The sequence below is a fragment of the Osmerus mordax genome, chromosome 13 (assembly GCF_038355195.1).
Source record: "Osmerus mordax isolate fOsmMor3 chromosome 13, fOsmMor3.pri, whole genome shotgun sequence".
NCBI lineage: Eukaryota > Metazoa > Chordata > Actinopteri > Osmeriformes > Osmeridae > Osmerus > Osmerus mordax.
This window is the reverse complement of record NC_090062.1, coordinates 9,877,172-9,994,880: the sequence shown is the minus strand read 5'-3', so window position 1 is coordinate 9,994,880 and position 117,709 is coordinate 9,877,172. Positions and strand designations below refer to the sequence as shown.

The 117,709-nt window shown below is 48.6% G+C and overlaps 8 protein-coding genes across 13 annotated transcripts in view; 6 read left to right on the top strand and 2 right to left on the bottom strand.

Annotated features, from left to right (window-relative positions):
• Positions 1-690: 690 nt before the first annotated feature.
• On the top strand, positions 691-15,780 carry tjp1a (tight junction protein 1a; the record flags this gene model as incomplete). Its single annotated transcript, XM_067248488.1, is given in 21 exon segments — positions 691-821; positions 950-1,055; positions 1,171-1,303; positions 1,305-1,325; positions 2,733-2,841; positions 2,983-3,202; positions 3,709-3,893; positions 4,122-4,217; positions 4,630-4,656; positions 5,505-5,587; positions 5,815-6,025; positions 6,575-6,675; positions 6,911-7,261; positions 8,119-8,457; positions 9,745-10,557; positions 10,757-10,833; positions 11,147-11,439; positions 11,543-11,942; positions 12,352-12,569; positions 12,923-13,066; positions 14,032-15,780. Coding segments are annotated over 21 exon segments (4,153 nt in total), but the record flags the coding sequence as incomplete, so codon positions are not given.
• A 1,911-nt stretch (positions 15,781-17,691) lies between these two features.
• On the top strand, positions 17,692-46,379 carry fam189a1 (family with sequence similarity 189 member A1). Its single transcript, XM_067249437.1, has 12 exons — positions 17,692-17,916; positions 29,596-29,652; positions 36,142-36,250; positions 36,895-37,046; positions 41,065-41,172; positions 41,774-41,934; positions 42,999-43,134; positions 44,502-44,577; positions 44,708-45,358; positions 45,496-45,564; positions 45,718-46,049; positions 46,182-46,379. The coding sequence occupies exons 1-12, from the start codon at positions 17,692-17,694 to the stop codon at positions 46,377-46,379; spliced, it is 2,274 nt and encodes a 757-aa protein (XP_067105538.1).
• Positions 46,380-47,551: 1,172 nt separating this feature from the next.
• Positions 47,552-56,132, top strand: golm2 (golgi membrane protein 2). Of its 4 annotated transcripts, none has more exons than XM_067249607.1 (11): positions 47,552-48,059; positions 48,379-48,996; positions 50,770-50,824; positions 50,931-51,033; positions 51,146-51,236; positions 51,674-51,788; positions 51,965-52,048; positions 52,190-52,483; positions 53,030-53,167; positions 53,781-53,867; positions 54,626-56,132. In XM_067249607.1, the coding sequence occupies exons 2-11, from the start codon at positions 48,670-48,672 to the stop codon at positions 54,700-54,702; spliced, it is 1,371 nt and encodes a 456-aa protein (XP_067105708.1). In that variant the 5' UTR covers positions 47,552-48,059; positions 48,379-48,669; the 3' UTR covers positions 54,703-56,132. The 4 variants fall into 4 exon arrangements, with proteins under 4 accessions (XP_067105708.1, XP_067105706.1, XP_067105707.1 ...); XM_067249605.1 differs by having other exon boundaries at positions 53,781-53,948; XM_067249606.1 differs by having other exon boundaries at positions 47,552-48,996; positions 53,781-53,948.
• A 366-nt stretch (positions 56,133-56,498) lies between these two features.
• On the top strand, positions 56,499-64,677 carry ctdspl2b (CTD (carboxy-terminal domain, RNA polymerase II, polypeptide A) small phosphatase like 2b). Of its 3 annotated transcripts, none has more exons than XM_067249255.1 (13): positions 56,499-56,667; positions 58,794-58,984; positions 59,463-59,601; positions 59,788-59,931; positions 60,179-60,394; positions 60,609-60,702; positions 60,855-60,966; positions 61,052-61,138; positions 61,344-61,406; positions 61,497-61,576; positions 61,743-61,869; positions 62,049-62,144; positions 62,248-64,677. In XM_067249255.1, exons 2-13 carry the CDS (start codon positions 58,817-58,819, stop codon positions 62,311-62,313), a joined length of 1,392 nt encoding a protein of 463 aa, XP_067105356.1. In that variant the 5' UTR covers positions 56,499-56,667; positions 58,794-58,816; the 3' UTR covers positions 62,314-64,677. The 3 variants fall into 3 exon arrangements, with proteins under 3 accessions (XP_067105356.1, XP_067105357.1, XP_067105355.1); XM_067249256.1 differs by having other exon boundaries at positions 56,499-56,693; XM_067249254.1 differs by lacking the exon at positions 56,499-56,667 and adding an exon at positions 57,304-57,324.
• A 1,533-nt stretch (positions 64,678-66,210) lies between these two features.
• Positions 66,211-77,699, top strand: strc1 (stereocilin 1). The gene is made up of 30 exons (XM_067249436.1): positions 66,211-66,736; positions 66,834-66,858; positions 67,055-67,544; positions 67,665-67,837; positions 68,007-69,201; positions 69,312-69,554; positions 69,912-69,977; positions 70,076-70,186; positions 70,539-70,693; positions 70,815-71,001; positions 71,213-71,328; positions 71,423-71,552; positions 71,672-71,854; positions 72,270-72,305; positions 72,476-72,646; positions 72,742-72,882; positions 73,359-73,420; positions 73,581-73,716; positions 73,805-73,893; positions 74,059-74,194; positions 74,393-74,589; positions 74,696-74,786; positions 75,120-75,300; positions 75,443-75,618; positions 75,859-76,014; positions 76,128-76,270; positions 76,495-76,643; positions 76,922-77,019; positions 77,287-77,462; positions 77,600-77,699. The coding sequence occupies exons 1-30, from the start codon at positions 66,211-66,213 to the stop codon at positions 77,676-77,678; spliced, it is 5,817 nt and encodes a 1,938-aa protein (XP_067105537.1). The 3' UTR covers positions 77,679-77,699.
• Positions 77,700-78,286: 587 nt separating this feature from the next.
• eif3jb (eukaryotic translation initiation factor 3, subunit Jb) lies at positions 78,287-82,330 on the top strand. The gene is made up of 8 exons (XM_067248747.1): positions 78,287-78,434; positions 78,572-78,660; positions 79,752-79,803; positions 79,918-80,009; positions 80,199-80,298; positions 80,549-80,716; positions 80,805-80,878; positions 81,042-82,330. Exons 1-8 carry the CDS (start codon positions 78,416-78,418, stop codon positions 81,174-81,176), a joined length of 729 nt encoding a protein of 242 aa, XP_067104848.1. The 5' UTR covers positions 78,287-78,415; the 3' UTR covers positions 81,177-82,330.
• Positions 82,331-82,425: 95 nt separating this feature from the next.
• On the bottom strand, positions 82,426-89,621 carry cilp (cartilage intermediate layer protein, nucleotide pyrophosphohydrolase). Its single transcript, XM_067248746.1, has 9 exons — positions 89,511-89,621; positions 88,260-88,449; positions 87,102-87,167; positions 86,726-86,995; positions 86,369-86,548; positions 85,845-86,165; positions 85,644-85,752; positions 85,398-85,546; positions 82,426-85,309 (listed from the first exon to the last, which is right to left on the bottom strand). The coding sequence occupies exons 2-9, from the start codon at positions 88,375-88,377 to the stop codon at positions 82,947-82,949; spliced, it is 3,576 nt and encodes a 1,191-aa protein (XP_067104847.1). The 5' UTR covers positions 88,378-88,449; positions 89,511-89,621; the 3' UTR covers positions 82,426-82,946.
• A 17,619-nt stretch (positions 89,622-107,240) lies between these two features.
• The window catches only part of igdcc3 (immunoglobulin superfamily, DCC subclass, member 3), a 16,069-nt gene continuing 5,600 nt past the window's right edge, over positions 107,241-117,709 (bottom strand). The window contains 11 exon segments of the mRNA XM_067249435.1: positions 107,241-107,369; positions 107,542-107,761; positions 107,891-108,026; positions 108,220-108,324; positions 108,433-108,621; positions 108,976-109,140; positions 110,003-110,250; positions 114,804-114,969; positions 116,492-116,650; positions 117,134-117,271; positions 117,394-117,580. Of these exon segments, the coding sequence (XP_067105536.1) occupies positions 107,241-107,369; positions 107,542-107,761; positions 107,891-108,026; positions 108,220-108,324; positions 108,433-108,621; positions 108,976-109,140; positions 110,003-110,250; positions 114,804-114,969; positions 116,492-116,650; positions 117,134-117,271; positions 117,394-117,580 (1,842 nt within the window).

Below are 117,709 nucleotides of genomic sequence, written 5' to 3'. Positions count from 1 at the left end.
GCTACTTCTTACCCTAGCCTATGCAAGCCAGCCCAGCCTTGACTAATGCTAGTTAGCCTGATCTGTGTGTGTTGTGTGACAGTGTTGTATGTTGCCTTGACAGAGACAAGGAGTAGACGATGGGGGGAGGGGGGGTCACCTGATCTATCATGGCTGCCCCGTCTGGAGATCTGTCACAGGACTGTATGTGTCTGGGAGAGGAAGAGGGATGGAGGGCATTCCAGGGTTAAGCAGAATGCTGCCCCAGCAGCCTGCCAGCCTGCAGTCACATGGTGCTGCAGGAATGCCGGCATTGTTCTCTAAGAAGCAGAGTTCTAGAACTGACTTCACTATGCAGCTCTTGAGTTCTAGAACTGTCTTCACTATGCAGCTCTTGAGTTCTAGAACTGACTTCACTATGCAGCTCTTGAGTTCTAGAACTGACTTCACTATGCAGCTCTTGAGTTCTAGAACTGACTTCACTAGGCAGCTCTGAGTTCTAGAACTGACTTTACTCTTCACTGTACAGCATGGAATTCTAGATCTGACTTTGCTCTACAGAGAGTTCGAAACTCGCTATACAGAGAGCTCAAAACATACACACTAACTTCTCTGCTGCCTGCCTTTCACAGTCCTATGTCACTTATGATCACATCCTGTTGTATCAGTGTGCACTACTAAATGTGTGTGCGTGTGCCTGCGTGTGTGTAGCCACAGGAGTCGAGATGACGATCGTATGTCAAAGCCGGGCGCCATGTCCACGCCAGCGAAGAGCTCTGATGACGGCATCCTCTCCATGACCAGCGACCAGGCGTCCGATAAGCAGATGCCTCCTCTGCCAGGTCCGACACTAGATCGCAGTTGTGCCCCCTCTCATCCACAAACCAGTCAGTACCCGTCTGTCTGACCGGGGGACCAGAACCCAAGCGTGTGTATTAATGCCTGTCTGTCTATCTGCCTGTGGTACCAGAACCCAAGCCTGTGTATGCCCAGCCTGGCCAGCCAGATGTGGACCTGCCCGTCAGCCCCTCTGATGCCCCTGTGCCCAGCGCCGCCCATGACGACAGCATCCTCAGGTGACAACACCGGCACCCTACTTCTGTCTGTCTGATGACCTGTGTGTCTCTCTGACCACCTGTCTCTGTCTGTCTCTCTATCTGACCAACATGTCTGTCTCTCTCGCCCTCCAAGGCCCAGTATGAAGCTGGTGAAGTTTAAGAAGGGGGAGAGTGTGGGCCCTGAGGCTGGCTGGGGGCAACGATGTGTGGGCATCTTTGTGGCAGGAGTCCTGGAGGACAGCCCGGCTGCCAAGGAAGGGCTGGAAGGAGGGCGACCAGATACTCAGGGTAAGCACCAGCAGTGGTTAAGCACTTGTTTGACATGTGAACTTAAGGGCACAAAATGATGCGTCTTTTCCTTTCCAAAGTCTGAAGAATGACCCATAGTCATCCGTTGTTGGAACATCCAGTCTCTGCAGTGGGATCGGGAACATAGTTTCCTAGCCAGATGTCTGGGAGTGTCTGTGTGTGGGATAAGCACCTGCTGTTGTTGTAGCAGTAGTCTCATCTTTGAACTGCTTCCCATGCTTGCTAAATACTTTAACACTGGCTAGTGACTAAATACTAGTAGGCTTGCTAGTAGGCTAACTTTAGCAACCCTAGCTATGTACACAAATGTTTATATACTGTACTATGCTAACTCTACTAGCTAATGTTCGCTAAGTCTGCAACTGCAAGCTAAGTCCACTAATCTAAAGATAATGTGACCCAGTGTATCCACAGTGGTTCTTGATAGAGCCTGGTAATGACACACTCTGTGTGTATTTATTCGTGTGTGTGTTTATGACTCACTGCCTGGCCCCTGTTCTGTGTAGAACATTCCATTGTTTACATGAAGAAAACACAATGGATGTGATTGTTCCTGGGGAGCTCCACAATGGCCTCTCTGTGGCCCGGGGCCCAGAAGACTGTTGATGGAGCAGACCCTTGATGTCAGTCTTGGATGGCTTCCGTCATGTTGGTCATTGTCCTCATGTAGGGGAACACATCAGTAGCCAGGCTCCTCCCCCTCCTCCCTCTGCTCCCCCTCCTCCACCTTCCCTCCCTCAGTCTTACTGCCTCCCACACCTCTGCACGGGTCGAGTCTCAGTACTCAAGATGCCGCCTTATCTCGTTCTTGAGCCCCATTGGAGTAGAAGGTGTAAAGTCCCGTCTCCTGGGTCCTTCTCAGCCTATAAGCTCTGAGAAGAAGGTGAGTAGAGAGAGAGAAAGAGAGAGCGGTGGAGAAAGAGGAGGTTGTCTGAAAGTAAGGAATGTGGCAGCGAGTTCTGAGACTGGGCTGTGTTGGTCTGTGAAGACTCCCTACTCCCTGCTGTCCAAACACACACCCCGCTCCCAGCACATTGTTCTCCTGCGTAGGCTGTGTGTACTGTATGTGTGTGTCATTATACTGTATATGTGTGTGTGTGTGTATATGAGTGTGTACTGCACTGTGTGTGTTTCCTGGCAGTCACACTGTGATGGAGGAGATTAGGAGATAGGGGGGGTTTCTGGGAAGGATCAAGGTGTTTCTGCTCTGCTGGTACTGGGGGGTCAATAAACAGTGCGTGGTTGGGGAGAGTGGATATAATGAAGGGGTGAATGGGTGGAGTCAGCCCCAGAGCTAATGTCTCCTGCCTCTCTCTCTCTCTCCAGGTTAATCTGTGTATATTGTTGATTCTCTCTATCTCTCTCTCTCTCCACCCTTCTCTCCAGGTAAACAATGTGGACTTTGCTAACATCATTCGGGAGGAGGCAGTTCTCTTCCTGCTGGACCTGCCTAAGGGGGAGGAGGTCTCCATCCTGGCCCAGAAGAAGAAGGACGGTGAGAGAAAAGGAGGAGAGGACAAGAGAAGGAGGAGAGGACAAGAGAAGGAGGAGAGGACACGGGGGGGACATATTGTTGATGTTGTTTCACGCAGTTACTTGTAGAATAAGTGTGTGTGTGTGTGTGCTCTCCCTGCAGTGTACCGGAGGATAGTGGAGTCAGATGTAGGAGACTCCTTCTACATCAGGACCCACTTTGAGTACGAGAAGGAGTCACCTTACGGGCTGAGCTTCAACAAGGGGGAGGTGTTCCGCGTGGTGGACACGCTCTACAACGGCAAGCTGGGCTCCTGGCTCGCCATCCGCATCGGCAAGAACCACCAGGAGGTGGAGCGGGGCATCATCCCCAACAAGAACAGGTACCCAGACCGACACCCTGACTGACTGACAGGCAGAGTGTTGTGTTTGCGTGTAGTGAGCGTGTGCATGAGTGTAGTGTGTGTGTTTGTGTCAATGCATGTGTCTTTTCGGAGACATTTTTCTGCAGATTTAGAGAAGCCTCTACACACGCACACACACAAAGGCTACACTTTTTCACCGGACAGGTGTTTTCCACAGAGATCCTAACATAGCTGTGGCAAATGTAACACCTTAGACTGCAATGCCAAGCTCGCTCTCTCTATCTCTCTCACACACACACTCTCACACACAGTTCAGTGCATAGCAGATAGTGTTGGAGGATAGTGGGGGAGTGTGGGGTTAGAGGTGATAGATTCCATCACTGCTCTGTCATAGATAAGCCCAAGTTTCCATTCAGTCCATGTTACACACACTCTCCTCCTGTCTTTCCCGCTCCCCCTCTCTGTCCCTCCTGTCTTCTCGTCCTCTCTCCCCACTCCCCCCCCCCCCTCTCTCTGCCCTGCAGGGCGGAGCAGCTGTCCAGCGTGCAGTACACCCTCCCCAAGGCACCAGGGGGCGACAGAGCAGACTTCTGGCGTTTCCGTGGCCTGCGCAGCTCTAAGAGGAACCTGAGGAAGAGCAGGGAGGACCTGTCAGCCCAGCCCGTCCAGACCAAGTTCCCCGCCTACGAGAGGGTGGTTCTGAGAGAGGGTAGGTGGGGAGGGAGACGGAGGGGGGGGGGGGGGAAGAGAACAGAGAATAACCGAGTGAGTGTGGAAGGGGAGGAGAGTAGGGCTGATAGAAGGGAAGGCAAAGAGAGGGAAGTGAAGGGCTGATCAAGGGGCTTCTTTTTTCCTTCTCCTGACCGTGAGGTTGTGTTTGAGCAGAATATGAACCCCTGACATTGTAACCCTAACTGTAACCTAACTTGACGCCCAGCTGGCTTCCTGCGCCCGGTGGTGATCTTCGGGCCGATCGCAGACACAGCTCGGGAGAAGCTCGCCAGAGAGGAGCCTGACCTGTTTGAGCTCGCAAGTGAGTAGTTCCCTCTTGTTCCCCTCCCTCTCCATCCTCTCTCTCCTGTTACCTGGCCACTCCTCCTTCTTTGTTTCTGTCCTACACCCCCGGTAGCACAGAGGCACACCAGAACACACAGTAGGACACTACTGGGGCTGGAACTTTAAACCCCTTTCAGCCTTCTCCATCTTCTCAGTGTGAGAGTAGCTCAAGCTGTCTTATCTTTAATGACGTAGCTCTGTTTGCAGCTAGCCTAACATGTAGTGCTAACTGTGTTAGCCAGTAGAACTCGTTCCTCTCTACACCCTTACTAACACTGTGTCAAATTTCAATGACCCTAAGGGGTGCACTCATCACACCCATGTAATGTGATTCCACCTGTGTCAATGTTGTCTATGTTGCTGTCTATATAACTGTGTTTCCCTTTCAGAGACTCAGAAACAAGAAGGAGGGGAAAGTATGTCACCTAGCACATCATTCTCCCTACCTATCAATAATAACCACACCAGAACCTGTGCTAGTTAGCACCTGTTAGCATCTATGGCTGCTTTAGTAGGCTTGGTCTGGTCTGGCCTGTAGACAGGGTGCATCATGGGATACCAAGAGACAGTCAGCATGCCATCACAGTCAGTCACCCAGTTAGTAGCAGCATACTATGTGTACACTCTAGCCAGTCATGTCTGTCCACCAGATGCTTTTGACGTTCTAGGTATGTTCCTCATAATATCATAAATTCCTGTCTGTAGTGCGAGTGTTTAGTATTCTGTGGAGGTGTGTTGTTATTAGAGACAGGTGGTGCTCTGTGGACTAGAGGACTAGGTAGAGCCAGCGCTGACTTCATAGCTAAAGGATCTCTTTATCTTGTGGTCACACAGACAGAGGGCCAGACACAGATACACAGACAGACAGACAATATCATGATTATACGGCTATTGATCTATCTGACCTATCTGATCTACATCTATGTGACATCTTTCTATCTGATCCGTCGATACATGTGAGGTTCATTCCTCAGATGTTTGATATTGTCCTGTTCAAACCTAATAACCTTACCGATGATTTGCAGTAACGATCAGCTCTTGAATGTGCACCATCCCATCTCTAGGCTTTACACTAACACCTGTACCATGCACACACATGGACTCATGTATGTCATGTATCTTTCCTGTTGCACGTGCATATCCATGACATCACTTCCTCTTTGGCATCTGAGAAGCTGCAGGCTACTGCATGTAGGGGGTCAGACTTGGAGGGGACTGCAGGGGGCATACACTGACTGTGTGTGCGTGTGTGTCCTTTCTGCAGAGAGCGAGCCCAGAGATGCAGGCAAGGACCAGCGTAGCTCCGGAATCATCCGCCTGCACACCATTAAACAGATTATCGACCGTGTGAGTAAAAGTCACACGTACACACCCACAGACATACAGCACACACACGTACACAGTCCAAAACATATTTTATATCCACGCACTTTGCACAGCTCACCACTGCCCTCTAGTGGCAAGAGTGAGATGACACTGTGAACCCTCTTCCCAAATCCCTCACACTTCTGAGGCTACCTGGAACACTAGTCCACCGATGTGTACTAACGTGTGTATGTGTTTATATGCTACAGGACAAGCATGCAGTGCTGGACATCACACCGAACGCGGTGGACCGCCTAAACTACGCCCAGTGGTACCCCATCGTGGTGTTCCTGAACCCCGACAGCAAGCAGGGCGTGAAGAACATGAGGACCCGCCTGTGCCCCGAGTCTAGGAAGAGCGCCAGGAAGCTGTACGAGCGGGCCCTGAAACTGAGGAAGAACAACCACCACCTCTTCACCAGTGAGTCTAACGGGAGGGAGGGAGAGGGAGGGAGATGGAGGGAGGGAGAGAGGGAGAGGGAGGGAGGGAGAGAGAGAGAGGGTGTTGCCAGCAGGCCCAGCTGAGTGCATTAGTGGCTAGCACAGCTACTGTGGTCGAGTGTTTGAAGGAGATTAAGTGTGGCAAAGCTGGGCTGGCCACACACACACCCCCACACCCACACACACACACACACCCACACACACTGGGGCTGCCCATGGCCTAACTCCCACAGGGGCGCAGTCATCATTACTCATTTCCAACATGCACTGCTCCAGAGAGGAATGTCAATTGACCCGGCTCTTAGAGGGCCTGCTATAGGAACACACACACACACCATACACACACACCCTCCCACCATACACACACACACACACAATACAATACACACCACAATCATCACACACACACCACATACATATACACAATATCAAATACACTCTCTGATTCCTCTATGAATGCTGTCCATCCATCCCTCCCTCCCTCCATCCCTCCCTCCCTCCCCCTGTGTGCATGCCGGTCATCCTCCAGCCACCATCCAGATGAACAACATGAACGATGGCTGGTATGGAGCTCTGAAGGAGAACGTCCAGCAGCAGCAGAACCAGCTGGTCTGGGTGTCAGAGGGCAAGGTAGGACACACACACACACACACACACACACAGAGTATTTGAATATGGATGTTTTGTTCATATTTCGGAAGATTGACTTTAACATTGCTGTGTCTGTTCTGTTGCTTCTCCCTGGTGTATTGTTGCTGCCTGCTGTCTCTGTGTTCCTGTTCTTCTCTCTCACCTCACCATCTCTCTCCCTCTCCCTCCCTTTTTCTCCTTTCTCTCGCTCGCCCTCCCTTTCCTATTTCTCCAGGCGGACGGCGCCCCAGACGATGACCTGGATCTCCATGACGACCGTCTGTCCTACCTGTCCGCTCCAGGTAGTGAGTACTCCATGTACAGCACGGACAGCCGCCACACCTCCGACTACGAGGACACGGACACGGAGGGCGGAGCCTACACCGACCAGGAGCTGGACGAGACGCTGAACGACGACGTGGGCCTGCCCTCCGAGCCCGCCATCACACGCTCCTCCGAGCCGGTCCGCGAGGATCCCCCCGTCATCCAGGAGCCCCTGGGGTACGCAGGCTACCAGCACCCGGGCCCCCCCGACCCGCTGAACCGCATCGACCCGGCAGGCTTCAAGGTGGCGGCTCCGCAGCAGGTAGCGTTTCTCCGGGCGGTGCGTCTGCCCTGTTGTCTGGAGGCCGTGGTGTGTGTGAGGAGGGTGTTCTGGAGGCGCTACTAAGCCCTCCAACACTGGCTCTATTGTCACTATCACTATCTTTTATTACACTAGCACTATAAAGGGAACTAAATATTATAACTGAATATTGTGGCCAACTATTTATTTATTGATATATATATATATATATATATATATTCTTTATTTATTTATTGACTGAGTTATTGATGTGCGTGTTTTTTATTTTTGACTAAAAAAACTAAAACAGAGAAAAGATAAAAGCCCAAAATAAGCTTGACTGTTGTGTACTGCGTAACCACGACAACCTGTGTTAGTGTTACTGTCGGTGTTGTTGATGTTGTTGCCACAGTGATGCAGATGCCTTCTCCACTGCTATGTGTTTGTGTGGCCGTGTGTGTGGGTCCCCACCCTTGTGCACCTCCGGCTGCCCCATCTGGGATTGGGACTGTTGCCTCGCCGGGAAGGGCCCTGTGCATGCTGGGATATGTAGTGTTAACCACGGATTGCTGTAACATGTATTTACCTGGATCGATTGGCCCATATGATATCCACTACAAAGTGTGTCACCTGATGTGTTAAACGAAAAAAAAGAAATTACGAGAGAGAGATGTGTTGTACTGTAACCCTAGTATTAAACTACCGTCAGACTGCACTAACCACGTGAAACTTTGTCCTGCTACTAATTCTTACATGGCGTTTCTTGATTGGGTGTTGGTTGGGTATGGAGGCTGGTGATTGGCCTGTTGATTATGTTGCCCGGGGCGACAAAGTCATTAGTATCAGCATGTATTAAACATTTTTGACCCACTTTGCAGAAGCCAGAGGCTGAGGCCACCATGCCTAGCCTCCCCCCTGAGACCCTGGTTGAGACTGAGACAACGCCCCCTGCTGTTGACTCCAATCTAAACACTGTAGGGGCTCTGATCCCTGAGGAGGCTCCAGTAGCCTCCCCCAGCCCTGGCCCTGGCCTCAGCCCCAGCCCTGGCCCTGGCCTCAGCCCCAGCCCTGGGCCTGGCCTCAGCCCCAGCCCGGGCCCTGGCCCTGGCCTCAGCCCCAGCCCGGAGGCTGGCTCCCTTAGGAGGTCCACCCCTGAGCTAGCTCCCACCCCAACACCAGAACTCCTACAGTCTGGACCGACCAGTACAGAACCAAAGGTACCCGCAGTCGACCCGCTGTCCGGACCCGGCCCGGCCCATCTGGGCCCAGCTCCTCCTCTCTGCTGCTGCCTGCTTCGCCTTCCTCCTCACCTGCATGCTGGCTCCTCAGCTGGGAGTGAGAGAGAGAGAGTGTGTGTGTGTGTGTGTGAGCACTGGTGATCAACAGTGGTGTTGGATGTGGGGTGGGGGGGGTGCCCCCTCCATGGAGGAGCAGAGAGAGAGAGATTGTGTGTGTGTGTGTGTGTGTGTTGGATGTGGAGGAGCAGAGAGAGAGAAGACACTGAGGCTCATTCTGCTGCTTCCTGTCTTTGCATGGCCTCATATCTGAGCTGTCCTCTGTTAACCTGTTCACTAGCCTGGCTAACACCCCCAGGGGACTCTGTTCACTGGGTTATACCAGCCTGGGAACTGCTCACTCTTCTGTTTGATGTTTCCTTTGAGTCATGGTGCTGTTTTCCTTCAGTTTTTTTTCTCTGAAATTGAAATGTAGCCATTTCTGTGTTCTGCTGGAGAGGGTAACATGTTATCCAAACATCCTGTGTGCTCTGCGTGTTTAAATGGCTATTTTTCAAATGTCAGGGTTTTTAATATGGTTTCGATTGTTCCAAGGATACATGCTTGTAAAGTTCAGCTGTAGATATCTTGTAAGCCTAATTTATTTTGGCTTGTAATGTCACTGACGCATTGGGCGCCATCTTCGTCTTCCTACCACGAATGCTGTGTGTCAAATGATATGCCAGGCTGTCTCAGGTCACTCTAAACATTACATACTGGACTCAACCTACTCATACAGTACATTACATACTGGACTCAACCTACTCATACAGTACATAAAACATTACATACTGGACTCAACCTACTCATACAGTACATAAAACAGTACCAAAAGATTCCAAATTAAGTTTTGAAAGGTGGGCATTTCTATATTAACAAGTTAACACACTGCATTCGAGCTAAGAAGAGGAAAATCAAACCCAATGTTGTTTATTTGATTTTTTTCTTTATCAAGTTTGTTTGTTTTGTTTTTGCGTGAGAGTTGATCTGGCCTGGTTTGTTGATTTACAATTGGGGAGCTGTGTGATGTCATTAGTAACTGCTCCCTGTGAGTCTGTCTATTCCAGGTCCTCCTGCTCTCTCCTTTCCTCTGCTGAGACGTTAACCTTGTTTTCCTCTCCTCCCGTATCTGCTCCTCTCTACTCACAAATAAGTATTCATATTATTGGGTGTGTGTTGCTAGGGGCCGACGCGTGGTTGCTAATGGTGTGTGTGTGGTTGTCCTCCTAGATCTTGCATCATGACCCCTACAGCGTGGAGGAGCCCGGGAGAGCCAATCACGGAGGGAAGCCGGTCATCTACGAGCCCGCCTACTTGAGCCAGCAGCCGTACAGAGATTACGACCACCCTCCTAGTCGCTATGACGCTGCCGTTCCTGTCTCCGGGGGCTACCGTCACTATGACTCCCAGCTGACCTACGAGAACAGCCTGCCGCCGTATGAGCAGCAGTGGAACCCATACGGACAGCCTGGCTCCGCCCCCCAGGGCTACCAGCCCCCGGTGGGGGGGTACAACCCCCGTCTGCCCTATGAGGACGGGCCGGAGCACCAGTACAGCCCCCCCCAGCCACGCTATGACGAGCCCCCGCCCCAGGGCTATGACGGACGGCCTCGCTATGGGAAACCGGCCCCGGGCCCTGCCCGCTACGACGAGCCGCCTCCTCCTATCCCCGGCTATGAGCTGAGACCACGCTACGACCAGGAGAGCCACGCCCCCTACCCTCCCGCCTCGCGCTCCCCCGACCCCCCCCAGCGGCCTGCCTACTCCCAGGCCCCCCCCCAGCACCGAGGCTACAAGCCCCCCCAAGAGGCTGACCCCCCTATACTTCCACCCAAAACAGAGGCCCCGCCCTCACCCGCAGCTGAGCATGTGGTTACCACGGCGCCCAAGCCTTTGCCCCCGCCCCCCAGAGAGGAGCCTGTGGCGGAAAACGACCCGGCCATGCGGCCCCAGTCGGTTCTGACCCGGGTCAAGATGTTTGAGAACAAGAGGTCCGTGTCTGTGGACCGGGCCAGGGAGACGGGAGAAGCTCCAGGGACCAGGGTAGGAACCCAGGCACACATGGAACTCACTTACACTACACTACACTCAAAACCCAGAGATACATGGAACACAGAAATACTCATAACCCAAACACATCTGGAACACAAATACACTTGTATCACAGTCACACTGGGAGGGAGGGAGGGAGGGAGGGACGGAGGGAGTGTGGCCTGACTCTGGTCTGCTTGTGCCTTTCTAGGCTGCAGATGTAAAGCCTGCAGGAGGGATTCCCAAAGCTAACTCTCTGAGCAACCTGGACCAGGAGAAGACCTTCAGGTGAGGAAGCAGCCTCCTCTCTCTGCTGGCCAGACTGTGGAACGACACGCTGAACTTGACTCAGTGATGACATGATGTTGTTTCTTTGAAATGTTTGTGAATTCTGTGTTTTCTCAAACACCGTCACAGACCTGTTGCCTGGCTTCCTGTCGTGTGCTAGTCTCTGTTGTCTCCTCACGTTCTCTGTCTCTGTCCCTCCTCACCTGTATACCCGTGTTAGCTGGTGGAATAGTGGTCGTGGTTCTTACCTTAGCCTCACCTCCCCTCCCCCTGTCCCTCCCCTGCCTCTCCTCCCTCCCCTCCCCCCACCCAGAGCCCCGGAGCCCCAGAAGCCCCCGGTCGCTGACGACATTGTGCGCTCCAACCACTACGACCCCGAGGAGGACGAGGAGTACTACAGGAAGCAGCTGTCCTACTTTGACAGGCGCAGCTTCGACGGCGGCAAGCCCCCGCCCCAGAGCAGCCCTGTCCCCGCCCCAGGCCCCGCCCCAGGCCCCGCCCCCACCTCCAAACCTGCCCAGCCACAGGTCCCTCCAGCGGAGAAGAGATACGAGACGACACCCACCCCACCGCCAGCAACACTGCCCAAACCCACCTCAGTTGAAGGTCTGTCCGCACACGCATTCACAGACATACACACGTGCACACACACGCTGGCATGTATGTGACTCTCTCCCCCCCACCCACCCCCCCCCCCATCTGCCCCCAGCTCCGCCTGGTCGTGAGGACACGGTCCAGACCAACGTCCTGCCTCACAAGAGCTTCCCAGAGAAGTCTCCTGTTAACGGGACTTCTGACCAGCCCAAGCCTGCCCCGGGAGCCCCTGCCAGCTACAACCGCTATGTCCCCAAGCCATACACCTCCTCCGCCAAACCTTTCGAGCGCAAGTTCGACAGCCCCAAGTTCAACCACAACCTGCTGCCCAACGACCAGACCAAGCCAGAGCTGGCCTCCAAGCCGCCTCCAGCCTCCAGCCCTGCCAAGCCCCCGGTGCAGGCCCAGATCCTGGACCCAGATAGTGGGCTAGACACCTTCACCCGCACCATGGACCACCGTTCCAAGTACCAGCAGAACAACATCAACGCCGTGCCCAAGGCCATTCCTGTCAGGTAGGGTCGAGCGTTGCTGTCTACCCTGGTCAGTCCCACCTAGCCCCGATGTTGATCTGATCTTGTGACCATGCGTCAGAGTTTCCCCTAACATTATAGTAGGTTGGCGCCCCGTCCCCTCAACGCGACCCCCCGCACCCCCTGGAAGGTCAAGTTAAGAAAAAAAAGGAAAAAATATATATATATTTTTATGTTTTTTATCTTATTTACATGACGGCATGTCATTTCTGTCTCTACATGGTCGCCGCCCCCCCCCCCCCCCCCAAAGCTGTAAACCTAGGGGAAACACTGCGTTGTTGTGCGTCTCGCTCAGACTGTAGAGCTGCCTACAGGAACCCGGAGGCCTGAGGTACCCGTGTGCTTTGCTGTCTCTCTGTCTGACTGTGTCCTCTCTGCCCTCCCCCCGCAGCCCCAGCGCCCTGGAGGACGATGACGATGATGAAGGCCACACGGTGGTTGCCACGGCGCGCGGCGTGTTTAACAGTAACGGTGGAGTGCTGAGCTCCATAGAGACGGGCGTGAGCATCATCATCCCGCAGGGTGCCATCCCAGACGGCGTGGAACAGGAGATCTACTTCAAGGTCTGCCGCGACAACAGCATCCTGCCGCCCCTCGACAAGGAAAAAGGTAAACCGACGCCTCGAGCGCTAAAACCCCCCCCCCCCCCCGCATAGAAAGAGGACGTTCCACCGTAGTCCTGTTTCATGTCTCCAAGGATACTTGCGGTCAAATCTTTTTTGTGTGTGTGTGTGCTCACAAAAATGTGTGAGCATTTAGCATCTAACTCTTCTGTGTGTGTGTGTGTGTGTGTGTGTGTGTGTGTGTGTGTGTGTGTGTGTGTGTGTGTGTGTGTGTGTGTGTGTGTGTGTGTGTGTGTGTGTGTGTGTGTGTGTGTGTGTGTGTGTGTGTGTGTGTGTGTGTGTGTGTGTGTGTGTGTGTGTGTGTGTGTGTGCGCGTCTGTCCAACCCCCGGCCGTCCAGGAGAGACCTTGCTGAGCCCGCTGGTGATGTGTGGTCCTCACGGTCTGAAGTTCCTGAAGCCCGTGGAGCTGCGCCTGCCTCACTGTGCGTCTATGACCCCTGATGGTTGGTCTTTTGCTCTCAAATCCTCCGACTCCTCGTCGGGTAGGCTCCTGTCCTCTGGGTCTCTGGGTCTCTGGGTGGCTGTGTGACTGGCTGGAGGTTGTGGGTCACTGTTATGATTTATGTATGGTTTCCTGGGTTCATTCATTCTGTTGTTTCACTCTAGCACTCACTCAATCACTTCATTCATTCATTCATAAGCCCATCCACTTGCTTACTCACGCTCTCTTGCACACACGCACACACTCTGACTCATTCAATCACTCGTTCTCTGATTGGTTTGTTGTTTTGATGTGATCTTCAGATCAATGTTTTCTCCCATGGGTTCCTCTTCATGCTCCTTCCTCTTTTTTTCTGGTGTGTTTTGGTATCTTCAAAACGTTCAGGTCCATCCCTCATCCTTCCCTTTCTGTAACCTTGGTTGGTAAATGTCATCCTGCATGTCAGACCTCAGCTCTCCTCACAGCCACCCAGTAGACCTGAAGAGCAGACTCTCCCGGACACAATGCTGGAGGACTCTCCTCTCTTCTCCTCTCCCTTCCTCTCCTCTCCTCTCCCTTTCCTTCCTCTCCTCTCCCTTCCACTCCTTTCCTCCCCTCTCGACTCTCCAAGACTAAAGGACTAGTCTCAATACTGTTCTCTGTTTTCTGCTCTCTGTCCAAACCCCTACATTGAGAAGAAAACCTTTCGGGTCGAACTGACTAATTTGTGGAGGCCAGGCAGTGTTTTAGCTCATTATAAATACATGAGCGACAGGATAAAACACATAATTAACATTGATAGTAAAGGACAAATTCAATATGTAAAGGATCTTTGAATAACCTTGGTCCTGCTAAAGTCTTAGCTGTGCATCATTAGGATGTCTGTCAGTATGAGAGAAGCCTGGAATTTCACTTTGATCTGAAGATCTCATATCAGTGTAAGTTACTGTAGCAGCAGTAATGGATTGTGTGTGTGTGTGTGTGTTTTTCCATGCTGCTGTTGTGACCCCCTCATGCCATTCCCAGGTGACCCTAAGAGTTGGCAGAACCAGGCCCTGCCCGGCGACCCCAACTACCTGGTGGGGGCCAACTGTGTGTCCGTGCTCATCGACCACTTCTGAGGCCCCCGCCTGGGGGGCTGGACACCCCCTCCATGACAACAGAAGAAGGCTCTTTACACACACACACACACACACACACACACTCGCTCACACTAATGCATGCATACAGTTCATTTGCATGTGTGTGCTTGCAAACACACACACACACTTCCATACACAGACACACACACCACGCTGAAGTGTTTACCACAATGGGGAGTCTGATGTCTTCAACTGAGCAGGAGGGAGGAGGACAGACAGATCTGGCTGGTATATTTCTATACTACATACACTATGGTCTCTACTACAGTACGTTTGCTTTGATGCTCCTTTTACTTTTTATGAAGTTCTACGAAAACAGAAAGAACAGAACTGTGACCAATCCTGTGCTGAGCTGGAACGTGTGACTGGATGAACTGCCACGTTGGAGCGGGTCTGGTTCCTGGGGAAGCGGGCGGGGGTGGGGCACAGCCGTGAAGATGAAGAAGATGCTGATGCATATTATGGAGGATATGATGATGATGATTGATTAGGTAGAAGGAGAGGTATTATGAAGGTTGAACAGGTGAACATGAAGACCAGCTCCACAGTCTCCTGAAGGCTCTTTTTAGAACATCTTCCTCTTCCAGTGTCGTAGGTTGCTCCCTCCTGCAATCTGAGGATCAGGTGACTTTTCTGTCAGAAGAACATCATGCATGTCCTGCCTGCCTACCTGCCTATCTACCTACAGTACCAACCACTCAGGTCCACACACCTGCTCACATGCTTAAACTCACAGCCCTCCCTTTGACTCTCTCACTTCTCTCTCTCTCTTATCTCCCCTCTTACCTCTTCCTTCCTTTCTCCCTCCTCTCTCTCACTAACAAAGCAGTGATGCCTTATCTGCAAATTATTCACTTGTTCAGTACAGCTAAACTCTGGGGTTTTCTAAGTTATGATAAATTATGGAAAAGGACGTTCTTGTTTTTTTTCTCTTGCCATTTTCCGTCAACCGACTGTATGGAGTATGCTGGGTTTAGCACAGGGGGCGGGGTGGAGGCTCGGAGGGACGGGTCTGCTATGCATAATTATGACTTCAGAAGAAAAATGACAAAAAATCCAATTGAAAAAAAGAGGTAGCTGTATAGACAGCTGACCGACGGCCTTGTTCTTGGTTTGTAAATGAACTTTTGTATTGTCTTTGTTATTTTGTACAAAACGGAGAGAAAAACAATAATTGTTTTCAAAAAAAGAAGAAAAAAAGGAAAGGAATAAAATAAACAGGTTGTCTTTGTATTCTGGTTGGTCTCTGAAGCCTTGTAACTTACCAGTACTTCCAATACTTTTGTACCAGTATACTGAATTCACTACATGAAGTAACAGTCACGATAACTAATTGTATACTTATTTACAGAAGAGTTAAGAAGGTTAAATAACTTTACAGATATGTTCTTCCTGGGGGTGGGGTCTGAGGGCTCCCCCTCCGTGCTCCGTGAGGCAGGGGCTGTAATGTGTGCCCTGAAATGTATTTTTATACTAATAGACGATATATTACACATGGCACACCAGAACTACTCTTAGTTAATAACACAGCTTCAGGTGCGTAGTAGCTCTTCACGTGTGACTGTTTTTCTCCTTTGCGACACAGTTTTAAGTATACCACTGTATTAATGAATAAAATCATTTCTAAAGTTAATGATTTGACTGTGTTTTTGTTCGTTGTGATAACCTTGTTTGAAGGTGGCTTTAATGGCTATAACGACGTAAGAGGACAGCTTGAACAGTCACCGAGGAACAGTGCAGTAGAGGAAGGTGACTTTGCTCCTGAATCTCTTATCTTTAGACACTGCAGTATATTTCACCTGCAACTAACAGCTTTAAACACTAGGTGGGGCTCGAGAACGCTACATGTTTTCTACAAGGTCAGCAACATAGGTTTGATTCACTGATGCTAGCAGGTGCTGCGTTGGGCTTGTGTACATATGGTGGCATGTAGATCTGAGTGGCATGTAAGTCTATAGACCATTATCATGCACTGTCAAGTTAGGTTTATTTTCTCAATTATTTATGTGTAGCGCAGTGTGCTTTCATAACGTGTTGATCTTAGCTTTACTTTTTCACTAAGCCTATTAGTACGTCGCTTTGGGGAAAAGCTTCGGCTAAATCAATTAAATAGAAATGATGTAGTAGGTAACGCAATAATTTACTCCCAGCAGTCCTAAGGTAGGCTACTCAGGATAGAGCTATCGTAACTAACTGTACAGTAGCCTAACAAGAAGACGTTCACATCATAACATTTGACAAAACCAAACCAGATCATATGTGTTGCTGGGTAAGCTACTGACTGGGCCAGTGGGTAGTGGACCTGTGTTAATCACACTTTATAGTCGGATCTCCAGCTTCCCTGAAAAGTCCTGCCCCAGTCCGTCCTGCCCACCAGGAGAGCGCCCAGGCGACCGTCAAACCACAACCAAAGTCAATGTGTTTCATCTTGACCAAACAATAAGTTTACTGTTTGATTTCCCGCACATTGGCTACTACAACTGAGCGAAAAAGTAGGCTATTGACATTTCTTAAATGTTCGCAAAATAACCCTTCTTTTAAAAAGCTCATCGCGAGCGTAGAAACCGTAGCAACGTCAATTACATTTCGAATTTGTAGCTACTTTCCCCTTTATAACTGACGCAGTGACATCGATCAATGTCTGCATAGGGGGCCCCTGGCCGCTCAGCTCGCCGTGGAATAGTAAAAACCCCATGAGCACGCGCTGATTGACAGGTACCGAGTGCGCAGTGTAGCAGCTCGCCAGCCGCCTGTCTCCCCTTGAGGGGAGCCCAGTGCTGCCGCGTAAATTTGCTTTAGTCTGTGAAAAACAAACCTGCTCTTGTGAAACATTTTAAACACGGTTCTTACGCTTTCTCATCTCTCACTCTTGCCCCCCCTCTCCCCGCAGTCTGTAGGTTAGTAGGCGGTTAGGCTTGCCTATTGGCTACAACGGTGAAGCGTAATGTTTGAAAAAACCATACGACAGATGCGGACGGGGTAATTCTGCGATCGTTTTAGCTATTCATTCATGCTCCCGTTAAGGGTGAAGGTAACGGATGTTCTCTCCAAGATCATCTCGCCTCTCCGCCTGTTTAAGCCCGCGGAGGCAAGTGCCGCGATTATGAACGGAACGGATTCTTCCTCAGCGACGGGGAGAGCGGAATGACGCCTTCTGGATTGACGCTTGCTATTTGGTCGGATGTAGTATTTCTCGCAGGGTTTTCCTCGACAGTCTGAACAGTTTTTAGTCTGTCCTTATTGTGTGAAGTCGCACAATGGATCTTAGTAGGTAGCCAATAGACTATTAGCCCTCACCTCTCACCGCGACCGCACTGGACACACTGCAATTACGCGTCTTCAATTGGAACAGTGCATCAATGTAATTGAAAAAGGACGCATTCGACAGGGCAGACGGATTTCTGGACGTTTATTATCTCTGTATAGACTAGAACTTGTATTAACGGCAATCGCAGGTAGCCGAGTTGTTATTGATGTGAATTGTCACTTTTGGTTGCTGTGAGTGCAGTAGGCTATCCCCAGGCTACAGCAGCCTCCTGTGACAATGCCGGTCAATGCGATGCCCCGCGGCGGCTCGTTGAGCCCGGCGTCTCTGTCCCGCAGTCTCTCTCGACTGCGGGGCTTCCGAACCCGGACTCGGATCATGTTGACCCTCGGGGTGTCCCAGATGGTTCTGGGGAGTCTCATCCTGTCCGTGAGCTTCGCTGCTCTGGCGCTCACTACCTCGCCACGAGTCAGGCACTCGTGTCCGTTTTGGGCAGGATTCTCGGTAAGTGTTTCACTCGTTAGGTGTGTAATTATAAATATGGAATGTCTTTACTTTGTTTTTGTGTAACGTAACCGTTAAGTGTGAGTGTTAAGGCTGTGTAATCCTCTTTCACACACAAATGCACGTGCTCACACCTGAGAGCGCGGGAGAAGGACATAGGCGTCCTTTGTAGTTTCCTTGTGCTTATAGACACCGTATGATAAACGTGCTGGTGCTGCTGTGCACCTGATCCAAGATGTCGAACGCTTTCGGAAGATTTTTTTTTTTTTTTAACCAAACGTGAGTGATAGGACTTTCTCTCAGCTTCTGATGTTCAGTTTGAGTCAGAAAGCCAGTGTGGCAGTAACTGAAACAAATTTAACGAAACGTTTTGGGAAATTGTAAAATAAATTATATATATATATATATTTATATATCACATAGACCCTTCTCTCTTGTTTTTCTTCACTCTTTTTGTCATTGTACCACTACAGCTCATCTGTGTTACACCAGTGTTTTTATGCGTTTGAAAATTTGATGTTGGTTCCTGTAAATATTAATGAGGTTACACTTCCCTGGTTTCCTGCCAGTGATCCAGGCTGAGTTCAGAACAGAGGGCCAGGTCATCAATTATGGAGGTGCAGGGGCAGAGTGTGGTAGGGGGCAATGGGTGGGCCCTGGCACAGGGTGTGCGTGTGTAAGGGGGGTAGTTGTGTGTTTGCATGCGCACGTGCGTTGTTGTGGGTATTAGTGGCTTTTTGTGTGTTTGAGTGTGTGTGTCTGTTGACAGAGATAAGCAACCTGGAGGTCACAGGTCAGGTGATGCTTCAGTCAATACCGTCATCCCTCCTTTCAGCTGATCATCTGCATCTCTTACACCTGGACCTGAGCGCAGTAAGCTTGTCAGGCTCATCTCGAGGCTGGGGTAGACACTCATCCATCAAGTCTAAAGGCTGTATAGAGGCTGAGGTGCCCCAGAAGAGGCTGCTCTGTCAATAGGCTTTGCAGGTTTAGAATACAGCACATTTCAAACAGTTCAAACACCAGTAGTATTTTACTCAATAATTGTTAATATAGGTCCACTCTCATGATCATGAACACACTGATGTTAAATCAACAGTAACATTTGCTGAGTAGTCATGTTGGATGATAATAAATTACAGATATGTGTGTGTGTGTGTGTGTGTGTGTGTACGCACTGTAGGAGTGTTTGCTTAACACTTGCTCGGCTTGTATATTTTATACGACACGGTTTTACCAACATCAGTCTTACAATACATATAGACAGAACCTGTCTAATGGCAGCTCAGAACCAGAGAAAAGACAGGGTGTTGGTAAGGGCTCATCACTCAGGAGAGAGAGCTCAGCAGGGTGCTGGACTAGAGGGCTGGCTTCACTGATGGTTATCTGCACCATACTAGTGTAGAATGTCCACTACTTCTGACACATTCTTTATAGACACTCTGATAGGCTCATCCCCTCCACTCCTCCCATACTCTTTTCCCTCCTCTCCCCTCTCATCTCCTCCCCGAGCTGTAGGGAGCAGGTTCCCGGAAAATAGCTGTAGTTAGCTGTAATTTGCAGGTTCAGGAGCAGTCGTTAGCCTTAGTTAGCAGGGTGAAAGTGCTGATGGAGAGGTTTCTATAGCTAGAGGATATCAGCAGTAACGGAGAGAGGGCGGAAAGATCCCATGGAACATCACATGGAAGCACTGGCGAGATGTTTTCACACCAGCTCCGGACTGAGAGCCTTCTTATCCAGCTGTGCAGATGGATGACAGAGTTAGACAGCACTATATCAGGAGGCTGCTGGAATACAGACATAGAGAAGGTCTCTGTGTGTGCGTGCGCATGAGGGAGTGGTATCATAGCCCGGGCGTTGTGCCCAGTCTAATCTGTTCAGAGCGAGAGAAGAAGGGTTGGAAGGTTGGAGAAATCCATCCCCCAGTCCTAGTAGGTCTTTTGGTTTCTATTTTCGATAAGCCAACGTGACATACAAGAATTAGTGGTGTGTGTGTGTGAAGGGGGGATTGATCTATCCCAGATCAGCTCCCACCACATCACAACAGCCAATCAGCCTAGCTCTTTCATTACCAAGCTGTTTAACCACCTACCACTTCCTCCCAGCCCTCCATTCCTCATCCCTCCACATACACACTCACATATACTCCCATGTAAGACCATAGAAAATCTAAGTGAGAGAGAGTGTGTATGTGAGGCTGTGTGAATGTGTGTGTGTGAGAGGGGGCAGGGTAATGGAGATGTCATGTTCTGGAGGTCCAGTGTGTTTATTTCAGACAGCTACTGGGCTCCGAGGGGCCCTCAGGGACCAGCACAGAGACACAGGTACTGTCTGGGACTGTGTGTGTGTGTGCGTGTGTGTTTAGACAGAGGGGGCAGAGAGTGAAGAATCAAGGCTTCTCAGGGAGCCATAGCCAATGAACTTCAATATCTTTCTCTGTCTCTCTAACAAACACACGTCCCTCCCCCTCTGAAACCACTGTCTTTTCCGGTCATGAGAGCTCTCCACCAATGAGAATCCAGCACATTATGAAAACAGGAATAATGCAGGACCAGCTCACCGTCTGATTGGCAGTCTGGGTTTCAAAGCACGTCCTGTCTGAATCTTATCAGCATGATAATGTGTTCTTCGACTCATCAGAAGGCTACGTGTGCTGAGGCTGAATGGCGTGTCCGGATGTAGGCTGGCCCAGTGTTAGGCAGAGGTGATGGCGCCAGCATGAGGAGGCAAGGGAGATCAGCACAGATCAGATGAGCAATCTCCCTCTCTGCCTCTATGCTTAATGAGATGCTAATAGGCTAATTACCCCAAGCCTCAGAGGGATGGGCACATGGGGAAACAGCAGCTCTGCTTTGGCCACCTGGTTCAAACAGGCTACATATAACAACCCTGCTTAGGTTGCCTGGTTTAAACAGGCTACTCGGCTTAGGTTTCCTGGTTTAAACAGACTACATGACATGTTTGGAAAAAAAGATGAAGAAGAGAGAAAAGAGAGGGTGATATGACAGAGGCAAGGGATAAGAAAGCAAGGCAGAAAGCCTCATATACACACTGCACACACATACACACTGTAGGTCTTTGAAGACACCCTGCCAGGTGTGATGAAAGCAGCTGGTTCATTAGTGATAATTATTAGTGATTCCTGATTTAAACCAGCCTGTAATGACTGCTATCAAGAGGGGGTGACCTGTACAGACAAAATGAGAGGGAGAAGGAGAGAGTAAAGGTAGAGGGAAGGTGAAATGCTGAGGGGGAAAGGGTAATGGAGAGAGTAATGGAGAGAGGAAAGAGAATGATCGAGAGGAAATGAAAATGAATATGAAGCAGAAATTGATATGTGTGTTTTTTTGTCATCTCAGGAGTGTCTCTCTTCCTGTGGGTTATGAGCTGTGACATTAACACTGAGGACTTCTACACTGGGCTGACATGCAAATTAACAGACGAGGAGAGGGAAGGAGGGAAGAGGGAATGGCGAGGAGGGTGAGGGGAGCGGAGAGGAGGGTGAGACTAGAGGATGGGAATCTCTTGTGTATGGTTCCAGGGCCTGCATCTGTCTGTTTTGCCCCCCCTCCCACCCCTAGCATGTGAGCAGCCTTCCTGAGCTGACATCACAGAGACATCACTGCTGTTACTTCTGTACTGGAGGTGAGAGCAGAGTGATGCCTCTATAGTGTGTGTGTTTGCGTGACCTCTGGACCTCTCACTTGTCTACGCTTGGTTCTGCACTTCTTTGCAAACAGGCGGCATCCAACAGAGAGAGAGAGAGAGAGAGAGAGAGAGAGAGAGAGAGAGAGAGAGAGAGAGAGAGAGAGAGAGAGAGAGAGCACCAGCTGTAAAAAGTGTCTTTGTTCAGACTAATCAATGTCTTTGTGCTGGGATTAGCACTGTGCTCTGCTGGGAGGGGGCATGGTTGTGCATGACTATCTGTCTCTCTCTCTTTCTAGAAGTTAGTGAAACTTATTTATGTGAAACTCAAATCCTGTTACCTAAGAAGGGCAGTGAGAGAGAGCCCCCCCCCCCCCCCCCAAATTAGATGGATGTCACGTGATCCATACAGGAAGTGAGCCCAGCTGTGGGTTGTTACTTACAGGAAGGAGGAAAGATGAAGGGAGGGGGAAAGAGAGATGAGGGCAGAACTGATTGATCTGACAGAGCAAACCAGCCTATTAGAGAGGACTGTCTAGTGACAGTTTAATGGAGGGGGGGGGGGGGCTGAGAGAGACAGAGAGAGAGAAGCATCTAACGGTTCTTATTGAATGTCACCCTAACATCTCCCCATGTTTGTGTTTGTTTGCAAAGCGTGTGTGTGTGTCTGTATAAATTGTGTGTTGGAGAGAAAAGACACTTGGTCAAAGGGGCTGGAAGGAGAGGAAAGGCGATGGAGGGATGAATAGGGAGAGGAAGCAGGGAGGCTTTCCTCTCAGTGTGCTTTCAGCTTGTTCCTACCAGAGGAGCTCAGTCAGTGTTTACTGTGAACACTGAAGCATTGATCCCAACACCAGCTCATAGGTACCGATCAATAATACAATTAGCTTAGTCTGGTACCCTGGAGCCAAAGGACTCTGCATTAACACTGGTCACTGTATGTGCTCTCTATATGCACATGTCACAATCCTTTTTCACTTTGGATGGTCTTTCTCTACACCTCTGTCTTTCTCTCTCTCCATCTGTCTCTCATCCTTTTAATGGCTAATTCACATGTGTTGTCAGAGAGGGTCATGTCAGTTGTCCCTGGCAACGCTGAGCCAGCTATCTAAAGCCTGGTTCTTTTGAAGTTGACACAGCATCACATAACATAAAAGGACACCTTGAAGGATCTTTGATGGGATAGCAGATAGGCACTGTTTCAGTAATTTGTGTGTGTGTGGGGGGGGGGGGGTCTTTGAAGTGGTCACACAGAGTTAATGTTTGATGCAGGGGGATTGGCGAGTTTGTTTGTTGTGTGTAGAACACAGTAACTTCTACAACATCCCTCCATGACAGGATGCATCACGGCTTTGATGACACACACACACATTCCTACGCACACCTGGCGAGTGTGAAACCATATTGGAATACAGGAAGCATAGCTGTCATCTCTCTCTCTCTCTCTGTCTCTCTCTCTCTCTCTGTCTCTCTCTCTCTGTCTCTCTCTCTCTCTCTCTGTCTTTCTCTCTCTCACTCTCTCTCTCACACTCTCTCACACTCTCTCACACTCTCTCTCTCTCACACACATACTCTCTCTCTCTCTCTCTCTCTCTCTCTCTCTCTCTCTCTCTCTCTCTCTCTCTCTCTCTCTCTCTCTCTCTCTGTCGGTGTGAAAGACGGTCGAGGTCTCGTCCCTGCTTGTTCCTGGCCATGGTTCTGTTCTCCTGACACAGACTGATGGCTCCCCTGCTGCTGCTCCAGACGGGGTTAAGAGGGAGGATGTGTGTGCGTGCGCATGTGTGGAACTGGTTGGCTGAAGATACACAGCACTGGATTCAACTTCCTGCATTTGTCATGGGTGAAAGCTGGTGTTTATCCCAGTGATCCCTCTCTCTGAGCCAGGGCCATAATGTGTGTTTGTGTGTGTGTGTGTGTGTGTGTGTGTGTGTGTGTGTGTGTGTGTGTGTGTGTGTGTGTGTGTGTGTGTGTGTGTGTGTGTGTGTGTGTGTAGAGTGGGTGCGTGGGTATGAGGGGGGTAGGAGAGGGTTAGAGAGGAGGGGGGGGGGTGAGCGGAGAGAGAGGGATGAGGGAGAGAGGGAAAAGGGAGATGAGTGAGAAAGAGAAATGATAGGAGAGGAGGGGTACTCCAGGGAAGTCTCTCAGGGAAGTGAAGTCATGAATGTGCCAGAAAGAAGGGTGCTTCGTGTTCAAACAGCCCAGAATGACCTGCACCCTTGTCCTCTGGGGTCTGTAGAGACATCGGCAGCAGAACTGTCTTTCTAAAAGGGTTCTTTGAATCTGTGGATATGTTCCGTAGATGGATTTTGTTGAAGGATTCTGTACAATGCTTCTCCTGTTTTGTCCAGACATGGTAGATGAAAAATGCTGAGATGCTGCTGTTGTTCTAGCATAGTAATCCTTTTACTGGTGAACAGTAAGTTGTCCTTGTCAGTTTTGACCTCTCTACATAATGTGATTATCAGACTGAGAAGTGTGTGTGTGTGTGTGTGTGTGTGTGTGTGTGTGTGTGTGTGTGTGTGTGTGTGTGTGTGTGTGTGTGTGTGTGTGTGTGTGTGTGTGTGTGTGTGTGTGTATGTGCGCATTGATGTAATAGGACTAAACTGGACAGTGTTTTTAAATTGACCAAATGTGCTGCAGTTGTGGTTATCTGACTTGGCGATTCGATGAAACCAAAAAATTTCAGATGAATGTGGAATTTATATGTACACATTACAAATTAATTGAATAAATTACAAGGCAAACTGTTCATTTAAAATCTTCCCTACTCAACCATTTAATTGTATTTTATTGTAAATCAGAGAGAGAATGAAAAGGAAGCCAAACGTCATGGCCCGGGCCAGATGAGCAAGGCCAGAGGAATAATAGCCAATGAGAAGTAGAGACAATAATGATCCACATACATTTTTATACCCAACCATCATCTGTGAGAAACAACCAATCAGACCACAGCTTGACCCTTACTTATCAACATATAAGACTACCAATACGACTTGGGTCACACAGTGAGGTGTGAGAAACCACTCAAGTATTTACCCTCTAAGAGGAGGAGGCAGACTGTCTCCCAGCCTAACAGGATCCTGTCTCCAACAACAACAATACAAACAATGCTATTTCCTAAAGCTGTCACCAGGCTTCCTCCATTCACCTTCCCAACTACACACAGGTTGACCAGGACAGATGATCTGGGCTGTATCCTGGATCGATACACAGAATTACAGTAGTATCCCTGCAGGCCCATACTGCTGGGCACTGGGGAGAAAGCCACACGCACACACCACCATTGCTGCTTCTCCAAAACGAATCCACATTGATTTGTTGAGCCACTTTTCTAAATTGAGAGGCTTAGTAATGGTCTGTGGCTGGGCACTTAGATTGTGTGTGTGTATGTGTGTGTGTGTTTATTAAATGTGCGCACCATAAGTAAAGTAGCTGCTGAGATGAGATCACAGCTCGAGGCCCCCAGGTGTCAGGTACCATTGTTTTCAGTTTGCCAGGTCGGGGGCATTTCTAGGTTTAGGCAACCTACAGCCTGCCTTGGGTGATTGCCCCCTCCCCCCCGCTCCCCCTCAAAAATACATATTTGGTGGGGGGGGGGGGATTTCATATTTTAATGTATTATTTTTCATGAATAAAACTAAAGCGACTACCTAATGCTTTGCATGCAATACGTTGAGTCTCCTTTTTTGATGTATCTTTTTGCACACCCCTGAAGATGGTTCCTATATTTGGGGGGGTTGGTGGAGCTGCAGAGTGGCCAGAAACACTGAATCAGGTGTTCCGGTAACGAGGTATTCAGATAACAATAAACATATCTCAGATGTCCTCTCTCTGTCCCCCCTTGTCTGTGCTGGTTAAAGAGGAGCCACTGCTGGCTAACTTGATGGAGAAAAATACTATTTATAGTACATGTGGGGAAAGCTAATCACTGCTAGCAAGCCCAACTGTGCATGGATGACATTTAAACACGCAGACACAAGCACACACAGATGTTCACATGTACACATGCACACGCATGTGGGAGGACTTTTTTTGGTTCGGTGTTAAAAAACTATTTTCTGTCAAACCTAAACTTAAGTCACAGAGAACATACCTCTACTCTTTTAACTAGTGACTCACACAAATGTACATGTGATTGAGTGTGTGAGTCCCTATCCCATTCCTTTGTCCTACACAACGTATGACATGAGATTGGCGTTGCTATCGTTACTCACTTTTCCGCTACTACTCACTCTCTAGTAATGTACCACTCCCTCACTCACTGCTCTGGATAAAAGCTTCAGCCAAATGGTACTGAGTGTATTTCATCACATGACAGGAAAGGGGGGCGGAGCAGGAATACATGGGTTTTCATCCCTAAGTCGAACCTCGCATCGTAGGCGTTGTTCCTGGATGTGAATCTCCGATGCTTCCTTCTTTATATCTGGCCCTTGATGTGTTCCTCTCATGCACACTCACGGACATCTAGACACACACACACACACTCAGACCCACAATGCCAGACATATTGTTGACTTTCTGTAAACATGCTGTGCTCTGCTGACTCTAAAGTTATCAGTCAGGATTTGTTCCAGCTCATAAAACCCTTATCATATCACAGCAGGAGCAGCAGGCTGCCTGGTTACAGTTATCATGGTGAGATGAAGGGAGGAGCGGTGAGGAGAGGAGGGGGAAGAGAATGGAGGCGAGAAGAGAGGGAGCACAGAGTAGGAGAGGGGAGGAGGGCAGGCGGGCAGGAGGAGAGGGGGAGAACAGGAGGGGAGAAGAGGGTGTAGGGGCCTGTTTCTTCTTGTCTTGTCCCATGTTGGAGGCGTCCTCCAGGCAGGGCGATGCGTAATACAGACAATTATCCAGCCAAGCCACTCTCACACACGCACACATGGATGATGAAGGCAATGAATGAGTTTTGTTGGTTTAGGAGGAGAGCCAAAGATTCTCTAGGAGCTTCTGTGGTTCCTCCTGGCTCTCAGAGGAGCAGCTGTGGTAGAACGTAGAACATATGGAAGGGTTCCATCTGTCAAAGTTCCTTAGATGTGGGGAACATCTGAGTCCTGTATGTGTGTGTGTGACAGATCCCTGCCCTGTTGCCAGGACCCACAGCAGATCTGATAGTGATCTAAAACAGAGAGATGTAAGGAAAAGGAGAGAGCAGGAGGGAGATGGAGGGAGAGAGAGATGAAGAGATGGAGGGAGAGGGACAGAGAGAGACAGTCAGAGAGCAGAGTAATTGGTTAAGCTGTGTCTGTGATGCTTGTGTCTGTAATGTAATCTGCTCTCTGCTGCTCTGGTCTGGACACACCACAGTGACTGTCGGGAATGGACAGAACAGGTTGAAATGCAAATAGAGGTATAGAAAGAGAGAGAGATGAAGGTAGGAATGTAGGAAACTAGAATGTGCTTGTCCCCACATCCACCACCACCACACACACACACACACACACACACACACACACGACACCAGCCGAGCTGCTGTTGTTCCCCCTGTTTCCATGGTAACGAGGGCTGGTTGGCTGGTTCTTTTGAGTTCCAAAGTGGAGGATATAGGATGGCAGAAGAGAGGGGGGAGGTAGACAAGGAGTGTGGAGGGAAGGCAGAGAGAGGGGGGAGGGGCGATAGAGATAGAGGGGGGTCCTAGAGAGAGAGAGAGTGGGAAGTGGAGGCAGAGAGAGAGAGAGACAAATGGAGCGACAGAGATGAGATGAAGGGAATAAAGGGAGGGAAAGAAAGGAGATGACAGAGTGAGAGAAGACTGATTCATGCCAGACATCCCGGCTTAAACACACACCAGCACACACACACTCATATAAATCTATCTCCTGTATGTACCGTGGTCAGGGACGGTAGGGTGAAGATCTCAGCTGCTCATGGACAGTATGGGTCCTCCCCTGCAAAGCTTTTCTCAGTCTAACCACACATCACTTCCTGTTTTACTCCCTGGTTTCCAAGGAATGTTAAAACCTGGTGACAGTTTATGGAGGGTTCTGGATCTCAGCTAGGGGACAGGAGTAGGATACCCTTGCCTGCAGTGTTTAACACACAGGGGGAAGTAGAGAGATGGAGAGAGAGGAATAGATGTCAAGAGAGTAGATGTCAAGTTTTGCCCCTTTTTAAAAAAGTCTTTGACAACCATTTAATCACTCCCCAGCTCCATTTCATTAGTGAGGAGTGCTGAGTCTCCTGACACATTCAATACAGCAGGACACACACACACACACAGACACACATTTATACAAACTAAACCACACAAACATACACACATACTAACATGCACACATATCCTGCAGAGAAGCTCCCCCAGGTGGTGTCTGACACTACAGAGGGTGTGAGAAATGATGCATTAGTGTCTGCCAATTTGTGTGTGTGTGTTACATGGACACTGGGTGGTGTGTGGTGTGTGGTCAAATGTGAGTGACCTCTTGCAGTGCAGGGTTGATGGGAAATCATTATGGATGATGTGACCAGTGGGCCATTGCCTTGGTAACGTGTGCTAGGCTTCTATCCATAGAACTGGTGTATGTGTGTGTGTGTGTGGGTGTGTGGGTGTGTGAAAGAGGGCATGTGTGTGTGTGTAGTCACTCCTGACGGCCATTCACTGCAGGGTGCCTGATCACTAGTCCTGATCCCTACAGATTCCTGGAGGTCCTGCTGTCACCATACACACACATAAGGTATATAGGGATGTATGGAAAGTACCCCAGCAGAGAGCGAGAACATGCACTAGGGATCTGGCAAAAACTTCTCTGGCGGGGCTGAAGTGGTGTGTCTAACAGGTCACATGGTGACCCTGACAGGACGGGAAGGGCCAGTGAGACCGAACCTGTGATCCTGGCTGCTGCTCTCCTGCACAGTTCAATGATTCACTCACTGATTAGTTGACTTATTGTTTGATTTGTTCATACGTTTGTTTATTGATTAGCAGGTGAATCAGAGGGTGAGGGGGTCTGTTCCTTGACATGCATACGAGCGCAGAAGCCAGGCTGTTCCCTAAGTGAGGAGTGTTAATCCTATTTAGAGAGCAGTGGAGGAGTGCATCCTCAAGAGACTGACACCAAGCTAGCACAGGCCTCTCACCATAACACCTCTCTGTGTGCTACACACACACACACTCTCTACCTCAGTGTCCCGCTCTCTTTCTGCACCAGAGGGATGTGAGTGTGTACTGTGCGTAAGTGTGTGTGTATGTGGAAGTGTGTGTGTGTGTGTATATATGTGAGTGTGTGTGAGAGAGAGAGGGCTAAGGGAGACGAGGTGATCTGTCTGGCGCTGAAACACTTTTACTAGATTTACTACCTGTCATCGTTAACAGGGCTGCTCTCTTTTATAGTTTCAGCTTCTCTGTCTGAGTCTGTCCCTCTCTCTTTCTCCCACTTAACCAAACATGCCTCCAGATGATGTCAACCGTCTCTTCTTTCTGATTGGTTTAGGATTTTAGCGACTACCATTAATTACCTTAGTGTATGATCTAGCATGGATGATTGTGTGTGGGTAAGGGTGGTCTCAATCTCAATCCTGAGACCAAGGCAGCAGAGAATGGGGCCTTTAACACAGGGGACGGATGGAGTGTTGTTGGAGGAGAGAGAGAGAGTACAGGGGGGAGGAGGGAGAGGAAGTGTTGATGTTTAATGGAGGGTGAAGGATAAAGAGGAGGAGAGAGGGAGGAAGGGAGAGGCAGAGGATAACGGGACTGCAGGCTAATATAGAAGTGCTATCTCACACCAAGGTCTAACCAGACCGACAGACCGACAGAAATGAGTAAAAATATAATATTACATCCAAAATATAATATTACATCATGTGAAACATGTAATATTACAGAATTTTCAATCCGAAAAAGGAAACGCATATAGAAGAGACATAAACAGAGAGAGAAAGAGGTGGGCAGACAGAGAAAAGGAAAACAAATCAAGTAATATGAGTGTTTTATTGTCCCTTGATGTCAGATAAAGCCTAAACATGTAATACAAAGCAGTGTCTCTAAACTGTGTGTGTGTGTGTGTGTGTGTGCTCCCTGACCTCTGTGCTGTCCCTCCCCAGGTGTTGTTATCGGGGCTGATAGGCGTGGTGTCCTGGAAGAGACCTCTCTCGCTGGTGGTGAGTCATCCTTCAATGTCATCCCTCCGACTTCATCTCAACCTCATCCCCTCCTCCCTCATACCTCATCCCCTCGTCCCTCATATCTCCTTCTTCGTAGAGACCACAGAAAGACCAGAGACTGCAGAGTGAGAGTGCTTATAGAGAGAAAAATACCACCATTGTAGGGTAAAAAGATGGAGAGACGACTAGATAGAGGAATGGAAGGACAGATAGAGGGATGAGAAGATAAAAGCTTCTGATCATCTAGAAACCCATGTATCCGCCAGTCTGCTGGGCCAGAGCGGTTGCCAGACTCATACCAGTTTATCCCCCTCAGTCTGCTGGGCCGAAATGTTTGCCAGACTCATGCATCTTCATTCCCCTCAACCCACGGATAACTGGCATCTGACTAATATGCCAGCCTGGTGCCTCCCTGCCCTGGCAGCCCAGTGCTGCGCACCATGCTGGCTGTGGGTGGTCAGGCCAATAGCAGAGCAATGTGGATCTGGAGCAGAGACTGTTTAGAACCCACACGCATCACTCCGTGTTCCTTCTGGGGGTGGGGCTAAGATGACAAGTCTTCATAGTGTTGATGATAGTCCTGTGTGTAAGTGTGTGTACCTGCGGATTTAGAAGGTGGTCTTGTTTAGTTAGGTCTCTACTGTCCACTGCAACCCTGATGAGTAAACAACACAAACCCTTCCTGGCCCCTTGGGGTGCTCTGCTGCATGTTTGAACCTTTGGAGTGATGTTCTGTGGAGCTCGTCTATAGGCTGTATAGCTCTCCAGGCTTCTCTCTCCAGGCTTCTCTCTCCAGGCTTCTCTCTCCAGGCTTCTCTCTTCAGGCTTCTCTCTCCAGGCTTCTCTCTCCAGGCTTCTCTCTCATACACATGGATGATATACTGTAAAAGAACCCTAGGAAACTGGCTGCATCTCAGTTTAGATCTGACTGAGACTCTCTGCCTGCCTGCCTGCCTGCCTGCCTGCCTGCCTGCCTGCCTGCCTGCCTGCCTGCCTGCCTGCCTGTATTCTGCTTGTCTGTCTGTGAGTTGCAGGCTGGTAGCTTGGTCAGACAGGCCTGCATCAGTCTCTGGAGAAACAAATGAATGCACCATAGCAACTGCCTCACAATCCCTCTCAGTCACCAAGGCAACCCAAGACACCAAGTCAAGGGTTTTATCTTGGATGGCTCCAGTCTGAACCAGTTGCGTTTCCCATATTACCAATGCAAGCCCTGTTGGTTTGGATACAGGAGAGTGTGTGTGTGTATATGTGTGTGCAAGTACATGCAGCCACTATGCTGTGTTGTGATTTATAGATGTACTGTAGAGCCCTGCTCATGGCTGGAGGCTAGCTGGATGTAAATCTGCTTGACACACTCCTTACCCCCCAGCTACTCCAACCACCGCCACCTCTACCCTACCCCCAAGTTCTCCAACCACTTCCATCCCTACCCCCCCCCCCCCCAGCCCCTCCAAATATCTTCACCCCTACCTTACACTCCCAGTCCCTTCAACCACCTCCACCCCTACCTTACCCTCCCAGTCCCTTCAACCACCTCCACCCCTACCTTACTCCCCCAGCCCTAGCACCTCCACCCACCCCCAGCCGGCTGACTGCATGAGGCTCCTTGTTCTTATCACACACAACCAGGACTTACTGAATAATCATGCAGACAGCAGCTGGGCCTTTTAACTGCTGCCCTAATGCCATCCCCCAACAGCATACACACGTCAATAAGGAGCAGTATACACACTCTCTTACACACACACACACACACACACACACACACAGATCACACATACACATATCACAACCCAGGGCTATCCATTAGTGATAATATAACCATAGTAACAGGACCACAGAGAACATGACCATAAATTACAGTCCCCAGTAACCCCTCCCCTGATCTCAGCTATCCATTTACACGAGCATAGTAGGAGAATAGGAGGATATGTGTGGGAGAGAGTATGTGTGTGTGTGTGTGTGTTTGTGTGTGTGTTTTGGAGCCAATAGAAGCATTTTCTGTAGAGTTTGAGTGTGTGTGTGTGTGTGCTTGTGTGAGGTTCAAAACAGGACCATGGTTCAAGGTGCTTCAACACCTCAGCTTTCAGAAGTCCCAGCCTGTTCTCTCTCGAAGTGTATGTGTGTGTGTGTGTGCGTGTGTACACGTGTATGTGTGTACGTGTGCGTTTCGTGGAAAGGTTGTCTGAGAAATGATTTATGGTCTTAAAAAGATGTGTGATACTGAACTAGTCTGTACTCTGGGTGGAGAGAGGAGAAGGGAGAAACACTGGTGTTAGGAAGAATATGGTGTCCTGGTGTTCTCTGTTCTGCGTCAAGAGCAGAAACATTTAGCTGGTTAAAACCTCCTCCTGAAACTGGATATCTGGAGTCTCTCTCTCTTTTCCTCTCTCTATTTTCCTTCTCTCTCTCTCTCTCTCTCTCTCTCTCTCTCTCTCTCTCTCTCTCTCTCTCTCTCTCTCTCTCTCTCTCACTCTCTCTCTCTTTCCCTCTCTCTTTTCCTTCTCTCGCTCTCCTCTGTCAGTTACTGTGCAGCCTATCACACCCCAGTACGCCTGCAGAGTCCCTGTTGACAGCCTTCTGGTTTCAGCCTGCACCCTTCAGGGGTCACTGAGGGGTTAGAGAGGGGTCATGGGAAGGTGAGGTACTACAGTTCCAAGCCACTGATCATGAAGGCAACTAACACCCCCCCTGCAGTGACACCTCCTTCCCCTCCTGCTACAACTGTCTGATCCATCCAAGTACTCAACATATCTGCCAACCTGGCAACAACAGTCTGTCTCTCGCAAGGACATGTTTAGGTTCCCTCCTTTTCCTCTCCCCCTTCTTCTCTCCTCCTTTCCCTCTCCTTTAACCCCCACCCAAAACAAACTCTTTCACTCTCTTTTCATTTTCACTTTCTCTATATTTCCCTACCTCTCTCTCTCTCTCTCCCTCTCTCTCTCCTGACAGGGGCTCCTCGGGGGTTATTCTACATGGCAGTTTCTCCATCTGGGTCAAGGCCCAAAATTACACTCCTCTGGAGAACACACACACAGACATTCCTGTTCGTAGATGCATCAAGCTACTGTACAGCCAAACAGTAGGTCCCTTAATCCCAGTCAGAGACGACAGCTCAAGAGGATCGGGAGACAAACAGGCAAATTCCTTTAGAACTATTAAGGACACTTCCATCTTTTTCTGTTTTCTCTGAATACAATACAACAAGGAGTCAGGTGGTTGAGCGGTTAGGGAATCGGGCTAGTAATCTGAAGGTTGCCAGTTCGTGCCAAATGACATTGTGTCCTTGGGCAAGGCACTTCACCCTACTTGCCTCGGGGGGAATGTCCCTGTACTTACTGTAAGTCGCTCTGGATAAATGCGTCTGCTAATTGATTAAATGTAAATGTGAATGTAAATAAGTGGGCTATAACTTCTATAAAACTATGGTTCTCTCTCTCAAGATGTGTGTGTGTGGAGTCTGCTATTCTCCTCCTACCAGAGACTCAAGTACAGGTCCACAAAACCACTAGCTAGAGCTCACTTTCTCTCTCTCTTACTCTCTCTCTCTCCCTCCCTCTCTCCATTTTGCTGGTACAGTGTAGCAATGAGAGGAGGAGAGAGATAAGTGTCCCGTGAGGGAGGATTAGAGCAGGTCTGTTAATTAGACCAGGACTGATCCTGCTTATCAGATGGTTCTGAGAAGAGACTGGGGAGCTCTGCTCTATTTCTGATCTGTCCTCCTATCCTTGCTCTCCTCTCTCTGTCTCTCCTCTCTTCAGTCTCTCCTCCTCATGCATCTCTCTTTTCTCCCACATTCTGTCTCTCCTCCCATATCTTTCCTCTCTCCACCCTTTTGCCTCTCCCCACGCTCCTATCTCTCCTCTCCCCCTACTCTCTCTCCTCATCCTTCTGTATCTCTCCTGTCTCCCCCCTACTGTCTCTCCTCTCTCCCCCCTTCTATCTCTGCTCCTCTCTCCTGTCTCTCCCTCTCCCCCTGGGTCTCCTCTCTTCTGCCTCCCCCTGGGTCTCCTCTCTTCTGCCTCCCCCTGCCAAAGCTGCAGGACGTTATTAGAGGCACAACCTGAGTTTGTTTGGACGAGCCCCAGGCTGCGTCTCCAGTGAGACAGTCGGTGGTGTTCATGGTGATGGCGAGCAAACAGGCGCCATGGTAACCATATCTGGCTGTAAGCATGCATATCTAACAGGGGATGTTTGTGTGTGTGTGTGTGTGTGGGGGGGGGGGGGGGCGGGGTGCAGGAGAGAGGAGGAGAAACTTATTTTCCTTTGGTAATATATCTAAGTGATTTACAATCTAAAGTTATGTCTAGATAAATGATAGCAAAATTATTTGAGATTAGTCCACTCTGTCTAATAACAGGTTGGGATGGCCCACTGTGTGAATGCTGTCTGGTACTGTTACCATAACAACATGAGAAGTTAGTTATCAACTCATGGTAGGTACACACTATTTGTGTGTGTGTGTGTGCGGTTCTGCACACCGTTATCCAGCATGTGTAATCAGCCCACAGTGCCACAGGGCAGATGAATGTGTCTGAGCCCCAGTGTACTTGTTTATGTGCGTGTGTATGTGTGTGTGTATGTGTGTGTATGTGAGTGTGTATGTGTGCGTGTATGTGCGTGTGTATGTGTGCGTGTGTGTGTATGTGCGTGTATAATGTGTGTGTGTGTGTGTGTGTGCGTGTGTGTGTGCGTGTATGTGCGTGTGTATGTGTGCGTGTGTGTGTATGTGTGTGTGTGTATAATGTGTGTGTGCGTGTGTGCGTGTGTGTGTGTGTGTATGTCCAGTGTTTGTTGACTCAGAAGCGGAGCAGTCCAACATGGTCCCCTCTCTCCAGGCTGGGGATAATTGAAAATAAATGATGTCTTGTCGCAGCAGAGCTGCAGTCTAAATACTAATATCCCTCCCTGTGTCTGCAGAGACTTCTACAGGCTTTTAACTCTGTGTGTGGTTTTGTCCACAGTGTGTGTATGTGTGTGGACTAGTCTTGAGAGGACTTACAATTGTAAAACACCAAATACTTGAACCTGTGGGGGCATTTCCTGGGTCCTCATCAGTTGGTATTTCTAGGGTTTTAGGGGGTCTAGAGTTAGACTTAATGTTTGGATTACAATTACATTAAGGGTTGGGGTTAGGAGTTGTGGATAGTTTTAGGGTTAGGTAAGAGTTAGGGTTAATGTCATGGTTAAGGTTAGGGTTTAGCTAAGGAAAGGAAACCCGTTTTTTGGGACTTAATTTTTAGGGGAAAAAATTGCAATACAAACTTGTGTGTACGTGTGTGGTGAGGGTGTATATAAATATATGAGTAGCTAGGGGGGCTGGGAGACCATGTAAAAGAGTGATCACATGCACACACCCACACTCACACAAACACGCACACCTCCTACACACAGTTCCTGTTCCCTAAAGGATGTTAGTCAGTTAGACTTTATCACATGTGACCCTTCCAAGTTAATTCACCTTCCTCTACACACGCTTATAAACACTCTCACTCACACACACACATACATTCGACACAGTTCACATTCTCCCTCACACATACACATACTCCGCCACATGAACACGCTGGAGTTGTGGAGTGTGTGACCGTAGAAGCAAACAATAAAGAGATGCTAGCTGTGTATGCGCTTCTACCCTGCAGTGTTATATGGTAACTGTGGATCTGCATCTGAATGACATACAATACTCTCTGAGAAAGTAGCCTGGTGAGGTCAGCTGACCACACAGGCCAGATCACATGATGCCTGTATAGTGATGTCCAGGTAGTTCCTGATCAGGTGATTAGAGAAAGGAGACCAGGTCACATGATAACTGCAGGGTGTCCAGGTGGTTCCTGCTGCTCCAGTCCATGTGTCTGGGCTAAGAAGCTCCCTGAAAAATCACAGACTTGTTCCAACTGCACCTATTTGATTAGAAAAGGCAATTTTCCCAGTATGAGCTGGTTACATGGAGATGGAGCATTTGATTTGGTGAGCTTGGCGGTATGTGTTTGTGCCGTGTGTGTGTGTGTGCTTATCTCTCTCTCTTCCTTAGTCTGTTTTCCAGTTTTCTGCTGTGGTGAAAAGCACTTAAACATATCGCCCCATCTGCATACTGCACCCCCCCACCCCCACCCTCTGCTCCATGACACTGGTCCCTCGGTCCCTCTCCTCCCCTCCGTCTGTGCGTATGTGTGTGTTTTGTGTATCTGTGTGTGTGTGTGTCAACCACTTTGTCAGAACAATTGTTTTCCTGCCTCACTCTACTCTCTCTGCCCCTCCTCTTAATGGTTCACTCTGTTCCTTCACTTTACTGTTCCTTTTTGGCAGGGAAAGTCGGAACTGCTCACAAAATGTTTATGACTGTGTTAGTAGATGGCGTATGTTGATCAAAATTACTTCTCCCCTCCTTCCATTCTACCTTCTCCCCCCCCTCCCCTCTCCCTTCCTCCTCAATCTCTCCCCACTCCCCTCTCCCTTCCTCCTCCCTCTCTCTCCTCCCAGATCACCTTCTTCATGCTCCTCTCAGCGGTGTGTGTGATGCTGAACCTGGCGGGCTCCATCTTATCCTGCCAGAACGCACAGCTGGTCAACTCCCTGGAAGACTGCCAGCTGGTGAGACCACTGAACAGGGCTCCCTTTGACCCCTGCTGTCCTTTTGACCCCTGAACTTTGCCTCACACCACTCCACACGTCTGTTCATGGACCCAGTTTCTGTGTTTAAACCCAGTCAGCAATACCTCAATCACAGAGCTCAACCAACTCACAGAGCTCCTTCATGAGTCCCTCTGCTGAAGGAGTCCTAAATCCAAGCCTCTCTCCTATAGGGAGCCCCCACCCCCCCTATAGGAGTCCTATTCTCTCTGGGATCTCTCCCAGCCAGGCTGTCTGGCCCCATCTCTGCCTAACACACAACTATTACCGCCAGCTTTAATAATATGAGAGCTGTGCTGAGTCTGGCTCTCTCACTACCCAGTGGAGACACACTTTCATTATGAAGAACAACCAAATCATCCTTCAGCCTCCTCTCGCCTGGGGACACATCCCTTCACTGGAGGGCGGGGGGGGGGGAGCGGGGGAGAGCGGGGGGTCGAGGGAGAGGGCAGTGGAGACGCCAAGGGGAGGAGGTTGGAGGGAGACAGGTAGAACATGACCTGCGCTGTCTTACTCATGACGGGAGCACAGATATTAAACAGTGTCAGCATGAGCAGTAACAAGCAGGCCCTGTATTAAACTGATAACTAATATATTGTTCTGTGTGTGTGTGTGTGTTTCAGCTGAAGCTGGACAGTGACGGTGTGTGTGTGTGCTGCGAGATGCAGCTCCAGAGCTCCAGCTGCAGCAACATGGGAGAGACTCTGAGACTGAACCCTCTGAGAGACTGCAACACCATACGCCTCAGACTCAAGGTGAGTGGGGGGCGCTGTGGATCTCCATACCATCACAAATCCTGTGTGAAGCACACAAGCTAAGACTCGTTGATTGGACAGCAGTGTTACAGCGTATTCGTCCATGCTGTTGAGTAATAATGAAATAGCTATAAGTGAATGAAAGTGTCTTTAAGATGAAGCATGGCCTTCTGGTCACACACAGATCACGGCTCGCTACAGATGCGTGTGAACGGGAGGATTTGTGTGTCTGAACCATAAAGGTTTATGGCATGCTCAGGCAGTCAGACACACTGATGGATGTTTCCTCTTAGTGACCAGAAGGCTGCGGTGCCTGACCACCATCAGGAGGGGAGCAGGTTAAGCACTCTTTCTCTCTCTCTCTCTCTCTCTTTCTCTCTCTTTCTCTCTCTCTCTTTCTCTCTCTCTCTCTCTCTTTCTCTCTCTCTCTCTCTCTCTCTCTCTTTCTCTCTCTCTCTTTCTCTCTCTCTCTTTCTCTCTCTCTCTCTCTCTCTTTCTCTCTCTCTCTTTCTCTCTCTCTCTTTCTCTCTCTTTCTCTCTCTCTCTCTCTCTCTCTCTCTCTCTCCCCTTCGTGTTCTTCCTCTCTTTCTCTCTCTCTTTTTCTTTCTCTCTCTCACACACACATAATCCCCCCTTCTCTCTCTCATTACCTCTCTCTATATATATTTCGAGTTCAACCATAACATAGGCTCATTTGATTTATTTCCGTCCTTTATCTCTGATGAGTAATCCAGGTTTCCAGAACTTCCCGGCAGCGCTTATGGCAGCTTCCAGACTATATGGTTCACTCTAAGTAAACATTTCACTTTCGTATTTGTTTGCCCGTTTTTGAGAGTTGGGAATTTCTGATTTGTGAAGGAGGCGGAGTGCATAACTTTGGCGGAGTGACTCCCTGACCTCTGATTGGCCACGGGCAAGGTTTCCGTGGAAGGCGTTTGTTACAGTTTTTCACAATTGCTAAAACACATTCTTGAAACAGTCACCCATTTTCTCAAAACTGTAAACACAAAACCTCATCTTCAAGCACTATTTACAAAACCTCTGAATCCTCTTGCAAAATGAAACTTTCGCCTCAAAACAGTTTTACCTGTGCTCAAAATCAAGCTTTCGCCTCAAAACATATTTACCTGTGCTGAAAATCAAACACTGCTCTCAAATCATAAACAAAGTGATCAAAATGATATACACTATCAAGCAGTCAGTAAACAATACACAAAAAAATTGAAAACACATTGTTCAAAACATATAGTTCTCAAGGAGAAGTTAATTTTTACGTAACCTCAAAACAAATTTCATATTTATCCGTCATTGTCTTTTGATGAACGACAACATGTTGTATCATAGTAGCTCAAAATGTATCAGAAATGACTACTCTGCTTTGCTCTTTGCAATTTTTTTGTTCTTTCTCCTCCTTGTACCCCTATACAGTACTGTACCCTGCATCTCACTACTCACAACTCACTCTTGTTCTTTGTTGATATGAACCTGCAACCAGTCAAAATCTATTGAGCAGTCAGTACTGTTACTGTAACAAATGGAAAGCACAATGTTCAGGGCCATACAATTTGATCATTGTATGTTACAGTTTTTCTCAATTGCTAAAACACTAAAACCCATTGGCTAAACAAAGTTCTCAGTTGCCTGAACTCATGTAGCTAATCGTGCAGTCTGTTGTCAATACCTTAAACCATTTCACATGGTAAAACACAATTTGCAGATCTCACTTAGACTTTTCAGCAACACTCTAAACACATTCTCATTCTCAAAACACATTCTGCACTCTAATGCACATGTCATCCATATTGGTAAACACAAATGGCAACAATCAAATACAAATAGAGAAAACATGTCATTGACAAAACACAACCACTCAAAATTGATTTAACTTGTTTCAAATGATGTGACACAACCAATATAAGCCAGTTCAGAGAGCAAACAGGTTGTTGAAGGTGGGAGAATATTTTGCTTGTGATGTCGACAAAGTGCTCTGGCCTGACCCAGCCCAAAGACAAGAAGAAGCACATTGATCACATGTTTACTCCTTTGATTTTTGTCCCTTTTACTGTATAGTATTGTATACTGTAGTACAGTGCATTGTAGGCTCTATACTGTACAATGAACAAATGGTATGGCCCTGAACATTGTACTTTCCATTTGTTACAGTAACAGTACTGACTGCTCAATAGATTTAGACTGGTTGCAGGTTCATATCAACAAAGAACAAGAGTGAGTTGTGAGTAGTGAGATGCAGGGTACAGTACTGTATAGGGGTACGAGGAGGAGAAAGAACAAGAAAAATTGCAAAGAGCAAAGCAGAGTAGTAATTTCTGATAAATGTTGAGCTACTATGATAGAACATGTTTTCGTTCATCAAAAGACAATGACGGATAAATATGAAATTTGTTTTGAGATTACGTAAAAATGTTCTCCTTGAGGACTATATGTTTTGAACAATGTGTTTTCAATTTTTTGGTGTATTGTTTACTGACTGCTTGATAGTGTATATCATTTTGATCACTTTGTTTATGATTTGAGAGCAGTGTTTGATTTTGAGCACAGGTAAATCTGTTTTGAGGCGAAAGTTTGATTTTGAGGACAGGTAAATCTGTTTTGAGGCAAAGGTTTGATTTTGAGGACAGGTAAAACTGTTTTGAGGCGAAAGTTTCATTTTGCAAGAGGATTCAGAGGTTTTGTAAATAGTGCTTGAAGATGAGGTTTTGTGTTTACAGTTTTGAGAAAATGGGTGACTGTTTCAAGAATGTGTTTTAGCAATTGTGAAAAACTGTATACAGCCTACAATGCACTGTACTACAGTATACAATACTACAGTAAAAGGGACAACAATCTAAGGAGTAAACATGTGATCAATGTGCTTCTTCTTGTCTTTGGGCTGGGTCAGGCCAGAGCACTTTGTCGACATCACAAGCAATATTTTCCCACCTTCAACAACCTGTTTGCTCTCTGAACTGGCTTATATTGGTTGTGTCACATCATTTGAAAGAAGTGAAATAAATTTTGAGTGGTTGTGTTTTGTCAATGACATGTTTTCTCTATTTGTATTTGATTGTTGCCATTTGTGTTTACCAGTATGGATGACATGTGCATTAGAGTGCAGAATGTGTTTTGAGAATGAGAATGTGTTTAGAGTTTTGCTGAAAAGTCTGTGTGAGATCTGCAAATTGTGTTTTACCATGTGAAATGGTTTAAGGTATTGACGAGTTCAGGCAACTGAGAACTTTGTTCAGCCAATGGGTTTTAGTGTTTTAGCAATTCAGAAAAACTGTAACAGCTTCCTGTGAGGTGTTGTTCTAGCCTCTGAGACAGACGTGTCAGTATGTACATGTTTGTCACCAGGGAGATCTCAGGAGCCCCGTCTAGTATCACATCTGGAAGGCAGATGTTTACCATGTTGCCATGGCACCCAATACCTTTCTGAAACACGGCTGCACATAACCCCACAGAAAAGAATCATGTAATCAAATATCTTCTCTAGTGTTTGTAGTCCTGAGGCGCTGTTTGTGAATGAGAGAGTGAGGACTGAGAGTTCTGTCTACATGTGGTGCTGAGCAGAGCGGGTTTGAAGACTGCTGGTCAGGACCTCTGTTCAGCTGACATGGTCATTTATTATCATTTATAATGATCATTTATCCTGCACCCTCTGACAAACCACCTCCTCTTCCTTGTTCTCTTCCTCCTACTGCTCCGCCTCCAAATCAGAACTTAATGAGACACACTGTCCATACTGTCAGGCAGGGCTATATGGTGACGTCTTCTTTGCATTTCCCCCTGCCTCTTGTCACCTCCTCAGCGACATCATCAGTGTTTGTGTCACCTTCGGTCCCATTTCCTTCCTCTCGTCTCAATCATTATGTTCTCTGACTAGAGGAATGGCTTTTCCTTCATCTTTAACCGACTCTCCCTCTCTGTTTATCATATCCTCAACCTCTTCCGACCGCCTCACCTCTCGCTCACTTTTCTTTCTTCCGTCCTCTTTCCCTCCCTGTCTCCCTTCCCCCAGGAGCTGCTGTTTAGTGTGTGTGCGCTGAACGTCATCTCCACCATCGTGTGTGCCCTGGCCACCGCTATGTGCTGTATGCAGATGCTCTCCACCGATGTGCTGCAGATGGTAAGATAGAGGCAGAGCAGGGTGAGAAGGGAGATGAGGGGGCAGGTGGGAGGGGGAGGGAAGGGAAGGGAAGGAAGGGCAGGTGTGGGGGGCGCAGGGGGGGGGGGGGCAGGTGGGAGGGGGCGGATGTTGCCTGTTATGGGGGCGGGGATTAGTTTCATCTGAGAGAACATGAAGGAGCCAGAACTACACAAGAACAAAGCCCTCCCCCCCCCCCCCCCAGTCAACCACACACGCATGTAAAGACCCCCCCATACACACACACACACAAAGACACCTTCCGCCACACACAAACACGCAAGCACACACACACATATAAAATCCCCCCCCACACACACATAAAAATAGCCAGAGGTCCATCTTGCCGTGGCTGTGACAAGGATCAGTTCACATCTCACGAGATGAGGATAGGGGTTGGGGACACTAATGAGGACACTAACAAGGTCTTTTCATATCACACCTCTCTAGATAAGGTTTGGGATTAGGGACACTAACAAGGTCTCTACCCAGATAATGTAATACTGTGTTGTGTGTGGGGTGGGGGGGTCTATACGTATGTATATACTGTATGTGTGCGTGCATGTGTGCATGTGTGTTTCAGTTCATGCCCCATAGAGCCCGTGCGCTGAGTGCTGACTGCATGACTCCCCATGGAACCATCCTCCACCAGACGCTGGATTTTGATGAGTTCATCGCCCCCATCCCCCCTCCCCCCTACTACCCCCCGGAGTACACCTGCACCCCTTCCATGGACGCACAGAGGTGAGCACCCCAAACACACATACACACTTCTTGAATAAAATATGACCCTAGATGCCACAACACTCCTTGTTCCAAGACACATCTCACACACACACACGCACTGTGGCTTAGCGTGACTCTCTGAGTGACTGTCTGCAGGATGTTCTTTGACACCTGTCAGGGTGTGTTTGATACATCTTCCTAGTGGGTCGTGTGGTGCCTTAAAGTTGACCTTAATGTAGTTTATTACAGCATTGTAGTTCTCTGGGGATGCTGTGGCCCCTCCCCCTCAGCAAACACACACATTCAAACACACACAGACACACACACACACTCTGCTGCCCAGAGAGCAGCTGATGTTTCCATGGCACCATGCCAGGGCTGCTTGTTAATTAGGCCGTAAATACAAACAAGCTGAATGACACTTTATAAGAGCTCCCTGTCAGGGGGCGGGCCCGTGTCATGACATCATCATGCCTCGGATGATTGGTCGAGACACTCAGGTTGTAATTCATTTCCACCTTTATCTTCCCCCGCTTCCACCTCCTTCCTACTCTCCCCCCATCCTTCTCTCTCTTCTCATCCTACTCACCCCCCCACTACTCCTCCCCCTCTTTCTCCTCTTCCTACTCTCCCTCCATCCTACTCCTTCTCCTTCCCCCTCTTCTCTTCTTACTCTCTGCCTCTTTAAAGGATTAAGAGCTGAATTAAACAACCCAACTTCTCGCTCTGCTGCTCATTCTTAATTGGCACCAGATAAAACACAGTCTTGGTGAATGGAATTATAATGGCTGTCGTATATTAGGTGATATGTTATGGATATGTGGAATAGATCTGAGTTGGAGTGTTAGGTGAAGAGAAGAGGATATCACTCTCTTACTTCTTCTCCTGCACCTCCACCCTCTCCTGCTTCTCTTCCTTCTCCTGCTCCCGCACTGTATCACCGTCTATATAGAAACAGAACAAGGAACCTCCCTAGAATGGGTCCTCTACAGAACCTCAGTGTTTCACCAGAGATGGTTCCTCTGTACTGCACTGTTCTAGACGTCACGGTGACTACCTCGTGGTCTGTGTTTGTCATCCAGGGGGCTCCACCTGGACTTTCCCCACTCTCCGTTCAGTGCCATCTACGGGGTGCCCATCAACAGTCCTGGCACCCTGTACCCGTCTGAGCTGCCCCCCCCTTACGAGTCTGTGGTGGGCCACACACCTGCCGTCCAGGTCTGTACGGGGGCAACAAGCACTGCTGGTTGCTCAAGTCCTGCACGTTTTCTTCTTCCTTCCATCCTTCCCTTCAGATGTTTGGGTGTCGTATTCTGTCATCTTTTGTAGCTCATTAATTCAGGGCCATCATCATCTGAAGCGTCATCCAAGGAGCCATACATCTCAGCGCCTCCCACTCCCTCCTCCCCTGTCACGTACTGAGCACCTGAATTGATGTGGCTCTGTTATTCACTAATGATGAAAACCGATTAGGTAATACTAAGGTGTTTGTGTTCCATCTTTAAGAGCTGCTCTTCACTAATCTCTCCTTGTCTTCCTACAAAGGTGTGATGTTGGAAGTCTGATCAATGTAGAGACTGCTCACCCATAGAAGGGAGGATAGGGAATACAGGGAAAGAGAGAGACTGAGAGTGGGACTAGAGAGTAGCTGGGTAGAGGCTGGAGAGAGGCTGACATTCAGGTATATTCTCCGACCTATAGAGCAGTGTATTCTCATATGCAGCCTGAAGTACCAGCCTCCTCTCTCCAGCTCACCATCAGCCGTGCAAGTTACCGCCATAAGTCTGTCCGGAGTCTCCTACACACCATGACCTGTCTGGCCAATCAGCCTGCTGTAATCGGTTGTAGGAGTGGGTCTAAGTACAGGATTGACAGTTGCTAGCTGACAAGTGGCTTACGTCATGTGATTGATTGTTGTGATTGTTTCCTTTGATCTGTAATCAGATTTTGGTACTATAGGAACACTGGGCTTATCCGTGACTATAGCAGAGATGTCTGCATGATAGGTGAAACTGACATAGCCAAAGTGATCAGTATAGTTGACCAAACTTGTCAAAATCCACAACCTTCTGTTCTGAAGCATCTCTATGGAACTCTGGATCGGGGGTTTTGGTGCAGTATGTTGATGGGTGCTGTGGTCTCAGAGAGCCCTCTACAGGCCAGTCTGTACATTTATTTACATTTATTCATTTAGCAGACGCTTTTATCTAAAGCGACTTCCAAGAGAGAGCTTAGTGCATAGGTCACTGATCATAACAACGAGATAGCCCCAGACATTGCGGGTAGACAAAACATGAAGAATACATTGCGAAAAAAACAAAATAAGTGCCAAAGGCCACCACAAGAGCATGTAGTTAAACAAATTACAATTAAACAACATGAACCTCAAAAGTGCAAGAGTGTACCTGTAGAAAAGCAAGCAACAACAATATATTTCACAGCGAGTAGGACTGCCCCAAGGATGCCAGTGCAGAGGAGTATCTTCACCCATGTCCTGAATAGGGTCCTAACTATGACTGCTATATTCTAATAGAACTGTGTGTGTGCTTGTGCACGTGTGTGTGCGCATGTGTGTGTGTCTTCAGGTCACCAGTCTAGAGCAGCAGGTATCACAGTCCAGCCCGTGTGAGAGGAACACTACTGCAGGCCTCAGCACCCAGGGTAAGACTGACCTTTTCATCTGCTACTGGCCACATACAGCTGCACCATCCTTTGTGGGCTTACCTCAGATTTGTCCTGTGTGTGTGTGTGCGTGTTGTAATGGTGTGTGTGTGTGTGTGTGTTTGTCTAGCCTCAGTGGACAGTGCATCTCTGATGGTGTCTGAGGTAGCTGACCTCCAGGAGCACAGCTGCTCCTCAGAAGACCTCTGCTCCTTTGAGGTCCAGGGTTCTGAGTCCTCCCCCTACTGCACGCTCCACACAGCGCCCATGGACGGCAGCGTGACCAGCCTGGAGCTCAGTACCCGCTGCTCCCTGCGCCAGTCATGCCCACACGCCCGCCCCAGCACTGGGGACCCCGCCCCCAGCGAGTCCCTGCCACCCTCTCCAGACTGGTCCTCTGAGAACCTGAGCACCCTGGAGCAGGAGGAGCATGAGGAGCCCGACGCCACACATACCATGGAGGAGCTGGCCTCTGCCACACACACACACACACCGCTCAGAGGGAGGGGGTGTAGGAAGTTTACCCTCTCTGTCCCTCCCCCCTCCTCCCAGCCCACTGTAGGCTCCTCAGGGGGGGCATCCACCCCCTCTCCCCCCGCCCGCCCCCGAGGTGCCAGGCTCTGCTTCAGTGTCTGGCCCCCCTCCTGTTCCCCCCAGCCCCCCTCTACCTCAGCCTCCGCTGAGAGGCCCCGGCTCCTCCGCGGCAACAGGAAGTACGGCAAGCTGGCCCGCATCGTCCGCTCCACCAGCGATCCCATCGCCTGCAGCTCCATATCAGGAAGTAGGTGACCCCACCAGGACCTGCTTGTGTGTGTGTGTGTGTGCGTGCGTGCATGCGTTTTACTATGTAAAAGCCAGTGTGAAACCAACACTGTCATGTTTGTTGACAGTGGGGTTGGTGTGTGTCTCCCCCTGCAGGACAGAGTTGGGGCTGTGTGTCTGCACACCCTGCTGCTGAAGAGTCCCCCCAGACTCCTCCGGAGCAAGGTACCCCCCTCCGCCCAACTCTCTCCACTCACACTGTCTCACCTAGAAATCCCATTCCAATTCATGTGGACTGGTTGCAGGACTGCTTACACACTGACATCCTGTACGTGTGTGCGCTCGTGTGTGTGTGTGTGTGTGTGTGTGTGCGCTCAGTTAGTGCAGAGCAGACAGAGGTGGCAGCGTCTAAACCGTGGGGACGCAGAGGCAGGAAGCAGAAGGATCAGAAGGACGAGAGGAAAGTGGACCTTCGCCTGAAACCCCGGACGCTCCGCTCTTCCTCGTCCGGCCCCAGCGAGAGGCCTCACTCCCTGGCTGACTTGAAGACCTACAAGGACACCAAGATCCTGGTGGCCCGTTTCCTGGAGCAGTCTAGTTGCAGTCTGCCCCCGGAGGTACAGCAGGTGGTCAACACCATCAAACACGTCATCAAGTCTGACGAGAAGCACATGGAGGAGGCCATCTTCAGTGCCAACGTCATTGACCAGGCAAGATGGGGAGGGAAGAGGAGGGAGGTCGTGGTGTGAAAAAGAACATTTAGTTTCTTTGATAGTCTTCATGTAATAAATTGGATTTAAACATTTATTTTTTGTATCTCTCTTTCTTCCCTGTCTGTCCAGGTGATGACCCAGTGCATCATGAGTAGTCCCAGGAAGCGAGGTCACGAGGATCTGCACCTGCGGAGCTGTGGGGCCCTCAGCTCCCCCTCCTCCCTGCGCCGCCCCCCCCAGACACCACGTCCCCCCCAGGATTCCCCCTCCTCCACCTCCCCCTCTGAACATTCTCAAAGCCCCCTGTGCAGAGAAACCATCCTCTGACACCTCCCATATACACACACAACAAGAACTGGAACCCTCTGATGGGGGAATGTCTTTCCAGGTTGCTCTCTCTCTCTCTCTCTCTCATAGTGCCCTGTGAAACCGTGCCAACCAAGACATCAGCAGAAACGGTAGCTTCCTTAAACTCCACCCACCAACTCTGGCCGGACCTGCTGCTACCTTTCTCTTTCACACACACACAGAAACCACCAAACTAACACACATACAAACACACCAGAATGTCTCCCTCAGGGGATTTTTGTAAAAACTCTCATTGGACTATCAGAACAGACCTGGAGGCGTTGTGTAAAACTGTGAAGCAGGCAGACTGCTTCACAGTTTCTAACAGATATGGGGTGAATATTTGTGATGGTGTTGGTCAGAGAACAAACGTGGATAATTAAACTTACCTCAGTGTGTTACCATTCTTATCAGTGTTGTAATAAAATATCAGTTTCTATCTTGTGTTAACCTCTTTTTTCTGTATTAAATATTCGAACGTTTTACTGCACGATACCTTGTCGCGCTCAACAAAGTTGTACAACAATCAGACAGCAGATGGCACTGACAGAAGTAAAAGCGTCCAGATTCTTGAGTGGTTGTGGATATGGATAAATAGAATATAGCAGTGGTGTGCTATATGTACGGATGGCTTTCTTTGAGAATAGAGACGTAGACTATATCATTTACAATCGGATATATTACATTGATTTTATATATTTATATATATGTATGGCCTATATAAAATTATGATTGAGTTTATGTAAATGCAGAATGACACGTATAGGTCCAATGCGTTCAAGTATTGATGAGGTGACTTTGTTATCAGTGGATTCTGTGGAGGCTTCCCTGTGTCAATGAAGACTGACTGTATAAATAATTTCGTCTGGACCGCTCTGATCCTTATTAGTCAGTAGTGGAATAGAATCTGTTGGTTAGCGCGTTTTGTAACCTACGGGTCGCTTATCGGCGTGAACTAGACCCTTTGACAGCGCAACCGAGTTTTAACTCCGCCCTCCATCCACGCCGTCTGTGTCCGGATTGCAAAAGAAAAGTCACCATAAACCCGTTATCTGAAACAACCAATAGGATTCCCATATGTGTGTGTGCCATACATTGGAGCTTTAGCACGATTGGATAATCCCACTGTCAGTTCAACTATTTTGTACGCTCCGGCTGTATGGTTTTGTCTTTAGAAGAGCCAGTTGGTAGACTTTAACATTCAGAACTATGAATTATATTAGCTATGTCGCTGTAATCCTATAAAGTAAATAGGTCATGTTGTGTTTGTTATCACAACGACGCACGCGCTCCGCTGCTTTTCCATATTTGCCGTGAAAAAGAGACAACACAGAGGAGGATTGTCTCCAACGAAGCCGAGGACGCGCTAGTCTAGGCTAGCTAAGTAACGTTAACCAACAATGTTAGCGGGGCAAAACGTTGCAGACCTACATTTTTTTGTCAGTGTGGTCAGTTGAGCTGTTTATTTGGCAAAACGGGGTAATACACATGTTGCCCGTCCTCCGGACAATGAAGAGACCTTGGATATCATACTACTGTACAGTCAGAACTAGCGATCTAGAATAGCGCTAGCCAACATCGATTTCAAGTCTTGGCTGAGGTCGGATGGTACTAACTGCTGTATTGGCCAGCCTGTTAGATACCAGAATCCATTGTGAGGTTAGCAAAATATGTTTTTATGCAAGATGTATTTATTATGCATGATTTGTGTTTGCCGAAGCTAGTTATGTACAGGTTAGCTTACTATTTACCAGCTAGCCAGTTTGTTTCGTCAGGTCTGGTTGCTGAGCAGCAGCACCCAACCAACGCATATAATTTGCTCAGCCAATCATTTACTACCTACGAGCTAGCTAGATATATATGCGTATACCAGCGCGTCTAATTGTCCAAAATAATAATAGCATTCAATGCGTTGTGTTTATTGCTAAAGTTGCTAGAAGCTAACGACAATGCTTGCCTACGTTTGCTGTGTTCGCAGCTAGGCCACGTCGCTGCGGATGCACTGACAAGCAGCGCATTGGATGAATGCAAACAAGAGCGAGACAACTGTACGGAAGGAGGAGGACGTTTTTTTGTTTCGTGTGCTTCTGTCGCTTGAGAACAGAAAAAATGCTGTACTGGTAGCAGACAATTTTGGTGGAATTTATAATCTTAAATTTTTGCCGCAGCAATACGGCATGTCAGCCAAATTCACATCTGGAATTCTGTAACGTTACCAGTACAGTAGCAGAGCATCTTTGCTCGTTCAATTAGCGTGACAGATTCAGAGATGGTTGGTTTCGGCGCAAACCGACGGGGAGGCCGTCTCCCGTCCCTCGTCCTCATTGCGTTAATGGTCATTATTGGTATACTGTCTTTCAACTACTGGACCGTTTCCAACAAGAACGGGCGGCTGCTGGACGAGCTATTGGAAGTACAGACGCAGGTGAAACGCACGGACGCGGCGCGCAGCAGACTGGAGAAGCGCAACTCGGAGCTGATGGTGCAGGTGGACACGCACCGGAAACAGATTGATAAGAAGGATGGCGACAACAGCATGCTCGAGGGCAAGCTGCAGGCTCGCGATGTCCTCGTCAAGAAGTTCACAGATGAAAAGGTAAGAGAGTAGTAGTATTAGAGTAATCCTGTACAATACACTGACACTGAGAACCAACCAACGTGTGGCTGGGGATGACGACACTGGTCTGTGTAGACCAGGGTAGACCAGTACTCTCTACGAACAGACTGTGTGCAGATTAGCTGCAGGTGTGTACAGATTGAGTTTGGGTGTGCCTCAGAGTCTACAATGTGACCTGGTGGGTGTAGGTCCACACTCCCGAGCCTTTCAGGGAATGTAGCCAGGTTACTTCCTGGAGAAACCTGTTGCTGGATCCGGCTCAGGTGTGCCAGCATTCAGGTCAACCAGTGCTCAGGTGTCCTGCAAGAGCATTCCACTCTCCTGTGTCAACAGCTGCAAGCACAGGGACAGGACAGGGTGTGTCTGTAAACATGGACACCCTTTGCTCTGTTCTGGTGGGTTCCTTTCAATCCCTCAACTCTGTTTTTTCCGACTGTTAGCCACTCCTGTCTCTCTGCCCCTGTCCTCTAGTCTTCTCTCTTCTTCCTTCCTCCCTGTTTGTCTGCTGTTCTTAGAGGGCACTGCTCTGCCTCAGTTCGGGGAATGTGACAGAATGAAGCTGTTATCTTCACAGTGGATGACACTGAAGCTGTAATTACTGTCACAGCTCTCCTGTGAGCTTTGTGCTTCATTAACAACCATAGTCTCTCTCTCTTTCTCTCTCTCAGCCTCTTTGAGGACAGTATGGGGGTGCAGCCTAGTGCAGCCGGAGCTTCCTGCAGATCTCATTATAGAGGCCCAGCTTAGATCTTACACAGCTGAGGACCACTGGTCCCTCAGGACCAACACACACACTCACACAATCCTCCCCTCATCACCTCAGTGGGGTTAGCCGGCAGATGCTCCCAGCTCAGCTGCTCCCTGATTAACAGTCATGTCCACCCAGTTTAACCATCTTGTTGACTATTCATCACCTGTAACATAGTTTGAGACATTCACACCAACGTGACCAGAGTTGTAGCTTGTTAGGTTGAAGGTGTGTAATGCTTCACTAGACTAAAGTTCTCCCCTCCTCCCTCTCTCCTCTCCCATCCTCTTCCCTCTCTCCCCTCTTCCCTCTCTCCTCCTCTCCCATCCTCCTCCTAACATCTTCTTCCCTCTCCTCTCCCATCCTCCTCCCACCATCCTCCTCCTATCCTCCTCTCCCATCCTCTTCCCTCTCTCCTCCTCTCCCATTCTCCTCTCCAATCCTCTTCCCTCTCTCCTCCTCTCCCATCCTCTTCCCTCTCTCCTCCTCTCCCATCCTCTTCCCTCTCTCCTCCTCTCCCATCCTCTTCCCTCTCTCCTCCTTTCCTATCCTCTCCCATCCTCTTCCCTCTCTCCTCCTCTCCCATTCTCCTCTCCCATCCTCTTCCCTCTCTCCTCCTCTCCTATCCTCCTCTCCCATCCTCTTCCCTCTCTCCTCCTCTCCCATTCTCCTCTCCCATCCTCTTCCCTCTCTCCTCCTCTCCCATCCTCCTCCCTCTCTCCTCCTCTCCCATCCTCTTCCCTCTCTCCTCCTCTCCTATCCTCCTCTCCCATCCTCTTCCCTCTCTTCCCTCTCTCCTCCTCTCCCATCCTCTTCCCTTTCTCCTCCTCTCCCATTCTCCTCTCCCATCCTCCTCCCTCTCTCTTCCTCTCCCTCTCTCCTCCCTCTCTCCTCCTCTCCCATCCTCTTCCCTCTCTCCTCCTCTCCCATCCTCCTCCCTCTCTCCTTGTCTCCCATCCTCCTCCCGCTCTCCTTGTCTCCCATCCTCTTCCCTTTCTCCTCAGATAAAGTTGCAGAGTGATGTCACATCCCAGATGACAGAGATCCAGAGGCTCAAAGGTGAGAGTTGATATCACTGCCTAGCCAACAGGGGGCGCTGGCACACCAGCTCACACAGTGGATCCCACAGCCAACCGCATGTTTGTGTGTTTGTTGTGGCCCACAGAGCAGCTGAAGGAGCTGAAGCAGGAGTTTATGAAGCAGGAGGAGCAGTTGAGGGAGGTGAGGAAGAACAGCACCACCCTGGAGAGGAGGCTGGAGTACGAAAGGTACAGCAGATCCAATTCACCTTCTTCCTCCCCCAGAGATATTTCTACTCTGTGGTAAGCTTGACCAGGCTGGGCAATGACGTGTGTGTGTGTGTGTGTGTGTGTGTAACAGTTTGCAGTGTGGGAGACAAATGGCCCAAAAGAAAAACGAATATGAAGAGATGAAGAAAAGCCTGGAGGAGGAAGCATCCAAGCTGAGACAGGTGAGTGATGATGATGATTGTGGTGGTGGGATGCCTCTAGAGCTCGTTAGACTTGTTTATAAAGGAGAAGCCTGCAGAAAACTGTTGTGGCTCTCCACGGCCCCCTGGTGGTGTCAGCCAATAACAGCAGTCCATTATGTCCTGAGGGGGCAGCTTGGTGTCCAGTTATAGTATGAGGGTGTTTTTGCTTGCACAGCTGTAAATGTTTCAGCCTTTCATCATTCTCCTCTGGATGTCCTTTCCCCTCCCCATCCCTATTACCCACGCTCTCCCTTTATTCTTTCATCTCTTTCCCCACCGCTTCATTTCTCAATCTCCCTCTCTCTCTCTCTCTCTCTCTCTCTCTCTCTCTCTCTCTCTCTCTCTCTCTCTCTCTCTCTCTCTCTCTCTCTCTCTCTCTGTGTATCACGCACACTCTCTCCTGTCTCCTCCCTCAGAGTGCTCTGAGCAGCAGGAAAGCAGCAGGGACTGCTGATGCAGGTGCAAAGGTGGAGGCTGCAGCGGAGCGCCACACGGTGGTAACCCTCCAACATGACAGCCCAGATCTGAAAGGTACTGCAGGAACGTCACCTGTAATGCATCGCACCAAATGGTTTCTGAGGGACACTAAAATCCTCAAAGTGTTATGATGTCTAGATATTATCTACATATATCATGTATGTGAGTTTTGTGTTCAAGTTCACCTCATGTCTGCTGTCTGTATGTGCTTGTCCTGCTGCCCCCACCAGAGGACCTGGGCAAGCCTGGCAGTGATGCTGGCATGCCTGGCATCGAGGACAGCGAGGTGGGGAAGATAGAAGATGTGCATTTCGGTGAGTCAGCTGGTCTCTAGGTCTCAGCTACAACGCTAGTGCAAGAAAGTCAATTCATGACTAATGTATCTCCCCTTTCATCTCTTGCTTTCGCTTGCTTTCTCTGCCTCGCTCCTTCAACCTCCTCCTCCCTTCTTCCAGCCTTAAAGCGGCCAGCCATCACCCAGAACCACGTCCTGGCCCCAGATCCTGAGGTGGACACTGGGGATAGGGTACGGGCAGGGGTAGATGATGGGGCAGTGAGGCCTGTGGTTCTCGAGCTCCCTGATCTGCAGGCAGAGAGGGACAGGGTGGTGGTGGTGCCCCCTGCTGGCCACCCTCTGCAGCAGCAGCCTCCGCCGGCGGTGGCAGACAGACCGGTGCTGTTTGATGAAGACAACAAGGCTGCAGCCATCCAGGCAGACGAGCTAGGAGAGCAGAACCGACAGCTCCAGGGTAAACACACACACACACAGCTCATGTACATACACAAACAACGTCAAGGTCCAAACACACACGGCTCTATTGTACTCTACTCTACTGTATCGATATACTCTGCTTTATAGAGGAGACTGGAATATTTCCCAGACAAGGCAGAAGATTCGTAAAACCCCTCGTTCCATCTTGAGAACTTGACAGTCTTTGGAATAGTTGAATCTCTGTATGTCAGGCTGTTCTGGGCTCCCATTGGCTCTGTACAGCAAAGGCCCCGCCCTTCACTACTTTTGGCCAATTGTCAGCTTTTCTCCTGTTGCCATAAAGCATCCTGCTGTGAGGAGGAATGTTTGTGTAGAAAATGGAGGGAGCAGAGAGAAAGCAGTATCGCTCCCTGGCTCTCCTCTCTGCTCTCTTTGGCAGACGTTCAGTTTGTAAGGTGATTCATCATTCTTTTTTTCCTCCCTGAAGACTTTGAACATGTGTGTTTGGAGCAGCCATGTGAAAGAGCTCATTCAAGTAGAAAACTCTGTAATAGCTCACTCTCCCCTCTCCTCCTCTTCTCAGCTCCTGACCATGTTAAGGGGGGGAATGTCCAGGCCAGGGGTGTGGGCCTGCCCCCCAACCCTGCCCAGGTGCCCAACCCCATAGAGCCCAGGCGTGCCAGGGACCAGTTGCCCGCAGAGGCGTCTCGGCACCGCCAGAGTGAGTATGAGTATCCCTGGAGGTGGGTGGGTAGGGGGGTAACTGAGCACACTGGAGATGATGAAGAGGAGCGGACTGGAGCTGAGGAGAGGTCTGGGTCTCATAATGCTGCTGCTGCCTGGCTTCAGCTCTGCTGCCCCTACACTGCTGCACTTCTCCTCCTCTCATCCAGCCTCCCTCCTCCTCCCGCATTTTTCTCCTCCGCACACTCTCCTTCGCTACCTTTTTCCTCTCTCCACCATTTCTCTTTAGTTTGTCATAAAAACCCCAGCTTGTCCAGGTCTGGTGTTCTATCCAGTTTCTTCTCCTCCTAACTTATGGGAAGCATCTGTCCCCCTCCTCTCGCTCTCTCTCCGTCTCTCCTACTTCCCTCCCTTCCTGACAGGCTCCATCTGTTTAATCCTCGTTTCTTTCTTTTTTTCTTTCTCTCTGCTCACCTCACTCCTTTACTCTTCTTCCCCTTTTATTATTTGCCCTTCCTCCTCCATTCTGTCCTCTTCCTATCTCTCTCTCTCCCTCCATCCCTCCCCTTGTCTCTGCATCCCTCCGTCCTGATGGGGCCCTTCTCTCTGCATCCCTCCGTCCTGATGGGGCCCCTTCTCTGCCTCTGCAGGCCGCTTCTTTGATGAGAACGAGTCCCCGGTAGATCCCCAGCACGGCTCTAAGCTGGCGGACTACAACGGGGACGACGGGAACGTGGGTGAGTACGAGGCTGACAAGCAGGCTGAGCTGGCCTACAATGAGGAAGAGGATGGTGATGGAGGGGAGGAAGACGTCCAAGGTGAGCCCGGGGGGTCTCCAGCCAACTGATCTCACCAACTCCCCCCTCCACTCCTGCTGCCTCTCCCTGCATCAGTTCTAGACTGCCACCTTCACCCTTGCTCACAGCACCCTGAACCCCCCCCCCTCCAAACCCACTCTCGACGGTAAACCTACACTTACTTGTCCCCAGCCCTAACCCAGGGTCTCAGGGTTCTGTGAGTGTATGCATGTTCCATCCAGCTGTCTCCCTGCTTGCCTGTGCTTCTTGTGGCTGGGCCTCACCCAGCTGTCAGTGTCCAATCACCATCTCTCTCCCTCCAGCTGTGGTAGAGTAGATGCTGTGTTCGTGTCACATAACTGGCTAAGCAGCCTCAAGTGCACCATGCCATCACTGTAACCCTGCCATCCATCTGGACCAGCAGAGGGTGTACTATGAGGCATGATCTGACCAGCTTCTTACTAGTGACTAACCAGTCCATCTAAGTCCATACAGCTGCTGTTCTTCCTGAAGTCGAGGCGTCTTTAATAGAAAAACATAATAAAATCAGGACACAGAAGGATCATGGCTGGTGTGCAGCCATAATGGCAAAGCCCTGGTGACCTATGACCTGTAAGCACTGAGGAAAGTCAACATAATGGTATGTTGTCTTTTCCCCCCCTTTCTCCTCTTTCTCTCCCCTGTTGTTCTGCTCCCAGACGATGAAGACCGGGACATCCAGGGGGACCGTGCAGTCGACTACGGGAAGAGACACCAGGCCATTGACATCCTCTAGACCCTACACTTAACTGTGCAAGACCCCGGACTTCCTGTGTGTAGGAGCTGGTGCACCCCTGTGCTGGGGGTGGGGCCTCTGACCACCTAGACTCGCCTTCCACAGTGTTCTTCCTAGGATGTAAATCTCATGACAGTTTCCTAAAGACCTCCAGGATGTGGCACCTCTCTGGAAAAACTGATGTTCACTGTAGGAACCTCCCACCCTGCAGCACTGCAGACAGAGACATGAAGACCAGGCTCATGCCTGTGGTACATCTGCAGATGCTCATGGTGTGTTTGTTTGTTTTTGTTTGCTTTGTAACTTATTTGTCACTAGGGAAGCCCCAAACTAGATGACAGGTATGCAATGTGGGACTGTATAATAAGTTTCTGTTTATGTCTGATTATGAAGGTTTTCATTTCCTACTTGGCTAAATGACCTTTGGACTGAAGCTGTCCGAAGTCTCTTTTGTCTAGATAGGGGGACTGTTTGTGACCTGGCAAGAAGTCTGGCCCCCTCTCCTCTGCTCAGCCTGATAACATCTGTGGGCTTTTCTTCTGTTGGTGTTCCACCTTGACTTGACTTTCCCTTAACTGACTAGATGTTCTCTCAGATTCTGAACAGCTGTTTCTTGATAGAGAGCTGAAACTAGTTTAGTCCTAAATGTGTCAATGAAATTAAAAGTCCTCTGTGTTTCCTCCGGTGTGTCTTGGCTGGTTTTGACGCCGGCCCCCCATGCCAAGGACCTGTGGTTCCGTTAGGAAACATCTCTGACTGCCCTCATATTCCAAAGTGGGCATTCTGTTGGTCTGAGGGCTGATGTTGCATGCATGACCACCACTACTAGCAATCTTTATGAACCCCCCTCCCCCACCTCACTCCACTTACTGAAGCTTCAAGCAATACTCATACAAACTGACCTAGGTACACTTCTGTGAAATGACTCTGGAACTTTAGCTTTTATGGAGGAGTGTTGGTAGCAGGTGTCTACATGTTGGAGCTGTCTCCATTTATATTGTAGGACATAAGGTACAAACTTATCTGTGGCATTTTAGATACATGAGCATTAAATCATTTGTTTTTGTAGCTCTTAAAGAAGGATTTCATATTGAAGGGCGGCATATTGAATGTATTGTCTTTGTTTTCTTCTGTTTATTAAAAGGAAATTGTACAAATCAGAGACGCATATGGGCAAGGCCAGCCAGGGAGATCCGTTTCCTTCAAATTCGAATGACAGGAGAGATAAATACAGCTGGTAGTTCAGTCACTGTGATCTGTAGGACAAGTGGTCTTGATTCGGTTTCTTGTTTCATGGTAATTAATGGTAAACATAGATCATCATGCTTAATAATGGTCATCAATCATTGGTAACAGTAATCAATCAATTGCTTATATGTATCCCTCAAATGCTTTTTGATTTATAATTTATTAAAACCGTTTTGTGCTCTTTTGAATGTGTATTAGTTGTTTGAAACGCAACTGATCTAGATGAAGCATACCAGTGGGATTTATTGTAGAGTTGATGACTCCGTGAAGACAGTACAGTAAGTATATGGTACATCGATTTGGTTAGGTTTTGGACCCTTATTTTGTCGGGTAATTATTGTTTTTCATCTTCTGCCTTGGAAAGTATGTCGTAGCAACACTTATTGTGACTGTGCCACGAAGTATGTAGTTAAATATATTTCACTTTCATTTTAAAGCTACCTATTATCTTACGAGAGGTTGTGTGTGATGTTTGTGCGTCGAGTGTCGGAGGGGGTGTGTGTTCATGTGTGCATACGGGTATCTGGTTTTCAGTGTGTGGATAAGGAGGCGGGAAATGGCGACTAGCTACATATCGCAGTATCAGTTTTTAGACGGTCCCTGAACGAAGAGAAGTCGGATCACAGAAAAAAACTGACTGCTGCCCCCATCGTGGCTACCAGCAGCAGTTTGCTCGACCTGTCCCTTCGCTTTAGAGGCACTGCGGAGCACTGTAAAGTAAGTGAGGATTTTAACATGAGGGGGTGTGTATGACGTACAAATAAATATTTTCCTTTGATATTCAGGCACGTCTGCTAAGCTTCACGCTCTGTTTAGCTATTGTTGGCTAGCTAGCTAACCTAACGCGTTCGCAAAAATTCATGGCCTCCTTGGATCAGGCTAGTCCCTGAAACATTTGGTTTCCAACGACTCGATGTTTGTCGCTAATAAAATGTATAATCTGTAACTACTAAATGATCATATCCTCTCGTACTTTTCCTGATTAGGGAACTGTCATTTTACTTATTTGGGTTGGTAACGACTGGTTGTTACCATCATAACAACCCAGGGAACGTTCCGCTAGTGCGAGCTATATATCAGCATTCCAGCAATGCAATGGACATTCCCGGACCCAAGCTATTAGCCAGCTAAATTAGTTTGGTAGTTCATGGCTATGTCATTCTCTAGCTAACGTGTTTAAAGTATCGTTTTAAGATTGCTTTTTCTGTTCTTAGTTGATTTATTTCATAAGGCATTTGTTAACAAAAAAATGACTAAATGTTAACCATTGTATTCGCGACTAGCTTTACCTAATGCCATTAATCGACTAGCTTGGTAGCCTAGCCTTGCGGAACGGCAAGCAGCAGACAGACGGTCATGGCTAAATGCTGGAAGGTACGGATCCGCTGCATAGCTAGCTAACCATGTCAAATGCAAGTTTAATGAGTGGGCAATCTTAAAGGAAACTGAATATAATATAACAGCTAGGCCGCTTGCTACAAGATAGTTTCTAACGTCAGCTAATTATTTTGTTTGGCCCATTTGCTACCTGGGTGCAGGCAAGAAAGGTCTCCTTTCTTTTCCCGCTCAGTTTATGCGATGTGCATGCATTCTTCAGTATGTTGAAAGCGGCTACTTCAGTGGATGACTAATTAGACTTGACTTTATAGCGATCGAATTTTGGTTTTATCAAACACTTGTGCATTTCGTTAGCCTACCACTAATGTTTTATTAGGAGTGCACGTCGCATTGTTGTTTTCTGTAATGCCATGGTCGGTGTCAGCTCCTGCAGCCAGCGCATACCTGACAAGGGGAGATGGTTGAATTGGCTAGATATGACACTCACTTTCTCAACAAAGCTCAAGAGTTGGCTACACGGCACCACTGACAGGATAGTTAATTGACATTCCAGCCTATCTAATTACAGGAATATTTTTAATCCACGACGTGTTGGTTGTTTGTTCCACATTGTGGACTCTTGAGACCCAGCTGGGTGTCCTTTCACAGCACTGCTGCCTGCCTGGCAGAGGTAGATGCCTTCAGTGCCTCAACAGGAGGGCATATATCTGCTCTATCTCCTGCTTACTCTGGCCTGTGGGCACATTTAATACAGGATATTTTTAAATGGTCTCTTGTGTTTCATCCCTGTTCTGATACAAACCAGATGTAGTGTAGAACGATGCAATGAGTGGTGGAGTTGGACGGATAGAGTAGCACACACACGCACAGTCTTTCTGTAACGTGTGTGTTTTTCTGGCACGGAATCTGACAGGTCCAGGACATGCCTGAACACATTTTCAGCCAGTTGTTCTTATGTAATTGCACTGGTTGGTAGGATGGGGCCAACAAGAATAGTTCTCCCTCGCTGGGGTTTGTTAATGTGCTTGTCTGCACAGACTTTCATCCATCTAGTCAGTTTTCAGTTTGAGCAGAGACACCCCCAGAGGGTGGATGGTATGGGAAGGCACAGGTTCCTAATAGGGCAATGAGAAAGGAAAAGAGCATGTTTAAAGTGTTGGAGCAGGGCCCTGGCACAGTTGAGACTGGGGGAGAGGGGGGGGGGGGGCTGCATTGGTGAACCATATAGTGAAGGAAATGGGATCCTGAACACAACCAGATGTTTTGCTGCTGCACGCTCTGTGTGCTGGACCAGTGCTTTTTCTGTGTTTGTGCAAGACCAGTACTTTTTCCGTGTGTGTGCGTCGATTGAGTTTTCTACTCCGTTGAGTTGACCTAGACTATAGTAGTTGAGCGCCATGTCCACTGGTAACTGGTCTAAAACTATAGTACTCTGCTAGCTTTATGACAAAGTTAACAAATTCTTGCTCTCTCTTGCTCTCCCCCCCGCTCCCTTCCCCCCCCAGTCTTGCATGTGACTGCTAAGACGATGAGGCTGAGAATGCGCAAGGCTTCTCAGCAGCCTAACCCCGCCCATGCGGCACGCCCCTCCAGGACCAAGAGGAGGCACTCTGAAGTGGAGGAGGACACGCCCCCCAGTGGGGGGAGGGGACTTCTGTCCACCATCAAGAAGTTTATCAGAGGGAATGCCGTCAAGGTGAGCCCCTTCACCACCACCACCAATTGTCGTTCCCCCAAGCCTTCACCATCTGATCTGGGATAGCAACACCTGTACAGAGGAAGAGCACATGCTTTAAACTATCTCATGTGAGATCAGACATTACCTCAGTGAATGAAGGAAGGCTGCATTTATACTATTGGAACAAGGCCAAAGTTGAGCTTCGACCAGCCCATTGTTGCAGTTAACCTGTGTACTGTACATGGTGTGACATGCAAGCTTGGTGTTGCGTAAGTCTATGTTGGCTGACCACTCCGGATTTAGCTCTCAACGTTTACCATGTAAATCTACTGTTTGTCAGGAGACAGTGTCGTGTTACCTAGAAATGTGTGGCGGAATGCAGCTGCCTGGCAAGGACTCTGACTGGGAGCTAATTTTAGCCAGGCTCAGAGTTTCCCTTCTCTCTCGCTCCGTCTGTGTCTTTCGCTCTCTCTCTCGCTCTCTCACTCTCTCTCAGGTGGAGCAGGAGAACTCTGCTAAGAGAACACGGCTCCACTGTGATGTGGACAACAACTTGATCACCTCCACACCACAGGGCGGTGATCCCCCCAGGAGGACCGTGGCCCGGGGGGGCAGGAGGGGCTCTGTCAATGGAGGTGAGACATTTATTTTCTTATGCTGACTTCTTGGAACATTCATGTTCAAGCTCCTCCCATTAATAGGCAGGTGTCCTAACGTGGATTTTAGGACAGGACCCCAGGGTGTTTTGGGATATGCTATTCCCCAACATCGCTTCTTACGGAGTATGTGCTGCTGCTGACCTTTAACCCCTGCTGCCACAGAGGCCACCAACCATGACAGGAGTAAGGCTGAGAAGGTCAACGGCAGGCTGGAGGAGGTGGACGTTGTCAGCCCCCCCAGAACCACCCTGCTGGGAACCATCTTCTCCCCTGTCTTCAACTTCTTCTCGCCTGCCAATAAGAATGGTGAGACGACCTCAACTGTTCAACCTAACCTACCATACCTTCTATTCTATCATACATCTCCCCTGTTCTTCTATTCTACCATGCATCCCACCCACTGGTCCTTCCCCGGTCCTCCTACTCTACATATGCATCCTACCCTTCCCCACCTTTTACTGTATCCTGTCTCCTACCCCATCAATCCACCATACCTCCTGGGGGGGGGGGGGGTCTGTGCATTGTTAATCCTGATTGGTTTTCCCCCAATCAGGCTCTGATTCGCTGGGGCAAACGGTGGAAGCAGAAGAGATTGTGAAGCAGCTGGACATGGAACAGGTCGAGGAGACGCCCACCTGCACGCTGGAGGTCTGTACCTCCACACCCCTGTACCCCCCTGTCCCCCCGGTCCTACGGCCCCCCCACCCTCCAGAGGCCCCCCAGGAACAGGCGGAGATGGAGCCTGATGCTGACCTGCCCCCCCTCACAGGTGAGCAGGGAATGGCAGTTATGGTGAATCATGCCTCCCTACTATTGATGTGAGTTTTGAACAATATTTAATTATTGTTAATTGATCCATGGCTAATGACAGATCTCTTCAGTTTGCATTACCTGTTCTAACTATTCTTATTATTCTCTCCCTCATTCTTTACTCTCTTCTACCTCCTAACTCTCGTTCCTCCACCCCTCCCCATCCTGCCCAGCCCCTGGTATGCTACCGGAGGCGAGTTATGTGGAGGTTCAGCCCACTGTCCCAGCAGAGGGCACCTATGAGGAGGACTGGGAGGTCTTTGACCCGTAAGTACTAAAAACTATATTTCCCAAAACAAGTTTCTTTTTTGTTAATGGTGATGGCTGTACTTGGTTGACTGTACTTGGTTCACTATGTGCTGCTAGTCTGTTTTCCTGGCTGGTTTATGATGTGGCCTCTGTTTCTGCTTGCGGTCCAGCTACTTCTTCATCAAACATGTCCCTCCCCTGACTGAGGAGCAGCTCACCCGAAAGCCAGCGCTGCCTCTGAAGACCCGGAGCACCCCTGAGTTCTCCCTGGTTCTGGACCTGGTCAGTACCTTCACCTCCACCCTCTCAGAACCTGTCCAATATCAGTCTGTTACCTGCCTTCCCATATCTCTGTGTCTGCTTCCAGGATGAAACGCTAGTCCACTGTAGTCTGAATGAGCTGGACGACGCAGCTCTTACCTTCCCTGTCCTCTTCCAGGATGTCATCTACCAGGTACAGGCTTGGTCTTCTAACAACTTCCTTACTAGGGAGCAACCTGGCCAGCAGGGGGCAGTGCTGCCCTGAGTTTAGTTTCCCACTGTCTTCCTATAAGCTGTTTTTGGTAGAACACAGCTTGAGTATGAACGTTTTTATAATTGGCTTTATTTTAATTCATCGTTTAACTTTCTTTGTTTTGCTGTCTCGTGTTTGTTTGCAGGTGTACGTGCGGCTGCGGCCTTTCTTCAGAGAGTTTCTGGAGCGCATGTCGCAGATCTACGAGGTCAGATCCTGATTCAAGTTCTTTCATTTGAATAGAGGATGTGGTGGTGGTGTGGCGAGGCATTCATCCCTGTGTGTGTTTGTCTTACAGATCATCCTCTTCACGGCCTCTAAGAAGGTGTACGCAGACAAACTGCTCAACATCCTGGACCCCAAGAAGCAGTTGGTTAGGTGTGTGTGTGTGTGTGTGTGTGGCTGGAGCAGGTGTTGAATCACATGTGATATTCAGTTGTCAGAGTTGTGGTTTAGCTACATTATTGATAAAGGGCCCTGAACCAGGTCATTGATTTGTTTTTTTCCTCTACTTCTGTCTCCGTCGTTGTGTCTGTAACTGAAGACACCGCTTGTTCCGTGAGCACTGTGTCTGCGTGCAGGGCAACTACATCAAAGACCTCAACATCCTGGGACGAGACTTGTCCAAGACCATCATCATAGACAACTCACCTCAAGCCTTCGCATATCAGGTGACCCCTCTCATGAACTATGCATCTACCCTGGGGTTCAGAGGTCCAACACTAAGTCACACACACACACACGTGTGCTCTCTGTTCCAGTAGTAGCAGTATATTTTTCCTGGGTGTTTAGTTCTCCAACTGACTGTTTGTCTAGCTGTCTAATTGTGTGTGTGTGTGTGTGTGTGTAGCTATCAAATGGCATCCCCATTGAGAGCTGGTTCATGGACAAAGGCGACAGTGAGCTGCTGAAGCTGGTACCCTTTTTGGAGAAGCTGGTGGAGCTGGTAGGATCTCACAAAATATGGATCCATAATGTACCAATCAATACTGAATCAATCATTATTCTACAGTTGTACCTGACCACTTGGCTGTTTGCTCCCCTCCCAGAACGAAGATGTGCGGCCACACGTCAGAGAGCGATTTCGTCTGCACGACCTGTTGCCCCCAGACTGAGACGTAAAGCAGGACTGCTGCCCCCGGACGCCAGAACTGACTGACCCCTCCCTCACAGACGCTGTACAGAGCCCCTTTGGAACACCTGCTACAGACATTGCCATTGCGCTTGATATTTTAGCCTTTTCTCTAAACCTATGATGTTCCTGCATTTCGTTGTCCTGCATACTTGCATTTAAAGCAACTTGAGAGAAAAAAAGGACATTTTTTCAAAGCAAGAATTTTTAACTGTATAGACCCAATTCACAAACTTTTAGGGAGACTGTGAAGGACTCCTCCTGTCCCATTGGTTGGCTGCCGGGTCCTACACAGCCCCCTCCACCCGCTGCAGCAGGTGCTGTCTGTATGGGCTGACCGTCTCACCAGAAGAAGAGGATGATCTCACACTGGCCTGAGACCCTCTGGCTCCAGACCCCTCCCCTCTGGCTCCAGACCCCTCCCCTCTGGCTCCAGACCCCTCCCCTCTGGCTCCAAGCCCTCCTGCTCCAGGCCCTGATCTCTGGTGCTCTACATACTGGACACTCCGTTGGCAAACGTATGGCCTGTTTTTGTGTAGCTGTTTCTCTGGTTGGGCTCCTATTTTGGAGGATTTTGCCACCTTTTACCCTGTAGTGTTAGGACCTCATGATGCATTCCTCTGTGTCTTCTGTTCTAGAGCCTCTTAAACAGTTGTTTTCCTTGAACAGCCTTGATCCTGCTAAATATCTACACAATCTGGACTGGTTCCTGCTCTCCGTAACTACATGGAGATGTTAAGAGACTAGTGTCCCTTTTTCTTGTCAGATCAAGAAGAATTGATCCTGATGTTCTGTTTATGGTGTGTAGTATTCAAAGGTTTAATTGAGTGGTGAGGGCAGGGGGGGCTTGGATTTAGTGGATTGGATTAACAGCAGATCCGGAATGGTGTCAGTTTGGCTTGGAGGTTTTACACACATACACAAACACATAAAAAAAGAAAACGGTTTATTTCTGCTCTTTTGTGCTGTAGATATCTGCTTTGTGTAACCGGTCATTTAGGAAGCTGGAGTACTCTTGGGCTTTCGTGTGAACCTCCAGTTACGGTTCTATACAATGTTCCTATAATCTGTAAGTTTTTATCCCTGACCAGCTATACCAGATCAGTACAGATGACATCTGTCTCAGTGGGTGGAGGGGGACATCCCAGAGTTCTCAGTAACCAGGTGACGGCTGGCAACACCAGAATTCTGAGCCGCCAACATTCTCCTCAGTTCCAGGTGGACAGTGTCACCTGAGGTGTGAGGGCACTGGAAGGAGATGGAATGTCTCACTGTTCTTCTCGACCCACATCTGCCATGTAGAATGTTTCACCTTTTTATTAATTGATTTTTACTTGTGTACTTTTTAAAGCCTTTTTCTTCTAAGTGCAGTTGAAGTATGTTAATGTCGATGCAGAGGTTTATGGCTGAATGTGTGTGTCCTGGCTTTTGGAGAGCTGTAGACCAGGATGCATTAGTTGTAGTGGACCCCAGACCCTCATCTCCTCCAGTCAACTCTCCTGGACCATGATCCCAGAGAGGCTTCCCCAGCCCTGCTGATGGATGCTCATCAATGGTGCCATACTACCCTTCCTCCCCAGTCTAAACAGTCTTTTATCTTCCTCTACAATGTAAAGATGTCCAGAGACAATCAAATTCTGGAAGCTTGTCACACCAGCCCCTAGGCTGCCCCTATTGGCCTCCAGACTCTCCTCTCTCTGTAGAGACTCACTAGAACCAGACTAACAGATCAGATCTAGTCAGCAGTGTTGTATTGAGTGTATTGACTATGAATGTAAAGTGTTTTCCAGTTTTGAGGGGGGGGGGGAGGGAGTTATATAGTCCATGTGATCCAAAGGATCTAGTCTTTTTGTATTTTTATCTTCCAAATCTTAAAAGATGAGAGAAAAAAAAAACATGGTTTGGTTTTATTAACCAAAAGTTGTCATTGTTATTGAGAGGTAAAGATCTGCTGTTCAGTTATTGTAGTTCCCCACCATGCAGACTTGGTGAGAAGACTCTTATTAGTTCCCATATGTGTTTATGGTCCAGTGGCCTGGTTTTCTCAGCTCATTCAGGTCCTGTTAACACCAGTGGTCATCTAAACCTTGGGCCAGGCCAGAATATCCATCCACAGTGACACCAACAGAACTAGAACCAACCCATGAAAGACCCAAAGCTCCATCTGACCTGGCCCAGCTCTGTGGGGTGTGACCCCTCTGTGTTCTCAAGGGTTGTGTTTTCTGAACAGCTTGGTGATGCTAAGGATGTAGGTGTTGATGGAGACCCAGTTCATTTGTGCATTACCAGTTTATTATTGTACAATGGGGTGTACAGTACATGCAGCTTAAAAAAATCCTTAAAATAAGGACTCTTTTTGTATTTTTGATTTCAAAAGGCATGTCATATCTACTTTTTAAATGTATTAATGAAGATTTAACTTTACATCAGCAGGAGTGTTTTCTTACAAATATCTGTATGTTTAGTTTAGCGCGTTGTCACTGACCCGTAGAAATTTAGCATGTAGAGAATACGCTTGCATTTGTGGGAAAGTCCTGAATAAAATTTTAATCATGGCACTTTTTCTGCAGAAAAAAAAAAGGGTTTCATGTCTCTTCCCCATAAAATATCCGTAAGCCTACTCGGGACAGAATTAGTCCTAATCATGTATTTTAATTGGGATATTTAAAGGTAAAGTTTGCTTGCATGCATTTTCTTTCGGGGCGATACACAATTTTTGTGTTGCTGTTAGTATACTCTGTTAAGGCAAGTTATGGATATTATCTTGAGTTACATAGTGTATCCTATGCATCTCATCATACAGAGGTGTTAGAAGGGCTAATGTAAATCTACACAACATGGTCTATTGTACATTCCACACGTTACTTTGCACAAGTTGCCACACTGGGCCCCGGTGGTCATCTTAAAGCACCCTGTCTGGCAGGTGTGTATATACTGCTTCTACCACTGTTGTAGAGAGACATGAGCTCCGGTTACTCACATTGGTCTGAGAAGACCTAATCAACTCGCCGTATTAATATTTCAGCACCCAAGACGCCGTGTTTGTTTGCAAATCCGGACGTAGAATTTCACAGCCGTCCTTTCGCACCTTTTTTTGCGTCGGTTCTTAATTAGGCTACTTTAGACCGTGGGTAGGGTTGCAACTGGACAGGGGAGAAGAGCTAGAGTCGACACCCTTTGGAAAGTAGTGACTTTGCTGTGAGGCAGTGTATCGTGTAAGTGGAACTATCCAACTTGACAAAGATATCTGAGAATTTGAAGACGTCTTTGGAACGAAGAACTAGACTACCTGAAGGATTCAGAAGAACCGTTTTAATTATTTTCGATGCAAAATTTCACGAACCAAAATTCAAAGATGTCGCTTAATATCGGTTTTGTGGTGGCACAACTAAAATGGTTTTGTCATCCAACTGGATAGATTAAAACAGCGGTTGTCTGCTTTCGTGGTAGTTTTCCTAAACATCATAGTGGAATAAACGTAGACTATAACCTGCTGCTCATGACAATGGGGCGAGTAATAAGCCTACAAACATTTTGCGTATTAAGCATCTTCATTGGTAAGTAGGCTATTCCGCTGGTCATACTTTAAAGTAGGCACATTGCTGGGTTGATACATTTATATTAATGCGCACATTTCTTTTTTTCAGACATGATGTATGGTGGTAACGCTAGACAGGTGCGCTCGCTGCCCCAAACTGTTGCTCGAAAGGATCCCGGGGTCTCCAGCCAGCTTGATAAGAACATACTTGAACTGATTGAGCGCCTTCATGCATTATCCGGAAAAAAACTAAACACTGGCCCCAGCGTCCGAAGCGGCATCCCTCCAGAGCCTCAGATATCCGGACAACCGACGAGCCGGGCTGGTGGTACCACGTTCACAATGCCGGGGGGCATAGACTTTAGTAGCTACTATGGAGTCTTGAGCGGAATATTAGCCGTATACGGGCCGCTACTTAAAGAAAGGTTTGTAGAGAACCTTCCAAAAACTATAGTATGTATTTTATCCGGGAGACAGGACTGTGGATTGGAAGCCGAGCTGACCAGAGCAATATCGCTTGAACTGGGCAAGCCTTTCCTAGAGCTCCTGTCATCGCTCACATCTCAGACCTGCCCTAGCAGGAGCGCGGAGCTACCCAGTTTCCTCAACTCTTATCTTAGAATGGGGGACGCCAACAGGACTATCTCTCTTCAGGAGATGGTCATAACAGCTCTGTCTCAGCTACCACTGTCTGGCAATCTGGTCTCCGCCCTCAGTGGCCTTGTGGACATGACGTTCCCTCCTATTGTCACATATTTGACAGATTTCCTGATAACTTTTATTCAAACTCCCATGGACTATGTCAAACTAGGACTGCAGTTAGGAATCAAGATTCCCTCCATAGACCAAAGTGGGCAGTGCCAGCAAGGTATTACTATTCAGGCCACAATATCCACTCAATTGATCAAACTGATCACATGTGTGTTTAGGATTCTGATTACATGTGTCTTCCTGTCTCTCCACAGGGGACCTCAAACAGCTCATCATGTGGTAAGCAATGATGTAGCATCTACTGAGTGACTTCTGAGTGAGGCACACAGCATCACTGCATGCTGTGATGTGACATAGTAGAGAATCAAGATGAGACTTTTCAAAAACGGAACGTCATGGTGTGACCTTCCTAACCTGAGGGGAAAGAGACAGGCAGGATGGTTGGCTCTCTCTCTAACAGGTGTGTTTTCTCCAGGGGGATGAGCCACAATGTGACCTGGTCGTTTGGTAATGCCATCCTGGACATCTTCCTGGGTCCAGGGCCAGCCCCTTGCTACCCAGCCTCAAACTGTCAGAACCCCACTGGCCCCGTCAGCCGTTCCCTAGACAGCAGCATTGCCTTGGACCCCCTGACCTGTGACCGCCACACCCTGGCCCACTTCAATGACACCTCCTGCCCTGACATCATCAAAAAGGGACAGCAGGGCCTTGACCCGGGCTCCACCTCCCTGCTGACGTTCTGCCAGGCTCTGAGCACGCTCAGTAGTGCCCAGCTGGAGCAGGTGTGGAGCACCTCCTGCCAGATGGTTTTGGGGGTGACCATGCCCCTGATGCAGAGAGCCTCCTGTATGTTAGAAGCCCCGCTTACCTCGCCACCACCCCGCGCTCCCTCTCGAGTCGCCAGGGCAGCCGTCAACCTCAACTCACTTGCTTGCAACTATGGCAATTGGTCAGGAAGTGGACAGGTGATGATTGTTGATTGGTCAGTGTTTGGTTTGGAAATGATCAGTGTCCTGGAAATACTCTTTTTAGATGTCTTTCTCTCTGTCTCTCTCTCACTCACTCACTCTCTCTCCCTCAACCAGGTAGATGCAGGGCTGGTGACCCTTTGCAGTGAAAATGATCATGACGAGTTTGTGAGACGTGTGTGTCAGAATGCCTCCACGATGAAGAAGCTTCTGTTAGACCCTCAGAACACTTGGCTGTGGGGCTACTGCTCCAACACCACCCAGAACTATGTGGTGTCCCAGTTCTGCAGGTAACATCACACATCACTAAAACCTTACTGTTTATGCAGTGTGGACACATCTTCTGTCCTCACTTAAAGGTGATTAAGTCTCTCTCAGTCCAAGCTGCATGGACATGGTCGAATTAATGAATAAAAAAATCCAAAACATCTTCTTCCTGACCATCTTCCTCCTCCTCAGGTATGACATGTGGCTGGCGGAGGGTGTGGTAGACCCATCCCTGGTGGCGTTCTGCTGGGAGCAGGATCAGGAACGGTTCAAGGCCCTGCTCTGTGATGACTTGAATTTTTTCGTGGTTCTGTACTCCAACCCAGCCAACAACTGGCTGCAACCCAACTGTACCATGGCACCGCCTCCAGTGGACACCAACACCCTGGTGGCCGAAGAGTGCAACTACGCCAGCTGGAAGGACATGAAACAGGTTACCATGAACACAGTGTCCCTGTGCGTTCAGTACGACCCCCAGAGCTTCATCTATGTCGTCTGTAGCAACTCCACCTTCCTGGCTGCGCTGTTGCATATCCCCGGCCTTGACTGGGTGAACGACTACTGTGCTCTCAACGGGAACGCCCCGCATACAGAACCCCCATCCTTGTTCAACATCCAGGACTGGTGTAACTATCAGTTGTGGGGTGGGCTGATGATCGACTCCTCCATGGTGGGCCTGTGTTGGCAACAGGACCAGCTCAGCTTCTCGAAGAATGTGTGCTGCAACATACCTCTATTTGAGCAGTTGACTCTTGACCCCCAGAACTCCTGGCTGATGTCAGTATGCTCTGAGCAGGACAATTCACTTCTGATTTCCCAGCTGTGCCACTATGCAAACTGGAACCAGCCCATCATTGTTGACATGACGGACTTGGCGTTCTGCGCCGAGTTCGACCCGCTCAACTTCACTCGTCGGGTCTGCTCCAACAGAACCGTGCTGCAGAACTTGCTAGCCAACCTGGACAACACCTGGCTGCTGCAGCACTGCGCCAACCAGACAGGGGGGGCCGAGGGAAACCTGCTGGGCTTCAGGCCAGCCGTGCAGTGCCAGTACAAGAGCTGGTCCATCTCCATACCGGACCAGGCGCTGCTGGCTCTGTGCTGGGACTACGACCAGGCAAACTTTGTCTCCTCCATCTGCCCAGACGCTGGCCTCCTGGCTAAGCTGATCCGAGAGCCCTCTGCCGTCTGGGTGGGCCAGCTGTGTGCCACCTACACCAGCCACATCTCTGTGAATGGCAGTAGCAGCATGGAGGGGGCGGGGGCGGGGGCAGGGGCAGGCCAGGCATGCCTGGTCAGGGATATTGTGCTGAGGTTCAACTGGACCTGCTCTGCTGACTTGACCCCAGCCTGCAGCCCTGGAGCCAGTCCAACCATGGCCCTGCAGGTCAGAACACAGACCAGAGCTAACCCGAACCCTAACCCTTAACATCAATGTGTGTAAACTTCATCTTGTTACTATGCTGACATGGTGTGTGTGTGTGTGTGTGTGATCAGATGCTGCTGAGGTGTGGTGTGGAAGCCTTAAGCCCTCGTCTGCACAGCGTGCTGCCTCAGAGTGAAAAGTGGCTGGTGGGACAGGCGTCCACTGTGGTGATCCTGGTCGCTATGGAGGAGAACCTGATGACGTCACTGCCTGTGACGGAGAACATACGTCTGGGCGTGCTGGAGGATGTGGTGCTCTACATGGAGAGGGAGAGCAACTTAGAAAACAAGAGGGTCTTGCTGCAGTGTTTTGGGGTAGGCACAGTTATGAATGAATGAATGAATGAATGAAGGAATATGAAAGAGAGAGAGAGAGAGAGACTATCCACAAGTGCTCTCCGTGAGCTGCCCGTTTTTAGGTGTGGAGGTGATTCAGTCATATCCGTTACACTGCTGTTGTAACCGACCTCCTCACCTTGTCAGCTGCAAGTGTTTTCTTACACTCTCCTGTCATGGCTGAAAATCTCTTCCTCTGTGTGTAATCTCCACTGATAAGACATCTGATTTGATAGTACGTATGACAAGCTGACACCAACACTCTTTGTTCCTAGTTGTTGTTGATGGTGTTGATGATGGTGTGTGTTTCTGTGTGTGTGTGTGTGTCCTCCACAGAAAGTGCTGACCGGTCTGATGCTGACCAGAAGAGATGTGACCAGTGATGGATTCTTTCACATCAAGGTAAGCTATACGACCTAACACTGACAGAAGATCAGGTTGACAGTGTTTTAACCTGGGTCAGTGGTTTACAGTTGTGTGTGTGTGTGTGTGTCCTCCAGGAGTATTTCAAAATCCCCCTGGCCAGTCTGACGGAAGTACTGAGAGCTGTGGACATCAGCACTGTCAGGCAGATCCTCCAGTACTTCAACAGAAACAAAGATGCACTGAAGGTGAACTAGAACCTGCTTTCTCTCGGCTCTTTCTCTCTTCTCTTCCTACTGACATTTAATTCCATCAAATATGACTCTCAGCCAGTGCTTTTCTGCCAGAACAAAATGCTATATGGGAACACAGGCTGGAGACTGACAGCTAGCATTGTTAGTTAATGTGGAAGGGAGAGATGCTTTGTTGAAGCAATGTTGCAAACACAATGTTAGAGATCTTTCATGTAATTATGAGAAGTTATTAATGGGAAACACTGCCCCCAGCTCTCTTATGTAGACTATATATGTGTAGAGAATAGGATTATAAAACAAATTAATGAAGGATGAACATAAAACTATTTATCCCCCACCTTTCCAGCTCTCAGAGGCCTACGTCTCCACCATGGTGTCGGTCTTGTTCCAGACACAGCTTTCCAAAGATCCCAGTCTATTCCCAGAGCTGGCTCCTCTCCTGGGCCTGGCCAGCCCAACGGACATCCAGGCCTTCCCCAGACTGCAGGACAACCTCATTGTGTGAGTCAAATCGAGTGCACCCCATATCATCAAAACGTTCAGCTACATACACAACCTCCTGAGGTGCATACAGTATTATTTATCTTTTGTGCACCCCTATCTTTCTTTCTTTCCTTCTCAGGAAGACCACCATCAACGACAACTTGGTTCACCTCTCTCTGGAGAAGCGCTGGGCGTTTGGCCGCTGGTACAGGCAAGCGTTGGGCCCTGGCAACATCACGGCCGGAGGTCTGACGGTGGTCCGGGATACTGGGAACTTAATCACTTGCTTACCCTTTGTCCTCTTCCAGCTCCTCTCCCCTGCTCAGGTAGCACACACATGTTCTTTGTAGCTGGCTGTATGGCTGAGAAATGACAGAAGCAGGGTTAAGGGCAGCAGGGCCTAGCCACCCGTTCCTGGTTGTTTTTTACTCCATGTTCAATATGTCATTCCTCTTCTTCTTTTCTCCTCTCCACTCCCCTCTTCCTCTCCTCCCTCCTCCTCTCCTCCCTCCCCCTCCCCTCCTCCTTGCTCCTCAGATCCTGGACGGTCTGGATGTTCTCCTGAGGAATCCTCTCACTCTCCTACAGCAGCAGTTTGTAGCTCAGAGTGTCTTTGGCACTTTCAGGAATCTGACAGCTATGCAATTCCATAGGTCAGACCCCCCCTCCCCCACACTCTTTCTGTTTCAAACGCTCATTTAAAAATTATGTTAAAGCTTGTTCTCTGTTGTGAGTGTGTGTGTTCAGGCTGGGGAATCTGTCATGCCTGGCTGAGCCCCAAAACCTGCTGTTGTACAAAGACTCTGAGGTCTTTTCTGGCATCCAAGACAAGATCAGGAGCTGCGCCATCCACGGTGTCAGCCTACCTAGCAACATGGTACCTGTTTATGGATGTTTTTGTGTCTGTCTGTCTGTCTCTATATCTGTGCGTTCTTGCGAGTGTGTGTTTGCTTGCCCTTGTGTTTTTGTGTTGACCCCTTATACGTCCTTCACCAGATCTCCAGTCTGTTCCTGAACACCAGTGATCTGAAATCGCCTGGGTCCCTCTCCTCAGCCCGCCTCTCCCAGCTCGCAGATTTTCTTCCCTGGCTAGGCATTGACTTCTTGCAGAAGCTCAACCAATCACAGCTCAACCTTTCTCTTCCTGCCTTATCTGCTGTGACCTTCTCTTCTGCAGAGGTACTAAGCCAGCCAATCACATGCATCTGTTGACATTGTATGTATTGGAATCAACAAATGGTAGTGGATGAGTTACATATCAGCTAATCATACAGGTAACATTAGGTTACAGTATTACGTTGAATGTGTTAACAGGAAGTGTGTCAGAGAGCTAGGTAACACAGTCCTCTTTGGATCAGCCAGTCCCAGATGGTTTGGTTCCAGTTGGTTACCAGGTTCAACAGATGACAGCCAGCCGGCAGGTCGTCTCACGTGGCTTGAGACGGAGCTGACCTGCAGTCTGACAGCTGCTCTACTGGCACCCAGACACCATCCGACTCTGGATGAATAGAGCAGCAAGGAGGGGAGGGGAGAAAGGAAGGGAGAGTAGGAGAGAGTGTTCAGGTAGTGATGAGTTTCCTATTGTTTGTTCTAGGCTGCTGTAATTGTGGACAAGTTGTCCAGCAACACTGTAAGTATTTGACCGAAGGAAAGTGTGTGGTTTAGCCTCAACTTCTTGCCGTGTATGTTGTGGCTACTTTTAGTGATGCTTTCTTACCCTTTCTTAACACATCCTCTCCTTTTCTTTTCTTTACTTTTGTCCTTACATCTCCCCTGTTGCTTCCCCTCGCCCCCCTTCAGCTATTTGCCCAAGGGGGGCTACAGCAGCTGGGGTCCCTGGTGAAAGGGGTGAAGGTGGAAACCCTATGGAGCCTGTCCTCCAAAACACTGCTATCCTCACTGCCTGCCATGGCCCTGCCCAACCTCACCCTCAGCCCTTCACAGGCCAACGCTGTGGCCAGCAAACTCTGGGTATGACTCAAACACATACGTTTACGTAGGAACATATCATGCGCACACATAAACACATCCACTTGTCTGAGTATTGTGATGTTGTGTGGATGCAGGGCTCTGTGAATGTGACAGCCTGGCTGGACCAGGTGGAACCTCTCCTCTCCAGCACCCCTCTACTGAGCCTGCTGTCCCAGGCACGCCCCCTGATGACCAATACTTCCTCTACAAACACACGCCCCTGGAACACCCAGCAGGTACACACATACACATACACACACACACACATATACACACATAATATCACTGGCTTGTGTTTCTGTGGACAGCAGTCAATATAACCTGACAAATGTGTTTGGCAGCATGTCAGTGTTTGTGTGTGTGCATGTGTTTGTGTGTGAATTTCCGTCAGTGTGATTATGTATTTGTCCAGGCTGCCTGTCATGAGAAGGTGTGTCTGACAGAGTGCTGATGAGCAGCTGAATTATTAACCTCCAGGAGAAGGTGGGGTGGTTGTGTAACCTGGGACTCTGTTAACAAGACACACTCATCCATCTGACACGCTCACAATCAGTCTGGTTTGATGGAAATAGATCTCAGTGGGCGGTGTCAAAGTAAATCATAGATGATTAACTCCAGCTACAATCAATCAGAACAACACCAGGCCAATGTGAACAATGACAATTTTCCATCCCATTGATGGCAGCAGTAATGGTTTGTGGTCTCTCTCCAGGCCCAGGCTCTGTTCCAAGAAGTGATGAACATCAAATCAAACCTCTCCCCACAAGCTTTCCTGTAAGTCTCCCCTCTCTTCCTCATGTGGACTGTAACCGTGTGCTTAATTCATTTGAATAAACTTTCCATAGAAAGCCTCAGGAAGTAAACTGTCTATGTTGTGTGTGTGTGTGTGTGTGTCTGTGTGTCTGTGTGCTTGTGTATGTGTGTGCATGTGCAGTGCCCTAGGTACCATTGGCCCAGGTGCAAGCTGCAAGGTCCTGAAGAAGCTCTTCTTCTCTCAACCCTCCTCTTCCTCCCTACGGAGTCTACTGGTCTTCCTCAGAGAGCAGCCTGTCCCTCTACACACCTCCTTGGTAACACACTCACAAACCTGTCTGCCAGTGGTATGACCATGGGTCCAAGTGTTACTGACCAGATGTGTGTGTCCCCTCTACCTGACAGACAAAGTGTGTGATAGAGGAACTGTACAAGCTGGACCTGTTCTCTAATCTGCTAGGGGAGCTGGGGGCTCAGTTGGCCCTGGCCATGACGTATGTTTCACAACATCAACAGAGACATTTGATTAGATATGACAAAAAGGTATTGACAAAGCCATTGGCAATACAGACTAATCACCATGGCATCTTCTTCTTGTGCTTTCTCTCTCCGACTCTCTCTCTCTTTCTCTCTTCTCTATCTCCATCTCTCTCTCTCAGGGTGAGCACCATTAAGAAGTTCCCTTCAGACATGATGAACAGCCTCAGGAAGATGATCGTCCAGGAGCCGCGCCACTTCCTGTTGCTCCCCAGGACCAAGCAGGAACTGCTGGTGGACAAGATGGTGCAGACCCTGGTCAGTCCCCTTCCCTCTATTACTCCCCTTTCTCCCTATCCTCCCTCCTCTCGATCTCTACCCTCTCCTCACTTATCTCCCTCCCCTCCCTTCTTCTTTCTGACAGCTGTCATCAGTTTGTAACTGGGTGCTGAGGTTACCAGGTTACACTGTGTTCATGTGTCTAAGATGTTGTTCCCATGACAATCCTCTCTCCAGGAGATGTACACAGGACAGTACACGCAGGAAGAGTTCCAGTCGCTGGGTGTCATGGCGACCAGCGTGGTTGACGAGATGTTTGTCCAGCTGGATCGCAAGTTCCTGATGGACAGCGTGGAGCTGCTGAGAACCCTCTGCTACAGTAGCAGCAAGAGAGACCTGATGGCCCTGATCCTGCAGGAGCCAGCCATCTTTGGGTAGAGGACATGCGCACACACAGTCACACACACTCACACAAGCACTCATACATAACACACACAATCTCTCCTCAGATGGGTAACATGTGTCTCTCTGCTCCCTCAGACCGGTCCAGAACTGGACCACAGCAGTTCTGAACCAGGTGGATCGCTTCATCTTCTTCCTGCCTCCAGACAAGCTGAAGCTTTTACCCCCGGTACCATTCTCTCCTTCTCTTTGCTTCTTTTCTCCACTTTTCTCCTGTCTTCTCCTCTTCTCTCTTCTATTCTTAGGATGGCCACAGTGTGTTTGATGATGGTATAATGATTGTGTATTGGACCTTAGTGTCTAGTGGTGGATAGTGTGTCCTGATTTGTGTGGAGGTGTTGAGCTGGCGACAGGACACCAGGCACTAGGCCAGGCTGTACCATGCTCAGACGGGTCAATTGAAACCTACCTGATGGTGTCAGGTCTCCTGGAGGTGTCAGGATCTTAGGTGCTGTCCAAGTCAGTCCCGTTCATGTTATGTGTGTGTGTGTGTGGTCCACAGGCTCTATTGACCCAGGGTCGTATTGAAAGGTTGTTCCAGAACCAGCGGCGGTGGGAGGGGGAGGAGATGGGTGCCTTATGCATGGCGGGGCGGGACCAGGAAGAGAAGGTGGCGCTGTTTGGCAGAGAGCAGTTCCTGCTCCAGTATTTCTTGGGTTTCCTCACCATGGGCCGGCTCACAGGTGAGGAGCAGATTGAGATCAGCTCTGTGTGAACGGTACCTCTCTAGATACCCAACTAACTTGTTATTAAATAAAACACAGTTGTTTACATGACTCAGCAAACAATCCAATTATGTCTGACCCTTGATCTCTCCGTGTCCAGCCCCCACGCTGGTCCCAAGCTGTGAGAACCTGAAGTCCACTGCCCCCTCGGCCTGGAGCATTGGCAGCCTGACAGGCATGTCCAATGATGCCTTCACCAGCTGCCTGGAGCTCATCGGCCAGGACCCCTTCCTCACCCCCTATGAGCTCACTGTGCTGTTGAAGAAAACCAATCAGGTTGGTTGGGGTCGTTTCAATATCCACTGAGCCTAGAGGTCTCAGTGTAGATCCACTGGATCTGTAGATCTCTAGATCTTTAGAACATTGTCATTAACTTACTCTGCTGAAATCCAATGTCAAGGTTGATCTAAAATGCCAGATGTCTTTCTGTATTGACCCTGTTACCTGAAGCAGGGCTTTGCTCTTTCTTGCTCTCAATCTCTCTCTCCACATCCCCCCCCCCTCCCCCTCCCCCAGGTGTATGGTGCTGTGGCGTCCTTCCCCCCCTCTGTGGTGTCTCGCCTGGGCAGGCTGGCCCTCCAGCTCACTGTGGAGGAGCTGGGGACCCTGAGGCTCTCAGAGCTCAGCAGCGTTGCTGCCCTGGGGGCCATCAGCACCTGGTCCACTAGACAGGTCTCACGCACACAAACGTGTACACGCAAACCGTACATGCACACACAATATTGTAGACTCTCTTCTACCCATCCATACCCTGATTGTAAATCCTGTGTGTGTGTGTGTGTCAGCTGCCAGCGTTGTTCTCCGCACTGCTCAACTCCACCAAGCTCAGTCCCAGCCAGCTGGACTCCAGCACGTTGGTGGCCATTGGGCATATCATCTGTGGGATCAGCTCCATCGAAATGCGCACACTCAATGCTGTCCAGTTTAGGTGACAAAGGAGATTTAGTTTCCTCTCCTCTACCCAATTCTCTTCTTCCCCACCACCTCTCCTTACCTCTTTTTTCCTCTCCTCTCTTTCATCCCCTCATTTCCTCTCTCTCTTCCTTTCCACTCCTCTCGTCTCCTCCCCACTACTGCCTCTTCTCTGCCCTCCTCTCTTGTTTCTTCCCCCCCCCTCCTCCTCTGACTTGTGTCTCCCTCTGGTGGCTGCAGTAAGGCAGTGATGTGGCTGGGTCATCTGAGGTTGGCCTGTTCTGAGGAGCAGCTGGCGTCCCTGGTGGGTCTGCTGAGCCACGACCAGGCCTTTGGCCTCATCAGCTCCTGGGGGCCCCAGGTCTTCATTGAGATCGGAGTTTTGGCAGGTAGACCTCAGATTCATGGTTCTACATATTTGTATACTGAGATTCACTACTATGTGGCTCACTTCAGATATAAGAACATACAAAAAGTATTTACATATTTGACATCACGCTGCTGGGTACTTCATGTGTAGACTTGTAAAGACATTTTCAGGCTGTTGCAGTGGCCCTGTAGAGTTAATGTGATATTCTTCTGAAACAATGTTGAACTATGGACAGCTGTAAAACTAAGTGTTGCTGTCAGAGTTGATCTTTCTGGTGTTGTCTCTGCCCTTGTGTAGCTGGCATCCCAGACATGTCCATGTCTGCTCTGGTGAAGGAGCAGATTGAGGGATTCTCTCCTCTGGCTGTCTCCCTCATCCCTCCACAGAAGTTTACTGTGAGTGTCATGTAGCCATGCTACAATACTGAGTGCAATGGTCCAGCTGGTCTTTATTGTTGATGCTATGTTCATGTGCTCATAGTCATCATGTGTTCATTGTTGTCTTCATAGCCTTGTATTGATGTGTTTATATATGTGCTCATAGGTTCATATTCACGTGGTGTCATGTTTAATACAGTAATGTAATGTCAGTGCATTAAAATGAACCTGTTTCTCTTCCTATGTTCATACTAACGTATTCACATCCTGGTGCCATATCCTCAGGTGGTGTTCAACCAGGCTCAGATCAACATGTTCTCATATGAGCAGGCTATGGCAGTGACCCCGGAGCAGCGAGCCCTTCTGTCGGACGTGCAGCAGACAGCTCTGTCCATGGTGTTGACGCCCTGGGAGAACAGACCTCTGGACTTCAGAGGTAATGATGCAAATGCTGCCTCACAGTTGGATAAAGGACCTTTACACAACCCCCTTAATGAAGATCCTCATTCAGTGGTTCTAGTGTCCAACGTGTATATAAATGTGTGGTCTTGGCCTGCAGTATAACAATGGGGATTGTGTGTGTTTACTCCCCAGACAGGTCTTCAGGGCTGACCCTGAGTCCCAGTCCTCTGTGTCACCTGCTTGGACTACTGATGCTACTGCTTTGGTTGGTCTGAACTGGTCTGGTCTAAACTGTCTTGTCCTGGCCTGGTCTGGTCTGGGCCACCTGACCTGCTGAATGACTGCCTCAACGATTCTGAAGTTGGAGAATTTAATATGTAAAAATTGTAAGAGATTAGGTGAGCAAAGACAGTTTAAAGAATAATTTAAAAAATATATAGTGTCAGATGTAAAAATCCTATTCACACTCACTCTTTACACAAATATATAAAAAGTTATTTATTGAAATGTTGCATTTTGCTTACTATCAAAGATTGGGTTTATTTTACCTTATATAAATAGAATAGATCATTGCATTTTGTTCTGCGCTAACCTTTGTTGATATTGCTGTGAGTTTTGTATTGTTGTGAAAATAATCGATATTCAAATAAACTAATAGCCTATAACAAATGTTGGTCTCTCTGGACACCTTTGTTCAACTTAACATACAAAAACGGTGTAAACAAGTCCCAAAAAATACTGCTTCTGGCCACATTCAACAAAAAACCTTTACAGCCGTACTTGAATAGATGTTTTGTAAAGATTTTAGAGGACGGACCGGAGTAAGCAAGATGGCCGCTGAACCACAAAAGGCGTTGATAAGCCCATTACCGGTACATTGCGTTCAGATCTAGAAGTCTTACAGCGTAGGTGACAGGAGTTGTTTCTGGACTAGCCCTAAGAGCTCGTGGGTGAATGCCTGGTCGCTCCATCTGCTGACTGCTGTCAAAACCCGCACACACACATAGCAAAGATGGCGGACGCCGACTGGGGTGAGATTCTAAGTTAGAAATGATCACATTATCTAACTAGAAAGCTAGATATAAAGTTAAAACTACTACATATTTATAAGATGGATATTGAAATGAACTTAAGTTAATTTGTAATCGTCTCCGTATATTTCATATAGATAATGACAACTTCGAACATCTTGAACCGATCCCAAAGGCGGTTGTACTGGACAAATGGGAGGGCGAAGACGAAGAGGATGATGTAAAGGTAAGCTAAGCTAAGCTATGTTACTTGCGCGCAAGATAGTCCAGCGAAGGTTTTAACAGTTGGCCATATCCAAACTCTCAACGTTTAGTCAATTGCTTCGTTTTGTTTGATGCAGTGTTTTAAGTAGTTAAGCCTATATTTGCGTTCTTTGAACTGTTGTCAGCTAACAGGCTCCTAAAACGTGATGCTCTAGCTAGCTACGTACTGGCTGTAACGTGAAAACTATGCATGGCAGATGCTCATCCAGTTAGCCTAGCCAGTGTTAGTTAGCCTAGCCACAACTCAAGGCCGCATGTGAAAATGTGTCAGCGTGTGTTGGCTGTTGGATTCTTCATCCAAGTTTATTCTCCCACTTTAAAGACGCTTTTGCTGGTGACACTACATCGCTAGAAAGCTAACAACGTTGACACATTTTTTAAAAGGGGTTAATTGCGTACACATCAGCAGTTATTACTTTCTAGCTAGCTAGGCTAGCTAACGTTTAAATCTGTCAAGAAGATGTGAACATGATAAAGATGATCGCTATTAGATGACTCAGTTGGGCAACAATGCTAGAAGCTTCCAACTCTGAAACATACCAGGACTAATGTGCTTTTTCTAGCACTCCCTGCTAAAGACATTCTCCCTTTCTCTTACTCGCCTGATTGTTAAAGAAAATCTGAGAATTTTGTGGAAAGGTTTAGTCAGGCCTGTTCTGTAGCATATGGTGTGAACGGCCAGGACACATAATGCTTTATTCATGCGCAAACAGCAAACCTCATTGTAGTTTGTGCCTGTAGTGAGGCTTACTGTATCTGAGCCATATTGTCAACTGTCATATTCTGATCCTAATCTGATTTTGGATGCCAGTGTCATGTGTAAATGTGGTTTGTTCTGTGATGTTGCTCTCCTTTAACCTGTAGAGCCAATAAACTAAAATAATGCTCAAATCTTTAAAGATGCATCATGAAACCATTCCCCATCTGTGCTCATGAGATGCTGAGTGTCTCAGTCTCTAACCGATCTTTTGTTCAAACATGGTGTGATGGTCTCCCCTGCATATATGGGTTCTGGAAATTCATAACATCTCAAGTTTCTGATTCTCTCTTCAGGACAATTGGGATGATGAGGAGGAGGAGAAGAAGGCGGAGGTAAAAAAAGCAGGTGCGGTAATACTCACATCAATACTCAAGAAGACATAAGTAGGCAGAAGTACCGGAATGCTGGCTGCTGTCTTGTGATGTCACTTTACTCTCATCATGCATCTTTCCGTTTCAGAGACAAAAGTGTCAGAAAAGAAGAAATTAAGTGAAAAAATCAAAGAAAAAGAAAACCGATTAAGGAAAAAACAGGAAGAGAAGCGTTCAGCGGTGAGTTTAAGCGCCTGCCTGCTCACGGGCGTTCAACTCTACATTTAATTAATTTAGCGGCATTTGTATCCAAAATTACATACAAATAGTGCATATAGTAATTACAGCATCAGAATAGCTGAGAATGTCAGCCTGCTCTACCACTTATCTTGAGCTGAGCCTTGGGAGAATTGTAATTGTTGTCACCAGGAAGCAGAGGAGCTGAGTCCTGAGGAGCAGCAAGCGGAGAAGCTGAGGGTGATGCAGCTACAGGAGGCAGCAGATCTGGAGCTCGCTAAGGAGGCTTTCGGTATGCCCTGGAAGATCACCTGAAGCCTATCTCTCTTTGACTCTCTCACGCTCTCTCTCACACTAAGCCTGTCACACACACACTCTTCATAGTCTGGCAGGTGAAAGTGTCTGATGCTAAACCCAACTCAAATCCCTATGCTGGTGATCTTAACCCTACAGACTAGAAGCATGGAAAGGTCTATTACACAAGTCATTCATTTCTCTCTTCCTCTCGTTGATCCCAACCTTCCCTCTCTCCTCTGCTACAGGTGTTAGCAGTAGTAACAACTTGTCAGGTCTAGATGCTATGTGCCCATCCTCTAAAGACGACTTCACAGAGTTTGAGAAGCTGCTGAAAGAGAAGATCTCTCAGTTTGAGAAGTCGGTTCATTATTCTAATTTCCTGGATTCCTTGTTTCGGGAACTTTGTATTTCATGTGAGTTTCACCTTTGACTTTTAAACACATTGGCATTTCTTCAATCACATCCATTCCCTAAGTAAATGTTTTATTTATCTATTCACAGTGGAAGTCGAAGACTTGAAGAAAATCAGCGGTTCTCTGACAGCTCTACTGAGTGAAAAACAGAAACAAGAAAAAGTGAGTATCTGGCACTTTTCTGTTTGGTAATTGTAGTTCTTCCTATGACCAGAGGAGGGACAAGTAAACCCAGCTCTGGTCCAGCCAGCAACTCAAGGCATCCTGTGTGTAAAATGGACTGTCTTATGTTTGGTTGATTCATGCTCTTCTTTTGTTGTTTTAGCAAAACAAGCAAGGCAAGAAGAAGAAAAAAGGTGTGCTGCCTGCCGGAGGGATGAAGTCCAAGATGAAGGACGACCTTGCAGACTACGGCGATTTTGAAGGCGGCTACACCCAAGACTATGAGGACTTCATGTGACAACGGCCTCCCCACCTCCACCACACCCTCCTCCTCCTCCCCCCAGACATGCAGCTGCTCCCCCAACATAGTGCCACTTTGGAACTATGTGTCATTCTTCATTTTGCTTCTACCACCTGAGGGACTACAGGGAGCATCTGGTATCACAACCTCTTATGTTTCACACATAGACATGGACCTGCCTTTTCTTTCCTTCATTCTGCCTCAAAACACGAATCCTCAAGTCACAAAACCTCTCGACCCCATTGTTCACAATCAGTTTAATGACCCAGCTTCAGTCAGAAAATACAATGCCTGCTGTCTGTGTTCTGTGTAGGTATCATTTTTGATTTAGGAAAATGATTGCTCGTCTCAAAATACAGCAGATTACAAAGTATTGCTAATTGCAGCTTCATAGAAACGATTGAGGTTCTATGCAAATTGTATTCAACCAGAATGTCTGTAAATATTAGGTCTCTCACTTTGCCTGTGATTGGGTTCTTTACAGGAAAAGTATATAGTATCTATAAACCTTTTGGTTGCCAAATACAAGAATAAAAGTACATTTCATCTTTATATTCAGAATAAATAAAGAAGTTTAATTAGTTTTTGCTTTGGACCGATACTGACACTACAGGTTGAGTGGGAGCTCCAGGGCTTCACTGGAAAAAGGGACAGACGAGAGAGTAGCAGAGCGACCACCTCACAGACGCTCTCTGGAGACGTCTGGAATATAGGGACAGACGAGAGAGTAGCAGAGCGACCACCTCACAGACGCTCTCTGGAGACGTCTGGAATATCCTTGAAGTTGAAGCAAAGGAAACTTCTTTCTGTTTTTTTGTGTGTGCATTCAACAATGTAATTAACAGAATTTGTGTAATTACTCCTGATGCAGATAGAGAAGTGTGATCTGGCGAGTCGTCCTTGGCTTGCAGCACAAAGTCCCCTTATAACTGCTTTTGCAGGCTTGTATCCAATGAAATGTGTAGAAGGTGGCCTGTAGTGTCTGTCCTCAAAGGGGACAGTCTTGAGGGAGGCTCGTTAACCTTCTCCCTATTTGCTAATTATCGACCAGTTCCAACTTGATCAGAAAAGGGGTAGGGTATTAAGACTCCAGCATCTGCTGTGTTTTATATGCATCATAATTTAATAAAATCACTGGTCAGAAATCATAAGTTTTGCCTGTCTTTGCCGTCTTGAACCACAGAAAAATAAGTTTATGCAATGAGACGTTTAAAGAACTCGGGAATAATCACATAACATATCCATGTTTGTTTCAATTTTTATTGGGGGTTTGACTTTTACATCAATGGTTATAACCTAGTAATAAATATCCCTTTATTTACAATTTCAAGTAGTAAATATTCATCACAGTACAGATGAAGAAAAGGTATAAATATTTACTGTTAAACTCCAGTTAAACCTCCCGTCAAATGTTCCCTGGGACAGATACCTGTTGTAGATAAGTTTTCCAGTTATGAATTTATATTGGTGTTTTTACAAAATGTATAAGTGAGAGTTCTATATCAAAAGCTATATCAAAACAGTACAAACAGTTTGAAAATATAACATAAGAATCAGCCAGCATTATAGAATTTATCCACTATACCTGAATGACTTGGGCCTGTTACTACTCAAAAATGCACCCTTTCCTATTCCAAGATCACCACGCAGTGAATTACAGTGATTTCTCAGAGGAAGGACGATTGAGCACAGGGCCCATGTGGTGTATAGTGAGTTGGAGTGTGGAGCTGAACAACTGGCCTGAGGACATTCTAGAAGTGTGACATTCTAGCCTGAGGTCTGGGGGCGTCTACCAGACACTGCTGGGTCCCGGGTACTGCGTCTACGGCTGTTCCGGACCGCATTGGCTCCTCCCCTCTGGCGTCTTCTTTGCCCCTCTCTCACTGCGCTGGGCAGGGATTGGCCAGGGGAGTTCTGCAGGGCCTGGAACACGCTCTGGCGTGTCACCTCCCGGTCTCCACACGTGAAAGTCAGCGCCACACCCTGGTTGCTTTTCATTACGCGGGATGTGCCGTCTGAGGTGCCATCAAAACAGCGCCCCAGGGCGATCTCCTTGGCGGTGCGTGGGTCCTGGTCCGTCACTGTGTAGATGCCATAGTTGTGGCCCAGTGGGTCGAGCGGCGCCAGCATGGTGAACTCGTTGGTGTCGTTGTTGACGGCTAGCGGCAGGTGGTTGACGAGGTACTCCTGCAGCATGGAGTTGACGTTGTCCCTCTTGCAGCTCCCCTGAGGGATCACCTTCACCAGGGTGCGGTCCACTCGGTCCTGGTCATACAGCATCCCACTGCACTTGAACTCCAGGCACACGGCCGACACCGTGGACTGGTCCATGTCCCGGATGCTGCGTGTGTCCCTGAGGCCGTACAGCTGGCCTACTGTCTTGGGATGTGTCCCTCCCATGTTGCGTGAGCGCACATTAATCTCATGAGGCGCGTTTATCTTGACCTTGATGTAGCAGGCGCGGTACTCCATGGGCTTGGGCCACCAGCTCAGGTAGTCCTCGGTCCAGCTCATTGGGTCATCCTCATTGAATGGTACAGTGTTATAGTCGTAGCGATCACCTTCCACCCGGGAGAAACGGAAGTGTGCCGCACTGAATGAAGCCTCCTCGCAATCCTTCAGGTTCTCAAAGGAGTAGACGGGGCCGTTGGCCTCTTCTGCCACGTTGGGGCCAGGCTTGGCCACATTGACGCTGAAGGCCGTCTTCTTTACTCTTGGGTCATCGTGGTCCGTCCTCCTGTAATTGAGCTTGCCTAAGTATGGCTGAGGAACACCCACAGTGTTGGGATTGAGTTTGGGAGACGAGGCGACAGCCTCCAGTTCCTCTCCTCCTAGGTTAGCCATGATGAAGGCAGAGTAGGCATCCGCTTTCTGTTCGTCACAGAAGGCAGGCAGACAGGCGCCATTGGGCCCGGTTACTACACTGTCGAAGCGACCCCAGGCACGTGGGTTGGTGGAGTAGCCAGCTGACGGTTCCATGTTGATGAGGGTCATGACCACACCCTCCACCTGCTCGCTGGGCATGAAGCGCTCGCTGCGGAAGGATCTAACCTTCACGTAGCACCTGCGGTTCTCCGGGACATCCAGGTTGAACAGGCGCCTCTCCCGGATCTCCATGTTCCCGATCAGGAAGGTCCTCTCCTCTCTCTTCCCGCGTTTTTTCTTCTCCATCTTCAGGCTGGCCTCCTCCTCCCAGAGTCCTGTCTCTGGGTTCAAGGACCAGAGCTTCATGGTGCTGAGGTGCTCCAGCATTTTGACCTGCTCTGAGTCCAGGGACACCTTCACCTCGCCTGCGTTCAGTGCCTCTCCGGACTCCTCATCTGTGAAGTCCACAGAGAACATTCCATAGGTCCGCAGGGGGAGTGTGTCGCCTTCAGACCCCACAAAGTTGAGGTCACTCTGAGCTGCGGTTGCGGTCGACACGTCCCTGGGATCCAAGAATGTGACAGATGCCTGGACGTTACCAACAAACACCTCCCCGTTCTGCTTGTAGAAGGAGTTTGGCGGGATCTGGATGGAGGCCATGGGGTCCTGACCTTCCACCTCCCCCAGGTCCAGGGTGTTGGTCTCGGTGGAGCTGATGGTGACCGGAGCCTTCTTCCTCAGCAGCCTGATCTCATGGTAAACAGCGCCTCCTCTGGTGTTGAACGGTAGCACCTTGGTGGTGTTGACGAATTTCTGCATGTGGTCCACAAAGGTGACCACCAGCCTCTCTGTCTCCGGCGGGACCTGGATGGAGAAGGTTCCTTTGTAGCCCGTACGGCTCACCCTGACTCCATTCATGTAGATGTGTCCGAACCTCATTGGCTCTCCGGTGTCTGCAGCTACAGCTCGCCCCCGGACGAAAGCTCTGGTCTCCACACACCTCTGGCAGCCGCAGGTGGTCACCACCATGATGGGCAGCTGGTAGCCCTGGCACGTCAGCTGACGCTCTTCCATCTTGGACACGCCACAGCAATAGGCCACACTGTCCTTGCACCGGATGCCGTTATCCAGCTGTCCATTGCAGGAGGCTGTGGGGCACTTCCCCACGTCATAGTAGAGAGAGGCGCTGGCATTCTGATAGCAGTCGTGAGGCAGCCGGATCAAGTGGGATTCAGGCTGGGGGTGACATGATGGCTCGTTTTGACCTGAGGGTGACAGGAAATTAATTGGATTAGAACGTGAGAGAAATTCTAAAGTTTCATTCAGGTACATTTTGTATTGTCTTGTAAAGACCTAGGATAGTGAGCGTGGCTGCTTTGGACTTGATGGCTCCAGCTGGTCCGCTGGCTCTGCAGTAGTATTGACCAGCCTGGTCCAGACTCAGCTCTCTCAGAACCAGTGTGCTGTCTGTGTTCTTCTCCAGCAGGTTGCCATTGTGGAACCTGGCAATGTAGAGATAAACACACTCCATTGGTTACCAGTGGGATATTTGCCCTGATCCTGTGTGAACTCTCCATTCAGTGAGGTGTGTTCTATTACCATTCGTACTGCTCTGGCTCTGGTGAGCCGGCCACCTTGCAGCAGAAGGCAGCAGTCTGACCCACTCTCCTGGACTTGCTCTCCGGGTTGTTCAGCACATGGAGCTTCTCTGAAGGAAGAACACAGCAGTGTTTGGAGTTAGAGGTTTAGGACCACAGGCCGATAACTCCCCCTTCTTTTCCCCCTCCCTCGCCGCAATACCTGCTCTCTGCAGCTGTATGCTGAGGACGGAGGTGTGTTCAGAGCTGAGGGGCACGGTGACCGTGTGGGGGGAGTGGTCCTTCAGCGAAACGGTCAGCGTGGTGTTGCCATCAGGGCAGAGGCCCGGGACCCTAAAGTGTCCGTTGTGGTCCGTAAGGGTGAGGAGTTTGGAGGCAGAAGAAAGGCCGGAGAGGAGGACAGCCGCGCTAGGAGCAGGGAGACCGCCCGCGCCGCGGACAGAGCCCAGGACCAGGTGATCCTGACACATGCACGAGTCACACTCTGCATTCACTCTGCCCATTATGCACTGAAGAGAGCAGCCTGGAGGAGAGAAGGTGATCAGGAGATGTTCAGGAGATGAATGTGATAAGAATGATGATCAATAATCCTTGTGATGTCAGTGACTCTGATAATGACCAAGATTATATCGATGAGAATGGGGATGAATGTGATGGTGACAATTGTGCAAACATGAGATTATATTTGTATTGATGATGATGATGAAGAATGTGAGCACCACCTACTTGTGCCGGGGCAGTCTGGTCCCTTGCAGGGTCTTCCCTCCACAGTGGGCCCACTGCAGGGATGATTCTGGGCCTGGCAGATCCTGGACCGGACCTGGACCCCAACTTGGCCACACTGGGCTGGACACACACTCCAACCCGACCAAGGACCCCATACCACCGGGGCTGATTCACCGCTGCCTGATGACAAATTATATGAAACACAAGGTACAAATGCAGCACGTCTCACATTATACTGTTTCTAAGAGTATAAAACTATTAACATACATTTTATTCATCATCAACATTTAGTTCAAATGTACAAGTGGAGGGATGTTCCTGTGTGTGTGTGTCACTGCCTGACTTCCCTTGACTGACCTTTAGGACACAGAAAACGAACGGCGTAGTTGGAGCAGTTTCTGCCGGGCGCCTGCTCTGCGTTGGAGCACCAGAAGCCCAGGGCGGGGTCAGCGTGGACCCGCTCCCCCGTGCTGCGGGCCGGGACCCAGTCTGTGGTGCGGGCCTCCAGAGCCCGCGGGGACACACACACTCGAGCCCGGTAGTAGAACCGGATGGCGTCCAGTTGCTCATAGTCACCACGGCCACCTGGGTGGTCCACGTTGAACCAGGTGGTCCACTCATAATCATCTGGACAGAGACAGGAAGTTAGATTAGGGATTCAGACTGATGAATGGTGGAAGGAAAGAATGAAGACAGGTTGTCAGAAAGGGGAACGGGGGGTAGAAGTGTGTACCGTCAGTATGATAGATTTCAGGGTTGTTCTCTGTGGAGACTCTGGAGCTGTCTCTTCTCCAGGTCCCTGTGTAAAACACACACACACTTCATCAGTAATCTTGATTTATAAATCAATGTACTCATTTCAGAATGATGCAGGAAACGGTGTTTGACATGGCCGCCCTGCTCTGATCTCTGGAAATGACATCAACCCAGGGGAGGTGCCAGCAGCCTGTTGCTAGTGTTTAGGGGAAATTGTGTGTTTGTGGAAATAACATTGAGGAGCCAGCAGTGAAATGAAATGCTGTAAGAAGTCAAACATGTATTTATTAGACCAATTATCTTCCTTCAGAATTTCGTCAGTCAGCTGGAAACAATCAGGAGCTTTGTTCTGTAGTCCATAGAGACATGTAGTCACACATTCATTTTTCATTCTAATCACTATTTTAACTGTGCGTGTGTGTTTGTGTGTTCCTGCAGCATGTGTGTTTGTGTGTTTGTATGTGTCTGTAAGCTCGCAACACTAGAGACTCTGAAAACTGAGTTGGTTATCTTTCTGCGTTAAACAGACATTGGCTTCACTTCACTCTCTACTACTGTGGGATCACACTAGCCCCAGGCATGCCATTGGTTCACCCAGGTCACCAGCACATCCAATAAGCAGGGTTTTAGGCTTGGCCCTATACATGCCTCACACAGGTGAAGAAGTCAGGGAGTCATGTGACTGCTGTTCACCAATAAGGAGGAAGGAAGAATGTCTCTTCAAGAACTCATTATTGAGTGGAGATAAGGATATTTGTACTAGTGTTTATGTTGCTGGTCAATCACAGGATGGACAGTGGCTATTTTCTGTTCTATTTTCTGGTGGAGTCTCATGACCAAGAAGCATCTGACCTAGTCCACTGATTGTCTTTCACGGATTCATCACATACTACTCTGTCTCAACTAGTTAATGAAGTTCCCATCCGACAATTGAATTTCCACACACAGACTATAAATCTCCTCTGACAAGTTAAAGAGAACAGAATGAGTAGTGTTTCCTGGACTAACATCATGGGGGAATTATAGCAGACCAACCTCTCTCCCTGTGTATGTATGAATGTTTCTGTGTGTGTGTGTGTGTGTGTGTACACGCAAACGTGTGTGTGTTTGAAGCATGGAGCTGCTGCAAACCAACCTTGCCCTGTAGTAGTCTTCATTGTGAATCCCAGGATCAGGAACAGAACGCACGCTGACTGGCCCATTCTAGCTGCTGACCTTTGCTGCCAACCCTTAACCCCCGACCCCTGACCCATGGTGATGACCCCGACGCGCCAAGAGTTCCAAACCTGGTCCCGCTCCAGAAAAGCCCTGATGTGGACAGGAACCTGGACACGCACACGGGGTCATTAATCACTCTGCCAGAAGCAGAAACATGGCTTCAGTCAGCCCAGCTCCGGGCGTTTTCCTCCAGTAAGATGCCGAAGCTTCTCTCTGCTACTCTGGTAGGATAAGCATCAATTGAAACGAAAAGCCATTAAACAGGCTAAACTAACTGGTGTTTTGTGTGTATCCAAATGACGTGACTTGTTCAGTATCTGATGGGTCCCCATTCTCAGAGAGTTAATTGGTGATTTAGGAAAATCTTTTAAACGTGTAACGTGGAGAGGCTAACTTCTGCCCGGAGCAGCTGGGGTCATTCCACAGCATCTTGCAGCCATCAGGGAACTATTACTGTAACTAAGATGCTTCACAGGGAACATTAATGGAGGCAGAACACTGGTTCAGACTGTTGGATAGGACAGTAAAATTCAGTTCAAATACACAGATTTGGAATTAAATATAACATTATTTAAACATTTATCTACCAAACGTTTGTCCATTAAAACAGTAGAACTATATGTAACTTCCATCCCCCTCTCTGCCTGACGGAATGCAGAGCGTGAGGAGAGTGGAGAACCAGAGGGAACCAGAGGGAACCATACAGGATGAAAGACCAGAACCATCTCAGGTTTCACATCTGGATTGATCATCAGCTGTGTTTGTCATGGGAACACTAAAACCATCCAGCATCCCCTGACCAAACACTGGGCTCACTATCCAAACACACACAGATTCATACAGACATACAGACTGACACACATGCACACAAACTTGACATACTTAAAGTTAAATACATTTTATACAATTTCATATGTCTATTGGGTACTTTTCCATAGTATTAATGAATACAATCTGACTTAAATTATTCTGTAAATGTGTTTTTACAGACCATTCTCTCAAAACAGTACATAGTTAGAAATGATGGATCAAAAGCTTAAGGACTAAAGGACATTTCAAAGAAAGATTAACTGTAAGATAGTTATTGATAACTATAAAATAACATTGAACCATATCACTGTCATGCCTAAAAACTAGTCTGATAAAACAACAGCAGCAAGCGCCTCACCTCAGTGTTAGTAGTGTTGAGTTTCTGCTCTCTGGGAGCGCCTGTGTTGAAGTGTAGAGAGTCTGGAGAGGACCTCTCTATTGCTGTCTTCTACTGCTTAGCTTGCACACCTTGTTCTCAATTTCGCCTTCTCTCCTACTCTTTAGCTCTGGCTGTTCTCCTCTTCAATCTCTTATACACCCCCAGCACCCAACGCCAACCCTCCGTCTCTCCCTCCCCCTCTCTCCCCCTCTCCCCTTCTCCCTCCCCCCCCCCTCTCCCCCCCCCCCCCTCTCTCCCAGACCTGTGTACCCAGAAGCAGTGCTGCGTGGGACTGGAGCCCACGTACCCAGCCAGACACACAGTCTACAAAGTGTGTGGTGTGGGGGGTGATGTTGCATCTCCATGTCCCCTCTCTCTAGCTGGGGAGTACGTAAGGTCACATCAAACACACCCTCTCTCTACTTCAAGTCCTGGGTCGGTTTCTTAACAACCACAGTTGCCATGTAAGTCTTTGTCTACACAGAGTTACGCAACATCAACACACAGCCACATCCGTCTGAAGCTGCCTTCATCAACAGTTTAGATTAGAGACCCTGAGTCAAGACGCTAATGAGCATCACCTCAGGAAGATGGTAAACACTCTGACTCACACTCACTGACTAGCACACACACACACACACATACACACACAGGGGCCGTTACACACACAGACGGCCTCACACACATCATCCAAAACCTTAATGACACCCTTCCATGCTGGCCCTGTGGTGTGTTGATAAACTGTGAGACAGTGATTAGCTCTAATGGATGACAGTAGGAACATAGTGGAGTTTGGAGACGACTGCAGTGACAGGACAACCTGCAGGCTCGGGGGGGGGGGGGGGGGGCTCAGGGGGGGGGGCTCAGGGGGGGCCTCAGGGGGGTCTCAGGGGGGGCCAGGGAGGGGGATCAGGGGGGGCCAGGGAGGGGGATCAGGGGGGGGGGGGATCAGGGGGGGCCAGGGAGGGGGCCAAACTGTGCTGGAGGAACAAAACGAGAAAGAGTTTAGTTCCAGACACAGAGACCTCCTAAGTACATTCCTGTCTATCCTGTAGATAGGGCAGTAATGACAGGGCTGTGTGTGATTGCCTGTGTCTGTGTTTATTTAACACACAAAAAACACATCCCAAAACAGTGGCCTTCTATTAAGGTGTTCTTACTCCATTCACTAGGTTTAACAGGCCGTGTTGAGGAAACCATTTTACGAGCCTCTGTTCTTCCTCACACAGAGCTGCTACTTCTTAAATTAAAATAAATTGAGATTAGGGAAGGAGAGGAACAGAGGAGAAGAAAGAAAGAAAGGAAAACAAACACTGACAGTTTGGCCGTATCCATGGCAACAGACCAAGACTGGACATCAGGACGCTGTGTACAGACAGGTAGACATGCATGCTGGCTAATGTAAGGTCTGTGATGACATCACGCACAATTCTTTGTATTACAGAGTTTCTCTGACTGACTTACTGGGTTATTGTAGTTTCATTTGTTGACCATATTTGGGTGATTATTACCAGGCCAGTAGCACAGTCTGGTCAGGGCACAATGAGACTGTCTTTAGGAGCTGGCAGAGGGGTGTTGTGTCAGAGCAGAGGACACTGTAGCAGCTGGCAGGGTGGCAGTGACAGGGGTGGCTGGGTCTTCTAGGGTGTACTGGAGCTGCTGATGATTGTAGCAGTGAGGGGTTGGAGTAAGCGAGCAGTCATGGTATGTAAAACTAGGTCTGCTACCATCATTAGGGCCACACTTTGATTCAGTATGGAGAGCAGATCCGCTTCCTGTCCAACCAAAGAGATTACTGTTGAGCCCAGGCTAATGTGAATGTCTGTCGTCTGTCATCTGTTCAGATTCTTTCTAGGCTTCACTGAACCGGAGAGATTGACTCCCTGGCTGAAGAGAATCTGGTAATAACCAAACTCACCCTGCACAATGATATGATGTCATCCAGAATGGGTTTGGCGGGAAACAAAGCCATGTGCCTTAAACGCCGGGAGAAGTGTGACAGAACATAACCCAGAGGATGGAAACTATTTCCAACCGTTTGTGTGTGAGTGTGTGTTTGTGTGAGAGAGGCCGTGGAGAGCTGAGATCATCGAATGTTTCTGAAAGGTTGCCATGTCAGGATGATGATGTGCTTCACTACTGTGGCCACCTGCTGTTTCATCTCCCGGGATCTGGTGTTCTCTCTCAGAAGTCAACAATGAGAGCATTGCCATCATGAGCTCAGAGCTGATCAGAGAGATCACCTCAATCTGGGCTTTCATCTGCCCTCCAAACAGATGGGAAGTAACAAGATACCTAAGTATTTTTTACTTCAGTAGGCTATATGTCAGAGCCCATACTTATTTACTTTAACTTGAGTGAAAAAGTGTAGTCAGCCCTTCAACTTTTACCAGAGTCTTTTTAAACATAAGTGTCTGTACTTCTACTTGTGAAGGATGTGTACTTTTGCCATCTCTGCCTGTTAGGATGTTCAGACACAGAGCTAGGCACAGACAACCATGTTCTACAGACATGCTTTTCACACCTGGAAAGGACATGTGTTCTTATTTCACACTTGTGACACACAAACACATGCACACGTGCACAAACACACACATCTCCCAGCCATTATAAGGTTGTATCTATAGCCAGCTCCTCGGTGCTGAGGGTGGAGCTGGAAGCAGGAAGTCTGGCATGAACACAGATTAGAACCATGTGTCTGACCTGGAAGACACATGATCGGTTCTTCAGAGAAGCACCAAAACCAGGCCGTCCATCTTTCTCTTTTTCTTGTTCTCTCCCGAACTCACTGGCGGATCATGACAGCCTCTCTCCTGAACATCAGGAAAAGGAAAAGCAAGAAGAGGTGGAGTAGGCAATGGTAGAAGTGGAGGAGGTAGAGGAGGTGGAAGGGAATGGGTAGGGACAGGGAGAGGGAGAGGAGGAGCAAGGGTTATTTCTGATAAGAAAAGAAAATGTTTATGAAGTAGAAGACAGGTCCAAAAACAACTTCAAAAGCATAAGTACTACTTTCCAGACATGCACAAAAATGCTGAAAACGTCAATGTTGACATCATCAGAGCATTCAGAGAGCCGGATGGAAGGATGAAGATACCGGGAAACCTCATCCCAGACCAGTAATGTTCATGTTCAAATATCTTGGTTGGCCTCCAGAGATGCACCATCATATCCACATCTAAGACCCAGGGGCCAGAGGTCCGGGGACTGCTGCATCCACAGGTAATGACTCACCATGGAACATTCTCCATCTCTGGTCATGGCTAAATCCTTTAGCTCTGCTCATTGAGGAGCTGGTAGCAGACAGGAGACTGTCTGAGGAGGCTCGTGGGAGGGAGAAAAGAGGAGGGAGGTGAAGGAGGAGGTGAAGGAGGAGGAGAAGAGGAGGAAGAGGAGGGAGATGGCAAACAGGACATTGTGAAAAAGAGAAAAATGGGGAGGTGGTGGTGGAGGACGAGGGAGAGGAGAGGCATAAGGAGTTGAGACGCTGTAACGGTTGGCTCATCCTCATAAATAAACCGTCTTCACACTGTCCAGGAACGCTCTTTAGGAATCCCGTCTTCATCTCTTCATCTCTCTGCTCTACTTCACCTTGTAATATTGAGGTCTGAGTTCACCCTTACATTTTCCAGAAGGTGCTAGATCGAGTTTGGTCCTCCTGGTGACCCGGTGAGTATGGAGAGATTGAAAATGCGGTGATCTGGCTGAGAACACAAGCAGGGAAGGAGGAAGGGGAGGAGAGGGAGGAAGGAGGTGAGTGGTGGGGGGTATGTAGCAATCACCTCAGATGACATCACTGTCTGGAACCTTCTGGCAAAACCCTGCTCTCAGTTCCTTATCTCTCTCTCTCCCTCTTTCTCACCCTCTTTCTCTCTCCCTCTCTCTCACCCTCTTTCTCTCTCTCACTCTCCCTCGCCCTCTTTCTCTTTCTCCCTGTCTCTTATCCTCTTTCTTTCTGTCTATATCTCCCTCTTTATTTCTTCAGCGCTTTTTCAACACTACCACAATCTTGGAAAAGTGGAAGCCGATATTCCCTCCCCGGACTCTGATTATTCTGAAGCAACAACAACCCCGTTTCAACCAGAAAGGGGGTAGGCTTATACTAAAGTGTAGAGGTGAAACAAGATCTTGGTGACGCTAAGCAGTGATTGCTAACATCCTCCTCAGTACCAACTACATTGAGCTATACATGCAATGCTGTCCCTCAAGAAGCCCCCCCCTCCCCCCCCCCCTCCCCCCCCCCCCCCCCTCCCCCCCCCTCCCCCCCCCCCCTCCCCCTCCCCCCCCCCTCCCCCCCCCCCCCCCCCCCCATAATCGGCCTCCTTCCCCAGACTCCCATCTCTCACCGTTTCCACAACAGGAAATTCTTGGGCTGGGAAAGCGATCAGACCCCCCTGCAATGCTAAACACACACACACACGTAACGCAAAGAGCAAACTATAGCAGAGATGCAGTGTTGAGTGACAGGTGAACTACCAGGATCAACCAGGCAGTGCTCTGGTTCCAGATGACCCTACACACACACTCACACACACTCACACAGGAGCTACTGCTAACACTGCCTTTGTGCTGATAATCTGCCAAATGTCGGTTAATATCTAACGTATCTAACATCCTGCTAACACTCTGATAATGCTCTGCTGATACTCTGCTAACGCTCTTTAAATACAGTCATAAAAACATAATATACGGTTGATTGTATATTTAGTCAGATTGCGGTGCTCCAACCTCTGATATAATGGCTTTAATGGTAGTGAGACGACTGATGAGTCAGCACCATCTAGTGGTAATGAGTTAAACTAGCATATATAATAATGGCAACACATATTTCAGACACTTCAGCTCTATCGGCCACTAGATGACACTATGAGTTAATGGAAGGCAACATCAACAAGGACACACACACACACACACACAGCAGCATGTATGACTAATGAATGGTGAGATAAGATCCATCACAGGAGCACAAAGCCATTTTCACCGCCGACGGGAAACCAGGGTGGAGGAGCAGGTTGAGAGTACCCTCCGACACACACACACACACACACACACATACATGCACACACAAACACACATGCATACATGCACATGCACACATACATACATATATGCACACACACACTGCATGGTCTCTAACACACACACACATCCTTACATACATGCACATACACACACACTGCATGGTCTCTAACACACACACACACACACACGCACACACACACACACACACTCTCACTCACTGCTACAGCTGCCATCTGTAACAGACAGCCCAATCCCAGGTTTCACATAACGGCTCAGACAGCTTGTAAAGGTTGGCTTGGTTCATACATAAAGGTCACCTATAGGAACGTGGAGGTGTGTGTAGTGTGTGTGTGTGTGTGTGTGTGAGAGAGAGAGTGTGTGAGGGTGTGTGTGCATTTTTCCAGGTGTGCCGAAGCTACCTCACCCAGAGTGATGAGTGCAATTAGCTGGTCACCCAGCTAGGTGACAGCGTAACACATCCTGCAGTATCCAGCAGCGTATCTAAGGACCATCACTGATAATGGGCCGTTCTCCTCTGGGAGACTCCTCATCAGGGAGTCAACACCTCAGTCCCACTTTGACAAATTACCCATGTTCTTCTCTCTCAGCGTCTCTTATCTTCTCCTTCTCTCCTCCTTTCCTCTACTCCATTCCTCTCCTTTTTGCCTCTCCTCATCTTGCCTCACATCTCGTCTTCTCTTCTCGCCTCTTTTCTTTTTCTCTCCTCTTCTCCCCTCATTTAACCGTCACACCATGTGTCTCAAGTAGCATGGCCAACTGTTAGAATTCTGCATGAAGACAGAGAGGGAGAAAGAGATGGAGACATCTGTGCCAGGTCAGGTCTCAGCTCCACTCATGGCAACAATGGCCGTCTGTCTGTCTGGGTGGGAAACAACAACAACACAAACACAGAATGGTAGAATGGCATGGGAAACATTCCTCTTCTGTGTACCTCTGCTTCTTATCCCTCCCAAACCCCTCATACCCTCCGCCCCCCCCCCTCCCCAACCCCCATTCACCCCCCCTGGGCAGCCCTTTCGCCTTCTGTATCTCACGCTTTCTCTCCACCTCTCAAGATGGCTCTGCTTACATGAGTTTATAAATCCTGTTTTGTGGAGCTGGTTGTATTCATGCTTTGTGTTGGTGCTGCTGTCTGTGTCTACTTGTGAAGCAGAGCTGTGTGTCCTTACAGAGTGGAAACAGCCTTTTGTTGTGGATTTGAAAGAACAGCTTCCAGTTCGACAAATGCCAGCTCACTGATAGAGACCGACATGAGTGCCAGCACACGGCTATGAATGCACACACACACACACACACACACTCACACACAGACGTAAAAACAGACAGATGCACACACTCTCCTGTTCGTCGTAGTAGAGGAGCTAGGATCTCAAGTGGGTCTTGCTGTGCATGGAGGATAAGATCAGAGTGTTCTGTCAGTCTTAATGAGAGCAGAGAAACACAAAACAGCAATATTTCCACAACACTAGAACACCTTCCGATTCTACTGGTTGTTTCTTCTGCCCTACTCACCTCTCCTCTTCTCTTTCCTTCCTTGTTCTTTCTCAATTTCAAGCCCATTTTGCCACTCTTCATCATTTGATTGATCTGTGACATCATTTGCCAACTCAGCATCAGCAGGGTGGTCACTTCCCTTCCAGTGTTCTGGTTCATCCATCTCAGGGCAGGGCTTTGGTCCTTGGACTCCAACAATCCAACACTAAGGATATGTCTGTGACAGTGACCAGGGAGAGGGGGGGGGGGGACCAGGTGGTAGGGACACCACTGGGTGGGGTACTGACAGATTTCACTTCTCAGGTTGGTGGGTGAGAGGGAGAGGCAGAGGAAGTAAAAGGGAGGGGAGGAGAAGGAGGAAGTGGGGAGGATAGGTAGGAGGGAGGAGGAGGTGTCACCAAGACTTGTCCTTCTTATTGACCTTGAGGGATGATAATAACCTGCAGGTCTGTCACCTTCATGGTCTGTCACTCTTCTCTTATTCTCTCAATATCTCTCCTTCTCTTTCTCTCACTTATTCTCTATCTCTCTGTCTCACATCTGTGCATATCGTTTCCAATTATGTCTGTGTGATCGCAGTTCTCCAGTGCTCCCATTGGCCAGTCTCCCTCTCTCTCACATTGTGAAGATGGGGGAGGAGGTCAAGTCTGAGGTTTTTCCCCCCCAAAAAAACACTTAAATGGCTTTTCTCGCCCCTGCTGTAATTATAGTGACAGGGGAACATTCAGGCACCTTGTTTTTTCCAAAGTGCACACACACACACAATTATACTGACACAACTACATACCCCCACACACACCCTGAGAGACTGACTGGGGAAAAGCAATCTGTCTAATCTGCACATGCATGAATGCACCCACCCATCCCCACTGTGGACACTCACTGGCTGACTACAGCAGGGACTCATTTTTAAATGTGTTATTATACATGTGGGCTTATAGAAGAGAGCTCCTGTACTGTATATGTATCATCTCACTGCTAGAAGCACATCAGGCCATAACAATAATGTGTCCCTCACTGATACATTGCTGAGCATTACCTTGTTATAATGACATAGTGTGTGTGTGTGTGTGTGTGTGTGTGTGTGTGTGTGTGTGTGTGTGTGTGTTTGTGTGTGTGTGGATGTGTGTATGAATGAGTTAGAAGATCTTTGAATCCTTGTTTCAATGTCTGTCTGAGGAGGTTAAGATATGCAGCATGAATTATTCATCTGTGTCTGAACAGAAAGAAGATAGGGAGGGTAAGTGAATTAAGGAGACAGGTCCTTGCTGTGATTCTAACCAATGAGAGAGGAGGGACAATCATTTTTTTATGGCACATTTCACCATCTTCATCTGCTCATTATTCAAATTCACCCAAGTGTTACACACACTCACACTCAAGTATGTACACTCAAGCCCACATACCTCTTATCATTTTATTTCTTGTGACATACAGTATGTGCATTTCTGTGCCATGTGTGTGTCTGCGGGTGTGTGTAGGAGGGTATGTCTGTCTGTCTGTCTGTCACTTCTTGCTGGAAGTGCTTGACCAGCCTGCAGAATACTGCTGACACACAAACAGACACACACAGAGGAGTACAGGGTACACACGGTAAGTCGCTCTGTATAAGAGCGTCTGCTAAATGACTAAATGTACATGTAAATGTAGTGTCTCCTTCGTGCCAGCAGGTGACAGTGTGTTTCTTCTCCGGCTGGTCAACACCTAAGGTCCAGCCTGAACCCACTCTGGCCCCAGGGAAACAGAAAGTCTTTTCTCCTCTGCACCCCCCATCTCCACACATAACTGATTCTGTCCTAGTGGTTAGCAGACCTCTGGTTTATAGCCATCTATTGATCAGGTAGGTATTGATCAGTGATTAGCTGGCTTGCTCTTCCAAATATTGACCTGCCTGGACTGTTAGACTGACCTTCATCTTACACCTGACCTCCCAGGCTGCCGGTAAGGTGTGGGTATGTATGCATGTTGGTTGAGCAGATAGCAGACCAGGGTCGGGTCATCAGTCCTCCAGAGAACACTGATGCTGATCTTCTGTAACAAAGCAAACCTGGAGTGATCCAACCCTCCTGGGAACCAGCTGGGATTAGGATCGATCTCAATACCAGATCTTCTGTCTTTCCCCTCAACACCTGACAAGAGCCTGAACAGTCATCATGTACTGTATATCATCCGCTTGAACATTACTCTGATCAGTCTGATCAATGCTCAGATCAGTACATATGATCAATACTCGGACACATTTCTAATATATCAAATCAACATCCTTACCCTACCGGCCCAAGTGCCCTGGTCCCTTCCCAGCATGCCACCATGGGAGCTGCTGCATCTGCATAGCAACCATGACAACGTCTGAAGTCCCTGTGTGGCCACGCCTTCATTGAAGCTAATTAATACTACACACTGGGCTGCCATATGTCTCTGTGTGACTGGAGGGTTGGGGGTGGGGGGTGAGAGGCAGAGAGAAAGAAAGAGCGGGAGGGAGAGAGAGAGAGAGAGGGAGTGGGAAAGTGGTTGGCGTCTGTATAGATGCATTAGCTGGAAGATCAGTTGAGTTCTTAAAGGGAGACACAGAGACAGAGAGGCGACCTTGACACTCTGCACTGTGATTAGACCACAGGGAGATCAATACTGCAGACGTCCCAGTCAGTCACAGACATACAGATAATCACATGTTGTGGTGTTTCTGCTGAGGCCATGATGGTCACATGTTGTGGTGTTTCTGCTGAGGCCATGATGGTCACATGTTGTGGTGTTTCTGCTGAGGCCATGATGGTCACATGTTGTGGTGTTTCTGCTGAGGCCATGTCTGTACGTGTGTTTATCCTCTCCTGGGGGGACAAAGGAACACCCCCCCAAGGACCAGCCGCCCTCTCTATCCCTTCATCCCTTTCCTCCTCCTCTCATCCTTCTCTCCTCCTTTCAGCTATCCTAGCCCGGGAGAGGGTGGGGCCGGGCGCGTTGGACATGATAAGGGATGGAGGGATGGAGAAAGATGCAGAAGGGGAGGAGGAGGAGAAAGGGAGGAGGGCATGGAGGATTGCATTTGTAGCTGTCATTTCTGTCCCTTCCTGCATCAGCGTCCCTCTATCCATGCTGCCGTCTATCCCTCCCTTTTTACCTCCACCCTCTCTACCTCTCTCTCTCCATCCTCTCTCTCTCTCTCCCTCCCTCTTTTCTTTGTCCAGCTTCACACATCACTGCAGAACGATAACACCCCTCCCCCACCCTTCTCTTCCTTTTTATCTCCAGGGTATAACATTGTACGTGTGTGTGTGTAGGTGTGGGCGTGCATGCATGTGTGTGTAGGTGTGAGCGTGCATGCATTTGACTGTGCTTGGCTTTGTGTTAATACAGCAGAAAACATTTGTGAGATAAAAAGAGGAGGAATAAGAAAGAAAGAGAGATTGCGCCTGTGTTTGTGTGTGACAGATATTATTCCATATTTGTACATGTGATGTGGTTCCCTCTGTGCTGGAGGAAAGGTCACCTTCACTGATTTATTTCTGGCAAATTTATAGAAATGTTTTTTGGGAGTGGAGTAGTCAGTTCCTCAGCACAGTAAGTAATCACATCAGTCCTGCTCATAGTACTACTCTCAAAGTCCTGCCTCCTGGAAGAGATACCAGCACAGCCCTGTGTCCTGGAGGAGATACCAGCACAGCCCTGTGTCCTGGAGGAGAGACCAGCACAGCCCTGCCTCCTGGAGGAGAGACCAGCACAGCCCTGCCTCCTGGAGGAGAGACCAGCACAGCCCTGCCTCCTGGAGGAGAGACCAGCACAGCCCTGTGTCCTGGAGGAGAGACCAGCACAGCCCTGCCTCCTGGAGGAGAGACCAGCACAGCCCTGTGTCCTGGAGGAGAGACCAGCACAGCCCTGCCTCCTGGAGGAGAGACCAGCACAGCCCTGTGTCCTGGAGGAGATACCAGCACAGCCCTGTGTCCTGGAGGAGAGACCAGCACAGCCCTGCCTCCTGGAGGAGAGACCAGCACAGCCCTGTGTCCTGGAGGAGAGACCAGCACAGCCCTGCCTCCTGGAGGAGAGACCAGCACAGCCCTGTGTCCTGGAGGAGAGACCAGCACAGCCCTGTGTCCTGGAGGAGAGACCAGCACAGCCCTGCCTCCTGGAGGAGAGACCAGCACAGCCCTGTGTCCTGGAGGAGAGACCAGTGGCTGGTATTACTAAGAGAGATTTGTTTTGTTAAAAATGGAGGAAATGAGAAAGAGGAGCAGGAGAAGGAAGAGGAAAGAAGAGTAGAGAGGGGCAAAAGGAAGGGGAGGAGGAAGAGAAAGACACAGATTCTGTGTCAGGACTGACAAGACTGTTTTGATAATTTGCGAGGTACGAGGAGGGACATCACCTGGGACGAGTGTTACGGCTGGGAAGTCTGGAAGCAGTAAAAACCACAGAAGAAAAACTGACTTCAGAGGCTGGAGGCATGTCCCCCCCCCCCTTCTCCTGGCTGCTCCCTTTGAGCTGCTAAAAGGCATGCGGTGTGAGAGGCCAAAAGACAGCTGCACCCCCCTCTTTGGGAAAACTAGGGTCCCCTTTTCCCAGCTTGTTGGGGTGGGAGTGGGGGGGTTTCGAGGAGGGTGGTGCAGGGGCCTAGGGGGGTGCTGGGCCTCAGTAGAGGTGGCCCAGTCAAGGATTGAGTTTCACAGGTTTATATGGCTAGTCTACCCTCCTGCTTGTGTGTGTGTTTGTATGTGTGCATGTGTGTGCCGACATGTCTGTGAACACAGCTCCCTGTGAGGACTGATTTACAACCAGTACAGATAATGAAGAAAGCAGTGCTGGACAAACATAAACCACACACACACACACACACACACACACACGTACACACACAAGAAACAAACACATACCCAAAAGGATCCAGAAGCAAAGAGTGGCAAAGTAAAAGGGAAAAAAATGATATCAAGGAGTACAGCTAGGTGGCCTGGTGTGATGTGAGTAGGCAGCAGTAGAAGTGGCTGTTTGGTCAAACACAGCCAGAAAGGAAGTAGCAAAGAGAAACACAGTTGAGGCCAGGGTTAAGGTCACATTTTTACTTGACATCTGCCTCTCCTTTCCACCCTCTCTTCTTTGCACTCTCTCATTCCCTGTCCTTTCTCCCTCCCAGCTCCCCCCCCCCCCTCCCCAACACACACACGGCAGTGATCAAAGGGCTGTCTCAACATCTCATTGATTCAGAACCTTGAGCACCCTGGTCAATACTTCTAAAACGACCTGCAGGGTAGGGCATAAGATGTCATGATGCGATTGTTCTATGGTTCTTTGTGACAGATGCGGTGAGCTGAATGGTGGCACAATCAAGTTGCCTGAAACATGCAGTTGCATAAAAGACCAAATAACCCACCCTCTCACACACACCCCAGGCACACATACAGACACATACAGACACACATCCTCACATAGATACAGGCAAACTCAAACATATACACACAAACTGTACACATACAAACTCACTCTCTCTTTCTCTCTCTCACACACTTGCATAATTAAAACACAGAGTCATCCTTAATTACTAGATCTAGTTTATTATCATTGTTGTTGTCTTTTTTCTGTAATCAGTGTAGCACAATGAACCCTAAAACAATACAAACCACTAAAAACAGTGTTTATTCTTTCTACAGACAGGTTTGGCCCGACATTTGTTACTGGATGTATGTATATGTAGAGCTGGACCCTCTCATCACTACGGAGGTCCTACACTACACACCACCACGTCTGAGGTCCTACACACACACCACCACGTCTGAGGGGCTATATACACACGTACATACACAGATGGGATCCCTGACAAAATGATCAGAAGAAACGCTCTAAATCATTTAATACCATTTAGACCTGAATTTAATAGTGGGACACTGACAGAGGCACTGACCTCGACAGACAGGCAGACAGACAGGCAAGCAGACAGACAGACAGGCATACAGACTGACAGACAGGCATACAGACAGACTGACAGGCAGACAGACAGGCAGACAGACAGGCATACAGACAGACAGGCATACAGACAGACAGACAGACAGGCATACAGACTGACAGACAGGCAGACAGACAGGCATACAGACAGACTGACAGGCATACAGACAGGCATACAGACAGACTGACAGGCAGACAGACAGGCATACAGACAGACTGACAGGCATACAGACAGGCATACAGACAGACAGGCAGGCAGACAGACTGCTGTGAGCTCAGTTTTCTGGGTTTGTGCTCTCTTCATTCTTTACACAGCCGAGCGACACTGTGTATATTTCTATGTATATTTCTTCTTCTCTGTCCCTTTACCAAGCACCCCCCTCTAACAGAACAGCTCGACCTCCGACAAGCAGGGCACTGTATTTGGTATTTGGTTTTGGTTAGCACCTTGGTCTAACCCTGCAGCGAGTTTAAGCCTGCATAGTAGCAGTAGCAGTGGCAGCCATAGCTATGACAATGGAACATGGAACTCCCAGAGAGGGTGACTTATGGGTACTGTTGTTGTTATAGAGACACTGCAGAACTGGAACAAGGACAAACAGCATGTCACATGTGGGAGATGCAGCAGCCCGAGACCTCCCCCCCCCCCCCCTTCTCAGGCAGCGGCAGGACAGGCGGGCTGCTGGGATTAGAGACCTGCAGCTGTGCATATCTCAGGAGGATTTCAATAAACGTTGAGCTGAGCCTCCAGCCTGCTTGTGTCAGCACAGCTCAGACACCAACACTGGGCTATAAACGATGGAGCTCAGAGGTTAATGCATATTAAACATCCAGTCTTTAATTAGGGGGGGGGGGTTACAAACCCCACACAAGGCCTTGAGGCAGCACTGGACTGGACCAGGGATGGGGGTCCAGGCAACATGATATCATCTAATGACATGTTTGACACAGGATGACATGGTAGACACAGGCACACTATACTGTCCCAGCCACTCTGCCTGACAGCAACAATGACACACAGGGACAAGATGCCAGTCTGGAGCACCGACAAGCAGCCGGGGGTGCCAGCCAGTACAGGGGCCTCCCAACAACAGGCCTCTACAAGTTTAACATCTCTTTACACCACACCATCAAACACACTGATCCACAGTGAGATAGGGCCTTCTACAGCACCACAGAGATAACCACATCAGCCCGATCTGGCTACAGGTCACAGTGTTAACGTCACAAAACCCAATATAGATACCCTAACACTTCCTCAGAGTGCATGATCAGTACTCTGGCTGATCTACAACATTCTGATCTACGTTTAAATACACTGGATTCCATCAGTACAGACTGGCTGTATAAATATAATACTGATCTCAAACATGCTATAAATTACATTTACATAAATTCACAATTTGACAAGAGTATAAATTAGTTGAGTAGTTGTTCAAACGAGCACGGTCTGGTGCATCTTAGGGAGCACGGCGGAAGGTTTAGTGGAAATAGCATCGTTTTACTAGCGAGTCTCTGTGATCGATATCACGCGAAGAGGGAGAACCCTCAGATGGAGATGGTTGCTGCTGACGGAGGGCGAGACGTCTGCGCATCACCGGAGCCTCTGCCAGGTCTGAAGCATCGAAACATGCTTTTACACACTACATGTTACATGCATGACTGCTGAGGTGTGTGATGCAGAATCCTACACTGTGGCTGTCTGTTCCTTCCTCTAGGGTTTGGGGAGAGAGGATGATGGGGGAGGGTGGGAGGAGAGGGAAGTAGAGAGGTGGAGGGAGGGAGAGAAGTGGAGAGATAGAAGGAGGGAGTAGGGCAGCAGGCCAGGATAAGATGGTCGAGGAATGAAACCGACAGAAAGGGATGGTTAAGGGTTGGAAACCCATCTAAAATGCTGACACACATTCTGGAATAGCTCATAACCATATGAGCTATGAGTGGTTTCATCTATCTGAAAATATAATTTGGTTTTAGCAGTTAAATCAATCTACAACCTGATGTATTCAGCTGTGTTGGGGTCAGGGGTATTTCGGTCCCTTGGAGAGAGACAGAGAAAAGTGTCTCTTCTACAAAGGACTAAACCCACAGTAGGCGGTTACATGCATTGTAGCAAGAGAACAAAGTTGTTTGCTTTCCAGATTCCCAGTTTAATGTCTCTCTGTGGTGGTTAACAGCCCTGTGGTGTGCTGCCATCTATAACGGTCACTTCTCAACAAAGGCCTGTTTGTGTGTGTGTGTGTGTGTGTGTGCGTGTGTGTGTGTGTTCTACTGATCTGTAGTTAATCTGGGGAGAAACTCCCCAGATTAACTACAGATGATCTGTTCTGTTTATCACCCCCCACACACAACACACTCACTAGCTAGCTGGATGGGTGCAGAAGGAGCAGGAGAAGAATGACCGTGGGAAGAAAAAGGAAGAGGAGGGGGAGGGGGAGATGAAGGAGATGAAGGCAACCATCATGTATACATGCACCAACAAAGAACAGCACATAGCAAATGTGTCCTGCAGTGGGACACACTGACACACACATACATATGCACTCGGAGATGGGATTGGCCCTGAGCGCTAAGCCTGTCGGTCCAGGGAAGCTCTACAGAGAAGGGGGCATGGGCAGAGGAAGGAGACGGGTCCTGCAGACGTCTTCCCCATCCTGAAGTCCTGTCTGATCTAGTGTACGGTGTCTGACCAGACCAGCTCTGTTACATACCTTTCAATCTCCACAAACAGGAAAAGCCTGGATTAGGTTTGTAAAAGCACCAGCCATGGAAACATATGCCCCTGGCAGTTCCTACATACACATGTAGGGGGCAGCACCTCAGGCAGCTACACCACTACCATTATTATTTGCTAACACTTCTGACTTAACATACCATAATATACAATACAGCTTTAATAAACACAACCAATATTTGCATGAGAAAATTAGAAAGTTATCCAACAAGATAGATTAACTTTGTTACAGCAAATGTATGCTTGAAATGTATGCATTTATGTGTCTGTGACTGTGTGTGTAAGTCTGTCTGTGACTGTATGCATGTGGTTGTTTATGTATGTGTGTCTGTACTGAATAACACACAGAAAGAGCTGCCAGCCTCTACAGTGACGCTTGTAATCCCCTCTCTGGAATGTTGTGTGCATCCAGACAGTACTGCAGAGTTGACACACAACAGTCTTAGTAATATACAGACAGTTAAAGAGCACCAAACACCAAACAGACCCCCCCCCCCCAACCCACACAGCAGCATGGCCCTGTGATGGACACAGGGCTGGTCTGGGAGCAGCACACAGGGGCTTGGGGGATGGCACCAGAGTGGAGTGTGGCCCAGCAGATGACAGTGGCACCTGAGGCTGAGCTGCAAATCCAGCTTTGTATTTACAACCAGCTACTGGAGCAGCATCTGGGTGGGGTGGGGGCAGGTCTTCACCAATAAACACACACAGTATCAAAGACACTCAAGGCTAAGAGTAAGAAAAACGAAACGTAAAAAAAACATTGTGATAAACAAATTCAAGAAAAACAATATTGTAGGAAACATTACATTCATAAACAATGACGAACTAAGCAACTAATGATGCAACACAACTGTCTTTGTAACATATACTGCACGATGGAAAAGGCCCTGATGAGATATTTTACTGTATGTGTGTGTGAATATGTAAGTGGGTTCAACCTGAGAGCAGGACATCTGGGTTGAGGTAGGTTACCGTGGAAACATGCTTCAGAGCTCTATATGTGAGTGGGACAGAGTTGGATGGAGGGAGAGAGGGAGGAAGGAAGGAGAGAGGGAGGGAGGGAAGAATGGGAGGAGAAGGACGGTGAGGGCAGTGACTGGTAGAAATCAAGCGTTCAGCAGCATCTATGGAGGTGTGTGTTAATTATAGACAGGTACTGATGCATCATTCTGGGCTCTGCTTGTCAGGCCTGATCTCTGCTATGTTCTGGACCATAAGGTGGTTGACTGTCAGGCAATTACATTTGTGCTTAGTTTTCTCTTAATGCATCTTAAAACATTTCCTCTCACACACACACACACACACACACACATACACACACACACACACACCCACACACATACACACGCAATAGTTTATGTACCGGTGTGAGTTGAAGAACAAGTGTGTCCTGAACATAGTCATCAGCATTACAGTTCACAACAGTCTTAGAAATCAAGAGGCAATAACTAAACATACAAATAAAAACTTAATAAAACTACATGTACACTATTCCTATGGTATGCAAACAAATCAAAGATCTAAGTCTAAAGTCTGCGGGGATTGTGGTGATTGGCCAGCTGAGTGGAGTGCTGTTGTTCTCGTCCAACAGCAGAGAGTTCTGACCACCCTTGGTGGCAGTCTTACGGCAGAAACATCATTATATTATGGAAAAAAACAACAACAACAACAACAACAATAATAATAATAATAATAACATGTTTTCTCTTGAGGTAGAACATTTAAGCGTTTGGAAGTGCTTTACGTTGGACTTACTCTTCTTTATTTTGAACAACTTTTTGTTTGGCGCTCTCTGTGAAGCGGGCGAGCGACGGTGACAGCTGAGGTAGGACGGCGCGCGGTCATTCATCGTTCCGAGTTCGGAACAATAACGGAACACTAAGGGACCGCCACACATTCATTCCGGCTGAGGTAGGTTTTAGTTGAGGTTCATGGAGCCCAGTGCCTGTGTGAAGGCTGACAACTCATAAAAAAAAACACTGGTGTCACGGAAACACAAAGTCCTGAGACAGAGGACGCAGACACGCCCAATCCCTGGGAGAAGAACCAGTCTTCAGACGGTACAGGCGGAGTCACTGGTAGGACATCCACACAGGAAGTACAAATAAGACCAGAACTCATAACCACTTAAGGAGATAGAGTGATATAAAAAAAAATAAGTCCAGTGGGACGAACTGGACGTTCCAGGCCTGTGTTCTGTGTGCTGCCGGTCGCCACAAACCAGGAAGTACCAAACCAACAGAAACAGGAAGAAACACTTTCATTGGTCCGCCAAGATGTCCATCACCGTGGTCCTGGGTTGTGGACATGCCCAGGATTGGTCCTCCAATCCTGGACCTACTTACTTGACTTACCAATAATACAAATCTCTGCAAAAAAAAGTACAACTACTATGAAAGGAAACAGCTGTAGACCTGAGTGAAGGACAACAGTCTTTAGGGGCACAGGAGGGGGCAGAGCCTTCCCAAGAGAACAGGGTCTCCCTTTGAGGGCAGTCCACCCCAAGGTGTGGCCTCTCAGCATTGGCCCCCTGTTGGTGGCTGCTGGAACTGCGTCTCAGCCTCTCCCTCCAGGCAGAAGCCATCCAGCGGCAGAGATGACACCTGGGTGTCGTTCAGCACACAGGATACCAGGGAGTTGTCCAGCTGGGAAGAAACACACACATACACACACGCAGTTCTTTCCTCTGAAGTTCTCAGTCTCCTATTTCAATCTTGCATGTCTACCTTCTTCTTGTTTGTGCTTCTATTTAAAACTTAATCTGTTTGTTTGTTTGTGTGTGTGTGTGTGAGTGAGTGTGTGTGTCTCTCTACTCACCATGTGTGTTTCGGGTCTCTCTCCACAGTGGGAGGGGCCTGAGAAGAGTCTCTCCAACTCATTAGTGTCCCCCCTTCTTTTATTGGCTAAGCTGCCATTGCCCTCGGCAACACCCCTGGTGGCCCCGTTTAGCCCAGGTGCACCCTGGGAGGAGGAGGAGGATTCTCCCAAGTGACGCACGGTCTGGGGTGTTGCCTGCACCGTCTTACACATCACTAACCTGGGAAAACACACACACACACATTGTGAGATTTTACACACACACACACACACACACACACACACACACAGATACACAGATTGTTACATTTCCCCCACACATAGCAGCATCGTTTGGTCCACTGCCTACCTGCCGCGGTAGCTGAAGAGCAGGAAGAGGACACAGAAGATGATGCAGGTGACACCAATGTGGATGCCGATGATGATGCCAGTGGTGGAGGACTTACTCTGGTCATCCTTCACACAGTCACACGGCGTGTTCAGGACTGAAGACACACACAGCTAGTCAGTCAGAGAATGTGTGTATGTGTGTGTGGGGTGTGTGTAAGTGTTTGTGTGTGTATGGTGGGGTTGATGGGGGGGATAATGTGTGGTGTGGGTGTGAGTGTGTGTGTGTATGGTGTGGTTGGTGGAAGGGATAATGTGTGGTGTGGGTGTGAGTGTGTGTGTGCCTCCCACCTGATTTCTCCACAGCCTCCCTGAGAGATACGAAGCGCACAGTGGCATTGCCGTCTCCATGGTGATTAAACGCCAGCAGCTTGATCTCATAGACAAGTGCTGGATCTGGAGGGTGGGATGGGGGGGGGGGGGTATTAAGACTGCTCTAGATGGTTATACAATATAAGGTTGATATTATACATATGATGCTGACTGTATGCTTCCTGGGCTCACCTAGATTACTGATGTTGTAGTGGGTTGCATTGCGGGGGAAGGTGATTGGTCCAGTGAAGATAGGTGTGTGAGCCCTCCTATAGAAAAGCCGGAAGCCCTGGTGAGGCCCCATCTTATTGGATGGCTCCCAGACTGCCTGAACCACACTGCTACTCACCACTCTGGTGAAGAGAGATGGCGGGGCAGGCACTGCACACACACACACACACACTTAGTTTGACTAAACCCAAAAGTTTGCCATGTGAGACCTGGTGTATATGTCATACTATAACTGGCCTGTTTAGGAAAGGAAAATTCATAATGTACCATTCATGGAATAAAGTGCCTAAATATATATATATATTTTTTTTCTGATTTTGTCATAATTCCACACAAAGGTTTTTTTCTCTTCAGAATGTGCGTACGCATGGTCTGAAGCTGGCATAGGAATGTGCGTAGTCTAAGACCAAGTTGTGTTTCATAAAGGCTGACTTGCCGTACGCACACTTTCCAAATGAGGCCCGCGGTCAGTAAGTGTGTGAGCATGTTTGTGCGTGGCCTCACCCTCCCCCAGGGTGCTGTGTGTGACGGCGCTGGAGGGCTTGCTGGCTCCACGGGACGTGTAGGCTTTGACGTAGAACACATAGCTGGTGGAGGGATCCAGATCTCCCACCACCTGCTGGAGCGTTGCCTTGGAGACCGCCTCCTGGTACTCCATTTCCACTGGGTCTGGGGGAGGATAGGGGCAGGATGGGGAGGATTGCAGCAGAAGACGGGAGGATGAAAGCATGAGGGGGGGGGGGGGGGGGGAGGAGGGGGGGGGAGGAGGGGGGGGAGGAGGGGGGGGAGGAGGGGGGGGGGAAGGTGAAAAAGAAAAGAGAGACAATAGAATTACAATAAGTTTCCGTGCCAACAGGTTTATGGTTATAGCACTGGTTTAATTTCACACTCACGTTTTACTCTCCCACAATGGCCCTGTGAGTGTGTGTTTTTGTTATGACCATTATTGTTACGGCTCTTAAGTCAGATTTAGTCAGCCATAACCACTATCTCCCCATCCCCTAGCCTATTGGCCGGCCTGTCTCAGTAAGGTAATTAAAGCGATCCTATTGGTTGCCCTGGGGGCCTTTAATTAGCCATCTGATAGTCCTGCAAAGAGGAGAACAGCTGGGCTGGGAACTGCCACCCGCTCTCACACACACACACACACACACACACACACACACACACACACACACACACACACACACACACACACACACACTCTTACACAAACACTCACAACCCCCATCCCACAAACACAACCCACACACATTCTGCAGCTTTCTCACCCAAGGCAGATAAACATTAAAATGGCATTATAAAATTTAGTCTTGTTCAATTATCAATTAAAAACTCCTTTTATGGTCGTGCAGGAAATACAGGGAGAGCGGCTCTCTTCCTGTCTGACTGCAGAAACAGGTGTCCTACTCTCCCCTCTTCCTCCTCTCCTTCCCCCTGTACCTTTCCCTTCCCCCTCCCCCTCCTTCCCTCCTTCTCTCCCCACCTCTCCTCCTCTCCTCCACCTCCCCTCCTCCTCTACTTTCCTCACCTGTGGACCGGCGTATATGCAGAACGTATCCAATGATGTCCTCTGTGTTCTGGTTGGGTTCTCTCCAGGAGATCTGGATGGAGGTGGGGGACAGGGCATGAGCCTGCACCTCGCTGGGGGAGCCGGGGAGCCCGTCGGTCCACAGCACCGTCAGCCTGGCGCTAGCCTGGGTAGAGCCAGCACGGTTCTCAGCAATGCACTGGTAGATTGCCTCGTCATCTTGGCTAATTCCATTTATGGTCAACGTGCTGTGGCAGGAAGATGAGGGGAAGGTGGAGAGGAAGAAGGTAGGTGAGAGGGGGGGGGGGGGGGGAGACAGAGGAGGAGAGGGAGGGTTAAACTTCAAAGCAGTGAGACGGGAGAGAGCACAGTGGAAGGCAGCACTGTGTCCTCACAGTCATGCTGCCGTGACTGCAAGTGTGTGTGTCTGTGAGTGACCGTGAAAGAAAGAGTGAGACAGTGAATGTGTGCGTGTGTGTGTTTCTTCACCGCTTCTGATGCCAATCTGCATCAGTGAAACCTGCCATCTGTCACAAAAGCACACACACACACACACAGACTCCCTTCTCGCCCCGTTTTCCTTTTTCAGTTTGTCTTCTCAGTTCCTCTCTCTCTCTCTTCCCCTTCAATGTTCTCTCTGCCATTGTCATATGAGAAAAGGGAGACATGGATTGATTTGATGAATCAGAGGAGAAAGGACGGAGGGATGGAAGGGCAGAGGGAGAAGGACTGGAGGGGATGGGGTAATGGAGGGAGGAAGGGGATGTTATTAGAGCTGAATACATGATGAAGCCTCTTCTTCAAAATAGTCCTGCAGGGAGGACAAATCACATGCATCAGCCCCTCTGGCTGTCTGCTCCTTATTTCTCTCCTCTCTCCCTCCTCTCTCCCTCCTCTCTCCCTGCTCTCTCCCTCCTCTCTCCCTCCTCTCTCCCTGCTCTCTCCCTCCGCTCTCCCTCCTCTCTTCCTCCGCTCTCCCTCCGCTCTCCCTGCTCTCTCCCTCCTCTCTCCCTCCTCCCTCCCTCCTCTCTCCCTCCGCTCTCCCTCCTCTCTCCCTCCTCTCTCCCTCCTCTCTCTCTCTGCTCTTTCCCTCCTCTCCTCCTCTCCCCTGTGGGTTGTGTTCTGTGTACACTAGCTTTATTCAATATCGGGTCACACACACATACACACAAGTACACAAACAGTAGCATGTAGGGTTCTGTTTGGAGAGAAAAAGTGTAAACCCACAATTGTGAACACACACACACCTCCTCATCAAAGTGTGCTGTTGGAGGGGCTGAAATTCCACACCCTCTGGTCACATTCCTGCCTGGTTCATGAGGGGCCTGTTCTGGGACAGGAGACACTGGCTGGCTGGCTAGGTGGCTGACTAACTGTGTGTTTGGTTGGCTCTCTGGCTGACTGAATGCTAGCAAAACCTCTGAAATCTCCACATATTGGACACATGAAAGGAGAAATAAAGTGAACTGAGAGAGGAGGAGCACAGCCAAACAGACAGACACAAGAACAGTAAAAAGGACCACCAATGCACAAAGGATTCGTAAAGAGATAGAATGAGTATGTGCGTGCTTGTGTGTGTGTGTGTATGGGTGTGTAAGAGAGAGAGGCAACAGAAGGTTTTGTGCAGCAGAGGAGAGGCCAGTGTTTGGGCCATCTGCCTTCTCTCAGTCAGGACAGGGCAGCTTGACAGCATCGTTTACTCATCAGTTCAAGACCACTTCACCGATTGATGGATAGCCCCGACAAGCTGTGTGTGTGTGTGTGTGTGTGTTTGAGAGAGTGAGTATGTTTGCCGGAGCACCACCATGAAAGGCTGTGGAGGCCATTCTAGTTTCACACCACTCTGAAGACGAGCGAGAGAGCAGACAAAAGGAGAGGAGGAGGAGAGGGAGGGGAGGAGCTGTCTCTGGTCTAAGGGGGATATGACTGATTGCTTCAGGGTCAGGGGTCAAGGCCAAGGCCTGGGTCCCTTCGCTGTGGAATGGGGGAAGGGGAAGGACAGAGGGAGCGGGGAAAAACAAGTAGAGGACAAAACAGAGAGCAAAAGAGTGAGAGAAAGAGTGAGAAAGCTCTACTTTAAGTAGAATAGAATTGAGTTGAATTTCCACCCAGTCAGCCCAACTCATGGGCTTCAGAGAGGCAGCAGTCCCAGTGCTCTTAGCCGGTACAGCAGGCTCAGACAGAGTTGCTAGGAGACACATGAACATGATGCTACTACAGTGGAGCTGTTTGAGGCTCCTGCTGCTGATGTCTCTGACACACACTGACCCAGGAGGAAGTGTGAATGTTAAAGTGTGTGCGAGTGTGTGTGTGTGTGTGTTGTAGTGCCTGTGGTTGATAATTAGCCAGCTATAGGGTCATGTTATGGCCAGGTTCACCATTAACAAACTCCCAGGAAGCAAGTGTGTGTGTGTGTGTGTGTGTGTGTGTGTGTGAGAGAGAGAGAGAGAGAGTGTGTGTGTGTATGTGTACGCAGGGTAGATTGTGTGTGAGTAGAGGTTGAGTAGACTGTGTGTGTGTGGAGGTGGAGTAAAGTGTGTGTGTCTATGTGGCCCAAAACTGGCGTGGGTATGTGAATATTAGCATGTTCGTTTTCTAACATATCCTGTGAAATGTGTATGTTTGTTTGTTTGTTTGTTTGTTTGTGTGTGTGTGTGTGTGCGTGTGTGTGTGTGGAACAACTGGTACCCTCTCCTGTTCGATGGTCTCTGAAGGTCAACAAGAATAGAGATCCCTGGAGGGAAAATGGTGCTGCAGGAGCCTAAGCATCACACACACATATCTGCACATACCACACTCTACCACACACATACCACACTCTACCACACATACCACACTCTACCACACACATACCACACTCTACCTCACACATACCACACTCTACCACACACATACCACACTCTACCACACACATACCACACTCTACCACACATACCATACTCTACCACACACATACCACACTCTACCTCACACATACCACACTCTACCACACTACCACACTCTACCACACACATACCACACTACCACACTCTACCACACACATACCACACTCTACCAAATCAAATCAAATCAAATTTATTTGTATAGCCCTTTTTACACGCAAGCATGTCACAGAGGGCTTCACATATGCCCATAGAACTGCCCCTCAACCAACCTAAACCCTCAAGGAAGACAAGGAAAAACTCCCCAAAAAACTCTCAACAGGAGAAAAATGGAAGAAACCTTGGGAGGAGCAATTCAGAGAGGGATCCCCTCCTCCAGAGACGGTTGGTGAGAGAGAGGAGCAGAACACAGGCTAAACATAGTCATACAGTGTCGGTGGGTTTTTAAAACACCAAAATCCACTCTACCACACTACCACACTCTACCACACACATACCACACTCTACAACACTACCACACACATACCACACTCTACCACACACATACCACACTCGACCACACTCTACCACACACATACCACACTCTACCACACACATACCACACATACCACACTCTACCACACACATACCACACTCTACCACACATATCACAATGTACCACACACATACCACACTCTACCAAACACATACCACACTCTACCACACACATACCACACACATACCACACTCTACCACACACATACCACACTCCATACTCTATCTATTAAGTGTGTGTCTGCTGGATGTATTGCCATCTACAGCATACAAATTATAGCATTAGCATTAGCAATAAAATAATAATATTATCCTAAGTATTAAACTAATAACATTAGCATTTCTGTGCTGTGTTTGAGAGGCAGTACTACATGACCCAGACTGGAACGTAGTAGGATTAAGCTGTTCTTTGTTACACCGCCATTAGTGTGTGTGTGTGTGTGAGTAGGATACTATGAAATTGTGGATGAGATGGACCAGTTAATGTGCTACTATAATGAATTAGAATTGTAATGCCTCTCACCCACACACACCAAATTGAAACACAGACACACACACTTATCCAACAGTATGGACACACACACACCAGTGTGACAGGATGTACTAGTCGGGTTGAAAGCATTTCCTGGTCAGACTGCTGTAGCTGAGTTTATGAGCCAATTAGCTAATGGCTGATGTGGGGAGGTGGCTCCAGTCTTAAACCAATCATAGGCCAGGAGACGTGATGCATGAACAGGTTTCCATGCATACATAGTGATGTCAGAGTACCTCCTCCACATCCCCCCTCACTCTATACCCTATATCTCTCTACATCCTCTGAACATACCTTTCTCTCTGCTTTCCCCTCCATCTCTCCCTCCATCTTTCTCTCTCCATATAGCTCACCTTTATACAGCCCACTCCTTTCAACCCTTTACTTTTAATTTATCTATCTCTTTAGTACCCTCTATCCCTTTCTCTTCAGACAACAATGCCTACCACAGCACAGTACTGTAGCAGAGTTCATCAGTGAATAGAATGACTAATACAGGGTCAGCAGCATACTAGCAGACTGGAGTGGAAGAGAGAGAGAGAGAGAGAGTGAGGGATGAGGGAGTCTCCACCTCTCTGCTCCTTCCATGTACCCAACCTATCCATTGTCTTCTAAACTAGACTCACTTTATTGATTTTCCACTGCATATGAAATTGATTCACTTCATTTGAACTACTCTCTCTTTGTGGGACACACCAACACACACACACGCTGTCACATACGTATGCCAGAAAGGTTTCATGTAGGTTTTCCAACTTCCAGAAATACCCTATAAGACCCTTACACCATATACCAACACTCCATACATAGACACACAGACACACGAACACGGCCCATGTAGGCCGCAGCTGACCTATTGTTGTTCCTCAGTTTGACGTGTCCTCCAGGCTCCAGCACCTCTCCGTTCCTCAGCCAGGTGAGCTGGGGTTCAGGCTCCCCCTGGGCCTGGCACGTAAAGATGGCTGTGGTGCCCACCGGGCGCGAGATGGACTGGGGTGACTGCACAAACTCTGCTGGTGCTGGGGGGCAGACAGACGGAGACAGACAGACAGACAGGTAGTTCAAAAGGGATCCTGGCTGGTATGGCGTTAAACACACATGATCTCATCATCCCTGACCCTGCTGATCCCATTCATCATGGTATCAACAAAACCCATCAGCACTAAGAGCATGTGGACACAGTGTGGAAAGAGGGACATAATTGCTGGCCCTGGCTCTTTAACTCTCATTAATTATCAGTTGGTCTCATGTCTCACATACTACCAAACGTCAATACAATGTTTCATGCTTTGATAAACTGAGTGACGTCTTTAGGTCAGGTTTGTTAATAGCATCAAACGGCATCAGCCAGCACGCTGGGAGGTCCTCCCACAGTCTGCCCCCCGCACACCACCCTTTCTCTGTCTTGCTTTCTTCTTCTTCTCTCCCTGTGCTTCTCATCTACAACTCTCCTCTCGGTCTTCTATTCCTCCTTCTCTGATGAAGATGAACTATGTTGTACAGTACAGCACATCCTACTCGCCTCCCTGCGCCTTAATACCCCTTCCCTCTCCTTCTCTCTCTCGCCTATATGTACATATACTGTATAGTTATGTATCCCTCCCTCCCTCTTCATGTCTATATATATATTCCCTACTCAGCCTCTCCATCGCTCTCTCCCTGCATTTCTTTCTCTCCCTACTTCTTTCTCTGCCCCCCCCCCCCGCACGCCCCTCACTACTGCAGTGGAAGGACCAGCCCTTTCCCTCTCCTTCTCTTCTGCTGCACAGACAAGAGTTATCTTTTGCACGTACTGCAAACTGGTTTCTTTCACATATAAATATTCTGCATGTATCATGGAGATGCCCTTTGCTGCAGTAATGCAGACTGTACATATGAAGCACTGGACTGTTTCACTCTTTCAGTTGTCACTGATCAATAAGAGATATTAAATAATCAATAAGAGAAATTGACACATTGACTCTAATTGCCAGCTAGGGTTACCTTTCTCTGCAGGGTGATAGGTGGGTGGCTGGAAAATTCAATTAAATATTGAACAGGGGCATGATTTTATTGGCTGGGCCCAAAGGCCAGGGTTTTCTATTGGCTTGTGCTAAGTGTGGACCTCCTGATCCATTTAATCAGGAATGGGAGGGACTCTTCCTGCTTGGTGACATTCACACAAGTACCTCCCAGATTTGTCTGTTTGATTTGTACAGAGTACCCACCCTTCCTGTAGCAGCAAGCGATTCCATTGATCTAATTTACGGCAACTTATATTTTATTTTATTGTATATTTAATTCTATTCTAATCCCACTTAGTACTGCTAGTTTATGTACCCTTAGTATAGATAGTCCACATATTTAAATTGTAGGAATATGTTTATTGTATGCACCTTCCTGCCAAAGCAAATTCCTTGTCTGTGCAAACTTTCATGGCGAATAAATCCCATTCTGATTCTGATTCTGATCTCACCATACTTTCTCACCGCGAAAAAGACTCTCAGGATTACAGTTTAGTGGTTAGGGTCAAAGGTTCAGACTAAGGTCAGGGCTGCTCACCTTGGACCACCAGTCGTCCCTGGGCCGTCCTGCGGACGCGGGTGCCAGGTTTGTTGGCGGCGCACACGTACACCCCAGAGTGCTGCACCCCCACGTCACTGATCATCAGGTTCCCTGTCCCCAACACCTGGATGCCCTCTACGCCGATAGGACGACCGTCTGGGGGGGGCAGAGACACACATATTAGCATCCGAGGCGATCAGGCTGATCTGTAAGGGGGAGCCGTGCCCTTCATTATGTGCAGAACCCAGTCTCCCTCCCTTATGTAATCAAGGGAGTCCCTACCAGCATGTTTGCATTTCTTCCAGGCAATCAGTTAGGATTATCCTCTCTACAGGGTGCATGTGTGTGTGTGCGCATGTGTGTGTGGCGGGAGGGGTTGGGCCCAATTTGCATTTTGAACGGCTCATCTGATTAGATAAGAGCTCCGAAAAACTGATATCAGATTGCAAATTGGTAGCGGCAAAGTGGCGGTAAAGAAAAATGTGTTTGTGTGTTTCATCATGCATTAATAATGGGGTGTTGCTTATGTCACACATGTAACACATACACACTGTTTACTGGATTCAGTACAGAGGCAACGCATGATACACACACACTCACATCACACACACACTCACACACAGATCTGCCTCGTCTTACCAAGCCTGCTCCAGGACACAATTGGACGGGGGTAACCCGTGGCAACACATTCCAAGATGGCGGTTTGGTGAACAGTGAGAGTGAGGTTCTCTGGACCCACGAGGATCATGGGATCTTTGTAAACAGAAGACTGAGAGCCTGGTAAGAGAGAAAGAAGAACACAGAGAGAGGGAAGGACACATGAGGAACAGATTAATGGCATATTTTCAACCTGCATGTAGATTTCAGCAAGTCCATCCTCTGGTTGTGAGTTTGTGTACCTGAGACAGTGAGGCGCGCCCCATTACTGTGTTTGACCCCCGCACTGTTGTGCGCCACGCAGCAGAACACTCCGCTGTCCCCCTGCTGGACCCCGGTGATCTGGAGCACACCTGTGGGCAGGAGAGTGTACCTGGGGGGGCAGGAGGAAGACTGAAACTACAGCTGTGGGACTCCAAATACAGTACAGTACATAGATACAGGTGAGGGACTCCAGGTACAGTACAGTACATAGATACAGGTGAGGGAGTCCAGGTACAGTACAGTACATAGATACAGGTGAGGGACTCCAGGTACAGTACAGTACATAGATACAGG

Coding starts and splice junctions, on each gene's coding strand:
- fam189a1 (XM_067249437.1), top strand. CDS start 17,692: ATGCCGGTCAATGCGATGCCCCGCGGCGGCTCGTTGAGCCCGGCGTCT. Junction 29,653..36,141: donor AGAGACCTCTCTCGCTGGTG/GTGAGTCATCCT, acceptor CTCTCCTCCCAG/ATCACCTTCTTCATGCTCCT. Junction 36,251..36,894: donor CTCCCTGGAAGACTGCCAGC/TGGTGAGACCAC, acceptor TATATTGTTCTG/TGTGTGTGTGTGTGTTTCAG.
- golm2 (XM_067249605.1), top strand. CDS start 48,670: ATGGTTGGTTTCGGCGCAAACCGACGGGGAGGCCGTCTCCCGTCCCTC. Junction 50,825..50,930: donor AGAGATCCAGAGGCTCAAAG/GTGAGAGTTGAT, acceptor TGTGGCCCACAG/AGCAGCTGAAGGAGCTGAAG. Junction 51,789..51,964: donor TGACAGCCCAGATCTGAAAG/GTACTGCAGGAA, acceptor TGCCCCCACCAG/AGGACCTGGGCAAGCCTGGC.
- ctdspl2b (XM_067249254.1), top strand. Junction 61,870..62,048: donor CTCAAGCCTTCGCATATCAG/GTGACCCCTCTC, acceptor GTGTGTGTGTAG/CTATCAAATGGCATCCCCAT. Junction 62,145..62,247: donor TGGAGAAGCTGGTGGAGCTG/GTAGGATCTCAC, acceptor CTCCCCTCCCAG/AACGAAGATGTGCGGCCACA.
- strc1 (XM_067249436.1), top strand. CDS start 66,211: ATGCCGGGGGGCATAGACTTTAGTAGCTACTATGGAGTCTTGAGCGGA. Junction 72,306..72,475: donor ACAAGTTGTCCAGCAACACT/GTAAGTATTTGA, acceptor GCCCCCCTTCAG/CTATTTGCCCAAGGGGGGCT. Junction 76,271..76,494: donor CTCAATGCTGTCCAGTTTAG/GTGACAAAGGAG, acceptor TGGTGGCTGCAG/TAAGGCAGTGATGTGGCTGG.
- eif3jb (XM_067248747.1), top strand. Junction 80,010..80,198: donor AGGAAGAGAAGCGTTCAGCG/GTGAGTTTAAGC, acceptor TGTTGTCACCAG/GAAGCAGAGGAGCTGAGTCC. Junction 80,717..80,804: donor TCGGGAACTTTGTATTTCAT/GTGAGTTTCACC, acceptor ATCTATTCACAG/TGGAAGTCGAAGACTTGAAG.
- cilp (XM_067248746.1), bottom strand. CDS start 88,377: ATGGGTCAGGGGTCGGGGGTTAAGGGTTGGCAGCAAAGGTCAGCAGCT. Junction 85,547..85,643: donor GAGCCAGAGCAGTACGAATG/GTAATAGAACAC, acceptor CTACATTGCCAG/GTTCCACAATGGCAACCTGC. Junction 85,310..85,397: donor AGCCACGCTCACTATCCTAG/GTCTTTACAAGA, acceptor TGTCACCCTCAG/GTCAAAACGAGCCATCATGT.